Source organism: Micrasema longulum, unplaced genomic scaffold, assembly GCF_059751315.1.
Source record: "Micrasema longulum isolate JH-2025_06_02 unplaced genomic scaffold, ASM5975131v1 h1tg000090l, whole genome shotgun sequence".
In the NCBI taxonomy this organism is placed as follows: Eukaryota; Metazoa; Arthropoda; class Insecta; order Trichoptera; family Brachycentridae; genus Micrasema; species Micrasema longulum.
The window spans coordinates 110534-254712 of NW_028277296.1; the positions used below are offsets into that span (position 1 = coordinate 110534).

The following is a 144179-nucleotide window of genomic DNA, read 5'->3' on the forward strand; positions in this document are numbered from 1 at the left end:
ACAAATATTTTGATCATTTCAAAAATACATTGAACACAGAACTAATAAATATCATAGATGCAATTTGTGTCCTTTGTGTAATTTACTTCATTCTATTTTATTTGTGTATAAATATAAACTAAACAGTTATAGGGCAGTATTTTTGTTTATTCGTAAAACAAGTTACTGATAATTTCATTATTTTTTTTACATTCACAGGCCATTCAGATGCGTCATGTTTTTCGGTATGTCGTTCACACTCTTTTCCAACGTTTGTTTGGATTTGTACAGTGTCGCAGTTTTTGCTATATGCAGCATATTTATTTGGAAATCTATACTTATCGTTTATTTATATCTGGATGCTAGGAATCTCGATCGCTTCTTTCACCAATGGAGATTGGTAAATTTTCAGTCTCCCTATTACCGGCTCGAAAAAAACTTATGACCCGTTTCTAAGTGATGTTTGGCCAAAGCCAATTTTTCGGAGTATCCGTGCAATCGTGAGCTCTTTTACTCTCGTTGTAATTTTTTTTGACAATCTGCCCGATCGACGTACCTACTCCCAATGTCGTAGCTAACGGCGGGCCCGACGGACTGCTACCAGGGGCACAACTCTCAGAAGTGCGCACTTTGCAGACCTAAAGCCTTTTTTCTCTTTCTCTAGAAAATAAGTCTTGGGAGCGCAAAATCAAAATCTTTTCAGGCGCCCTCGTGACCCCTAGCTACGGCGCTGCCTACGCTATAGAGCTTTTTATAAATTTAGCTTGTAAATACCGTCTTGTAAAATATTGTCATTTGAAAATTTAACGCTCTATTATAAATCCATTTTCCTGGGCATCGTATGCTGTGCAGCCGGCTGTTGGGGACACCGATGTTAGTTGAAATATTTTAGGCGAATTATTTTAAGCGGACAAAGGCAACCTCTTCTTGCTCTTGGTAGAGCATATAGGACATGCTCGACAGATGCACTCCCGATTCTAACGGGCTTCTCCCCGTTGGATCTGTGCCTCGATTATGAACGCCATCTTCATCTGTATATATCGAGACGGTATACTTAACTTCTGTACTATCCTGTATCTTACCTCAGTATGTTCTACCTACTTGTCATATCGACATCATATGATCGAAACAAGCCAGTGGAATGACCGCAAACAAATAATCTGCGACCTGGTTAAATACTGTGTTTTTTTTAGAATTTCTGCAGTTCTATCCGTAATATTCTGTACATACGGCAAGAAAGCCGTCCTTTTCATATTATTGCTAATATTGTCATATGTTCAGTTCGTATTCGATACGGAAGCCATTATGTTCTATGAAATCGTGATAAATGAAATATTAAATATGGGTGTTTTGACAGACAGGATGGTTAGCGAAAATAATAAATGATCACTTTTTATACTGTGTAATACGAACTACCAACCAATGATAGGGTAAAAGATCTGTAAATTTCTAAATTTCCATTTTTTGTCCTCAAAGAGTTGTTAATCTCTATTGAAATATTTTTTTTAAAATATAAGGTAAAGGTGGTGGATTTAATTCTGTCTGGGCAGATAAAGAATACAGTTTTAAACGGACGAGTGTTTAGACTCGATTAGAGACGATTCATTCGAATGCATTCGATTACTAAATTTATTATCACGAATTTCAATGCAGTAATTTATTGAATTCGTAATTGAATAAATTAAAAAATAAATAATTGAATTTATGAATTAATAAATCAATTAATGAACGAATAGATTGATTGAATTTATTATTGGAAATTTTGAAATATCTGCTTAGCATCCTGAGGGGTAGCCACAATTTAGTTTTTTAAAAACCCGTTTAACCCCTGTAATCCTGGAGGGAAGGGGGAAAAAACCCCTGCCTCCATGGATTTACGAAATGAGCAAGTTAAGTGATTTTTGTTTCTTGATACACTATTAAACTAAGCTAATTTTTTTTTTTTATCGATTTATTATCTGGGTTACGATTTTTTAAAGTTTTGTATTTCTGAAATTACTCTGCGTGTGTCGTCTCAAGTTCTCTTCTGCTTCTTCCCGGTTATTTCTGCTGATTGGTCCGTTGATTTACCGTAAACCGAAAATCATTTACAACTCTTTTATCATTGGTAAATCCATATGAATAAGTGAGTGGTCTGATCTAGCTGATAAAAATGGGTCATGAAAAATAATACACGGTATTCTGATTGCATTTACTATAATATTTATACATTTCACAAGTTTATTTTAAATTTAAATAGCTTAATTTACTTCTATGCTGGTCAATAATAATAATTCTTATTATTACTAGTACCTACCTATTCATTTAACTGGTTTCTCTAGGACGAATCATGCACTGGTAATGCATAAAGTTTTACTGTTACATAAATAATCGACAATCAAAAATAATAATTACAATATCTACATAATTAACAAAATAATATATTTCAAAGATTAGGGTTGAAATTATACAAAACTGCATTATTTTATAAATATGTAGCAATGGGATAATCATGATTAACCATTCTTAAAAAATGCATTGATACGTCTTGTTTTAATTATTTAGGATAAACAAAAAAAGAACCTTATTGGTATTTTATTTTGTGTTACGAAATTGTAATACTCAACATTTAACAATGAATTAATTAATAATGCATCAAAGTTTAGAGTATGTCAAAATGTTTGCAGACTGGCTGAATTTCCTCGTTAGGGAGTTATTTTGATCTAAATTTGTTGCTACAGACAGGGAAAACATTTTTGAGGTCGGCCAGTCTGCAAACGTTTGGACATACTCAAAACTTTGTTGAATTAACTAACTGGTAAAAAAAGAAGCCAGCAAGTGACAGGTCACAAGTCCTGTAAATGCCTAGACTTCCGTATTCCCTTCTCATTTTTCCCCTCTCTGTTGCAATAAATTTAGATTTTATAAATAATATTTTAATTGAAATACAAGTTTGTTTAATAATACAGTGTGTATGGTAACCCTGTCACATCTGAAACCACCCTGATCGTTTTGTGCACGAAGGCATATTGGCATGTAAAAAAAATAAAATAGAAGCGTTTCAAATCTGAAAGAGAAATATTTTCTTTAGCAGAATGGTTGCTTACTTCTGCAAAAGTGAAAAGAGAAGCGCGGAGGGGATAACTTGCTCCGCGCTCTGCAAGAGTAAGAAACCATTTAATTTTTTCAATGTTTTTTTATTATTTTAAAACGTTTCTTAATTTAGTTTTTAGTATGCTAATGTGTTGATTATGTAGATGTTTATTAACCAGATGCTAACAGAAACATGAAAGAGTAAATAAATAAATAAATATTTTGAAAACAATACAAAAAAATACTTGAATTAAATTTTTAACACCAACAACATGCAATAGAATTGGATATTTATATGTTTTTTGTTTGGATCATTATTTTTTTATAAATACAGATATTTATTTTTGCACTCTTAAACCTAGATACGTGGCATTTTTTATAATCCAATCAAATATATTTGTTTTGGATATTATTATTTTTGTTCCTGGCCTACACCTGAAACATAGGACTAATTATCTTATTTATAATGATCGAGAGATGCTGCGATTGGTGTATCGATTCAGTGTCCTATGCACCTTTGTGTGTGTAATGAAATGCTGATGATTATTTTCGTATGCATAATAAATAACCGTTTTAAATATTATAAGTAATTTTGAAACAATAATATGAAAATGAGATGAATTTAAATTTAAATATATATATAACACTTCATATTAAATTACTTGTTTGTAACATTTTCTAACAACGACGCCAATTTACAATGATTACGAAATCTAAGGAATTTTCGACCAAACAATTATTTTTATCATACATTTTTTTGCCCTAAGAAATGCTCCGATTTTCAACCATATTTTTTTAGCAGTACGTCTTACTAAACATATGTTTTAAGGTCTTATTGTTTTGTTTTAAATTGTACTTTATGTTACAGCTTTTATTTTATTTATTTAACAGTTTCATAAATTTGTAGCGGAAAGGAAAAATAATGTTTGTACATAGTTTCTGAAGTTTAAATTATATACATAGTACGTAAACTGTTGTGTGAATGACACATTTCGCTAGCTTCTAAGATTTATGTGAATCTCATATTAAACTACACTTCTATTGCCGTAGAAGACGATTGGCTATTACCTATGTCTATGACTTCATCGCAACTATTTCTCCCATGATCATCAGAAACATAATTTTCGGCATAACAACTGTCGGGTGATCCTCTGTAACTTCCTGGACTCAGACTATGGTCAGAAGCTGAGGATCTTTCCATCTTTGGTGACTCGATTCGGACGAAAGCGCTTTCTGATTCATTGGACAGTAATATTCCGCAAGGCTGTCGAAGAATTACGGAATTTGTCATCTCAACCCTTTCTGGGGAATGTTTTACCAACTTAGACGGTTTCTTTAAAAGTTCTTCTATCGAATATGGGTTCTTCTTTTTAGCGTTGCTCATTTCTGGTTTGACCGCTGGGACTATCTGCACCTCTTCGTCTTCATCTATTTCTGATGTTTTGTCGAAGGAATCATCACTCCCGATCATCGAGTTATTTAATTTGTTCGGTGCTGGTATATGCGTCTCGAAGTTGGGGTGTCTCGGTAATCTGTTGAACATACCATCGCTCGGAAGGGAGGCGTAGGGAAAGTATGGAGCTTTTGATTCTTGGGCTCTGCATCCGAGCATGACATTTTGCCACGGAGAAACTGGGCTAGGTTTCAACAATTGGCCTCCCTGCGAAGCTAAATGCAATTGATGATGCAACCAAGACGTTGCTAATCTATTTTGAGCATACGCGTGTGCTTGATTTGGTTCCGAGAGGGACTGAAGCTGAGAGTGTGAAAGAGGGTGTTGCTGGAAGAACGTTGGCATTCTTGGCGGATGTCCAGGAATCGGTATCGGGTGAGACAGGCCTGGTTTGATGGGGCTTACGAAATTAGTGCTTGGAGTAGCTGAGGATTCCGGATGACTGCGATTATACCCATCTGGAACAAATAAAAATATTTCATTGAATAACACAAACTCAATACCAAATCTACTATAAGTACAAAGGTACTGTAGTTTTAACAACAATTACTTATATAATTAAAATCATAACAAAATCAAAATTACGCTTTTTGTTCTATTTAATGTACGAGTATATAACTTATTTAATAGGAATCAGACACCAGAACTCAACCAATACACCACGAGGTGAGTAACAACCCCAGTTAGTGTCAGAATCAGGGTAGTCAGTCAACTGGTGATTTCCTCTGTATAAAATATAAACAATTGTTAACCATCAGTTTGACAATGTTTCAAAGCTGGTCGATGAAAAGTTCTAAATCCTACATACTCGAAGTCAAAGCTAGCTATTTCTTTATGTAAAATGCAATTCCATGAATAAAACAACAAAAAAACATCGCTGATAAAATATTATACATTATGTAAATACTATATTCACAAATGTATCCAAATTTTTACCAAATAATATCAAACCTGATTTTAATACAAATAACAATATTGGTAAATTATTGCTAAATAATAAAGATAAAAAAAATAATAATTCAGGTGTTTACCGATTAAAATGCCATTCTTGTACTTCAGTTTACGTTGGAAGAACATCAAGAAATTTGGATATTCGTGTTAAAGAACATAATATGAGGTGTTTTCGTAATAATAATTTATCTGAATTTGCAAATCACCTAATCTAATAATAATAAAATACAGGAGTTAAATCTTACTTACAAATCTTTAAAAAATATTGTTCCTTATTAAAGGACTACAAACAAACTTCCAATATAGTCCTTCATACGATGTTCCACTGTAATGGTCACCCTATTAAACCTTTTAAGCTAACCCCCTCCCTCCATCTCCTCTACTTTTTTCATTAATTCTCAAATAACAAAATATTTTCATAATTTAATCAGTGCATGTTTGTCCTAATCAGTGCATGTGCTTATTAAAATGCATGTCGTGTTGGTTTTTTATTTTTGTGCAACAACTATGACGAAAGTGTATAGTGGGTTTTGTATGTCTGTTTAATTGGTGTCCTGACGAAGAGACGGGTACTTCTCGAAACCGGTAGACATAGAAAAGTCGGTAAGTGGTTAAATATAAATATTTAATAACATTTAGTAAAAAACATCGTTTTATAATGATTTTTTTTTCAAACCACACACAAAATCTATGGTTGTAAGTACATTTTATGGTCTGCAGGGTACCACCGCTTCGGTCCTAATTAAATTAAGACTCGCATTCTTGGTCACTTCTAATATGTTAATTCATTAGATTAATTTCCATAACATTTCGGTTCCAGTTAGACCTTACTGTCGCTGGATTAAGCACAGATATAATCTTAATTATCTTGTCAAGAGCATCTACTGAGATCTGTCCTACTGTTTTGTGATATTTTATTTTTTCTAAAGTTTTACGCTTTTTTAATAGTACGACCCGTTTTTCGGAGGACGGATAATTTAAAAAGATTACTGGTAACCCCTGATTCGTTCTAAGGCGATCGCAATGTAGTGGACGTTAGAAAAGAAACTAAAAATAATCGAAATGATATAAAATGGTGGTAAAATTTCAGTTGGGGGAGCAAATTGCCCGAGTCTTCAGTGCGATCAATTAATAAAAAAAGTGAGGAGAAATTGTATTTAAAGCAAGCAATGGTTGGTTTGATCGGTTAATAATGACCAAACATGCATTGCCTTAAAATAATTGGCGAAAGCTAGCGCAGACGAAGAATCAGCTGAAAAATATTCAAGACTTCGTGAAAAATCCCCCGTTGATTGCAAAATTTCGCTTATCGCGGTTATGTCCGGCGACAAATTTATTCCAAAAGTGTCAAAATATTTAACTTCCTCCAGGCAATAAAAATGCAGCGATTAAACCATTTTTTGTAGAAAGATCATTCCGCTTCGGACCAATAGGCTTCATAGTTGGATATGACGGAGATATGATCTCGGAGAGTGGACCAGCATTACTCATCTTATCTACGCATAATTTCCAACTGCGTTGTCATGTCGGATCTAGAAAACGGATACAGTGGACAAACGCGTTTAGCTTTACCGATATTTGGTGCTTTCATTGGGAAAGGCGATTACTGTCGAGATGGGGAGAAGTCAGATGTGTTTTTTGAAATTTATTGTTCTATTTGGTAATAGGAATGTTATTGATTAACCGCAACATGGACTTTAAAATAATTGAAGGGTGATTATAATTTAACCCCTTTTAAACCAGAGGTGTTTCAAAACACTCAAACTTTGAAAATAGGGGAATGCACATACTACAAATATCGATAAAAGTACATGAAATGTATTTAGATTAATTAATTGTATTTTCAAAATCAATATACATATTGTGTAGAAACTTTTTTATATGTAACTTTAAAAAAGGAATTATAAAAAAACGTGACACTAGAAAAGCGCGACATGTTTGGCATCGATATATAGATATCGATAGGGACGAAGATGTTAATTTTTTTAAAGTTCGAGATTAGCATTTAGCAGAAATTAGCAAATCGGCTTTCCTTCCATACTTTTACATTTATTTGCTTTTTATATATCTTGATATTTTTATGTTTCTTCATTACGTATTTTTGCATTATTTAATTTAGTACGTACTATTTTATGGCATATGATTTATTGATCCTATTTCTTACTATAGTATTGAGTGAGTTTCTAGAAAACATATCTCAATTATCATTTCAATTATGTTTTTTTTTTTTTTTTTTAATAAATATTTGCGTTCTTATAATTTACGCAAATATTTAATTTTGAGGGCCATTTTTAACGACTTGGGGTTGGAAATCAAGTTGGGGTAGAGTGAGATTCGAACCACGGATCTTTGACTCGTGAGTCCGAGACACTAGCCACGGGACCACAACATTCAACCCGATTTTATATATATATTCTTTTTCTGTTGATTTCAATGATACTCTTATTTTGTTTTTTTTTTAATACTACTATATTTTACAATTGTTTTGTTGATTTTAATGATACCATTATTTTGTATATTTGATTATGTGTGATTCTTAATTTGTATAATTTATATTTTATAAATTATTTCTGATTATCTTTTTTGCAGTGAATTCTTTTTAATTTTATTATTCAATACTTTTACCTTTTTTTCAAGATTGCTATACCATTGCATCACATGTCAACATAATTTTACTGTGTATTTTTATTGTGGCTTGACACGGGCATAGCCTAAAAAGCCTTAAACAGTTTATTAATATTTAAACTAGTGTAATTTTGAATGAATTAATAAATATAGTTGTAACGTCAAGATTCGTGACGATTTTCTATAAAAAATTTGACGGTTAGGAACAAAGTTGAAAAAATAATCATGACTCGTGACGTGTTAGGGGCGTGGCAAATGCAATGACCGTTTTTGCGGGAATTCAAAATTACAAATGTAAAAATATTAAAAAAAAAAAAATTACTGCACAGTATTTCATAGACTTACTTTTAAAGTTTAAAAAAAAACGTGATATTTCCTTACTATTTGCAAATAAGTTATGTACTTACATTAGTAGAAATTTAATTAATGGGCTTATGAATGCCTTAATTGATTGGCATTAGTGATATGTAATGCAATGAATTAACTTTACCTAAACAATCTTAGAATCTACTTTTTTGCATATTTTTACACTTTTAAATTTTTTATATATTTTTATTTTTATCTAGATGTTTGAGTTGTTCATATTTCCTTCTTCTTTTCTTCTTATCACCACTCCTCTCCTCTCTTCATAGAATAGTGTAAATTTTTAGTTTATTTTGGTTGTATAATAAGTAAAATAATGAAAGCATAAAAAAGGGAAAAATCGGGTAAGAATAGACAGTCTAGAACGCATTAGTTTGCAGAAGAGTGCTGAAATAACATTTGTAAAAATAATACAAATAATTAACTAGATATTATGATGTTTCAGATTAATAAAGAATACAAAAAAAAATAATTAAAAAAAGTATCTCAGGGGACACCCGGGTTTGAACCGGGGACCTCTCGATCTGCAGTCGAATGCTCTACCACTGAGCTATATCCCCTCCTCACTAAATGTAAAAAAAACTGAACAGTACGATTTAATCAAAACATTATTATTACGTAGAAATGTTGAGTTAGCAATAAAAAACAATACTTTGAAATTCAATTTCCAATTTTCGTGGATTATTTCGTGAGTCTGCAAAAGTGTTGACATACGCTAAAAACGGAAACATAATCAATTAATTTCAGTGTTAATCATTTGCATTAATTGATTATTTTTATTACCGGCATAAATTTTGTTATGTTTTACAGGTTAATATATTTATTTTATTGGGTAAACAAACAGTATGAACACAAATATTGCCAATTTCTTTGTATGTAAAGGTAGGATACTCATGCACACACCAAAAAAATTGTTTGCACTAAATACAATAATTTATATTATGTTAAATATAAGAAATGTCACAGATACGAAATGAAAAAATATGCATATAATAATAAATGTAAATATCTGCTTCTCTCAAAATTTCTATGATTTTTGACCTAAATTTACATTTATTGTAGCAAAAAATATCTACCTCGGTAAATCTAATGTTCTATTGGTCGCATATTCTAGGTATTGTAGATTGTTTCAAATAATTTGTTGACGCGTTTTCTGTGTAAAATAGAAGATTTTGTGCTGTCGGTCTGGCACGTGGAATGGTAGTCTTATTTATTTATTTATTTATTTATTTATTTACGGACAAAGTCCATTATAAACATTACAATTAAAAGAAATTTTTACAAAGGAATAAAAAAATATAAGGAACAGAAATAAGCAGCAAAGACAGATGATAGATTTTTTAGATTAAGTAAAAAGCATAGGCTAACTATACAGATTCTTTAGCTGATTTGTAAAGAAAGACATCCTTACACCATAATAATCAAGATCTTGATGATCGTTCACCCGCCTGATCATTCTGGGCAAAGGCGACTGTGCACCATAATTGGTCCTGTAGTGACCGAGGAAAAGCATTTCATTATTTCTTAGTCTACGGGTGGGAACGTTAAAAAGAATCTTTTGCAAAATTTCAGGGGCATCAATGAGACAGTTCATAATTTTATACATGCAGATTATATCTGCAATGCATCTGCGTTTTTCAAGACTTGATATGCTTAAAAACCTCTCCATATCAGAATATGAATAGTCTCCTCTTTCCAATCCCATCTTCCATGCAATTTTTCTTATAAAACGATGTTGAACTGATTCAAGGCGCTTGATATGAACAGCATAATGAGGGGACCAGATTACAGATGCATATTCAAGAATAGGGCGAACTAAAGAGCAATAAAGTGTTTTAAGTGTAAGCATACTTTGGAAATCAGACGTAGTTCTATTAATAAAGCCTAAAATTTTTAAGGATCTGTTTACTATATTATCAAAGTGTTCCAGAAAAGTTAGTTTATTATCTAGGATCACTCCAAGATCTCTTATAGAGGTGACAATCGAAAGAACTTGGCCATTAAGTTTATAATCAAAAATAAAAGGATGTTTACATTTATGGTATGAAATAATTTTGCATTTATCGATGTTAAGTTCCATGTTATTAGTTTTGCACCAAGTATGAAATGCATTTATGTCTTCTTGGAGTCTGACACAGTCATCAATATTTTTAATTAGCTTAAGTATCTTGTTATCGTCAGCAAAAAGCCAGAATTTTGTAAAAGAAAAAACATTAGCAGCATCATTAACAAACAGATTAAATAGAAGAGGGGCCAAGTGGGCACCCTGTGGTACACCAGAAGTTACTAGGAAGCTATTTGATATGAAGTTATTGATTTTTACACTTTGTTTTCTATGTGAGAGGTAGGATTTTAAAAACGATAAAAAGGGATCTCTAATGCCTACAGCACGAAGTTTAGCACATAAAATGTTGTGATCAACTTTGTCTTTCAAGTAGGTTAGGATAATCAATTTTATTATTTATTAATTTGTATAAAAATAAATGTTCTAATATTATTCTTCTATTTTAACAGAGTTTTTTACATGGTACTGCATACTTTTGGCACGGTTGGAGAAGTTAATGTTTAATCGGTAGTCGACCTGTTAAAAAAAATTTGTTGGATCCTTTCTTGTCTATTCTAGTCTATATATTATCGCGATATTAAATTATTATATAAGGTGTTACCATAAGTTATGTCCGTATTTCTCCAAATTATTAGTTTTGTATAGTTGAGAATACTTTTGGAAAAAACTATTCATTTTCCAATTTACGTATTTTTTAAATTTTTACATGAACAAATAAATATCAAAGCTTTGATAGATGTTCTTAATAATCATTATATATATTTACATATGCATACATACATATTTATATCATATAAAAAAACAAACAATAAATAATGTTGTTCATATTTCATAGAATATTTCATTAGAGAATAGTTCATAGAATTGGTTCAGCCGAATGAATCTCACCCACGTGATAAAAGTTTCAGCTCTTTTACTTCACAAAAGTCAACAGGTGGAAGAGTTGAGCAAATACGGATATTTAAACATGGGCAGAATGGTGAATATTACACAGTGTGTAAAGTGGCCACTTTAACCCGCCACTTACGTTCATGAACCATGTAAATGCCTTCTGTTGCAACAGATTTAGACAATTTTTTTGTTTACCTTACATTTGTGTTATGGTTATATTCTTCGTGATCTGGCAATATTACTCGGTGACTTCAAATATGCGCGCGGCGAAAGTGCGTCTAAGTGGGGGAATTATTGAACACAGTGCGATGTATTCAAATATGATTCTACGCTCATTCTGGACAATTCTTAATTCTATGCAAATAAGCTAAGATGTTGCTTCAAATTATTTCAATCTTGATAACTTCCTACGTGGAATCCAGTGTTGTCTACAAATATTTGAATATGCTTAAAGAATTATTAATAAATCAATTAAGTATTTGCTTCGAATTTCGAATACTGATTACCGCGTATTTTTCTCAATACATATATCTTTTTTCCCGTTTCAAGGGATTTATGGAGTTTGTTCACTCCCAAATCGCAAGCTGCCAAACATTTTTTGTTCACTTCCCAATGAAGATAAGCATCTCTTATATCTTTTCATTCGAAACATATAAATTACTCGGAATAAGACATAGGCATTCGGTGCGATTAACAGCTCTATAAAGCGCATTGTGTTGGGAAAAGTGAGTTATATAATCCCAAAGAACAGGGGCGGCGAACCTTTGGTTAATATAAAGTAAGTAAAATAATATGGTAAATATAAATACAGTAGAAACCCGTTTATCCAAACTCCGGTCATTCGAATATGGAAATATCACATACTACGAATACCAATAAAAAAATATTAAATGAATTGAGAATAACTAATCGTATTTTCAAAAGCAGTAAGTGGAGAAATGATTTATTCATTTTTCAAAAACAAACAGTCAACAATGATTAAATAACATAATTAGGAAAAGGTTTAAAGACAGACCAGCGAAGTTTCTAAATAAAAATCATACACTCAAAATTATGGTACAACAAAAGGGTGTGTTTGTGTGTATTAAATAATTGTACAAAAGTTTTTTTTTTAAATACGTTCGTAGAAAAACAGGACATGTTTGGCTTTGGTTGTTGTGACGTCAAGATTCGTGATATTGTTCTACGCAAATTTTAATGGCTAGTAAGAAATAAACATGAATTGTGACGTATTAGGGGCGTGGCCAATGAAATGACCATTTTTGCGGGAATTCAAAATTACAAATTTAAATTTATTTTTTATGCTACTAATAATAAGCAAAAAAAAATTTTTTTACTGGACAGTATTTCGTAGACCTTTATTACTTTTAAAATATAAAAAACAAAAAACCTGATATTTCCCTATTCCCTAATCATCAGAAAACAAAAAAAAATATATTTATCAAAACAAAAACGGTGCCGTTTTAGAAGGTTTTTAATGTAATTCCAATATGCTGTATTATTTCAGAATCAATAAAAAAGTGATCCTAAATAAATCTTTTTTATGCCTTAATTTTATGGTTCATCCAACTGTATGGATTTTTGCATACCCAGATAACGTCTGGCACTCATCAATCCGGATAGTTAAAATTACACTGTATGGCTTTTTCGTCATAATCATTATTCCCTTTCCGCACCTAATGGTACATAGGGCACTGCATTGGTACACCAATCGCAGCGTATCTTGATAATTTTTTACTATGAAATATTCTAGTGTAAAAACACTATTTTATATCAATATTTCACATCACACCATGTCGGGAATCGAACCCGAGACCTTTTGGATGGAAGGCAAACGCGCTGACCATTTCAACACGAGGACGGCGGTTCTTTAATTCCAACACAAACGATTCCTTAATTTAAACAATATTATAAATATACTCATGTGTATTTTCTGTACAAACATAATTAATATCTGTTCCCGATAGTGATCAAGGGATACGCCAGATAATTGTTTTAAGTTTAAGTTCACTTCTATATCGAAAATTCAGATTTTGGGCATGCCCATTTTGATTTCTAACTTTAAAACGCTGTTTTATGAGAAGCATCGAAAACACAGTTTCGAATTTCTGTAATGCAAAGAAAAAGCAACTCTAACATCGTATCGCATAAAATGTTAAATATGATGTTGTTGAAGTTTTGTCAAAATCAACCAAATAAATTTATCTTGGATCTTGGAGATCATGTTCGAAAGAACCACATTTTTTTACTCTCAAAAGACTGTGGTAAATAATCATAGTGTTACCACCAGTAACGGCGTTAGGGTAGGGCGCGGTTGGGCGACCGCCCAGGGCGCCAGATATAAAGGGGCGCTGAGAGGCGCCCCGTTTTATCCACTCGCTCATCGAGCGAGTCCAACTTACTCGTAAATTTCCTAAATCTAGCGACAAACTCGCTATAGTGGCCCACGATGAGAGTTTTTCAACAACTTTTTGGACACTACCTTAATTTCACTCAATAAAAGATTTGAAAAGTTAAATGAGTACTCAAAATCTTGGTTCGATATAAAAAAGATTCCGGAGAAACCAGACCTCAAACTCAGTGATAATTTCCAATTGAAATTAACAGTAGATTCTAAATCCGATACAGATGGTTGTATATTGTGTGATGAACTCATAACTCTGAAATCATTTTTGCCTGATCAAAATGTGGTTAATCCTGTCACTGTTTCGAATTTTATCAAAGATCGTAACTTACAAGAATTGTACCCAAATTTATGGATAGCGTTGTGAATATTGATCACTTTACCTACCTGTAACGATTGCTAGTGGGGAAAGAGTTTTTTTAAAGCTTTAACTGAGAAAAACTTCTACGATCTATAATTGACAATATCTCAATCTAGATTCACAAACCTGGCATCTTTGTCAATCGAAAATAAAATTGTGGAAAACATAAACTTAAGTACGTATAAAGGAGTTCATTGATGATCGCCTTCTGGGGAACTGGTAACAAGACAGACATAACAAGAATACAAAGACAACAAAATAAAATTCTTAAACTAACATACAACCTACCCTACCTGACCTCTACGACTGAACTGTACAAAAAAACACACCAGTTTGACATCAACTACTTGACTAAAATTGAGACCTTTAAAATTGTGCACAAAATAACACTGGGAAACATACAAGACGAAGACATAATATTTGTCAAAAATGCTGACATACACAAATATAACACCAGACAACAACAACAACACTATCATATTGAAAAAGCAAAGACAAACACAGGACAGTCAAAAATACTACATAATGGACTTAAACACTACAACGACTTACCTTACTACTTGAAAACTTTTATTGGAGACAAATTTAAAATCAATCTGAAAAAGCACATGATGACTGAACTAACTAGACTAGACGAGACATAGAATGACTAGACAATATTAAATTTGTAATTTAACACTAACGGGTTTTTTAAAATTGTAAATAAATTAATAAAAATAAAAAAACGCTAGAAAAGTAAAATTTTATTAGTATTATTTTAATAAATGGTTATTTCATTATAAACCTTGCCTTTTTTCGTATGGGTCTAAAAGGGTGAACGATAGGGAGCGCCGTAAAAATCCCGCCTAGGGCGCTGGTAGTGCTAAAACCAGCCCTGGTTACCACAGTAAAAGACGGAATATTCTAAAGTTCAGACATTTGAAAGACAAACAAAACATGGAGACATACTTTTTAATAATTCCTTTAGCCCTGTTATGGCGAAATAAATTAAAAATCGCAAATACGCCGCTCATATTACGCGCGTGCGTCCCCTATCACTGTCATCAACCGACTGAAGACTGAATCTGTTTTAGACAACGCCCATTGCAAAACAACGCCTCTCTCTTCGTTGTTATGACTTCTTCGTGCTTTCTCTTGTATAAGGTGTATGTATAGATGTGTTGCTGAATAAGCGGACGTTTATTCTTCCAGGATAAATATTTTTTGTATTAACATCCAGCATAGTTATACAAATTTTACTTTCAAAATCGTATGTGAAAATGGCTAGGTGCGAAGGTTTTCACGGTCACTGTTATCAATATTATGTATCTTTTTTGGGTGATACCGTGTATGTTGGATTTGATCCGACGTTTCGGCTACCATTGCAGGAGCCATCTTCAGGGAAAACTGTGTTGAACTGTGTGAACACAGACCTGAAGATGCCTCCTGCAATGGTAGCCGAAACGTCGGATCAAATCCAACATACACGGTATCACCCAAAAAAGATACATAATATTGTGAAAATGGCTATTTGAAGATTACAAAAAATACGAATTCATAATTTCAAAAAATAAGAAAGGTATATTGTGTCCTATGTCGACTAGTGTGACATCACAGCCACACGAGAGTTGAAGGCGTTATTTTTAATATTTTTAATAGCGGTGCCTTTAAATCAGTTTTTATCTCCAAAAAAGGTTTGCCATTTCTGTTACAGGATATTTGTATTTTGATTTACCAGGAGATGAGTAAAATTCACATTTCCATCAATTTATAGAACCTTGCTAGCCACATATAAGGTTGTAATAAAATTTAAATGATACTGTACTATAAATTCTTGTGATGTAGTGGTTTCTTCATAGTATCGAAGTTTCGTGATCTCCAATAAGTGTTTTTGTTAGTGGCGCGAAAGCATTGAAAAACGTATTACATACTCGTATACTGTCCTCGAAAGCAATGTTTTGCTCACACCGTTTTGATATCCATAAAATTAAATTATTTCGAAACTTACTGGAATTTAAAAAATCTCACAAAATTATTTGCCGTTTCCTTATTGGCCCTGTAGCTCAATCACAAATGACTATCGATGTGCTTAAAAACACGCTAAGCATTTGAGCAATCACAATGAACAATGATGAACATGCTTAAGTTATCGCAGTCACATTGGTTCTTATTTAGAAACTTCGCTGGTCTGTCTTTAAACCGTATTTTTTAAAATGTCACTATATCATTGTCGACTGTTTGTTTCTTTAAAATAAATAAATAAATTAGTCAACCGTTTGTCGATTTGTTTTTTGTTTTCCTCGTAAATAAATACAATTCACTGGCAAAAAATCGGCGTTTACTATAAAAAATATAAAATTTATTGCATTTGCGAAACAGTAAGGAGTATCTAATGAAAATTAAATTACCATTACTATGGCAACTGCTTTTCTTGATATTTGGTTTGCCAACCGCCGGCTTAATGCAATCAATAGCAAAATAAATAAATATAAAAAACTCGACAATTTTCCACGTGAACAGCAATTTGTATGACAAAAAATTGTTCCGAGACATTGCCACCGAAATAGACCACCAGTAGCTTAAACACGAATAACTATCGACGTGCTTTAAAACATGCTCAGCATTTGAGCGATCACAATGAACAATAATGAACATGCTTAAGTTATCGCAGTCATAAGTCAACGCGTGTGTAATCTCTAAGTCAACGCTCGTGTCGATTTGTTTTTTGTTTTCCACGTAAATAAATACAGTTCACTGGCGAAAAATCGGCGTTTACTATTAAAAATAATACAATATATTGCATTTGCAAAATAGTAAGGAGTATCTAATACAAAAATGTGAAAATTAAATTACCATTACAATGGCAACTGCTTTTCTTGATTTTTGGTTTGCCAACCGCTGGCTAAATGCAATTAATATCCTAATAAATAATAAATAAATATTTTAAAAATAGCAGTTTTGGAATATTTTCCATTTTTACACCGGGGAAATTCAAATATGTGATTGCGCAGCAGGATTACACGCCGCGATACGATAATATTTTGAAATTAAATATTATGTGTTTACGGATGTTCCATTGTGATCGCGAATACGATAAACAACCACGGTAAGAAATTGTTATCACGTGGCTTATTAGCACGTCGATAGTTATTTGTGATTGAGCTAATGGGGTGCTATTCTAAACCCCTCTCGCGGCACGAGAAATATAGTTTGTCCATTAGGATCTTCTAAACTAATATTAAATATTATTATTGACCGTCTGAAACTGAAACCGATTTTCGGCCTGTGTTCTAATGCGGGTGAAGTAAGTAAAAAGTGGGGTGAAGTATTACGGAATTCAAATAAAGTTTTTTCGGAATTTTTCATATGGCCAACCCTTTTTTAATTTTCCTATTCATTATTATACGTTTACATGTAACAAATAATGCTGATTTTTCATTTTAAAAATTATATTTTCACACTCCTGCAAAAAGAATTTTATGAAGCCATAGTCAAAGTCTTTTTACCCTCGAAATATCAATCATATAATGAAAGCTTTTTCCAATAAAAATGTGGCAAAGAGATGCGAATATGTTGAAATCAAACCCTTGTAAAAAAATAATGACATTCGAGACACAGCCAAGTTTATTAGCAGCCTCATTATATTAATTTATGGATAAAACAAATTGTTATATTACAATGTATTGTGCTAATTCACCGCATTTGTCTTCTGGTTCACGGCAAGAAATAATAAATGGCTTCAACAGGTCGTTGATTGAGATTTTAAGACCCCCTGTGACGTACAGCTGTTTAATATACAGTGTATGGCACATACATTTTTATGGGAGTCAATTATTCGCTTGGAAAGACAACTTATATAATAATATATGTCTTCATTAAGAATAATTGTGCCCAAAATATTTCTCCGATCATACAAATAAATAATTTCGGTAAATGTTAGTTAGCAATTGGAGAGTGATTTTTCAAAGTGACCTAGATCTATTATGATATTTTTAATTTGTCTAAATTTTTTATCTTCCAACCTTCAATAATAATATGGCGCACTTCAATGTTATTACCACGTATGTTAAGATTGTATAATAATGTAGGCAGTAATGCTGATATTGATATATTTTACGATACATTAAATAATTAAAAGAAAACTCTAACGCAATTTATAAAATCAAATAGTCACTTATGTTAGTTAGGTAAAATAATTTGTAATAACCTGTTAGTAACCATTTATTGTAATAACTTTTACAACAACTTTTAAGAGCTTTTAAGAGAAAAAACTTTTAAGAGAAAAACAGTTATTTGCGTTTTGTCCGTTTTTATCAGATCAAGCGATTTTTCAAAATATTTATTTATGATATACACGGCATATCAAAGTGATTTTTGGCTAGAATAATGCAATCAGATAACTTAAATACAAAAGAAGTAATTCATTTAATCAGTTGGTTATATTGGCAGTGAGCGGGAGTGCAAGCTAATTAAATGACTATTAATTTAATTTAAATTAGTAGAGAAGGTGCATTTTATATGTGAAGAAGTTATGAAGAGGTAGCTCATTACAAAGTCTATCACCTTGAGCAGAAAAGGAATAGCTAAAAAAATGCTGCTCCAAAAATTAAAATTATAGTAGATGGTTTTCTCACCTTGATGCTGTGGAAGATCGTCTCCCCAAGCCCCTCCACTTCTTAAGATCCTGTTGACAGAGCTGACGGAAGGGATGCTGTGAGGGTCACACACCCTCTGGCTGAGAAGTCTTTCTCTAATCTCCCACGCGAACATTCCAGGGTTCTCCTGCTTTAGGCGAAGAATCTTTTTCACGACGGTTGGCGTGGCAACTTGCTGTGGAAAATAAAAGAAATTATTGAGAAGGAATTATTTCAGTTGCTGGTCTTTGTTTACCGAAATTGCTACCATGGCTCCACCGAAAAACGGTGGGTGATGGAGAAAAACGGGGGTCATATTCGGATTCAAGAAATAATTTACATAAGAATCAGCAGGAATTATGTCAGGGCCAATATTCATGCATACCAGTGTAATTGAGTATATTTATATAAATTTTATTTTTTCAACTTGTTACTTACAAATACGCATTATTGCTAAACGGCAACAAACCCATATTTCTAATAAAAATTCATTTGATAAATAAAAGTATTTTTTTAATGTATTTTCCCCCTTATAAAAATTGTAAAAAAACTTTTTTGAAATAAAAAAACCGGGCTTTTAAGAGTTTACATAAATCTGTTTTTTTTTCCACGTTTGTTGCAACTTATTGATTTCAACAATATTTTGAGTTTGTCCAAATATTTGTAAATAAGGCTGGATTTCAGGGAGTTATTAGGTTACAATTTATTTCAACAGATGAAAACATTTTTGAGAAGGCGAATATGAAGTCTAGACATAGGGCTTATGACCTGGTTTAATTAGCCACTTGAAATGTACGTGCTTACACAACCAAAAAATGTATGTTTACTTGGTTCACCGAGAGGCACTTACACATTAACGTAGGCTTAGTAAACATTTAAACGATGATTATGATAAAATTATAAATAAACTTATCAATGAAACGTCTTGGTTTAGTTTTACTTTTTATTATTTTGACCAACGAGCGCTTTCGTTATATCGACCATTTATAACTTTATCAAAATCATTAACTATGGAGTTTTATCAAGAAATATCAACAAAAAACGTCAATAAAATTTAAACGCACTCTAAATGTGTGTAAATTTCGCTCAACAAAGTTTTGCTAAAGATCTTTAAAAATCATTGGCCTCTTCCAATTGAATAAACAGTTGATTTACTTGAAAGCGAAAAGTTGAGTAAATCTCAAAGTGTAACTTGACTTGAAAATATTATTTAAATCTTTTACAGTTTGCTAAAATACTTTTTAAATACCGCGTTTCGATGTTTTTAAAGTATTACTATATTCGATTGTTTTTAATTGATATAATCTACAACAATGTTTTGAGTATGTCGAAATGCTTGCCGACTGGCTGGATTTCCTCCCTAAGGAGTTGTTCATATTTAAATTTGTTGCAACAGAGAGGAAAACACTGAGAAAGGAATATGGAAGGCATTAACGGGGCTTATGACCTGTCATTGGCTCGTTTAAGTGGCCACTTCACACACTGTGTAACATTCATCATTCTGCCTATGTTTTAACAACCACATTTCCTCAACTCTTCCATCTGTTGACTTTTGTGAAGTAAAAGAGCTTAAACCTTTATCATGTGGGTGAGATTCATCCAACTGAACCAATTCACCTGGCGTGGCTTTGTACGCCTGAAAACAATTTTCATTCTCTTCTACTTCTTCTTTTACTGGGTAGTTAATTCAACAATGTTTGGAGTATGTCCAAATGCTTGCAGACTGGCTGGATTTCCTCCCGAGGGATTTGATCATATTTAATTTTGCTGCAACAGAGAGGGAAAAAACTTTTGACAAGTGAATATGGAAGTTTAGGCATTTACAGGGCTTATGACCTGTCATTGGCTGGTTTAAATGGCCACTTCACGCACTGTGTAACATTCACCATCCTGCCGAAGTTTTAACATCATCATCAGATTTCCTCAACTCTTCCATCTGTTGACTTTTGTGAAGTAAAAGAGCTGAAACCTTTATCATCAGGTCATAAGCCCTGTAAATGCCTAGACTTCCATATTCCCTTCTCAAAAGTGTTTTCCTTCTTTGTAGCAAGAAATTTAGATGTAATTTACTGTCACAAATAAGTTTTTTTTTATCAACCGTCCGAAATGAGTTTTTATTTTTTTTAACTTTTGGGAGAATAATTATAAATATTACGTATTTATGCATTATAATATAGCTATGTGTTATAAATAGAACAATATTTTGTTAACAAAGATAATAATAAAATACAAGCGTGGGCAGTTAATAATAAATCTCGGCTGTATAATCACTAAAGATAAAATTGATAAACCGTGTTCATTATTCTTGATAACAACTGATACAATATTGACATTAACTAGTCAACATATTGATATATAATATATATTTGTATATATAGAGCAATTGATCGAAAAATCTACATAACGTCAACGCTCTACGTAATTATTTCAAACAAATAATATATTAAATCGTAAAAAATATTAATACTATTTATTCAAAGACAGAAATTAAATTGCGAATACTTAAATTGGAATGCGGGCAACAAAATGATCGGCGCACTAAGCACGGTAATTGCTAATAAAAATATGTCAATCGAAGCTAAACTGGCAATGCACAACGGAGTTTTAGTCCGAACACTTGTGTATGGAAGTGGAACATGGAACCGACAGGGGAAGGATGAAAGCTGAGTAAACGCGGTTGAAATGCGATCTCTTCGACAAATGTGTAAGAAATCAATGTATGACAGGGTTTTCTTTTTATATATGGGAGTTGCTTTATTATTTACCTTGCTTATAATGTACAAAGTTTGTATTTCAAAAGTGGATTATTCTGCAAATTAATTTATCTTAACTGTTGGGATCAAGAAAGATATTCTAGAGCGGGCAAATAAGGAACTTTTTTAAATAAGGAAAGCATTTGCTCATGTGGAGAGGAAACCACTTAAAACTTTTAAGGAGAAGCTGGCCTGTTGACAGCAGTCAATAGGCCTTCCGTTCCACTAGAAGGGTGTTCGGCATTTTGTTCCTTTCTTTGGTTTACCAATTGCCTGCACTATATTGACCATGTATGATACTACCTCTCGTGTGAGCTATTTTGTATGGGGTTACGAATGATGAAAGCAGGCGAGAGTGTAAATATGTGTCCAGCATAGTTGATAAGATTGATAAAGAGTTTCTGAGATAGTTTGGTCATGTAGAATAAATGGACAACGACTGAATGGTAAAACAAGTATATATGGCGTAAATTAACAGTAACGTGAGACGAGGACGACCAAGAAAGAGTGGCATTATCAGATAAAACAAAATCTTAAGTCTGGTCATATCAGACAGAACCGAAGGGCATGTATGACAAAATGTATCTATGTGGAAGAGGCTAGGAATGTATGTTAGGATAGACCTGTGTGGCGGTCCATTCTCTCTACCTACCCCTACGGGGAAAATATCAAAACAAGGGGTTTGTACTGTAGTATGTGAAATTTGTAAGCTACTTTTTTTTTTTTTAATATCTTTGCATATTTTTATTTATTTATTTAACTTTTTGTACATAATGTTATTTGTACATTGGCAGGCCAAATGGCAATTGCTTTAAACCAACCAATAAAATAAAAGTTTTCCTTTTAAAATTCAAGTTACAGAACATATTCAATAGAAAATAAAGATTAAAAAGCTAAAGATTTATAAAAATAGAAATAAACGTATTTGTTTATAAATTACCTTAAATCAAAACTATTACTCAATGGGAAAAGGGAAAAAAGAGGAATAAGGAAAGGAGGAGAGATTAAGGAAGAGAAACGAAATGCTTCAGACGTGATTTAAACAGAGATAATGTAGTAACATCTTTGATGGTGGATGGGAGATGATTCCACAGTCGAGCCGCATGGACACTTTATGAGTTAGAGAAGAAAGAGGAATTGTGGATAGGTACTAAGAGAGTGCCTTGAGAATTCAAACGAAGGGGTAAACCATGAATTGATAAGCGTTGAAATTTTTCACCCAGGTATATAGGAGCGTACATCAAACAGAAGTGAGAGGGAGTGATAGTCTCTCGGCTGTCTAATTTTGAGCCATTTCAGTTGCCTACGATAATCAGAAATGTGGTCATATTTCCTAAGACCAAAAATGTACCTTATACATGTATTCTGAAGTCGTTCAAGTTTATAGAGTTACTCACAGCTTAAATCAGTCATGGATAATCTACGAGTAAATTATATTATGTATAACAAGTTACACAAAGAGCGTCCTTGAGGTGATTTTCACAAAAATGCCGCTTTATAAATTATCCAACTAGAATTGCGAGAAACATCGATATATTTAGTTACTCATTAAGCGTTTTTAAGATGTGTGTTTTTAATGATTATCGTTGTATTAGATAAATGTTTGTATACACTTGCCTTTGGTGTCATATTTTTTTTTTTATATAACCATTTTGTGTGGCTACATTGTAACACGAGTCTACGTAAGACTCAATACTTGATACATCTTTTTTATTTATTAAAATGGCCAAGTTGTATTTTTGTAATCTTTGAATGGACATTTTCACACCAGATTTGGAAAATAATTCATTATTTAATGATTCTCTATCCGCACCTAATAGTGCATAGCGCACTGCATTAGTACACCAATCACAGCGTATCTTGAACATTTATTGTTACATGACGGTAAGATGATCAGTTTTACGCTTCAGGTACCAGTCCAGGGGCTATAAAATATGTTAGCGTGAAAACACCCTATTAAATAAATATTTCTTTGAAAACCCTGTCAGGAATCGAACCCTAGACCTCTTGCGTGGTAGGCAAATGCGTTGACCATTACACCGACAAATTAGGAAAATAAACTTTGTATAAATATGCTGGATTACACAAAAAATATTTATCCTTGCTGTGCGAATAATAAGACGAAGCGTAAGACTGGTCGTCTTACCTTCATCTAACAAAAATGATCAAGATACGCTTCGATTGGAGTGCCAAATGGAATGATGATTACGATGATGCGAACAATAATCATACCAATGTAAGTGACACCAATATCACAATAAATCTGTTTTATTGTATAAAAAAGAGCATGAGAATATAACTTATAACAAGGAAGACAGGGACATGTGTAGTTTTTTTTTTTTTAAGAAAAAAGAGCAATACATAAGTTCTTATTATTTATTCAAATATTTGCATTTTCAGATCATTTCCAAAAAGTCTTAAGTCTCTTAGTCTTAAATAACTTGTGCTGTAAAAATGGAAATCTAGTTGTGGTAGAGTGGGATTTGAATCCGGGATCTTTGGTCCGTGAGTCCACAATACTACCACGGGACTACAACCCGGTTACTTTTATTTTTTTGTTGTTAATTATTACGGATTAATACGGGGACATACTAAAAAGCTGTAATATGTTATATTTTTATTAACGGACAGTGTCCATGTATACAATTTATAGGGTTTAAATATTACAATAAAAGAATAGTTTAAAACATTTTTAAAAAAAGAAAAGAAGCATTGACAAACATAAGGGACATCGAGACAAGATCTGGACTATTTATTTAGTGCTCGTTTAAATCGTTGTAAACTTGAACCAAAAAAGTCCAGATTTTGTCTCGAGTTAACAATACGACAAAGACGGGTCATTGTAGAATTAAGGCCATAGTTTGTTCTATGCTGATAGATGAACAGTACTCATTGTTTGTCAACCTACGAGTCGGAATATTGAAATATAATGTATTGACAAAGTTACCGTATTTTCGCAACCATATTACACTTTTTTACTCTGAAAGTTCAACAAGAAATGGGGGTGCGGTAATACAGTAATTTAAAATTGATTAAAAAATACCTGCATAGAAAAATATGGGTAAACCTCTTTTATTTATCTTTTTGACGATGCATACCTGTGAACTGTGAACAAATTGAGTATAAGATATAGTTACAGATCCGTATCTGTTATCTATAAACCTAATAATTATTATGTTTCATAGCATTTGATGCGGGATTATTGAATTCTGAAGTGCTTAACACATCATTATTACTAAAAATGTGTGGTTTAGTGATTTTTTTATCATTACTTAACACCTAGGCTGATACCAATATATATATATAACATATTTCCATACATAGAAATTGATTTGCTTATATCATCTAAAGGCCCGTTACACATAGAATCTCAAAATATACATTACATTTAGTCCATGTTGACTAAAATTTATCAGGGAGTAAAAACATAGGCAAAATTGTGAATTTATTTACTGTGCATGGAGATAATTGGTGAAATTTTATATTAAAGTTTGGTAAGGTATCCAAAATAAAACCCGCTTATTTGTTTTTTTTTTTTTTTAAATACACGTGAATGACAAAATAAAATGAAATTAATGAAATCAAAAAATTAATCAGTATTAAAATCTTATTAATGCATATTTTTTTTAAGCTGGACCCCTGCAGAAAAAATCAAAATGCAAAGCTTTCTCAATATACCCGTAATTAACCTAGCAAAATGCACTCAGTATACATACCCTGATTGATTTTTAATTATGTTACTTTTATTGGTCTACATAAAAATCCTTAATACTCGTTAAATACCCCATATAATAATAACATACCTTTTATAATAATAAAGTTTGTTTTAACACTATTATGCACCTATATCGTTAAACTGTAATTATTGTTAGTATATAAGGAAAGTTTGTGAATATTTTAGTCAGTTTGGTAATGTTCTAACAAGACGAAATGCGTCACATATATTTAAAAAAATAAAAGTGTTTAATTTTTTATACCTAACCAAATTAGAATGATAAATGTTACACAGTGTGTAAAGAGACCGGTTAAACCAGTAAACTATAAAAATCTTTGTTTATTACCTTTCCAAAAAGGCTTTTTGAGTAATTAATTTCGTAAGTACAGTTTTTATTGAAATTTAATTGTTTATTTTTTAACATAGGTATTATTCAAAATCCTGGCGAAAATATACGGTAATTTAAAAGCAATTTCCCTGAAGTTCTTTTCCCTTGAATACAAAAAGAATGGTTTTTTTTGTCCTAATCAAAGAATAATACATTTTATCATACGCTTTTTAAATGTCAACTTTATTGTGACAATGACCTTATTTCATTATCTGTGTCGCAATGAATTTCAATCTATGTGTATTCTTGTATGATGTCCAAATAAAATAATCAATGTAATATTAGTAAATATTTATTGACGTTCAATAAAATGTTTTACCACAAAGTTATTTATTCAAATCTGCAAGTACAAAAAATAGGTTCTTCGGCGGACTTATTGCTAAAATCAACACCTTCTAGCCAACCAAAAATTAGACTGCTCTAAAGATGAGTCGGTCAAAATTTTGTACTAAATAAATATATCAAGAGATTCGTATTTAGAGGATAAAACACGGGAGTTAACTTTTTGCCGTTTTTAAGTTAAAAATTCAGAAATTATCGCAATAACCTATTTTATACGTGAATAAAACACCTGATTCCACTTTCGTTGTAAAAATGCGTCTTTTGAGTTGAAATAAAAATCTCAAGTCCACTATGCTTTAATGCAAAAAACATCAAAGTCTTATACACACTATTTTAATATATAGTATAATTTTTCTTTAAATGATTATTTTACATTGTAAGTACTATATTGGTTAAAATTATCTAATTTGATTGAAAAGTTGAAATGTTTTTGCAATCGCAAAATCAGTAAATCTTGTTTCCTGAACATTTTATTCAATGTTACATTTAACATTTTGTAGCAAAGACAAACAAGGGCAGTAAAATAAGGGTTTACAATATATTCATAAACACGATCAACGTATGCATATAAGACTTCGAGATAAACGATGCCAATCCATCTTCATCCCACACTGCGTTGGTGGCGAAGGGATCAACGGAAAGCCGGAAGATCTATCCCAAAGAATTCCAAGTTGTGTGACGAACTGACTAATCTACACATTCTGGACATTGGGGTATAAAAATAAAAGCTTCTCTTAAATGATTTGATAAATAGCAAATTTTCACTTCTGGTGATACGATTGAGAACATGAAAATAAATTTGTTGCAACAGAGATGGGACATCACTTAAAGCATTAAAAAGGTCCATCTCAGTTCTTTATTTCTTCAATGAAGACCGATCAAGAGATTGCTCTAATTCAAAGTATCAATAATTACCCTTTTGCAAATCCTAGCAACCATGCCACTTTTCTTAAAAAACGGTGTTGGAGAGATTCGTTATATTAACTGACATAACTGAATAAAAGTACATTCTGTAGTACTGTAATAAAAGTGAGATCAGGTAATTTATTTTTTTATTTTATTGGGTTAACGAACAGTATGTACACAAAAGTGTCCTACATTTGGACACTTATACACACACCAAAAAAATTGGTCACATTTAATACAATAATTTAAATTATGTAAAAGATAAGAAATTAAAAATGTGGATATAATAATAAAGTTTATTAAATATCTGCTTCTCTTAATCTTCCTATGATTTTGACCCTTATTTACATACATTGTCATAAAAAATATCAGCTTCATTAAATGTATTGTCATATTGATCGCATATTTTAGGTATAGTAGATTGTTTCAAATAGTTTGTTTACGCTTTATCTGTGTAAAACAGAAGATTTTGTACCGTCGGTCTAAGTTTAGAAGGACACAGGAAGAGTAACCGAAAGAGAAGGAATAAAAAAGTTGATAAAATAAATGACTTGGTGTTGAAATATATTACAAATAAATAACTCAATGCACGGGCTGACAGAGATTACGTATTAATAATTAAATTATTTTTCTAATAACATTTTAATTAGAAGATTAAATTACGTCGGTACAAAAAATCTAAAAACAAATATTCTCAGTAGGTCATCACAAAAAGCACTCAAGTCCAATCTATTCGAATTAATATCTTCGAATCAATCAATCTGGCGGGAGATTGTCGATCGAACGGAGATCTCTTTCAAAAACCGCGCTATAATTTGTCTCCTGCGTTCGACCGATAATTCAATTTTCATCGGGTTTAATTGAAACATAGATTTTTGTAATGTCGTCATCGCTCGGTCGTAACGTATCGCAAGCATTTTATGGCTGAGAAATTTGCTGAAAAACAATTTGTTACATTGACAGAAAAGTGATAGCGGATTTTGGATATTTGAAACACATTATTTTGACACTAGTTTAGGGTTCGGCAACCATTGATGATAATATAATAACCCAAAAAACCATACTAAAAATAATATTTAAATATCCTCCTACCTTTTCATCAGATTTATTGTTTAAAGAGACCAAAGTCCTTTCAACTAGTCATGTCTGATCAACTTTTGGACCACAAGTAGTAAACAAAGAACACAACAGGAAATAAAAACAAGGTATTCCTCTAAAGTAAATTACTACGTACCAAAAAGTAAAACAACTTTGTCTAAGAGACATTTCTCTGTGGTAGGTCCAAGAATTTTTAATTTACTAGATCAAGTAACAAAGGAATCTGAGTCATTTTCGAAATTCAAATCTGGTTTGAGTAATTGGTTTGCTCGAACGGGAATGCATTTCTACGACCAAATGTGGACTAAATGGTAAATGATTAATATGTTTTTATAAATGTAAAATGTAATAATGTATAAAGTATCAATGATGTGTATAAACTTAATATATATGTATTTATAAAATATAATATAAATATGTATGTGCGAATATATATGTTTGTGAATGTATGGTTTTGAATGCATTACAAGTGCCCCGACTCAACACGGATTTTTTAGCGAGTCGGAGCAAGTTCACAGACATGGGTCGTTCCTGATTGTGTCGCTATAAACTGTGTCTCTGTCCTTAAAAAATGTATTTATAATGTAATTAATAAATAGATAATAAAAATATACGGTTTCGGTAAAGTGCAATAAAAATTATTTGTTAATTTATTCATAAAACTACGGAAGATTTGGAACGTGTCAGATCGATCACCTTGTAGCACTCGTGTTGAAAAAAATTGAAAAACCGAATTATTGAAAATATTAGATAAAATCAATTTGAAATGCACGTTTCTTAATGTTTTTTAAATCATCATTTTGTATAATGAGGAAATTCAGTGTTTTTTTTTTTATTTATGAATTTACTGCATAAATAAGTACATATTTAATGCCAGGGAATCTATATAAAAGTAGTGAATAATAAAATTAATGCGGAGAGCCCTCTGGTTAGGATAGATTCCATCTTACATGGCTCAGCCTGTTCTAAGATGGAGATTTTTATATTTTAAAGTATAAAGCACCGCTTCAGAGAGCTTGGGTTAAGTTCACTGGAAGAGCGGAGGCAGCAGCGTGGTGACTTGATTGCAGGGGCGAATCGTCAAAGTAAGCGATTGTGCACAGCTTACCATTATATTTGACTTTTAACAATAATAATTTATAGTAACCATGTTTATGGGAAAATAAATAAAGTATTATAAATCACCGTATTTATATTTCTACAAAAAAAATTCTATGAAGTGCGCCCAGACCATTCTTACTGAACGATGAAACTAGCCGATTACCTCAGCTTATTCTTCCATACAAAAAAGTAGACTGTATTTTTCGTCTTTAACCCAAGTCGGCTTTTTTAGTACTAAAACAAACTTGCAGATTACAAATATTATTAGAAGATTCTCTATTTGGAAACTAGTATTTCGAACATTATTTCCGAAGTACTATTTTTCTTTGATGGGATACCGTTGACATATTATGTAGCACATAGGACAGGTGGCGTTCGCAGTGGCCGTTTTAGGCATTATTCATTTAAAAAGAAATCGGCCAGTGCTCAAGTCTTGACAGTACTGTCAATAACAGATCATAATGGAAATATCTGCTGAATGTTATTGTGGTATTTGTTAATAAACTTTTGAACAAGTATTGTATTAAAATAGTGTAGAATAAAGCCACGTTTATCGCGTGGTTAATAATAATTGTTGTTTGAGTTGATTTTCACAGAACCACAAAAAAATAGTCATTCATAATTACATTACTTACATGTTATGTAAGTACTTATATGTAGTACAAATTAATGAATATTTTTAATAGATTACCTATAAAATAAAGCACGGCTCGCCACTGCTTGATTTAAACGTTCAAAATCTTTACTGAGCAATAAAATGTACCCAAGTTGAAATCAATGATCACTATAAATGAAAACTGCCATCTCAGAGGTCATTCATTGTAACTCAACACTACCTCCTTCTCATCCAACCCCAGGAAGAACTTCCTGACAAACCGAGTTGTGGAGAAATTGAATGGCCTTCTCGAGAAGGTGATTGGTGCTAGTTCAGTTAATGTGTTCAAAACCGCCTAGACGCACACATCAATTTATAATGTTTAACTCTTAAAAGACTGTGCTGAATAATCCCTTTGCAGCCGGTGGTGTAACACAATGTGACCACAAGCATAAGTCGAGATATTTTGAAATGTAAGCTAAAATACCAAATTATTTACAATGGTATGTGTTTAAAATGATCTTTACTCAAAGATGTTACATAAAAAATATAAAATTAAAGCATATTTATGCAAAATAAAGTTAGAAATTGTGTTCATTCCTTTTAAAATCCCGCCAGCGAGCGCTGCCGCCTGCGTCTGGTTGTCGACTGAATTCCGAATTACACTTACGACTGAATTTAGCGGAAATAGATCAACCGGGAGACTAGAAAGTATGCTATGCTAATACAACTCTTATTTGAATGCAAAAAAGAATATCAAATTTTTATTGCAAATAAATACTAGATTTTATTAGAATAAATAAAAACGCTGTTAAAACATATTCTTAGAATAATATTAAAATAAAACCTAAAAAAATAGCAAAAAAAACTTGTAAGAAATAAAATAATAGTACGTAATACGTAATATAATCAAATCATAATTAAACATACACAAAAATGACAACGTTAACACGTTTTTTAAAACTAGTTACGAACAAATTTTTTGAACACTTTAAATGAAATAACTTTGCACACTTCCTTGGGTACACTTACACTTATTTGTTTGACCAATTAGCGCTTTCATCCTCTAATGGACATCTTCAGACTGGCGAATATTACACAATGTAAGGATGATTTATAGAAATCAAAATATTATCTTAAGTGTGGAATGAGTGGAAGTGTACCAAGTATTTTTGATTAATAACTTATATGTAAATGTTTGTAAATATTACATCATTACAATGAAATTCCATCAAGAATTGTCAAAAAATAATTTGAATCAGATAAATTGTGAATAAATTGTAGAAACATTTCGGGAACACGGTGTGTTAAATACAGCGTCAGCTTAGTATACTACAAAAAACTTCACGCGACTGATGTGTTCTCTGTCCCACAAGTGGTATAATTCTGTATCGTGCTCTTTCGGTATTGTTTTCTCGGTCACTCAAGCTCCGCCCCTAACGAATAGTGTCCTTGTCGGTCTTCTGATATGCTATATTCTCGTGCTCTTTCTTATAAAATTTAATAAACCACTTATAATACTGGCATCTCTTTCGTTTGTTTTAATTTATTTTACAAAATGAAGAAATTGTTTTTTATAGAAAAAGCCCGTGCATTTTTTATAAAAATGTTTCCTTATTTTGGTGTAAAAAAGTCCATATAAGGATTACAAAAAATATGAGTTGGTTATTTAAAAAAATAAGAGAGTTATTAAATGTTTTTTACCCGAGGTAGACATCCGTTACCGCATAGCCACACATGAGTTAATAACCACGTACACTTGGTATACACGCATCGGCTTAATAGCTGATAGTGTATTATTAACAATAATAATAATACGTAGTTCTATACTTATATATCATGTACATTCTGATTCACTCGAGCGCGTCCAGAAGAAATTTCTAAAATAGATTAATTTTAAACTTCATATTCCAGCTGCTTTATTTAATTATAATCAATTGTTGTCTTCAGCAAATCTTTTAAGACTTCCTGATAGAAGAATCCTAACTGACCTAATATTACTTTTTAAGGTGATCAATTCATTAATTGACTGTCCAGATTTGCTGGAGTTGGTGTGTTTCCGTGTACCTGGTCGACATACCCGCCACAGATCTCCTTTTTGTTCTGCAAGTTCTAGAACCAACTATCACATGCACTCGCCTATCCCAAGGCTCCATAGATATGGCAATCAGTATGAGGACAAGGCTGATATATTTGGTTCTGGACTTGATAGTTATAAAACGAGTCTGATTTCTTTTTTTCTCTCGCAATATTATTCTTAAACTTTTCTTTATATGTAAATTTTTTTTTCCTTTTTTTGTTTTTTCATATTTATGTATTTATTTCTTTAATATTTTTGGTTGCTTATGTGTATTTACCTACTTGTTACTATTGTTATAGTTATGCAATTTTATAATTTTTTGTCATGTTTTTATATATGGATTTTTTTTTTCATATTTATGTTAAATATATGTTAAAGGCAATTTATGCCGTTTACGTTAAATAAATAAATAAATAAATAACAATTACAGAAAAAAAACTTAAACTTCTTAATTTAAATGCGTAGCTAATCAAATATAAGAACTAAACAATCATTGCCATATAAATATAAAGTATGTATATTTGATAGATTTTTAAACAGAGCCATAATTTTCTGGATTGTCACTGATTGAATACTGTCTGTCTGTCATTGGTTGATTTTGGAGAAATAGTTACGTCGTTCAAAGTAGTTCATTTTTATCAAAATTATTTTTATTATTTTTTTTTACACGTTTTCACTGAACTTCGTCATTATGGGGATTCGGGTAGCAAATGTTTGCAAACCCTGATTGAGCAGATAAAAAACGATCAGGTAATGTGTTAAAAAAGGGAAAAAAACATGTGTGAAGCAATCAAATACGGAAGATCAAAGGCCATATTATCTGCCTGCCGCCTACTTAATGTTCTAAACGTCAGCAGTTGCAGAGTGTGGAGGAAGCAAATCGAAGAGAAAAATATAATGTATCTACTCATTACCCAAGTACGTCTAGGATTAATGAAAAAACGACAAAAGGTTTATCGACGGTTGTCGACATAGCAAATTTTGTCGGTACGGTAGTCGTCGATTTAAGACCACGGTCTGCTCCGATACAGGCCGTAATTTAGTTATTTATTTATTTACTCCTTTTAAATTACATTTATATACATGGTCACAAACCAATTATGGCTTTTAAGGCTCAGTCCGTATTAACACATAATAATTAACAACACTAATATATAAAATAACCATATATACATAATAATTACATATGATGCAATACAAAAATAAAAAAATAACAATTCAAATAAACAAACAAACAAACAAACCATCACGCCGTTTCACTCTGTCTTTGCATACAGACCACGCTTCCTCAACATCCATACATCTTCTCATGCACGCACGCCGATTATTCCTACTCTTGACATGTCCATCTTAAAGTATTTGATGGATCGTGCCATGTCTTTCTCGGTATTCTTCGATTTCTGCATCCTTCAACATTCGCATCGTAGATCCTTTTAGCCGTTCTTTCGCTGACCATTCGCTCTACATGTCCAAACCAACGCAGCACCCCTTTCTTGATTATGTCGATAATGCATGTCTCAGCCTTACACAGTTCACGGATCTCGACATGTGTGCACCTATCATTCATCGTTTTAAGGCGTGCATTTGCCTGAGGGATCGCATTTCGACAGCATTTAACCTACTTTTATCATTATTTTTCAAATTCCATACCTCGCTCCCATAAATTAGAGTTGGCACTAGAACTCCATTGTGAACTGCTAGTTTTGCCTCCTACGATAAACATTCCAAAACATTAAAGAAGATTCCAAATTCAAGAAATAACATTAAATCCTTTGAATAATAATTACATGTGATACAATATTAAATTTAACGGTAAACTTAAAAGAAGAATCCAAATAAAAGATATAGGCAAAAAAATAATATACGTACTTAATAACAGGAAATCTATATAAAACCAATTAATGTTAAATCAAAACGGGGTGTTCTCTGTTTATTATAGTCTCCATCTAACATGGCACAGCCTGTTCTTATAAAACTTAAAAAATATAAATTAAACATGAAGTTACTTATTTTCTTTCCTCCTCGTTTACAAAAGGTAGTAGCTGCTCGATTGTGGAATACTCTACCCACTAGTGTTAGAGATGCCCCTTCTTTATTTACATTTCAATCTTGATTGAAATGTCAATGTTCAATCAAAATTGAAATGTCACTATCTAAATGTTTGGGTTCTTCCTTTCTCCTTCTTCTTTCCATCCTATCACCTCTCCTCTCCTCTCTTCATAGTATAGTGTATTTTTTTTAGTTTATTATTGTTTTAAATTGTTACATAAAATTGTTTTGTTAAAATATTTCCATGTACTTGTAATTTTCTCAAACTGAGCGGTTTGTGTAGGTAGGGAGAAATTGCCTTAAGGCAATATGTCCTTATATAGTGTCCATGCGGTTCGACTGTGGAATCATCTCCCATCCACCATCAAAGATGTTACTACATTATCTCTGTTTAAATCACGTCTGAAGAAACATTTCCTTTCTCTTCCTTAATCTCTCCTCCTTTCCTCTTTCCTCTTTTTTCCTTTTCCCATTGAGTAATTGTTTTGATTTAAGGTAATTTATTACGTTTATTTCTATTTTTATATATCTTTAGGTTTTTAATATTTTTTTCTATTGAACATGTTCTGTAACTTGAATTATAAAAATATAACTTTTATTTTATTGGTTGGTTAGAAGAAATTGGCATTTGGCAATTAGCTCACCAATGTGCAAATTACATTATGTACAAAAAGTTAAATAAATAAATAAAAATATGCCCGCCCTTGTATGTATATAAATTGTATATGTATACAGGGTGTTCTTTAAACCCTGTCACATCCGAAACCACGATGATCAGTATAGGCAAGAAGACATATTAGCATATTAAAAAAAATATTTAGAACAAATAAAAATTAAAAAAAAAAAACAAATGGTTGCTTACTTCTGCAGGGGAGAAGCGAGGGGGGCGCCACCGTACGGTTGATGGGGTATCAGACTCCCCCCTCCCCCTCCTTGGTTCCCCCTGCAGAAGTAAGAAACCATTTGTTTTTTTCTATATTTTATTTTTTAAAGATTTTAGTCGTTCTAAAAAAATATTTTAATGTGCCAATATGTCTTCTTGCCCATACTGATCATCGCGGTTTAGGATGTGACAGGGTTTAAAGAACACGTTGTATAAAGCGTAAAAAAATGGTATTCATAAACCATTATTAAAATATAAAAAAATAATTAAAATGAATAGAATAGCCGTAGTCATGAGCACCGCGAGAAAAGTTGACGTGGCGGGGGAAGAGATATGCGCAGGTCGAACCTAATTTCGTACTGTGTACGTGTGCTACTACTACTATCACGCTATTTCCCCGTAGGGGTAAGCAGAGAGAATGGACCGCCACACACGTCTATCCTGGCATACAATCCTTGCCTCTTCCACATTCATACATCTTGTCATACATGCCCTTCGGTTCTGTCTGCTTTTGACAAGACCAGACTTAAGATTTTGGTTTATCTGATCATGCCACGTCTTCCTTGGTCGTCCTCGTCTAACGTTGCCGTTCATTTTCGCCATATATACTTGTTTTACCATACTTTCGTCGTCCATTCGTTCTACGTGACCAAACCATCTCAGAGACCCTTTCTTAATCTTATCAATTATACATGTCTCAGATTTACACTCTCGCCTGATTTCATCATTCGTAACCCTGTCATACATTGATTTCCCACACATTTGTCTAAGAGATCGCATTTCAACCGCGTTCACTCGGCTTTCATCCTTCCTCTGCCAGTTACATGTTTCACTTCCATAAGTGTTGGGTCTAAAGTACTTATTAAAAAAATACCGTTTGTATTTTTTAATATCAACTTTGCCGGGAATTGAATTCAATACCTCATACATAGTAGGCAAACGCGCTAACCGCTAGATCACACGCTGCATTAAATTACGATTAATCTACTATTTATTTCAAATATGTTCTGCCTTTAAATTTTAAAGGGATGACTTGAAGAAAGTCAAAATTATATACTCTTGCCGGTTCATTTATATTTTTCGTTTGTTTACCCAGCTAAGCCCATTTTTTACAAAATGTGGTCGGAAGTGAACCGTAAAACCCCCGATTTCAGCCGATAAATGTATTAGGGCTTTTAGGTGTTGGGTTTAAATTTAATAAGGGGTTATTGGTTAGACGCCTTCCGATTATTATCAATTTCCCCAAGTGTAAACGTATCATTAAAGTAAAATGAAAAATCTGATTTTAAAAGCGATACGGAATATGGGTAGCAAAAATATTTAGGTATTTGAACACTTTAGAACTGAGAACTGTCTTAAAATGGTCATCCCACCAAAGCAGTAGACTTGTTTATATAAAATTATTTTTGCACTTCATGTTTTGTATTTGTATCTATGTGCTCTCTGTGTCACTCATAATTTGTGTAAATTTTTTTCGTGAACACAAAAGTTTCACAGCCATATGTCAGTACAGGGATAACACAAGCATCAAAAAGTTTCTTCTTTAAGTAATGTGAATACTTCGAGATTTTAGGATAAATGAGAGCTTACCAAAGGCTACCCATGCAAAACCTCGCCTCCTTTCTATTTCTACCTCTTGAATATCTTTCCCGAGCTTTATTTCGTGTCCTAGGTACATATAACTATCAACCTTTTCAATGATTTGTCCATTTACTAAGATGTTACATGATTGATTTGCATCACTCATTACTTTAGTTTTTGAAGCATTCAATTTCAAACCTATTTTAAGGACATATTATTCATTAAATTATCGATTGGTTTCGCAGGTACATAAGCTCCCTTATCTAGGTATTTCAAAATAAAATTATGGTCAAATAATGGTTTCCTTTTCGTATAAATGAAGAAAATTAGTAAGATGAGAAAAGTATTATTTAGTAACTCGTTTGCCCGTTTTGACAAAAAAACAACAACTATAAGTAGTTTATTTTATTAAACCTCACTTTTTTGTGCAACTGGGCCTAACACGGATCACAACATTCACAACCTAGTTTTAGTATCTATCGGTATTTTGTTTATTTTGTGAATAAAATCGATTCATCCCCAAAATTTTATTTAATGAAATCAGCCCTTTTGTTCAACAAAATCAGCTTTGTAATAATGTATCATGAACATCGGATATTTTTGAATTATTTTGTTGATCGTAGTGATTAGTTTGATATCAATGAATGATTAACTTCTAAAACATTGTGACTAACCCCACGCGCAACCTTTCTCCTGCGCAGTCAAAATCGCCACGCTTTCCTAATAGGAAATATCACGTTATTTTTTTAAACATTTTTAAAGTAATAAAGGTGTATGAAATACTGTCCAGTAAATAAAATATTTTTTTGCTAATTATTAGTAGCGTAAATATACTTTTAAATTTGTAATTTGAATTCCCTCAAAAACGGTGATTCCATTGGCCACGCCCTTAATACGTTACGATTCACGTTTATTTGTTCCTGCCATTGAAATTTGTGTAGAACAATTTCATAAATCTTGACGTCACAATAACCATGGCCAAACACGACGCGTTTTTCTACTAACATATTTTTATTGAATTTCTTTTTTACATTTGTGTATGAAAACATTTCTCTACAATATCCATATTGATTTTTTAAATACAAAGTATTATTCTTAATCCATTTCATATATTTTTATTAGTAAGTAGTATGTGATATTTCCCCATTCTGGAATAGGAAACTGTTTTACTACTTTGATTCCTTTGAGGCGCGGGGTTAGTATTACATTTAAAATCAGCGCATGCGCAAAAATTCAACTTAACCAACCCATGTTTTTTTTTATATACTGCGGCTAGTTTTCAACAAATTAAGCATTGAAATTGGTTGAAATTATGATATTTTATACTGAATTTTGAAATATAACTTTTTATAATGAAATTGTGGCAACATTGCTCATTAGTTTTTATTTTATTTAAACCTCCTAAACAGTGAATTGTTTGGACAGCAGATTTTTTAAAGTTTCTAGTACAAACCCAACGATTGCTTTCCTAATGGAACTTCATCGAACGCCCCGAGTATGCAGGTATATTACATCAAATGATTATATTTCTCAGTACCTTTGCTAACAAGTAATCAGTTGTACCGTGAACCAACTTGGATGAAAATTTAATGATTTTACATCTTTATTCGATTTGAAACAAGCATTGTGCAACAAAAAAGATCGAAAGAGTGTCAGACAGTTGATTGATAACACTTAACTCCATAATTACATTAGATTTAGATGTTAGGAACTAATTTAGTGCTGTGATAAAACTTAGAGAGAGGTCGGATTAACCATATTTTTTTCAAACCTTGATGTGTTTGTTATAAAGCTGTAACGGACTCTGTGAAGTAGGTACACGATTAAATATATTACACTTGGAGTCATTTTATTTCTGTGATAATCAGAATTATAATGAATGATTCTTTGTCTCATTGGTGAAAATAACAAAGTCACAATACGAAAATTTAATGAAAAAATATTTTTATATTAAATTTTTTCCTTTATTTTTACATATGCATTCCATAGGCAGCACTCTGGCCTCCGACCCGCCGAATAAAGCCGAAATATTGTCACGGAAACCGGTAGGTGTGAAGAAGATGCAGTTTGGGTTTAAGCTCTCCTGAGACATCATCAGCACGTGTCCAAGCCAGGTCCAACGCCGCACTCTTAAAACGCTCGTTATAGGAGGCTGCTGCGTCCGTTCTCGGACTTCAATATACAAAACGCACAATGAAAATAACTATAACTTTAAAAACATGTTTTAACATCATCATAATGCAATAATTTATTTATTTATTTATTTTATTTAATACCTCAATAATAGACATAATAAAGTTCATGCCCGTAATAGAAATGCCCACATGCCCACTAAGGAAAATCCAGTCATCAGCTCCTCTCTTGAAAATAGTTCTTGTCCTTGAGAGCTTAATACGCTCTTCTCAAAGATTGAGAGATGTCTCTGAGCAAAAGTCGTACGGGTTTTGAGTATGACATAATTTGTGCTCTGGGAAAAGCTCGTACGGACATTTTGCTGAGACCTCTCCTCATTGTTCGACCAGAAGTGTGTAAGTGCTTCTTTTAGGTACAGTTGTCTCATATCCAGCACCTTCATGTATTGAAAACAGTTCTTACATTATGTTCCTATTTTTTAAGTATGTCAACAATTTTCTTTTAAATGACGTACAGCCTTATTTTGTAATACTTTTGAGGCTTATATTTAAATTTTAAAAAAACAGATACAACTTATGTTTAACAATATTTTGAGTTTGTCCAAATTTTTGTAGACAAGGACTGGATTTGACTACCGGGGAGCTGTTTATATTAACATGTTACAACAGAGATAAAGAACACTTAGAGAAGGTAATTTTGAAGTCTAGGCATCTACAAGGCTTATAACCTGTCATTGGCAGGTTTAAGTGGCCACTTTACACACTGCGGAACATTCATCATTCTGCCCATATTTAAACATCTTTATTTCTTCAATTCAATTAGATGAATCTCACCCGCATAAATAAAGGTTTTAGTTCTTTTGTATATTTTAGTTTTTCTTATGTTATCTTAAATTTTCACTAAATGTACATACTTTTTTTTCACTGCTGCACTTAAATGTATTTCTAATAAATGTAAAAGCCCGTGGGGCGTGTAAATTAATAAATAAATAAACATGTTAATAAAACTTATGTTAATTCTTATTATGTTTGTGTGTGTAAAAATCCGTACAGAGATGCATTATTAAAAAAATATGTGTAGAAAAAAAAAATTGCTACAATTCGCTAAAGAAGTAAATACAGTTTTAACTCTCTCCTGAAAAATAGTCGGTTCGGGATTTACGAGTTTTAGAAGTTAGGCCGACGATACACTGAAAGAAATTGTTGCGTTCATTAAAAAAATACCGCTATTCGGGTAATTTAATGGCGGTTTGCTTAAAGGCCGTTTTATTTACAAAATAAATACTTTTATATCAGCATCGACATTAGTGAGTCAGGTTTAGTTATCTGAGATGGTCGGATGTAAACAGGCGTTTCGCGGGGTATCACAGATCATGGGTCTTTTCGTCAAAGCTCGCCGCCGTACACGGAAGGAGGAGCAATCAGAAATTCTGACACCTATAGGCCAGCGGTGGCGATGAGAAAATAAATTACCAACGTATTGTAACTCCCTAAAAAACGACGGACCTAAAAACCCATGAACATAAAAATCCCTAAAAGGCTGTTAACACGTGGACAATTTTTTTTGTCTCAGTAATCGACAATTTTCCACGTAAACAGCAATTTGTAAGACAAACTATTGTTGAAAAGAAGAAATGCATATTTGCTTTTGTATTTTTTCCGATCGATCCGTGGTATTACGATCATCTAAGGTGTAATGAAGAGTATTTTTCTTTATGTTCCTAATAACTACCTTAGACATAGGCGGCTTAAGCTGTTTTATCTTCCTGCTCGCAGAACCAGCCTGCCAAAGGTAATGCCAGTAGGAAGAGCCATGTCTTTATTTAACCGGAAAAACAAATTAATATTAAAACTAAACGTAGCGTCGACATAGAATAAAGGATGATCGTATTCTTTGCTAAGTGATCGTTGACGAGCCGGAAAACGATACTGGCTACTTTTTATCCCAAAAAAAAATCATTCCATGGCTTTTTTTTATAAATTAATAAACTCACTAATACCATGTTAGTGAAGCCGCGGGTAAAATTTGGTTTTTCTATTTAGTTTTTCTACTTGGTTTTTCGTATTTTTTATTTTCTCCCTATCTATCCTTGCCTCTATTATATACACCATGATCGGTCTGACACACGTTTTGTATATCCAAATTATGTTTCCAATAATCATGTGTTCATTGTACCATACGACATTTCTTAGGCATATAGATGTTTACTAACTGAGATGGATATGTTCTCATCATCACAATAGCTGCATCATCTGCGTGGCATGTGATGTTAATGACCTTATCTCCCTTAGTAGATTCACTACTTTTTAACATTCTTAAAAGCGTTTTTTTAAATATTTATTCTGCTTGTGTAAGAAAAGGTTTTTGGCGTATATATTGCTGTGCTATATTCAGTTATAAAAGTGCTAAACTTGTTTTGTTTCTTTGTTTCTTTGTGTTATTTTTTTAATGTTCATATTATTTCTGTCCCGAATCGAGTTGTTGTAACTTCTGGGAATGTCATTAAACGTATTATACTTGTAAAATACTTTGTGTTAAATGATTTATAAAAATAAAAAAAAACTTGTATCCTATATTCGAGAAAAAGTACATAACTCTGAAGTTGTTGGAATGGCCCTGTCGAATATTAGGATTTATAAAGTTTATGTCGCTTATGAGTAACGTTTCAAGGTAATAATGAATGATTTTGTATAGCCACGTGAGATATGTGATATATATATAAATAAAAAATATTAATTTTGAGATCATTCACTTTTCTTTTTTTATTTTAATCTCCGTCACTGGACATTAAACAGCCTCGCGGGACAACTCAATTTGTTCAAATTACTCTACTTGATGTCGGGAATTTCATTTATTCGTTACGGATAATCTCTGTTTGTGTTTGACTTATAATCTGTTACTGCAAAGAGAGTTACTTCTGCCCATATTACTCGTATATGGCCAGAGGTTAACAACACCTGGTTAAGGTAATCAACGGGAATGGATACGTTCGATATTTCTCAGGTAAAACATTAAGCCAAGCCGATTGCTTGGACAATAAAGTGGACACTTAAAAGCGTGTGATATAATTAATTATACTTTGATTGGGACTTAACGACATAAGAATGTATACTTCTCAATGTATTTTTGGGAAAAGAACTTCAGAAATTTTTTTTTTAAATTACCATCAACTCTTGCAGGGATTTTTTTTTCAGTTTTCAGTGCTGCAGAGCAGCGTTTATTTAATAATTAAAAATACATATAAGAATTTGTTACCCACGAAGTCTAAAGACTTTTCGGTGCGACAAATTTTATTTTTTATCACAGGTTTATATTACATTTATTTTATTGATATTTTACGAATTTGTTCGTAAACAGGCACTTTAAAGCATCTAGAAAATATTTCTTCAGTTCTTTTTTTTTCATTTGAAGATCTTTCATTTTAATGATGGTTTGTGGGAGATCATTGAACAACCTTGGAACAACGCAATTTAATGTTCGCTCCCCGAAGTAATTTGTAATTCGGGGAACAAACAGGGAGCCCTTAGTTTTTAATCTAGTGTTCTGAGTGTGGGAAACTCTTTTTTTATATTCCGGATCAACACAGTGATCTTCAATCAATTTGTAGTCACAAAGTTGTTTTACCGGCAGGACATTACAGAAATTAAAATAATAATAATAATAATAAATAAATAAAAAATAAAAAATAAATAAATAAAAAATAAAAAAAATAAAAAAATATTTACACCTTTATTTAATAACCTAAATTTAATACCATAGAATTAAGAAAAGTCCATAAGGAGCGTAGAATCATATTTGAATACATCGAACTGTGTCCAAAAATCCCAAACTTTCGACGCGCGCATTCGTGAAGTCGTCGCGTAATGTTGCACGATGGGAAAAAATATGTCGCTTATTACCACGTCGATAGTTATTTGTGATTGAGCTACTGGACTCTTACCTTCATGTAACAAAAATGATCACGATACACTGCGTTGGGTGTACCGATGCACTGCCTTATGTACGATTAGGTGCAGATAGGGAATGGAGATGACGATAATTTTTTTTATTATCAAATTTTATAAATGGTACATGTTTTTTTAAAATTCTATACATATCTACTTTTATACATCTAGTAAATGTTATAACAAAAAAGAGACTAACTCTTGTGCTTGGAAAGTTACTTACACTATTATAGTTGTTTATTTATTAGAGTTTATATAATTCTGAATGTACGAGTACATGAGAAAAAAACAAAAACATAGTATATATAAATAAAAACAGAAAATAATAATACGTTCATACTAATTAACATTTAGTGCTGTTTTTACACTTGTTCAAAAAAATTTATTTGAAATAACTTTAAATTTATTAATAGATATATTAGTTTTAATAGTTTTTAATTCATTGAGGAGATTATTGCAATTTTTGACACCTTTGAAGACAAAACTATTTTGACCGTGACTTGTGTGGAATTTAGGGATTTTAATATTATTTTGGTATCTAAGTGACTTATTTATCTTAAATTCTTTTAACATATTACAACAGAAATGAAGAACATTTTAGATAAGGTCTAGGCATCTGGGCATCGCCAGGGAGTTGAATCCAGTCCTTGTCTACAAAAAATTATACAAATTCAAAATATTGTTGATAAATTATTTTATTTTTTCTTCTTGGTAAATTTGTATAATGGAAGTTATTTTATAAATAGTGTCTTCTGTATAAACTTTAAATAATTTATAAAAAATATGTATTGAATGTTGAGAGTTTCTTTAAAATTACTTTATTAATTAATATTTGTACTATTTTAATAAGGTTTAATATGCACCACCCCGTCCAACAATACCTTATTGAAAGAAAGATTTTACAATTGAGTAATCAGCTATTTTTAAATTATTGATTTTGTAAATATTCCTTTATCTAATAAATATGTATATACATTTTCTAATACGTAAACACTAAAATAATATCCAGGCTAGGAGCATTTCAATCGAGCAACTTTTTTATTTCAGTTACCATGCCGCTTAACATGTGTCGTCTGATAATTGAAGCAAATTTAATTGGATTACAATAAATTGTATGAGATTATAAGATTATTTTTATAAATTGATATGAAATGTTCCTCTATAAAACAACTGGTTTTATTATTTCGTAATTGTTTTGCGATAAAGATTATCTGGTATTTAAAAAGCAATATTAATTAGGATGGAAGAATTTGTTTTACCCTCCCTCCCCGGTGATGTGAAGCTAGTACACATTGTATCTAATAACTTTTAATCTTAATAAATATTGGGTTTAGATTTTCAGTATTCCTCCATTACACATTTACGTGTCGACTGAAATAATTTGTTATTAAATAATAAGTACTCATTAGGCACAAAAAAGGCATTTTATCGGCAATCAGGGATGAATTATACCCACAGTATACCAATGGTTTGCATTGTTGCGTATGAAGAAAAAGTAAAAAATTTACGCCCGTCGCAGTCAGTCACGTAGTTGAGTACTAGCTACTTGGTAGCTCTCGGAAGTTGGCGCTGGTGCGTGTTTTGCCTACCGATTCACTTGAGTTGTTAGCGCTACCCAATGTTTTTTTCATGTTTTCAGCGGTTAGATTTAAAATATTATCATCTTTCAATTCAATTATGGTTAATTAAAGCCATCCCTTATAAATATTCAATTTTTCCCTTTTAAAATCTTTTATTTTTTTAATGTGTAGTGACTACACAGCACCGTAACGCGCGGGTGTTTTTAGGACAGTAAGGAAAATGTTGAACATTTACAAATACATAGACTCGTATTTTTTTTCACGCAAATAATAGATACGTTTAAATTGATAAAATAGGTCACATGGCAAAAGTAAAATAAAGCAACCCATTTTATCGAATACGCATCAAAAAAGAAGTTTAGTATTTAAAAAAAATTATTTAGACTATCTAACTAAGCCAAAATTTAAAAAAATATGTATTCATGTATCGTATTATCAGCGCTTTGATTTTTCAAATTATCATAATCTTGAAATTTCTCCGCTCGTGACGTCACAAGTTCTTGTCAGAGAGTTTGCTCATTAATGAATTGGTGAGTTGGCTTCCCGGAAACCAGAAATCTATCATACACTCTTTCATTTGATAATTCTGTTGAACTAGTGACGTAGTTCATTTTTATTACTTTTTCATACATTTTCGAGAAATTTCGCGGAACAAATAAATATTCTAATTTTTACCGCGTGAAAGAAAATATTTTTATATCTCCATTCCCGTAGCACTGAACCTCCTTAGTTTTTAAAATAACTATTTGGGATGCAATTGGCCCTCAAATATATTCAATATATATGTTTATATAAATATAAATATATTTTTTAATTCTAGGGCTCTTATTATTTACTTAAATATTTTTATTTTCATACCATTTCCTAAAAGTCGTAAATAACTTGTGCTGGAAAAATGGAAATCGGGTCGTGGTAGAGTGGGGCTTTGAACCTCGGACCTTTGACCCGTGAGTATATATATTCATCGTCACAATTCCCTTTTTGCACCGTGTGATGCATAGGGCACTGCATTGGTTAACAAAATGCAGCATATTTCGATCATCTGTTATTATTAGTATTAGGGATAACTTATATAGCGCTATTTTCGTAACAAAATACCTCAAGGGCGCTTTACATAGTGATTCTTTTAAATTTGTAATTTAATTAAAATAATTTATTTTGTTGTCACATGCTACGGATTTATTTAAATGATTTAGAGAACAAGTGTGTTTTAAGCTTTTTCCAAAACATCACTTCCCTTTCACAGCCTCGCACCTCTGCTGGGAGAGCATTCCATGCCATAGGGCCTGCGACCGCAAATGCGCGTTCACTAAATTTAGTGCGCTGTTTGCGTAGAGGTATAATAACTTTTCCTCTCGCCGTAGACGTAGCTGATCTAAACGTTAGACGCCTGTCAGCTAGTTCATCTGGAATTCATAGCTCCCTTAGATATTCCGGAGCAGAGCTGTGCAGTGACTTATACATAAGCCAACAGAGTTTGTATTCGACCCTCTGTGGAAAACGTAGCCAGTGTAGTTCCCGAAATAGTGGAGTGATATGACTGAACTTCCGAAAATAAGTCTCGCTGTGGCATTCAATACAGATTGTAGGCGAGTCATTTTGTTCATTGGTAGACCTGCATAGATACCATTACAATAATCGACTCTAGACACTACAAACGCATTTATTAATTGACGGGCGGTATCAACCGGCAAATTTTTGCGTATGCATTTAATTTGTCTCAGCTGGTAGAAGCATGAACTTGTCGTTCTACTAATTTGAGCGTCAAGAGAAAGATCAGAATTAAGTAAAACTCCCAGTAGTTTAACGGTGGGTAAAGCGGAACTCCCTACATTGGGTAGGGCCGTATCCTGGATCAAATTCTGTCGTCTGGCTGAAGCGACCCATAGTTGTTCAGTTTTTGATGGGTTTAATGTTAGTCTATTTTTAGCCATCCAGTTTCCTATTTTCTCGATGCATCCATCAATTAAATTGACAAGCACACTTCTCTCGCCTGGTTTGCAATAAAAATAAATCTGAGTATCATCTGCGTAGCAGTGACACCACAATCCACATTCTCTGATAATGTTCTCTGTATCTTTAGTGTAAAGAAGATAGAGGAGTGGTCCGAGTACTGACCTTGAGGCACTCCTGTAGACACCCGAAAGTTGGTTGAGCCTTTACCCTGGAACACAACTGCATATTCTCTCTCATTTAGATATGAACTGAACCACATATGTGCCTGATCACGGATACCATAAGTTTTCTCCATACGTTCAAGCAAAATATTATGGTCTACAGTATCGAATGCAGCACTCATGTCCAGAAGAGTCATCAACACCAGATTACCAGAGTCTACCACCGTTATAATGTCAGATAGTACTCTTATCACTCCCGTCTCCGTGAAATGAAAACGTCGGTATGCCGATTGCCTTACCGAAAATAAAGAATTCTGCTTGATATAGTTAACGAGCCTATGAGAAAATATTTTTTCTAGTATTTTTGATACGATGGGAAGATTTGAAATAGGGCGAAAACTGGAAAGATCTTCCACATCAAGTTGTGAGTTTTTCAAAAGTGGAGTTACATTTGCTTTCTTAATGGCTCTCGGAATAATGCTGCGCTCCATGGATGTATTCAATAAATCTGTTAAAAATGGAGCTAATACGTTAATGCATTTTTTCAAAAGCCATGTGGACATCGGATATAATATAAATTGTTTGTTGGGTAATGCCGCAACAATTCTTTTAACCTCATTTATAGATGTTGGTTCAAATTTACTGAATTTTTGAAGGGCATTAGCTAAAATTACAGGTTTTTTCGCTGAACTACACGCCAGTCTGATTTTTTCGACTTTATTTGTAAAAAAGTCGCCAAATCAGTGGCAGTAGCGCCTGTGTTAGATGTCTCTGCTATACAGTCACCACGAACAAATTGAAGGCTTCGCCAGAGTTGTTTTGGCGACTTTTTCTGTTCAGTGATTTTTGTACACCAGAAACTAGATTTTATTTCTTTTATAAATGTCCCATATTAGGCTTGCATATCTAACTATATTGATCGGTCCGAAGTTGACAGTGTGTTTCTGTATTTGCGTTCTAGACGTCTTAGCTCTTTCTTTTTGAGTCGACAATTTTCGTCGAACCATGCATCAGATTTCCTTTTTCGAATAGTTTTCGTAGTAAATGGTGCATGTTTGTCTATCAGGTTAGATAGTACCTCATTGTACAACCCAACCAATTGATCGACGTCGTTTGAGCGACGGTCAGTGTCCGGACCAATCAACGATGTCAGAAGTTCGGAATTAAAATGTTCTAAATTTAATTTTCTCCATGGCCTTGAAGCGAGTGTTTTGTTAATTGGTGTTGGTTTTTGGATGTTAATTTTACAGTGCACTAATCTGTGGTCTGAAAGTCCGATGTCTGTTACAAAAACTGTGATCTTTTGATCACAATTCCGTCGTATTATAACATCAAGTGTACCGGTGTACTGTTAAATGAAGTTAAGGTGATCAGACGCACGCCCCAGTGCCATTCCAGAAATAATGAAATATTACAGTTTTAACAATCATTAAAATCAATTTTTACATCCACCCAACCAGGGATTGAACCCAGAATCTCAAAAATAGTAAGCGAACGCGTCAACCTTTACACGACGAGGCGAACTTATTGCCACTCGAATTCCTTATTCTGGATAATTAACCAAAAGCAGTGGATCGAAAAAAATCGTCTAGGGTTCTGGTTCTAATTTACCCACAGAACTGTAGTATTCATCCGTCCGGACACAGAAAAACATAGTATGGTTATCTGTGAATTAGAACCAGAAGGGTTTGATGATCAAACTTGATAACTTATCAGTGTGTAATAAGTTTATGTTCCGGTAGTTATGTTTATTTTATTATAATATCAAAATTTTTAATTGGTCAACTTTATTATGAAAATCCCTGTCCACCACTCCTCCTCTCTATTTCCTCATCCCTTAACCTTCTTACGAGCTCTCTTTTTTTCTCATGTCTTATATAATTGTCTTGGCGGCATCCGTGGTGTAGTCGTCAAGACGCTTGACTCACACACGAAAGGTTCCGGGTTCGATTCCCGGTAAGAACACAAAAAAAAAAAAAATCTCAAGCCTGGGTGTTCTGTGATGTAATTCACCACTGTAATTGGGCCTCCTGGCCTGTTGTGGTGCAAAAAAAAAAAAAAATATTTTTCTCTTTACTGTGTAACATGTTCTCTCATAATATTTGTGAAAATCTTTAACTGGATGTATGTACTATTTTTTATATTTTGTATTCTTATATAACAACTGTTGTTTTTCCTTAATAAATAAAAAAAATATATATATATAACTATTTACAGGTAAAACACCCTCGAATCCTTATACAGTTCCTTCCGAAAAAATAAGAATTTTGTTTAACATTTTTTTGAAAATTGATTAATATTTCATGGTCACCCCAGCTATGCAATCTGCGCAGACGCACTGCCATACGCGAGGTGGCTGGAAGTTGGTACAGCCTGACCAATAGATATTAACTTTAGATTAAGTCGGTTCGGTCCGTTTCTCCTAGATTGCCATAATATATCAACTTCACACCAGTCGATTTCCCACGATAGCCCCATATACCATGGAGCAGTGTGACCACACATCCGAAAAAATGTACATTCAATAAAATACTCGACAAATTTAAATTTCATTGCAGATTTATCTATTTAAATTTAGAACCTCTTTGAGAAGTAGGTGCGAAGGTTTTCACGGTCACTCTTATCATTTTGTTTCTTTTTTGGGTGACACCGTGTATATTGGATTTGTTCCGACGTTTCGGCTACCATTGCAGGAACCATCTTCAGGGTAAGCTCTATAAAGTAAACTCGGTAAACTCTCTAAAGTTTACTCTGAAGATGGCTCCTGCAATGGTAGCCGAAACGTCGGAACAAATCCAACACACACGGTGTCTCCCAAAAAAGAAACATATTACTCGTTGAAAAGGTTTTTAAAAAAAAAAAACTTATAATTTATTCGTTTATTTATTTACTTAAAGGCAGTTAATTGCACATTATATGAGACATACATAAGTCCCAACTTCATGCGACTAAAATCCAGTGTTGAGTTGGGACGTGCAATTAGCCACCATAAATAAACTCTAGGATCAGAAATACAACAATAAAAATAATAATTTAAAGAATACATTTATTTTTTTTAAATTTGTTTATCTTTCCATACATTTATTATTTGCATAAAAATATAATTACAAAAATACACTTTAGAAAAATATATCTTAAAATTTAACATAAATTAGAAATGAATCGAAATTAAAATAAATGGTTGAAAAAAAATAATTAATGTTCCTCTAAAGTTTCACGGCCTGATCCTGAAACACCATTTTTTAATCTTAAAAACTTTAAAATATATTTTTAAAACTTCAGTAAATCTATGTTAAAAATTTCTTTGTATTTGTATTTTAAAAACTAATTGGACAATATTTACGTAATTGCCATTTTTTTCGTACTGTTTGTATGCAATTCTTAAAACTAAAAAATAATCGTAGCTTTGAAACAACCCAGCATTGGTTACCTGACTGGAATCAACCACTAAGCAAAGTGATTTAAAAGTATTTATTGCTTCTGATAGGAGATCTGAATGCGCTTGAAGATGGAGGTTTAACATCAGCGGCAAAATGTTACACAAGCACTTCCTGTGTAAATTGTACTTTTATTGGAGCCGTTTATTGGTATTGGTGAATGATTAATTTATGAATTATGTAATACGAATTACAAAAATCGCAAGTTTAGGTTCAGTCTCGAACGAAGCAGCAAACAGTTAAGAGGACGCGCGGTCTAACTTTCTGGCGTATAAACTAAAGTTGTAGCAGGAACAGTTAACGTTTACAAATTAAACTGTTTCAAGAATCTAAATAACAGTTTACAGCAGGCTGGGTAAATTTCTGGTACAAGCAACAGCTAGAACAGTTTAAAATAACTGGTTAGTGCGTTTATCTGCCATTAAATAAATAAGTAGCATGAAAAATATTTATACTTCTCCGAAACGGCTAAACCGATTAACGTGCGGTTTTCAACAATATTCGCTTTTTATGGATCTTAATAATATTCATTCCTTATAATTTGTTCACACTTATTTCTTTTTATTGAATTTTTGGTAATACTAAAATAATATTAACTGACATTCATTATGTTTTTGAAAATAGCATTCATGGGTGCACCCCTGTTGGTGAGAAGAGCCGAGTTTGACATTTGCAAAAGAATTCTATATTTGAAAATGAATTATTTTATGTGTTGGAATTCAACCATAAACGAGTACCCAGGTACCTACTTTAATTAAATATTTAAATATTGATAATTTTCAGTTTTGGAATTCAATCAATCCAGATACCTAATTATCAATGAAAAGTATTTTTCCAAGGTAATAGCAGGCAAGACAACGTTCGGGCAGTACAACATCTGTCGGGGCCGCCAGTGATCCAATAGAGATCAACCCATCCTATGATATTTAATCGTGCCGCGTGAATTTTTACACTCGTCTAAAATGGATATATGGCACAGATGACGTAAAAATCTACATTGCACATTGACACCTGAAATGAAAGACTTGTAACCTTACTTTTTACGTAAAAAAAAATATCCAAGGCCCCGATTACAATGGGAAGTTAACATTTATATTAAATTTTATCTACAAGTAAAATTATTAAACATGTAAAGCTAGGGTTTCCTAAGACAGCGGTGACCGTATCTTAACGGCCGTAGTGAACGGTGATGCGGTGGACAGCCGTCGCAGTGGTGACTAGAGAGTGGTTTTATTTTTTAACGGTGTTATCAACATCGTTTTCCTAGGAAACCACTCTCTAGTCACCACTGCGACGGCTATCCACCGCATCACCGTTCACTACGGCCGTTAAGATACGGTCACCGCTGTCTTAGGAAACCCTAGCTTTATTTAAACATGTTCAGTTAAAGGTTACCGACGAAGATACTTTAAATGTTCTTGCAAATATTCTCATTTTCGTACACGCATTTCGGTTTCTCTTTATAGACAGTCGAAAATAATTCTGTTAACTTTAATCGGGGCCCAGATACCCTGCAACTATAACACTAAGTGTCAATGTACAATGAACATTTCTTGGTGGAATTGTATGTTTATTAAAATAAGTAGTAATGTTATAATTGTAGATAGTTCAGTGTTTTACGTTACTCACAGTCCCACATCCCCGGTTATGAAAGCGTTTTATAAGCAAACTTTGGTTTTCACCGAATAAATTAAGGTCGGTTAATTTGGTATTAGCTAAAAGCTAACTCCTAAGACTTTCAGTTTTAGCTGTTCTTCCCTCTCCTTGGTGGTCTTCCGTGCAGACAGCAAACGGCCGGGATTTCGTGGGCCATGGTATAGGGGACTTTGGAGCTGTCCATTAATGGAATTATTGACGTTATCTCTTCATTATCTATTAACTTTGCACTGGGTATCGCAAATCCGTCTAATTTCTTGACTCTAGATTCTGCCTCTTTTGGGTTTCCCTGCGATTGCCTTTAGTACTTTCATTTCTGACGTTCTGAGCAGTTATTTGGTTTTCCTATTTAGTTTTTCTATTTAGTTTTTCTACTAGGTTTTTCGTATTTTTTATTTTCTCTCTATCTATCTATCCTTTTAGCCGTTCTTTCGCTGTCCATTCGCTCTACATGTCCAAACCAACGCAGCACCCCTTTCTTGATTCTGTCAATAATGCATGTCTCAGCCTTACACACTTCACGGATCTCGACATTTGTGCACCTATCATACATCGTTTTACCACACATTCGCCTGAGGGATCTGGATGCGGAATTTTGGAGCTGTCCGTTAATGGGATTACTGACGTAATCTCACCATAATCTATTTACTATGCAATGGGTATCGCAAATCCGTCTAACTTCTTGACTATAGATTCTGCCTCTTTTGGGTTTTAGCACTTTCATCTCTGACGTTCTGAGCAGTTATTTGGTTTTTCTATTTAGTTTTTCTATTTAGTTTTTCTACTAGGTTTTTCATATTTTTTATTTTCTTTCTATCTATCCTCGCCTCTGTTGTATACACCATGATTTGGTCCGCCACACGTTTTGTATATCCGAATTATGTATCTAATAATCATGGGATCATTGTACTATACGACATTTCTTAGGCATCTAGATGTTTACTAACTGAGATGGATATGTTCTCATCATCACTATAGCAGCATCATGTGCATGGCATGTGATGTTGATGACCTTATCTCCCTTAGTAGATTCACTACTTTTTTTTTATTCTGAAAAGCGTTTTTTTATATACATTTATTCTGCTTGTGTAAGAAAAGGTTTTAGGCGTATATATTGTTGTGATATATTTAGTTATAAGAAGCTAAACTTGCTTTGTTTCTTTGTTGTTCTCAATATGTGTTATTTTCTGAATGTTAAAATTATTTATGTCCCGAATTGAGTTGTTGTAACTCCTGGGAATGTAATTCAACGTATTATACTTGTAAAATACTTTGTGTTATATGATTTATAAATAAAAAAAGAATAAAAAATAAAATAAAAAATTATGTCAGAATTTTATTCGACTTCGAAATTTCCTTTTTTTTTATATATTAAAAAAAAAATATTTACATTTTTTTGTTTATCTTGGTAATTTTTTTATTACATAATATAAAACTTTTTTCGTAAATACAAAAAAAGTGCGTGGGTATACTTAATCTAAAATACATCATGAAATCTAAAGTGTAAATGCATACATATAAAAAAAACATATAAAACAAAAATTAACAGCTACATTCAAGTTGTTTTTTTTTTCTAAATATGAGTAAGTGGAAAATAAGAAAAAAAAATACGTGTACAGCAAAAAATTATTTAATTGAAATTGTTAATTAAATTAGGAAAAAATACGAGACCAAATTAAATGTTTGACTGGAGAAGAAAACATTGACATTTTTATTTTTGACTCGGCTTATAAATGAATTATTAGAAGAAGAGAGGCTTAAATTATCGTTTTCCGTTGTGTCTTCAAAGTAGGAGTTATACAGTTTAGGGGCATTTGCATGCCTCTGTCCGAGCGTTGATTTACAAAATGGAATCTCCAATACTTTATTTCTTCTTTGACTATGGCGGTTTGAGTTTTGAAGGAACAATTGCTGACTTACCACATATTTCAGACATTGGAGACAATATTGGATACGACATAATATGTTATATCATATCATGTTACATGAATGTTAGGTTAGATTGGGTGTGTTAGGTCACATTGACTAATGTAAGGTTAGGTTGGGTCATATTGACATGTGTAATGCTAGGTTAGGTTTGGCATCAACGGCAACTAATGTCCAATAAGTGTCCCTCGCTAATAACCGACAGGTAGGCAAACTGCAGTCCTGACGTCCATAATTAATGAAGACTCAAAATGGCCCGTACAATGTTCATGTTGCGGCCAATTCATAGATTTATATGTTGATATGGACAGCGGTAAACAACATTTTACTAATGACAGTTAGTGCCTACCTACATTGTAAAAAAAAAACACGGTAGACAAGAAAATCATTTTCCACTAAATTTTTTTACAATTATTATCATCACGTCCCTTCTCCAACTGGTGGTGCATAGGGCGCTGCACTGACAAAACTTGACATTAAATACTAGTTTTAGTATGGTAATTATTTTCTTTTTTAAATATGCAGTATTTTATATTTTTAAAAAAGAAATGCCGTCTACCTCAGAACTGGTATTTACTATATCTAGTGAGAATTTCAAATACCTGGAAGTATATATTACGGAAAATGGCAGCTTTCAAAAAGAGCTGGAAGTGCGGCTAGGAATAGCAGGGGCCACATTCAACAGTATGAAGGTTATCTGGAGATCGGACATTTACTTAAATTCTTTTTTAAATTAAATGCATTTTGATCGAAAAAAAAAAAACAGTTTTTTTGTTACACCGTGTACTTATTTTTTATCTTCAATCAAATACAAGGGGTACTCAATTGACCCTGCAAAACACTTAATAGCCATAGGAAGGGTCAAAGCGGAAATGAGCGTATTTTTATGGATGAACGAAATCAGAAGGGATGATTTTTTACAATAATTCAAAGGGACAATCCAGGACTTAAGGAAAATTTTTCTTCCGGCTTTTATGGAATTACTTGCAAACGTTTATAACCATTTTCGGGTAGCAAAGGCCGGGGAAGAAAATATGTTTATAAGCATACCTGATACATAATATAGACAGAGACACTAAAAAAAATTATAATCAATCGTATGGAGATTTCATCAAAACAAATATAAACGATTTCAAAACGCTAAAAGTAACAATTTTTGCGTAATCTACACAGAGTTAATTCATGGATTTTATTTTAAAAAACATATTCTGCATAATTAGACCAAGAACTTCCAAAAAATATATAAGCATATTCTGGAAAGCTGTTAAAAATTACCAAAACAGTACTGAAAGTAAATGTATGACCGCAGTAGTAGAAAAATATGGAATTAAGTGACGAATAATATTGGAATAAAAAAAGAGATACTTTGAGGAGGTAAATGAAACACACACGGGAAATGTGAACAGTATAACACCTTCTCAAGTAAGTTTAAATGCAGGTTATGGTGCGACAAAAAAAGATGTGGTAGAAATAAAAAGTGATGCCAAATATACGAAGAATTGGAAAAAGCAAGGTTTCGATTATGTTCTTACAGAGTTTCTAAAGGCGAGCGGTGAACTCGCTTGAATTATAAGATGTATGATATGACGTTCTATCCTCTTTGCTTACTCTTACGGGGAAACGGCGTGAGGGATTGTTTGTTTTTTGTATAATGCTTTTAAGGAGTTTTGAGCGAAACTCATTTAGAAGCAAGCATTTTGTTTTCTTCTCATCAGCGTTTATAGCGTGAGATTTTTCTAGTGCTGTAGATGTTTTCTGTAAATTAAGAAATGCCGTTTTTGTGATCAAAACTATTTTCAGGTGATTACTATAGTTTTTTGCACTAAAGCGACATGGTTGTTTTTAACAAAACACAATTAAAGATAAATTCTTGATTTTGATTACAAACTAAACAATAATGTACTAATAAGAAAGCACGAAATCAAAGATCTTGGGGTTGTTTTGGACTCAAAACTACCTTTTGAACCGCATATCAATAAAATTACCTCTAAAACATTGAGCATGTTAGGTTTCATAATTCGAATGAGTAAACACTTTGATAGTCCAAAGGCGCTAATTTCATTATATTGTACGTTTGTCAGAAGCCATTTGGAATACGCATCTCAGATATGGAATCCCCAGTATGCCATACGAGTATATATAACAAGAATAGAAAATATTATAAACAAATTTATAAAGTACATAAAATATAAAACCGCTATTTCTTATGTATCAACTCTCACTGCCTCCACCTACCATGGAATCACTTCTCTACAATACCGCACAGTGTGTGCGAACCAACTACTGCTTTACAAAATTACGACAGGAATAGTTGACTGTACAGAACTACCTACTATAATAACAATACATGTGCCAGCCAGGATTTGTAGATGGTACCACCTGTTTCATGTACCAACAAGTAAAACATCGTATGTTAAAAATGCTTTTTTTCATGGGACTTTTTCAGTGTACAATACAAAATTTAAAGATATAGATTACACAAACATCCCTCTGTCAGATTTAAAATTTACACTAAAAATGCATTATGTAACTTAGTAGACATTATAATAATAATTAGGTACATCTCCCTTCCCCTCCTTATCCTCTCTTCAAGTATTCTTGTCCTAGTCCCGCCCAATTTACAATAACTTACTGTTCTTAAAAAAATATAATCAAATTTTTTTGATTATTAAAAGAGTTCATGAAAATAACATTTTTATTTGTATTTATTTCATATGTAATATATTTTCTTTACTAACCTGTGCAAATCTGTTATTAGTTCTAAGTTTACACACTATATCTGTTTGTTTACTATAAATATGTATTCTGAACTGTTGATTTCCCAAATAAAATAAAATAAATAAATAAAGTTGACCTTATAGCCCAGACAGGTTAGACTTTTCGAGGGAAAAAAGTACGGAGTTTTGAAACAAAGCATGACTTTTGTTGGTATCTGCTACATAATTATAAATTTAATTAATGTATCAATCAATTAGAATTTATTTATTTCGTCTGCCTCGTATCTTCGAAAATATTAATTGTGAAAAAAAAAATAACATAACAATTTTCGTAGAAAATTTTGTTTGCTTGAATTTCTTCATTATATATTTTTCGCTGAGAGTGATAGTTTTGGAGATATTTATAGATGACTTTTAGTATGTTATACGGTAGGCATCAACAAACAATCAAGTTTCAAAACTCAGGGGTTTTTTTCCCTGAATCACCTTTTTTTGGTGTAATTTGCCTTGACTGCACCCAATAACACCCATATCTCATTTTCGCAAAATTGTGGACTGGTTGCGCTCTGCTTTACTACGTTTAATTAAAATAATTATTTTTATTTAAAGTTCTTACCAAAAAACGTTTTTGAAACTCACGCATCCTGTTTTATGCATGAAGAAACATGAAACTAAACATTTCTCTGCAGTCATACAACTTGTCACGGGTAACTCCTGACTCCTGACAGTCCTGACCAAAAAACTACCAGTGTATTTCTTAAACATATAGGTATTATGTTTTTAACATTAATTTTACAATCCGTAATCGTAATATAATTAAAATGTTTGTTATTTAAATGCCCTGCATTGCTCTTTTACTTGATTGACGTGCAACATATATACATTTAATAATAATAGTTTTTTGCGGTTATTTAAAGTATTTTGATGGCACGTTGTTTATAAGAAAAAAAAAGTAAGATGCTAGAAACAGTAAAAGATATATTTTTTGAAATCAGCTATTGATTTTTATCCAACATTGTTATGAGTATTTCTTTACTAGGTTTTTTGAACGGTACTGTAAGGAACATTCTGGAATATATTTTTCTTGGCAATGCACTGCGCGTGTGCGCATTCTAGAAAACCACCTTTGCAACGTGTAACAATTATTTATATTCAATATTACCTATTGATTATCGACTGTCGGCCTCGTGGCGTAATGGTCAGCGTGTTTGCCTACCATGCAAGAGGTCTCGAGTTCGATTCCCGTCATGGTTGACAAAAAATATTTATTTAAAAATATGTTTTTACACTACAATATTTCACAGTCCCTGGACTGGCACTTGAAGCGTAAGACTGATCATCTTACCTTCATGCAATAAAATGAATCAAGATACGCTACGATTGGTGTACCAATGCAGTGCCATATGCACTATTAGGTGCGGAAAGGGAATGAAGATGATGATGATGATGATTAATTATTAAAATTGTAGCTAAAAAAAAATTGCTTTTAATTTCTGTCAGTAATTTACCTCAAAATCTACGTGAAGAAATAAATTACGAAAATATAAGGATAAATAAAAAAAAAAGCTTCCTTACATAATAAGAATAGCTGTATTGTGAAAATTTGATGTTTGTGTGCTTGTGTATATTAACAAATTTTTAAATTATTTTTTATTGTTTATTTATTTATTATTTTTTATTTGTTATGCATTTTTGTTTCTTTTTCATATTATTTTGTATACTTTGGCTCAAGTGCCATACTCTTTTTCGGCAAATTCAACCATTAGTTTTCTATTTATTTATTTTATGTATTGTTTTCATGCTAATTTTAATGATAATAAAATTCAAATAAAAAATGTCCTCAGAATTATATGTGTATTAGTATATTCAACACCATTGATATTTATGTATACACTAGATGCAGCACTAAGCACTCGTCTTGTGTTCCGTTCAACTTAAGTTCCAGAACAGCGTAAAAAGGCGGGACATACTTGTACAGCTTTGAATTCACTGCGAACTGGAATAGTATAGTCTTTTTTACTATACTACGCGTTTTGCACGGGAATTTCGACGCGACAACGCAAATTTTTCAGAACATAATTTCAAAACATCGTTATATCAAGCATCATCTTTATTTAATTATACCTCAGTGTCATACGCGCGTCTTTTTTGAACACTGGTATTTAAAATGTAAAGCATTTCAGAATATTTTAAATTGTTGAATCTATATTAAAAAATTCGCGTGAACCTTATTCCCACAATATGTTCACCTACGAAATGGTGTGAGATTGCCATCTGTGAACAAAGTGACAAAGCAAATGTATACAACCTACCCCGTGTTCAGTTTTATTGCACCGCGCATTAGATGTCATTTGATTGATATCCATAAATAATATAGAATATAGACCATTCCAGAACGACTGTTTTATTCTGAATTAGAAAAATTTTCATGTTCGGATCAAGATTGGCGGGAAATCACATTATCTCCGTCATCAAGCATGCTCGAAAGATGAATGATAGTCAACATGCAATAATTATGAAATGTTTCATTTTAGGACAAATAACACCCCATGTTAACCCTATAAAAGCGAACCCCTCTGGATGGCCCGAGGGTTAGAACTTCAATATTTTTTTATTTATTTAGAAAACACATAATACATCATTCATATATACAAACACATAGATGGCGTGAGATTAATAATTGTATTTGCTATTATAACTTTATAAAACTTCAAGAACCAATTATTCTTAAAAGTTTTGAATAATAATTTTAAAATTTAATGTAAAACAAATTTTAAAATAAAATTAACGAGATATGTAAATAGTGCAGCGAGAGATTTATTTTGAAAAAAATGTACGTAGATTAATAAAAGTATTACTTCATATAATTGGTACACAGATTATTTATATTCTTGTGTATTACATTACTTTATATTTGTTTTTTATTGTATATTTTACTATATTATTTATGTTTAAGTAATATTATGCATTCTTAGCACATATAAATACTTTATATTTATTCAAGGTGTTCATTAAACCCAGTAACATCCGAAATCACGATGATCAGTATGTCCAAGAAGACATATTAGCATAATAAAAAAATATTTAGAACAAAGATTTTTTTTAAATAAAATATTTTAAAAATCAAATGGTTGCTTATTTCTGCACGGGAGAAGGGGGGGGGGGAGCGCGGCGCAATATCAGACTACTCCCTACCCCCTCCTCGTTTCTCCCCTGCAGAAGTAAGAAACTATTTGCTTTTTTTAATATTTTAATTTTTAAAATTTTATTTATTCTGGAAAAATATTTTAATGTGCCAATATGTCTTCTTGCTCATACCGATCATCCTGGTTTCGGATGTGACAGGGTTTAATGAACATCCTGTATTATATGATAATGAATATGTCATTCTTACATTTAATTAGCTATGCGTTTTTAATTAAGAAGTCTCAGTTTTTTTATTTAATAATTATAGAACTACTTAAACTGGTATAAAAATTGGAAAATAGTTTTCAGGCGTTGCCTAGTAGGTGATTTGGTTCAGCCGGATGAATCTCACCCACGTGATAAAGGTTTCAGCTCTTTTACTTCACAAAAGTCAACAGATGGAAGAGTTGAGGAAATGTGGATGTTCAAACATGGGCAGAATGGTGAATGTTACACAGTGTGTAAAGTGGCCACTTAAACCAGCCAATGACAGGTCATAAGCCCGTTTTCCCTCTCTGTTGAAATAAATTTAAAAGAATAAATATAACTTAGGCATTTTAAGATTTAAAGATATTTTATGTACAACTTAATCGAAAAAATAACCATAAACTTAAAGCTAAAAAAACATTCAAAGTTTTAATAATTATATCCTATGTGTACTGAATAAATATTTCCGGGATCTGAATCGGGATAACTAAGTGTGTACACTGCCCATAATGTAAAAATAAAAATGCTCAAACTACGAAAAATTATTGGTCGATTAATGTGAATTTGATTTATTTATATTTTAACAATAATAATCTAAATACGTCCCTGTTTTTACATACAAATAAATATATTTTATTTCCAGGGCCGGCACAAGCAGAGTGGCGCAGCGGGAGCGCGTTGGGCTACAGACCCGAAGGTCCGTGGATCGACACCATGCTCTGCTATTTTTTTTTCAAAAATTTTGGATGTAATTGATTTGGTTTTTTTTTTATTTTTCACCAGTTGTAAAATAAATAATTTATAAACATATATTTTACTTGAAGATTTAATTAAATGAATATATTATATTATTATATATCATATAAGCGATTTTATTTTCAACCATCCAAAAACAGGTCATAAGCCCTTGTAAATGACTCGATATTTTATTATTCCATTTTCAAAAATGTTCTTCCTTCTGTTGGAATATCCATTGATCTCGACAAAATCGCTATGGGATAAAACTTATTGCTTGTCTGCAAAGATTTAGACTGGCTAAAAATATTATTAAAACATATGGCCTCGTGGTGTAGTGGTCAGCGCGTTTGCCTTCCACGCAAGAGGTCTCGGGATCGATTCCTGACATGGTTGGCTTGAAATATTTATTTAAAAAAGTTTTTTACGCTAGAATATTTTATAGTCCCTGTGGTTCCTTTGGTGTTTTTTTTTTAATTTAGGAAAAAACTGATTAAACTTATATTAACACATAATACATAAAAATGAATAAAAAGTATTGTCACACGCCCAAATACACCTCTGCATTCAAAATTTAAATACTATTTTTTTTTCAGGGCCGGCACAAGCAGAATGGCGCAGCGGGAGCGCGTTGGGCTATTAGCCCGAAGGTCCGTGGATCGACACCACGTTCTGCTATTTATTAAATTTATATTTTATTATTTTGATAATTTATTTCCCCTCCCATGACCAACTTTTGTCTGACGCAGGGAGCAGTCATGAGCAAGGCCAAAGTCAAATAAAATTTTGGTCCTGGGGTCACGGTACACATATCTGTGCATTAAGCTGAGAAACCATTATTATGACGTCATGGTAGAAGATAAATTCTCTCAAACGATCAGGAAGATACACTACCGACCCTTTATCTTCAAGTTTGAGGTGGATACATCGGTATGTACCGAGAGCTCAAGTACCTCAGGGTACGCATATCTGCGCATTGAAAGTGACAAAAAAAATTCCGCCGAGTAATTTTTGCTTTGATCGTTCTAAGGTTGCCACTTTTTTTCTTAAAATCCTATTCAAAATGCGGAAAGGAAATAGGTCAATTTTGAAGGCCAATTTAATTCTGCCATAACTGTCAGTTTTAAAAGAAAATGGCTAGATGCAGAGATAATATGGCTAGATGTTGACATATTAACATATAGCAGCATCTAGCCGTTCGGTTTTAAAACTTGGGTTGGTAAAAGATATCTTTATACAGGCTGTTCTTTAAAACCTGTCACATCCGAAACCACGATGATCAGTATTTTTAAAGATTGTAGTCGTTCTAAAAAAATATTTCAATGTGCCAATATGTCTTCTTGCTCATACTGATCATCGTGGTTTCAGATGTGACAGGGTTGAAAGAACACGCTGTATAATCATTTTGTAAAGCGCCCTTGAGGTATTGTTTTGCGAAAATGACGCTATATAAGTTATCCATAATAATAATAATAACTAGTGACGCCGTTCATAGTAGTTTTTTTTCATTCAGTTTCAAGAAACTTTGCGGTATAATTTAATGCTCTAATTTTCTCTGTGAGAATACATTTTTTATATCCTATTTCCGTAACTTCCTCAATCGTTAGTAGTTGCCTTACTTGCATCCCTTTCTCACATAAATATTTGCACGTGTATCGTGTTTTTATATTTTTCAAATTGTTGTGGGCATCGCAATATTAGCCATATGGTGGAGCTAATATCGGAATAACGTGCCTTTTAATAAATTATGTGTCAGCGTTTACACAAGTGTTTTTTTTTAATGTGATAACAGCATATGCTGTTGAATAAATAAATAATAAAATGTTTCCTTCTCAAAAACGTTATCCTTTAATAATAATTTTAGAAGCAGTCTCTAAAATATCCTCGAAAAAGTGCCAAAGCTTTATTACTTTCATCATTATTCCCTTTCCGCACCTAATGGTGCATAGGGCACTGCATTGGTACACCAATCACAGCGTATCCCGATCATTTTTGTTACATGAAACCCCCTTTTTAATAATATTTCATATCAACCATTTTGGGAATCGAACCCTAGACCTCTTGCATGGTAAGCAAATGCACTGACCATTACACCACGAGGCCGACAAGTATAACTTTAATGTTTATAAAAAAATAGCGCATTAAAAGTTATTTATAAAAATAATAAGATTTTTTCAAATACAAATATATCTTACCGAGAAATATCAATTTTGTTTTAAAAATATATCTACTAGTAAAAAAGTATTTAATTTTTAATTAAATAAAAAACAAAAAAAATAATAAAAAATACCTAGCAGAACGTGGTTTCGATCCACGGACCTCTGGGTTATGGGCCCAGCACGCTTCCGCTGCGCCACTCTGCTGATAGCTAGCATGGTCAAATATGTCATTAAAGAACTATGAGTAATATTTCACAAATTTGTTGCAATTTTTTAAAAATTTGTTCGATGCTTAGTTTATTTTCATTTAAAAAAACATAAGATGTTTCAACCTTAAGTAATATATTTGTTCGGAAATACTTTTTACAGTATTTAAGAAATAAATTTAACTCTACATTAGCGCCTCCTAGCGAAAAATTTCATAGACGATTTTTCCTTCGGTATATTTTTTTCTAGTATGCATGGGAATAAGAAATTTCTTTTTTAATGTTACGTGTCCGTGCGATCTACCAATCATCGTTTCCCTATCCTCACCCTCTGGTGCATAGGGCACTAAATTGCAACTCTAATTGCAGCGTATCTAAATCATTTTCGTTACATGGAATGGTGATCTGTTTTACGTTTTGGTGCCAGTTCAGGGAATATGAAATATTGTTTTGTATAAACTAATGTTTCACATCGAATCAGCCAGGATTTGACCCTTAGACCTAAATAAGTGTTTTAAGTGCTATAAGAGTGCTAAAAGACACTTATAATGCTATTTTGAATCGACCTCATGTGCTAGCCAGTTTAACGTTGCTGATATTTTAAACATAAAGTAAAATTTAAATAAATCAAATCTTTTTGATCATTTCAAATACGGTGAAGGGTAATTTGTTAGGTTATTGTGGTTAATGTGTTTACTTTAGTTTATGTATTATTGTGTATACTTTATTGGATCGTCATCTTAAAATATTTTTTGTTTTTGCTCTTTTCATTATAATACTCATATTTTGTATCGTTTCTTTTAACGTATATTCTCGATCCAACATAAGATCGACCTGCAATCACGCCTTTCTCCGACTCCTCCCCCACTACTAACTTATTACTTATTACATTCAATACCGATTAAGTAATTGAATTAAATTAATTCATTAATGACTGGATAGTTCGTTTTGCTGACTACCGGAAATAGTTTGCCGCGAGCGGAGGAGAGGTTGCGAGCTGACGTCACAGCGCTGCGCGTGGGGATCTAAATTTGGGCTGGTGTGGGCACGGCGCCCGTACGTTCAGTTGTATCTCCGGAACAAGTAGGTCGATTTTAGTTTTTGAGTATACGATCTACAACGAGTACACGTCTCTTCAAATACAATTCGAAACCCCATATTCGACTTAATGTTTGTACCTCAACTTATTCCGACGATTTTGCCCCACGTTTCATATTTTAGTTACCTTCGATCAATAAATTCTTCATAGGTTAGCCACTTGAACTAATGATTTCGATGAATAAATGTTATGTATAGCGTAATTTTCTTTTTTTTCTGATAAACGAAACAAAAGAATCTCCTAATAACGAAATTAACGTACTTAATAATAATAATTTCTCATTCACGAAACATTTTTTATTTTGAAAGATTTTTTTCTATTCACTCGCCATCTCAATTTGTCCCAAAGGATTTGTTTTTTGAACCAGTTTTCTAAACCTTAAAATGTGGATTTTAATATAAATTATAATTAGTACCTACGTGTGTATTTTTTCTTAAATAAGCTACCTAATACTTTGTGCGTAAATTTAGGCCATAAAGTAATAATAAATAATACAAAACACGCCACCAAAAAACAATATTAGAATTTGAATTCAAAGTCCATCCAAGCGTACCATAGACATTAAATTGGTATCATAAACGATGTAACAAGGAAATAAAGACTAAGGTGTCACATATTACCAACTTTTAATACCGCTAGATGGCGTTGGTGTTTGCTGTCATAAATAATTCTGTTTATTGGCTCTATAAAGTTCGGGCAATCCAATCGGAGAGCGTGTCTAATGGTGAAGATGATTTCAAATTAGGAATATCACAAGTGAGTGCTAATTTACCCAAGGATAAAATTAAAATTCCCTTAAAACACAATCGTAATTATTGTGGTCAATTAAGCTCCTTAATGGTACCTAAATGGCGGTAGGTAATTACTAATTTTGTAAATACTTAAAATGTATCATACAAAAAGTAAACATATGGCTATTAGATAAATATTAGTTCAAGGAAAAAAATAATCGGTAGATCCGCGGAAAAATCTAATTATTAGATAGCTGACAATGAGGCTAAAAATGATAGAATGTTTTAACCTTTTACATTTGGTCGTCCAGAATTTCTCTCATCCGATTTCTATCCAAAATATTAGTAAGTTTATTTTTTATCAACTCTTCTTCTTTTCTATCCCAATCAAAACAAATTTTTATTGATGGTAATATGCCGCCTCATAAAGTGGTTAGTGTATTGCCTACCATGCAAGAGGTCTCGGATTCGATTTCTGACATGGTTGGAATGAAATATTTGCTTAACAAGGTGTTTTAATACTGGAATATTTCACAGTCTTTGGACCGGCACCTGAACCGTGAGACTGATCACTTTACATTAATGTATCTAATCATGCCCTCATGATCAAGATAAGCTGCAATCAGTGTACCAATGCAGTTTGTTTAATAACTTTGTAAAGCGCCCTTGAGGTATTATATTACGATAACGGCGCTTTATTAGTTATCTACAATAATAATAATAATAACAAAAATCATTGCTTGAGGGGTAGCAGTCACAAGCAAGTCAAAAGTAAAAAGCAACGGGTTCCTCTACTACAATAAAATACAATAATTATTTTGTAAATTCTCCAATCGTCAGACTACACCGGCTCCGAAACGAGTATGGAGAAATTGACATGTTTCGTTTTCCATTGTTAGTTTCGGCGATACAATTAAAATAACTTACACTATTTGAATGATGTACCTAAAATCACTGACTTTTTATATTTTCCTTACCTACACTTAAACATTCATCATCATCATTCCCCTTTCCATACCTAATGGTGCATAAGGCACTGCGTTGGTACACCAACCGCAGCGTATCTTGATCATTTTTTGTTACATGAAGAAAAAATGATTAGTCTTACCCTTCCGGTACCAGTACAGGAACTATGAAATATTCTTGTGTAAAAACACCTTTTAAAATAAATATTTCATGTCAACCAAGCCGGGAATCGAGCCCAAGACGTCTTGCATGGTAAGCAAATGCGCTGACCACTACACCACGAGGCCGACACTAAAAGAACACTTAAATATTACCTACTGTTTACTAACATTTTTTTTCTTAAAACTGTTATAATTTAAAAAATATATTTTATTATAAGGAGCTCTGCATTGGTTTGGACATGTAGAGCTAATGGACCGCGAAAGAACGGCTTAAAATATTTACAATTCAAATTTGATGAATGCAGAAATAGAGGAAGACCGAAAAATACATGGCATGACCAAACCTAACAAATACTTGAAGATGGACATGTCAAAAGTCGTAATAATCGGAGCGCATGCCTGATAAGATGTATGAATGCAGAGGAAGCGAGATCTGTATGCAAATACATAGTGGCATGGCCTTCTATACGCTTTGCCTACCCTTAATGGGAAACGGCGTGATGATTTGATGTTGTTTTATCTACTTTTATGTCATATTTTATTTTTATTTATGTATATCAATTAAGCATAACGTCATTCAAAACATTAAAAAATAATTATTTATCAGATAAATATTTATTAGACCTGCATATCGACTTTTGTAATGAAACGCTTGAAAAAGCCATCTGGGTGTATATCAAAAAATAAAAAACTAACTTCAGCTCAGAAGGCTTTCTGTTAATTCTAATATAAAATCTAATATATATTTGAGACGCAAATTACCAAAATATTTACTAATTGGAGGCTATTAGTTTTTAGGTCCATTGGAGGGATGTAGTAATATGTAAAATGTGACGAATGGCACAAATAATTTCAAGGCTCCCCTGGAAAGCTCTGGACAGCCTTCTTTTTATTCAGCAAACGTCAATCTTATGCGAATCAAATTCTCGAAATGAAGTCTGTGTGTTAATATAGAGCGAAATAGTTTTTCCGTTCTCTGCTTACCACTGCATGGAACATAAGGACGGGGACGTGATGGTTTCTTTGTTTTTAATACTAAAACCAATCTTTCCCGTGATTGGATTTTGATGTCCAACGAAATTATATGTCAATTAACGACCATTATAATTTTAACACTAAAGTGTAAAATAATATAAAAATGTGTCGAAACCTAAGACAACCCTTCTGCGTAGTCTCGCTTGCTTAATTTTTGTTACCAAACCCACAATAAATTATGATTTGATTTATTCAAGGTTCATTTAATTCTATTTCAAGGTAGCTGGCATCGGAAAATTTACATTTTATATCGGCCATAAAACAGATAATATGTGTGAATGCTGTAAAACGTTATGTAAAATTCAACTTGGGTGTTATGGTAGCAACTTTGATGAACATAATTTTGTTAATAACAATTTTGAATAAAATATTCCACAACACAATGGTATTAACATATTACAAGAGAGATAGAGAACAAATTAGAGAATGGAGTATTAAAGTCTAGGCAGTAAAGTAGCCACTTTACATTGGATAACATCCACCATACAGAACTTTCATGTTGTTTTCATTTTTCCAGCTACAGAAATTTTTTAAAAAGTTACCCGCTTTTTGTCAAAAAAAGTTTTTTAAGTACCTATATAAGCGAAACTGATAGGAAGGCCCTCGGTCTTTAAAACCATTTTTGGATATGTGGAGGGAATGGTTATTTTCATGAAGTTAAAAGTCGGCGAAAAGGTTCTTAAAAGTCTGTGGTAAATAATACCATTGCGCGTGGTGATGTAACTTCGTGTTACCTCAAGCAAAAGACGGAATATTCTAATGTTCAAATATTTGACTCGAAAAATTTTTCTTTTCACCTAATGAAGCTTAGCCAAAATCAAGTTATGGTTATCACTAGAGCCCTTACGTTTTACAGGGTACTGCAGATTGAACAAACACTTTTCTAGAATGAACCTTTCTAAACTTCTAGATATAGGTTCTGCAGTGCAGATAAGGAAACACCTATCCATATTAAATGTGAATATGATGCTTTACATCATAAAAGAAGCCTTATCTTCGGGGGACCACTGGTTAAACCTGAGGATGTTAATGAGCTCGCCCCCTACATTACTGATCTAGGCTTGGAAGAGGAGATTTAGCAAAATCAGAACTCTCGCCACACAGTAGCCAGGCTGTTTATAGACCTGGACTTGAAGGGCGAGAAATATTCATGGGGACCAGTCAGAATAGATCTTCACAAGTCGCAGTGACGTCAGGAGCTTGCACAGCACTGAACCTCACCACTAAGAATAAGAATAAGAAGTAACAAGTCTGTAAAAGCTTGTAAAAGCTCTGTTACTGTACGCACACAAACATTATTCTTTACCTTCAATTACTCATTTCACAAATACAATAGTTACAAAATATTCCACCCTGATGCTGCAAAAACAATTAAAATTTAATACATCCTTTGGTCAAAGAGGATTGGCCTACTACTCGGTTAAAGTGTACAATCTACTTCCATTGTCCATAAGGACAACTAGTAAGTACTCACTTTTTTATGATTATTTTAGTTTAATATATTGCTTATTATGTTTAAAATGATAATTAGGTTAATTAGATTAGTTACATTTTTATTTTCTTATTATATTGGCTACGTTAAATAACTAATTTAAGGCATGTTTCACTTATTGTAAAATGTTTTTCTCGGCACGGGACACCTTTGTGAGGGTTGCAAACATTGTTATGTATAAAAAAATGATAAAAACATTGTAAAAGTATAAATAAATAAAATAAAAAGTCAAATGAACAGGTGCACAACTAGAGAAAATAATGAATTTGGCCTTTCATTTAGAATAAAGACGTGTATAAGAAAAAAAACATAAAACTTACGTAAAACGTAGTGTTGAATATAATTTTCTTGATTTTGTTGTTAGGAATAATAGTTGTCAACCAAATTGGCAAATGTATGCCGTCGATAAATGTGCCGACCATTACACCATGGACTTTAATCCCGAACAGTTATATAAATTTTACTTTCCAAATCCGGTGTGAAAATGTACATTTGAAGGTTACAAAAAGTGCAACTTCACAATATAAAAAAATAAGATAGATATATTAAGTATTGTATAGTATGTAGACTAATGTGACATCACAGCCACACAAGAGTTACATGATAATATTATTAGATACAATAATGTTACCCTTGTACGTCCAAAGAATATAAACATAAACGGTAAAATATCGCCCATACAAAGTAATTCTTTTCTATCGTGACAATATTTTTCAATTAATTTTATCAGAGCGAGCGATCTTTAATTATGGTTTAATTGGGAATTTTTATATGCAACAGAGCATTTGTTTGTCAATCGATCTTATCCTATCTGCGAACACGTGAAATAATAGACTTGTTAGACGTCCTTCTCTTGTTTAATCTACTCGTATTTATTAGTACAAGTAATATCATTTTATAGGATTATTAATTTCTTTCCATCACGCTTAGGGGTTGAAAAGAAGACCACAAAACAAAGTGATAATATTAACAAGTTTATAAAATATGCATTAAAAAAAAAAGTTTTACCTTTACGGATTACATACATTTAACAAAATATTTTTTTATTTTCTAAAATTTATATTCTTCTGTTAATGATAATTTTCTCAGCATATTTTGCAAAGGTTGTCTGAGTTTTTTGTTTAGTTTTGTCTGGGGCGATATTATGAACACAAAAGCGCGCGTAGAAAACGTATTTTTAACGCGTATTTACGTACTAAATACACGCTAACCAAGTGATCTCTTCTCGCGAATACAATCAGAATACAAGCCTTGGTAATTTTATAATTTCAGCCCCTAGTTTATTAGTTTTGTCTGTCCTCATCTCGGTTTAGAAAGTTGTCTTAGTTATCTTAGTTTAGAAAGTTTATTTTATTTATTTATATTTAGATTATATTATAATTATCACATTGTTCTGATATTCTCGTATTGTGTTCATGTTTTCTACATTTTTTTCCAGTTTTTTTTTTGTCTACAATTACATCAGTGGCTAATTTATAAAAAAAGTTCTAAGGATTATAGTTGAAAGACATCAGTTACATTTATTTGTTTGGTTTGTTTAAAGAGTTCTTTAAATGCTGTCAGATAAAGGAGATCATTTACTAACTTTAATATTTTATATTGCTGTCTTTTTAGTCTGTTTATGTCATTTTGATTTGACAGTTAAAACTTATAACGGGAACACGAATCAAATATTCATATTTCCATTTGTTAATTTGATTTAAATGCTTATATTATTATTATTTACATGTGTATATACGATGTATTTAATATCGTCCAACTAATTAGTACAATAATTTAATTTCAATTTTAATCCCTTATATTTTTTTAGTTTACTTAAATTCATATTCTTATAAATATTTATATTATATTTTATTGTGACTATTATTACTATAATTATTGAAATACATTCAAAAATACTTATTATTACTACGAGGCTTTTTTAAGATTCTAGTGAAATTCTGTTTGATTGTATAAATTGCATCTATTTTTAATAAAATTTTATTAAAATTAATCTTATTTAAATTTTAATAAACTGCTTCAATAACATTTAATGAAAACTAAATTTTGGTCTTTACACAATTTTAATTTTTTCTTTTGTGACTATTGGTGATATTGTGATATCTTTTACTGTTTGTGAACTGAAAATAAATAAATAAATAAACACCAATTACAGAAATAATTTAATACAAATGTGCAAATTTTTTTTCTAACTTCTATTAAACGAAAAATATCATGTCGTTTCACGTGGGGATTTATTTTTATTCTTAGAGGTTGGGGTACAGTGCTATTCAAGCTCCTAAATTAAAAATTAAAATCGTATTTTCAAAATTACATAAATTCTAATAAATAAATGACTATAACAGCCACTCCAAGCACAAGAGTTAGTCTCTTTTTTGGAGAGGTAAGGTTTAACATTAAAAAAAACATGTACAATTTTTTTAATGTGTGGATTAATAAAAAAAATAAAAAAATAAATATTCAGATATTTTTTGAAGCACCATTAAGATACTATATTACTAACATTGTGCTACATAAGTTATCCATAATAACAATAGCATGTACAACAATATTTTGAGTTTGTCCAAATTTTTGTAGACAAGGACTGGACTTTGTGTACAAGGACTTTTTGTGGGCAAGGACTTTTTGTAGACACCTGGTCCATGAAGAAGTATAAAAATTGAAAAAATAACATTTTCAGGCGTTGCCTTGTATGTAGGTGAAATTATTCAATAAGGTGAATCTCACCCGCATAAATAAAGGTTTCAGCTCTTTAACTTCACAAACATCAACAGATAAAAGAATTAAAGGAATATAGATGTTCAAATATGGGCAGAATGGTGAATGTTACAAAGTGTGTAAAGTGGCCACTTAAACCAGCCATTGACAGGTCATAAGCCCTGTAGATGCCTAGACTTCTATATTGACTTCTCTTAAATGTTCTTTATGTCTATTGTAATATGTTGATAGCATATACGTTTTCAGCAGCAGTTGAGACGCAATGTCGGTTTTCTCGAAAATCATCATCATTCCCTTTCCGCACTTGCGTGATGCATAGGGCACTGAATTGGTACACCAATCACAGCGTATCTCGATCATTTTTGTTACATGAAGGTAAGGTGATCAGTCTCTTCTGGTACCAGCCCAGGGAATATAAAATATTCTAGTGGTAAAAACACCCTTTTAAATAATATTTCATTTTCAGGCGGCCTTCGTGGCGCAGTGGTCAAGACGCTGGACTCACACACGGAAGGTTCCGGGTTCGATTCCCGGTGAGGACACAAAAATTAAATGTGATTTTTCTCAAGCCTGGGTATTCTGTGATGGCCTCCTGGCCTGTTGTGGTGCAAAAAAAATAAATATCAACCACGTCGGGAATCGAACCCGAGACCTCTTGCATGGTAGACACATCCGCTGATCATTACACCACGAAGCCGAAACGAAAATAAAAATCACGAAAATAGCGCGTAAAAATTATTATTTTCATATCCCCATGAAATTGAATCCGAAGCTAATTTTACATAAAGTCAACGTCAATAAGGAAGACCACGCTGACCTCTTTACACAGCACGAGCCATAAATAATTATAATAATTCTCGGAATATTTAGCTTTACATAGAAGACATTAAACACCATAAACAAGAAAATACTCCAAGTGGTTGCATTTACGGTTTCTTCTCGCTGTTTATGGTACGAGAGTAGGCGGGAAGTTATAGACTTTTTAAATATTGTTTTATGATAAACGTTACGCCGCAATCTAAAGATATAGCCAATACACTCGTAAACAAGAGAACATAGTATACAGTATTTCAACAAAGACGGAAAACGGTTACTGATTTAATTTTGTGGATTTAAAAAAAAGTTAACTATGAATGTTACTCTGAAGTTTCGCGGTCTGACCTTGAAACACCGTATATACAATTTTTTTTTTTATAAAAAAATTTTTTTCAAAATTTGCATCTTCTACGAATAGGCCTAGTTTGCGAAGGGTTTGGTAAGCCAGAAAGATTAATATGACTTATATTGCAATCTTTTCCTTTATGGGCAAATTAATGCCTGTTTTAAGAATATAGAAATTAATTAAGTCTCACACTTTCTGCGATTCGTCAATGAGACGATTAAAATGTAATAATTTTATAAAATCTGAATGTATTTTTACCTTAGTTGATATTAAACATAAATCTTAGTTATGTAATGTAGCCTGTGTAAAACACCAATGTAGAGTTTCAACAAAATTTTTCTAAATAAACCTGTATAAATGAAATCAATATTTCCATAATTATTATGTTAATTTTAAAGTCATACCCTTACAAACATTTTTAAATAATAGAAGGTTTTCCCCAATATAACTAAAATATACTTAGTATATCCCAATTGATTTTTAATTACTCTACTTATTTTGGCTTATATGGAAATCTACAAACATAAAACAGCAATTATTTTTAGTACATAAGGAAACTTTGTAAATATTTAAGTTAGTTTGCTTGAAAATATCCTGACAAGACAAAACGTGTCACAATATACCCTTTGTATATTATTAAAAATAACGTAGAGTTATAATCTAATAAACTTGTTTTATTTCGGATACATTACCAAATTTAATATAGAATTTTACCAATTTTCTGCATACATAATAAATAAAATTGTATCCGGCTTCTTCATATTGATAAACCATTTCTCCAAAAATAGGTAATATGTTTTAAAATTACAATAAGAACGTTAACTACTGCAGATATTTCCATTTAAATATAATCATTAATAATGCATGCTTTAGTGTGCTACGATTTGGCGATAAAATGGCAATATATTAATATCATAGCTGTTTTAAAGGAGAAACGAGATTAACCTTTGCACGTAAATTGCAATAATTAATACCCGGTTTAATTAAACACCTTATTAAGAAACTAATACCTGTGGAAAAGGTATTTTAATTTCAATAATTTCCAAAGCTTATACATAAATAAATCTTAATACATTAATCACACATTAGTTTGTAGTTCTTTTTTATAAATAAAGAAAAACAACTAAACTTGGATAGGGATGTGCAAATGACAAATTGATCAAACAAATAACAATTGCACAAAAAGCTTTAATAAAAGTTATCTTAAGGGTCCCAATCAGAAATAGCTCCCTCGGTATATTTGTAAATCTTAATGTAACATTTGTAAAACAATTCTATGTAAAAGCTCTGTTACTGTACGCACACAAACATTATTCTCTGCCTTCCATAACTTCTTTCACAAATACACGAGTTACTAGGAACTCCACCCCGATGCTGCAAAAACAATTAAAAATTAATACAACCTTCGGTCAAAGAGGATTGGTCTACTACTCGGTTAAAGTGTACAATCTACTTCCATTATCTATAAGGACAATAAGTAAGTATTCACAATATAAAGTTGATATTAAGAAATGAATAGTGGAGGTGGGTTGCGCACGGATCGGTGAGTGGATCAAGCCAAATAGGTAAAAAAAATTGTACTGTTTATGAAATTTGGTCTATATAAATTGGTTATGTTTTTTATGATTATTTTAGTTTATATTGCTTATTATGTTAATGATAATATAGATTAATTACGTTTTTATTTTATTAGTATGTTAACTTTGTTAATTTTGTTACATAACTAATTTAAGGCATATTTCACTAATTGTAAGATGTTTCTCTGTATGTTAAAAATGTATGTAAAACATCGTATGTTAAAAATGCTTTTTTTCGTGGGACTTTTTCAGTGTACAATACAAAATTTAAAGACAGACTACACAAACATCACTCTGTCAGATTTAAAATTTACACTTAAAATGCATTATGTAACTTAGTAGACATTATAATAATAAATATGTACATCTTCCTTCCCCTCCTTATCCCCTCTTCAAGCCACCTTGTCCTAATTCCGCCCAATTTACAATTACTTACTGTTCTTTAAAAAAAATCCTTGATTATTGAAAAATATTTACGAGTACGTGAAAATAACATTTTTATATTAATAAACTTATATGTATTTATTTAATGCGTAATATATTTTCTTTACTAACTTTGTTTACTTTGTGGAAATCTGTTATTAGTTCTGAGTTTATACACTACATCTGTTTGTTTACTATAAATATGTATGTAGAACTATTGGTTTCCCAAATAAAATTAAAAAATATAAAAAAATACTGACAAATAAAGGTATAAAAAATACATCCCTTCTTGCCAATTCTTCATTTTATTAGTCCACTGATTTTCACGTTGTTTTCCCCGATGGACTTAACCTGCTAAGACCGGTTTTATAAAATATCTTGAGGATTTTAGAGGCAAAGCTCACGAGTTACCATTTTCCACAAACAATATTTTAAAAATACCAAATTACTTCAAACAAAAGGTCCACTAACCTTTGTTTTACTTCCTCCGATAGACCCTGGCCTGATGGAACCAGTCTCGTAGAACCTCGTGAGGATCTTGGAGACGCAGCCATGGGACACCAGTAGCTGTCGGGAGATGTCACAAGGCCGTACACCCATCACAGCCAATTCCACTATTCGTCTCCTAACGCAGTCGGGAAGTGGTCGACCATTCACGAATACCCCACCAAGCTGGTTCACCCCGGCTTGACCTGTAATCATATTTTTTACAATGAAAAAAATTTGAAAAAAATTCTAACAACAACAACAACAACAACAAACCATCACGCCGTTTCCCCGTAGGGGTAGGCAGAGAGGAAAGAACGCCATAACACTCTATCTTAGCATACAGACCTCGCTTCCTCTACATTCATACATCATCTTATGCCCGCACGCCGATTATTCCTACTTTTGACATGTCCATCTTCAAGTATTTGATGGACTTGATCGTGCCATGTCTTTCTCGGTCTTCCTCGTTTTCTGCATCCATCAACATTTGCATCGTAGATCCTTTTAGCCGTTCTTTCGCTGTCCATTCGCTCTACATGTCCAAACCAACGCAGCACCCCTTTCTTGATTCTGTCAATAATGCATGTCTCAGCCTTACACACTTCACGGATCTCGACATTTGTGCACCTATCATACATCGTTTTACCACACATTCGCCTGAGGGATCGCATTTCGACAGCATTCAACCTACTTTCATCATTATTTTTCCAATTCCATACTTCGCTCCCATACATTAGAGTTGGAACTAGAACTCCGTTGTGAACTGTATATAAATAAACATTTGTTTGCCAAAGTAGATTTTAGTGCACCGTTCACCCTGTTCCCGGCACTCACCCTCCTTTCAATATCTTTATCGGCCTTTCCGTCCCTAGTAAACATACTTCCCAGGTACACAAATTCTTCTACCTGATTCAGAATATCCCCGTTCACGCTGATCTCACATTTAGTTATATTTTCATCCCTAATAGTATAATATATTTATGTATTTACGCCTATAGGGCTCGTACATACGTATTATTATAAACAGTTTATAAGAAATACCCCTGTTTATTTATTTATTCTTAAATTACATTGGTTTCTTAACCAATGTAATTTAATCTATCCTGAACCTTGAAAAATTTACAACCTCGTCTCCATCGATGCGCAGCAGTCAACTGCAAACATTTCTCCTGAACGCGTCTGCACTTGTGGAGTTCTTTATGACTGCCAGAAGATGATTGAAGAGTTAAGGAGCCAGGAAGGTAAAGCTACTTTGTGCCAACTTTGAGTGAGTGGTCGGACCACTGTAATTTATCCTTCCCGCAAATCGCATCTATATTTTATTGCGACCTTGTTTTATCCTCAGATCTACGTTAATTAAAAACGCATATACATAAAATCTGTATATTTAAATGATAAAAGTTGAAAATATATTAAATCATAGGCTCAATGATACTAGGTAACTTCAAAATAAGTATATTTTAATAAACCACAAAAAAACACCTCATTGTATGCTCCTACAAGAATACTACGAATAGACAAGTCGTATTATGATGAGTTGAATGCATTAAGACTTATCTATTTGCAGCATTCACGGAAAAAGTTAAAACCTTGTATTTTTATTGGTAACACAAAAATACTGAATTTAAAGTTACCTTATTATAGCATTGTGTTTGTGATTCAATATATTTTCAACGTTTATACAGATTTGTGAACATACCCTATTGAAAAACCCTTAATGAGACTCGAAAGATATCAATGTTTCTGGCAGGCTTACAAAACAATTTTTTTATTTTTTATTTTTTTTATTTGGGATTTTTACGGCTATTACATAAAACAACATGTATTAATACATTAACATTACTATAGCCAATGAAATCCACTGTAAATCTAATAATACACAATATATATGAGAGAAAGAGTTTACGTAATTGTATGTGTGTGACGTTTGTATTCATGTGTGTGTAAAAACAGAAATAATTCAAAACTTGTAATTATATTGAAAAGTGTACAGGAAAGAGATTGGTTAGAAGTTTGATTATAAAAAATAAAATAAAAAACTAATAATTGATATCTACTTTCAAAACATTTTTGGAAATATTTAAGTCAAGAAATGTTATATTTTTTTTTTTTTAAATCATAGTAAATTTCTAAACCTCATTTTTAAAAAAAGCATTTTATCTTTTAATTTAAATGATATTACTGACAAAACACCCCTTCTTTTTCGTATATGTAGCAAATTTACAAAAAATACCCACGAATCTTTCCGCTTCGACGGTTGAAGGTATTTTGCTAATTATGAGTACCTTATTCACTAACGAAACAAAAGTTATTTGGGTAAAAAACTGACGCATAATTAATTATGTTTTTGTTTAACGACTTTTCAGCTAAAACTCTACAACTTCAGATAGGTAATAAGAATGACATTTAAATTTCGTTTCGACGCTTAATTATCTAATTTTACTGGCAATAAATACGGTACTAAATTTTAGCGGTAGGTGGCATTATAGTAAAATTGATTAAACATTGTTTTCCCAGTGACGGATTGGAAAATTTAAAATGTTTGAATTCTAACAATGTTTGAGTATGTCCAAATGCTTGCAGACTGGCTGGATTTCATCCTTAGGGTGTTGTTCGTGTTTAAATTTATTTCAACAGAGAGTCATGTGCTAGTTTAAGTGGCCACTTTACACACCGTGTAATCCCTCAACTCTTCCATCTGTTGACTTTTGTGAAGTAAAAGAGCTGAAACCTTTATCACGTGGGTGAGATTCATCTGGCTGAACCTCTGTTGAACTCCCTCCTGTTGTTTTCCCTCTCTTGAAATAAATTTAAAAATGTTTGAATTCCGCTTGACGAAAAGCTTAGCAAGCGTACGCAACATCGTCAACATACACACGTTTGCGAATGCTTCAATTATTCTTGGGTGTCCATTGGTTCAAGCCTGCAGTGCAAGCACTCCCTCCACATAGCCGAAAACTGTTTTAAAGACCGTGAGTCTTCCTGTCGGTTCCAATAAGGACAAATGCAGGGTAGAAACAAATACTACAAAATGAACTTTTATACTGCAATGATATACTTGACAACTTTAAAATAAAAATAAAATTACATTGTAGACAAATTTAAAATGTATAATAAAAAGCAGACAGTATTGCTGAATTGAAATGGCAATGACCGGCGCCGTAGCGCAGTTGGCTAAACAGCCAACTGTAAAACTGGCGCTCTAGAATAGAGGCTTAGCGGGTTTTTCCTTTAATTTTTTTTTTTATGGGCGGGTCATGTTGCGAAACAGGGAAACGAGAAATGTAAACCCAAAATTCTTAAATGAAGACCATGGAAAAGCAAAAATCCAGCAGGGCGATCTCAAAAAAGATGGATACATGATGTGATCCCACTTGCAGGAAGAAATCGGTCGAGAAAAGCAAACGACAGAAAATAATGTAAAATATTAAAAGAGCTCCTTATCCAGCAGTGGAGAGTTAAAAAAATATTATGATGACCACACTGACCAGATTAGACGTAACATAACTTTCTGGTGATTAGTTTTAATATTAGGAATGTTTTTTTCAAATTATCTATGATTTTTTTATTTCTCCTATTGTTACAGGAAAGAAGGTAGCATTTGTTTTGTTTTCTTGTGTTTTTGATATGTTAAAACATGGGCCATAGTACCTGGTATTTCTTCCGGATTATTAATTGTAGGGCGAAGTTTTACGAAAATGTATGAAAAAAATGGTTTGAATAAAAATGAACTTTTTAAGACGTCACAAGTTAGTGTTCATCAATTATAGCGTTGTTTTCTGTTGTGATAGATTTCCGATTTCCCGATTGCCATTTTTTTCAACGTTCCGTATATTTTGATAGCTGTGGGGTTCTGCTTTTAAATGGCAGCATAACTCGTGACGTCACGGGCGGAGTAATTTCTTTTTTTTTAAATCATGGCAATGATAATACGATGCATATATGGAGATACCAACACAAATCAAGTTACGTGTTATTCACATTCTCGTTAATTTTGTTGTCCTGTTCAAAAATTGTATTATTTATTGTGTTGGGTACACAATAAGTAACTTTAGCCCCCCACGGGAAAGTGGTTTTGGTACATGTTTTCTATCGCGCGGTCCAAATTGGAGCATTAAATTGTACGGCTTTATTGTACTTCTTTGAACGACGTCACTGGTTCATATGAATCAACCAATGATAAAAGAGTTATGGAAGATTTCCGGTTTGCTTGCCGTCAATGGACTAATGGGCAGAATGAATCTAGAATGGGCGGATAGAACCTCTGATGTCAGGCGTGGAGTTATTTCAGAAACACAAAACTTTAAAAAATCATTGCGCTGATAATACGGTATGGAAATAAATAAGAACAAATATGCGATATTTTCAATAAAAATTCTGTTCATGAATTTAAAAAAAGTAATGGATATATTTTAAATTATATTTTTGAAATTACCTTTGTTTCCTGGAATTCGTGATTATTTATTTTTCATTTCTTTATTTTAACATGTTAAACATAATTTAAATTGCACACGGGTGGATTTATTGCCAAATGGCAACTTCTTTCAACTAACTGATGATGATGATTTTACTAAATAAAGGTATTATTTAGTTAATTTAAGTTTTTTTTTATTGTTCAAAAAACTTATAATTTTTTTAAGTACTAATGTTGTATTTTTTTTTATTATTATTATTATTATCTCGGTATTCTCAACTTTACTGTGTTATATTTATATTTAGAACATAAAAATTTCTCATGGTTGTTGTTATCTTTTATCCAGAAATGTTATGTTTCTTTTTTACTTTTTTGTATTATATGTTCACTAATTTTTTACTTTTGATTATTCTATTATTTCATACTATGCACTACATGATTATTGTGCACTGCTGTGATTATTTCTTTAAATTATTTTTTTGTAAAAGGTTCCTTGAACCATTGCATAAAAATATCTGTCTTAAAACAGGTTGTACCTAGTTAGGCAGACTAGACATGATCCAGAGAAATCTATTACCTAAGTGTTTATGTAGTAGATAAAGTTATTGTTATTTTTGTTAATAAACTATGATTATTATTACTATTTTTTTTTTTTATTGATGTGTTAATACCTAAAATAGAAAAAAAAATAAAACAACTTTGTTTTTAACCACTAATTTTTATTTTTCACTGACCGGTTTCAAAGCAAACAAGCTTCTTCTTCAAGGTTTACGTAACTAAATTAGTGGTTAAATAAAAATAAAAATTAGTGGTTAAAAACAATGTTGTTTTATTTATTTTATTATAATAAATAACCACAAAGTTAGTGCTTCAAATATAAACTTTATATAAAATAGTTTTTAAATCAGGTTAGTTTTACAGTTTTTTAATACATTTTTAAAAACCACCGATCTTCTTCATTGGTGCTGTGTTAGGTTTATGTTTTGCACTGAGTGCTCAACAAAAAATATGAATAAATAAATTATTAAAAAAAGAATAAATATATTATTTTTTGGGTAAGTTAAAGAAATAAAAAAATAATTAAAAACCACTGAACTTCCTCACGCATAAGGTGCAAAAGCGACACCCATTTTTATTGGCCGGGACTGGTTCCTACTTGCTACCGTCCGTAATTATTAACAGATAGGAATTAGTGTATATACAGGTAAAATGTCTTCTTTATTGGTAAGTGTATAACTGTGCATGTCTATACATATTGATCAAATATCGAGATACTAATCAAAATGTTGTATCGTAGTATTTAACACCTGTCTATTAGCTAAAATTATTATTATTTAACTAGCATTGACGGGTTACTTTTAACCATAATATTGTTGCTGCTAAAGATATCATAGATCATCCATCAGCTTTATAGGTAGGATACTTAAAAACAGGTTTTTTACGGAAGTTTTACGATATCTATCAAATGGCATTTTTTAATTATAAGTAGACAGGGCTCGATATTATTTGTTGGCTAAAAAAGCGGCCTTTTCAATGTTCATCTATTATCTTCAAATCATTAGAACAAATTTTAGTGCAATTCTTCTTTATTTTATTTATGCTTTATTAAGGCTGTAGTCTGGTAAAACGAACGCAAAATTAGGAAATCATACAATTTTGCCATTTTAAAACAAATGTTTTTTTTTAATCGCGCAATAATAAAAAAATAAAAAAACATAAATAAGATAAAAACAATATTTTTTAAAGGTATTGTTGTCAATCTCACTCACGTGATAAAGGTTTCAGCTCTTTTACTTCACAAAAGTCAACAGATGGAAGAGTTGAGGAAATGTGGATGTTCAAACATGGGCAGAAATGCTACACAGTTTGTAAAGTGGCCACTTAAACCAGCCAATGACAGGTCATAAGCCCTGTAGATGCCTGGACTTCTATATTACCTTCTCTTAAATGTTCTTCATCTCTGTTGTAATATGTTAATATAAGGGAGTTGAATCCAGTCCTTGTCTACAAAAATTTGGACAAACTCAAAATATTGTTGATAAATTACCTGGTCCATGAAGAAGTATAGAAATTGAAAAAATAATATTTTCAGGCGTTGCCTGGTATGTAGGTGAAATAATTCAATTTGATGAATCTCACCCGCATAAATAAAGGTTTCAGCTCTTTAACTTCACAAACATCAACAGATGAAAGAATTGAAGGAATATAGATGTTCAAATATGGGCAGAATGGTAAATGTTACACAGTGTGTAAAGTGGCCACTTAAACCAGCCATTGACAGGTCATAAGCCCTGTAGATGCCTGGACTTGTATATTACCTTCTCTTAAATGTTCTTCATCTCTGTTGTAATATGTTGCTATATCACTTATTTATTTTAAAAATTATTCATTTATAAATAACTGTACTCTATTTACTTATGAGTATAATTTATATATTATATTTTCTCCCTGACGGGACAAGGGACAAAGCGCCGTTAATTTTATAAAATAAAAAAATTAAATTAACTGTTCATAAAAATTGATTTACACACATAATAAAAGTGGCACGTGTAATTACTTTACTGAATCGTCGGCAATGACTGGAGAATCCCTAATGATTAATGACTTTTACACCGTCCTTTGCTAATTCGAGTGGTCATATTACAAGTATGTGCTCACAAAGCAAATGATTTTTATCAAAACCGCCTCAAACGGACTCTGATGATACAATCACCACACGGCACACAGGGAGTATAAGTTTAAATTATGGAAATCAATTAATTATTTACTTGAATTATTATTAGAATTTTTGAATACAATAACTGTATTCAACCCCCTAGGGAGCTATTTAGATCAATATATTACCACGGAGATGAATAACATTTCAGCAACATGTTGGGGATGGAATGAATAAGAAAGATTTTGAAAAGAGAGAGAAGCAATTTATATGAACTTGCTGACGAGTTTTATGCTTACAATTCAGCAGGACGTTAATTTAAAGATAAGTTTGTAATTTTTATGAAAAACAAATAATAAAATTCAAAAAAGGCAATATGTTTTTTATATTTTGTAAATTCTATTCTGCTGTGAGCAATAAGATACTTTAAATAATAGAGAAATATCACATACTACGAATACCGATAAAAATAAAAGAAATGGATTTTGAATAATTAATTGTATTTTCAAAATCAATATGGATATTGCGGAGAATGTTTTCATTTCACTTTAAAAAGAAATTATAAAAAAAATGTATCACTAGAAAAACGCGACATGTTTGGCATTGATAGTTGTGACCTCAAGATTTGTGACGATGCTCTTAAAAAATATGAACCGTCAGGAACAATGTTGAAAATAAACATGAATCGTGACGTATTAGGAGCGGGGCCTATGCAATGACCGTTTTTGCGGGAGTTAAAAATTTTTAAAAAAATAATGAGATTAATATTTTTAATTGAATCAGCATTCACTTCGTAACACTTCATTATAAATTATTATGAAAATAAAACTTTGTTTCTAGTGTTACACAATTTTTGTTTTATTCTTTTACAAGAAAAAGTTTCGGGAGAGCACTTCCCCCATCGACTGGTGATATAAAACTAATATAGTAAACACAGAATATTGTTCACAATGTCATAGAATTTAAACCAATAATAAACAAATTAATCAGTGAAACTTAGAGAAGGGGGGTTTTTCCCACTTATCTAAGGTGTTAGCATATGAATGGATAGTTATCTATGTATATAGTGAATGAAAGTAATGTTCCTGTAAAATAATAAAAATGTGTAACACTAATAACAAAGTTTTATTTTTATAATAATTTATTTTTTATGCTGCTAATAAGTAGCAATTTTTTTTTTTCCTAGACAGTTTTTTATAGACTCTTATTACATTAAAAATGTGTTAAAAATGTTACATTTCCCTATTAAAATTCTTTAAAAATTAAAACCCGTATATTGTTAAAAGGCATTAAATACGTCTAAGAAAAAACATTCTGTATATACTAACTACCGGACATTACTAATGTGGGACGCGTGCGCACTAGGTAATGCGCACAAGCATTTGTTTGGACCCCTATTTATTATTATTGTAGTTGTTGAGGTGGATAAATGATACAAATGAGTACTTGCCTGATATGTAGGTACTTTAAATATACTTTTAATTTAAACTTTTAATTTAATTTTTACTTTTACTTTTGATTTTAACTTTTAATTTCTACTCTTAATGTATACTTATTCATATGTTCATTTACTATCTGCATCTAATTATTTATTGATGGTTGTGAATTTTTACTAAGAAATAAAAATGTTCATGAAAGCAGAGAGAGAGGGGAGGAAAGTATAGTTGGAGCTATACAATGTCTTCTCCCTTTTATGTACTTTTTATTTCATATTTAAATTTTCACTTTTTTTAGAATTTGATTATTTTTTCCTCTCTCCTCCTGCATTCATAGTAAATTAATGTGAAATCTGTAATTAGTCTTACATTTAAAAAAAAAAATGTTTGTACCTTGTATTTATATAAAGACTGTATGATTTCCTTAATAAATAAATAAAAAATAATTCCTTCTGGTGAATCTCATCCTCACCAATAAAGGTTTCAGCTCGTTAACATCAAAAAAATCAAAAGTTTTAAGAATTGAAGAAATGACTATGTTTAAACATAGTCAAAATGGTGAATGTTGGACGGTGTGTAATGTGACCACTTGAACCAACCAATGACAGGTCACAAGCCCTGTAAATGTCTAGACATCTTCAAGATTTTCGGTATGATTTTGTCCGTTTTTAATTTTAATTGACAGGCGCCATGGCGCAGTTGGTAAGACGGCCAACTGTGAAACTGGCGTCGCCTGTTCAATTCCCGCCAAAATCCAAGATAAATTTCTTTCTCAATTGGTCTGAGTGTTGTGGTGTATTTTTCTTTACCTCCTTCCATATCCCCTCTATCCCAACTACTGACAAGACTCTTAATAGCGGCGGAGCGGGTTATTCCTTTAAAAATAAAAAATAAAATTAATACCTTTTAAACTTGAGGAATTGAATCGAAAAATCCTTTTTTAAATTCAGAGGAGCAAAAGTAATGAATAAATATTTCAAACGTTAACAGTATTCGAATAATAAGCTCCTGAGATCCTTTTCATAAAGACTAGAAAAAAACGAGGACGGCCCAGCAGGGTGTATTATATTCGCATGTTAGTTTAATTAATGTCCTTATAAAGTGATTGGTACGTCTAGAAACTGATAGATATCGAAAAGTCGGTAAATGGTCAAATAAAAATAAATTCCGTGGTTTTCGGACCATAAGACTCACTTTTTTACTCTGGAAATTCGCCCAAAAATTGTGGTGCGTCTTATCGTCCAAAACATTTTTTTTTTCTTAAAATTGATAGATAAATTTTGAGGTGCGTATTATTGTCCGATGCGTATTATCGTCCGCAAAATACGGTACTTGCTTACATTTATAGAAATGTTTGACCGCAAAATTAATGCTTTAATTTATTAAATGTATTTTTTAATCGTAATGTACACAAGACCACATCATATTTTAGGTAGTTTTTTACTTTAAGGAAGTGTGAAGGTGAAATTACACGTACAAATTTAATTACATAGGGGCAATTTTTGGTGAAATGTATATTTAATGACGGGAGATCAGAATTGTGAAAAAATATTCATCAACTTCATACAAACGCGTTTTACAACACTAATGAGTATTATATTAGTGCATCTTTACCACCTTGCACATTTTTTATAATAACACCTCAAGTGTTGCATTTTCAACTCAAAAAGTCATTTAGAATCGCATGTCAGCGAGACAATGTCAAAAGAAAAATTAATCAAAGTTGTACTTTTTCATGGTAGTATGAATTATAGGCCCAGGCAAAATACAACTATTGAAAAAAAGTACTAAAAAAAGTTATACAACTATTTTTACTCTAAAAAAAATGTGTTCGTTAAAAAACTTTCTTCTTACTAGTATTAAAAACCCAAAACATAACAATTTTGCTATGTTTCCTTTTCAATTTATCCTTTTTTTTATAAGAAATTCAAATTTATGTTTGTTTTTTCATAGTTTTATTTAATCACTTTTATTTCTTTCGATTCAAGGCTAAAATTTGTAAGCCTAAAAATTTATGCATCGCAACAGGCCAAGAGGCCCAATTACAGTGGTGAATTACAGCGCAGAACACCCAGGCTTGAGAAAAATCACATTATTTTTTGTTCTCTTCTTCAGAACCTTCCGTGCGTGAGTTAAGCGTCTTAACCACTACTAATTATCTAATCAAATTTGTCTGAACTAAAGCACTCAGGATTGGCGTGAAAGGAGGAGAGAGTGCTGGTTGGCGGAAGGGTCTCCTAGAGGCATTTGGTAATGTCCACTTGCTCTACTTAGGATCGGGCGTAGAAAAAGAAAAAAAGTGTTTATGTCGTTATTTGACTTTTTGTACAATAATACTGAGATTCCGGTTTCGATTCCTGGCAAGGTCGACATGAAATAGTGATTTTACTCCGCAATATGTAACTGGAATTTTTTTTACAAAGGAGTTGCTTATTATGTACAAGGCTTATATTAAATGCAAAGGGTATGTTCCTTCTAATTTCTCTGACTATAGTGTGAGGATCTGGTGGGATAATCCGCTGTAGCCTTGTTAAGGAACCTTTCCACATTTGTTTTAAGAAGAGGAAACCACAGAAAACTCATTCAAGAGAAGCCGGACTTCAGACTTGGATTCAGACCGGAATCAGACCTTCCGTTCCACTTTGAGAGCGTTCGGCATTTTGAGTCCTATTTTTATTTATTTCAACAATCACCTTTACTATTTTTGGCATGTGTGATATTATCTCATGCGATAAGTCCTTATGACTTATCACTGTAACGATATTTTCTAGGTCCTCATCCAGACTTCTACATCCCGCCTCTAGCTGCATTTGCTTTAAGCAGAAAATGGGACAATGAATCAACAAATAAGGGATATCTTGGGGTGTCTCGTCATCACACGGACAGCAATTGATTTCTGAGAGCTTAAAACGGTGAAGATAGCTCATAAAACATCCGTGGCCTGTAAGGATTCGAGTCAGTTCGTAGCCAAACTTGCTGCGTTTTCCTAAAATCAAAGGCATGAAAGATTGTTGGAAAAAATATTTTAGTTACCTGTCCAGTAGTTTTACTTAAATACCGGTCGTTCTAGAGCTTAAACGTTCTGCTTCTTATTTTGTTTCTGGAAAAACTTAAAGGAAATCTGGCAAAATAAGGAGCAGTTTTTTTGAGATTAACTTCTCGAGCCTTTTCTTTTTTTTGTCACTGGCTGGCACCTGAAGCGTGAAACTGATCAAGTAACCTTCATGCACCAAACAATACGACGCGCTGATTTGAAGTGGGATAGAGAAATTATGATTACTCAAACCTTTGGGTCATCCGTGCCGCAATTTTAAGAAATTTAAAGAGTTTTTCGTTAGATGCACCCTCGCAATCTAGTGACATCTATTTATCATTAAAATATCTGAAATGACAGACAGGTGGATCGGAGCTTTGCTTTACCAGGGCCGAAATAAGAGTGGAATCTAAGAGGCGTGTGCCCTTCGCAATATCCAGGCTCCTACCTGGGATCTTATGCTGGACTCGTTCGTATTAAGAATCGCATGCGACTTACGTCAATTGACGAATGCTACCATTCTTGAACCCCATGAGCGATTAAAGTCGATTAAATACAGTCGACTTTATCTCGAGCACTCCGAAGCTTCATACCTTCTGCAGTCCAACTTTATTTGAGTAAAACGATAGCCATTCATCTTTGATTGGCGAATATTTTTTCACGTGTAAATTTGTTTGAATTGAAATTAACAAGAGTTATAAGTATTATGATGATAGTGTGTCGAATAATGTGCAACAAATATAACTGTATAGTACTTATTCCAATTGTTTCTTAAATTGAGTTTTACTAACATGATTTAAAAAATATTTTTTTTATTTATTTATCAATCACTTATGTTATAATACATATTCAAGCTGTCTATCGAATAATGTGCTCTTAAAATCTAATAAATAAATTTATGAGGTAATCCTTAAAAGTTTAGTCTGTGATAAACATCGGAGCTGGACGGACATCGCGTTGCTTAGGGTATTGTTGATACATCTACGAAAAACATATTTTTGTGATACCTTATACTCACGCATGCTCTCTAGCTTACTTTCTCTTCTGGAATGTGACAGGAGATATATAAATACCTACGTATTCGTAAGTGTTGTCATTTTTTCATTCGTCTTATAATTAAATGTCGAAGATTTTTTGAGAACAGAAATTCGACAAAGCTATCGATATGACCACTTGACTTTTGACGACTGGTTGTCAAAATGTTACGTCATTCTACAATAAGGCCCCGGGTGTTTTTTCCACCGGCTGCGTCTGCGCGCGCACCCTTAAATAATAATAATTATATTATTATAATACCTCTCTGGATACACTAATTTCTGTGATTGGTCCTAATGGACACTGCGATTAAATACAGATTGTTCAAATTTGACGCAGACCGTTAGCTAATTTCTAAAGGTGCAAGAAACGAGGGGCACGTTCGCAAATGTGGGTCAAAAATGCATCAATGTAAATTTGGAGGCTCCGTAGAATAATTGCTAAGTCGCCAACGTTACGGGTTCGAGCCCTGGCAAGATTATAAAAAAAACGCGATTGAGCACTTATAGTCTGCCTTAGAAAACAATATATATTTATATTTATTTTTTTTGCATACATTTATTATTTACATAGAAATATAATTACAAAAATACACTTTAGAAAAATACATCTTAAAATTAAGCTATAACATGAATTGGAAAAAATGCTTACAAAGACTTCTGCGTCTGAGCGTAGGCCATTCCTTTTTTAATTATTAAAAAGTTTATAGCATATATATATAGTACGACATGACCATGAAAAGAAAAAAGAAGAAATATAAATGAAAAACCAAATTTATATATGCTGATTTTTTTGCAGTCTGCATTTTTTTTTTTAAGAATGTGTCTATCTGTTCCTTCCATGCTAATCCAAGACCTCAAACCTACTTTAAACTGTATAAGTGATTTAATGTTATGTAGTTCCTTGGTTAGAAGATTAAAGGGATCTTGAATCAACATTATTTGTTAATATGGGTGATTTAAACAGCGCTATTTTAGTAAATAAATACCTCAAGGGCGAATGTTTGATTGATATAACCCTTTCAAACATTTTTAAGCATAAGCAGCAACGGATTTATATCAAGGTGATCTCGATTGAAAAAGTCGGTCTCGCAGTCAGCGCATTTGCATACCTTGCAAGAGGTCTCGGGTTCGATTCCCGATATGGTTGACATGAAATATTTATTTAAAAAGGTGTTTTTACACTAGAATATTTTATAGTCCCAAGACTGGAACCTGAAGCGTAAGACCGATCACCTTACCTTCTGCCTTAAATCGGGACTACAGATGAGTTTGAAAGTAAATAATTGACGTAGTTTTTTTATTTTGAATTTTTAAATGCACATATTTAATTTATTAGTCATTTAACACATATTCCTGAATTGTCTGTTTGAATTAAGTTTTTTTTCTTCATAAATATTTTTTCCCATTTCATAATATTTTTTTACCGCCTTATATGAAATAGAATTTCGTGACTTCGCATTTTTCTAAATGGGAGTCTCATTTTTAGCTTTTCTCTGGTATTGTGATCATGTTCATGTTGACAATTGATCAATTTTATTCCATAATTTTGTGATTTAAGAAATATATTCATATTCGTTTTTTTTAAATTATAAACTATGATAATAGTAAAAATAATGTGACCTCACTGGGGTTACCCGTACCAAGGACACGTAACAATACACTTTTAAAAAATATATATATTTGAGAATAAACAAAGAAGACTTAATAAACAGAGATAATTAACAAAATATTCAGACAGTTTTAAAAACAACGTATTTATATTTATAATTAAATTATGTACATCTATATTATTTATATTACAAAACGCAGAATTAAAGAACAAAAAAGGAAAATAAGTTATACATTATTTGTGGAGCAGTTGATTCAATATTGGTTTGGGCGAATGAGACAATACATTTTACTTCTATCTAGTTTCACTACCCATTTTTTATAGCCTTTTAGAACCTTTTTCCGTTTTAATTGTTTTAATAGATAGTGGAAGTAGGTTTTAGATTTTAATTGAATAATACTCAAAATCCCTTTGTCCGAAAGTGGTATTAGTTTATATTTGTTTAAGTTGTCTTTGTGTTGAGGATCTAGTGATTATATTATTTGTATGTGATGTATTGTAGGGGTTATGCCTTTCATTTGAGTAAAAGTAGTTTTCGAATCTGTAGGTGAGTATTATTTTAGCGTGTAATTGTTTTGATGTCATAAGTTGTGATTTGTGGAATATTTCTTCAGTAAATGTCTGTATCAGGACTCTGAGTATTATTTTGATTATTGACTTTTATGCAACAAATACACTATTTAAAACTGTGTCACTCGCACCACCCCATCCGATTATACCGTACTCCAAAATTTATTGGCACAATCCAAAATAAATATTTAAAAGTTACTTTACATGAATTAATATGTATCCATAATACACAAAGATCATCGTAGTGTAAAATATTCTTCGCTTATATGTTATTGCTTTTAATTCATTTGACATCATATTTACACACGTGTATCGGTTTTTTTTCAAAATGAGTCAAAAAATTAAATGATAAAAAAAATTAACGGGTACAACAAATTGTATAAAGTAGGTACTTGAAATATGTGCGATTTATTTATTTTGATTATGAAGGATGAAGCATATTTACGAGTTTTAAAAGTTTCTCAATTTTCATTGCTGAAACATTAATTTTTCAAAACTGTTCACATAATGGCAAATAAACTGCCATCCTCATACATCTACGTATCCGATGCTCTAATTTTTTTAATTGATGGAAAAAATGTGATGGCATAACACTGCACCGGTTCCTTTAAAATTCCACTGTAATAACTTACTCAACTTCTAAACTGAAGGTAATTTTAGTGGCTACCTTCTTTTTATTTGGCAAAGTTATTTAACGAACGTCTATAGGTGAATGGTTAGATCCCTCTTTTATGTTACGGGTGCATTTTTATTTGAATAATAGATCAAATTTTGTATTTAATTGTGTGCCTACTCATGTATTTGACGCTCTTCTAATTGATTTTATAAATCTCTTTATCAAAATTTTGATATTCATTTTGTACGCGAGAGGTAAACTAGAGTATCTCCAAAAACCAAACTTTTCAGGAGCGACAAATTACTGATTTTTCATACTTAAAACATCTTGTATTTTTCGGTGAGAGGCTTTGAAGTAAACCTTTGCACAAAAATGCACATTTTAGAAATCTTAAATAGTGTAGTTTATTTTTTACTGCCCTTGACCTTTAACATCGTGTGGAGTTACATTAAAAAAATATATAGCTTTGTTTTTAAAGAAATTAGGAGTTCATACTATTTACCATGTAACAGAAAACAAAAAAACATATTTTGTTACCGTAGTTTACCTCTCGCATACAGAATTTACATTAAATTTAATTAATCAATTTTCAATTTTACTTTAAGGACCGATATATATAAATTTCTTGAAAATTTTGAATTATTAAAACAAATAAAACTGTAAATGTATTTTTTTTAATGCCAAATAAAGGCGGCCATCGTGGTGTAATGTTCAAGACGCTTGATTCACCCACGGAAGGTTCCGGGTTCAATTCCCGGTGAGAACTCAAAAATTAAATGTGATTTTTCTCAAGCCTGGGTATTCTGTGATTTACCACCGTAATTGGGCCTCCTGGCCTGTTGTGGTGCAAAAAATATATCAAAATCTAATCATTATTATTATATAGTATTATTATATTTCTTATTCAGTGCTATATAGGTTCCTGACGTCACCGCGACCTGGTTATATCTATGTGACTGACGGATCCCTGTAAACTAGTTCCTGCCCTCCGAGCCAAGGCCTTTAAAGAGCCAGGGTACTGAATAAAGGTCTAATGTTCTCATATTACTCGATCTTCTCCTTCAAGCTTAGGTCCTTAAAGTATCGAGCTATTAGCTAATATCTTCAGGTTTAACCAGCGGTCCCTCGAGGAAGCGGCTTCTTTTGTTATACTTTATATCACATCCATATGTAATCTGTAAAGATGTTTCATCATCTGATTGGTTCCAGAACGATTGATTCATAATTTAATCAATCCGCAGTGCCATATTAGTTCTTGGTTTTGGCTCAGTTTCTTTGGCCGTCAGTAGAGTCTTCGTCTGGTTCTGGCCAGGTGCTTTTACCAGAGCATCAATGCTTTGCTTCCGGGCCCATAATCTAAGTTTATTTCTAGTACATTTGAACAATTCACAATAGGTTTCTGGGCCCATTGGGGCTGTCTCAGCTTGCAGCCATTAGCTTTGTAGTACCTAACTGAAATTAAACTACAAAATTGGAAAATGTGGACTCCAGTGTTCAATACTCTAAAGTACATAATATTTTTTGAGCATATTTGTTTTTGCACCACTACAGACAAAGAGGCCCTCATAAATAGGTAAACTGAATAACAAAACAGAATTTAGAAAAATTACCTTTTTTTTATTATTACCAATAAAGCGTAAGACACATAGTTAGTACACCAATCGCAGAACATATTGATTTTTTTTGCTACCCGAAGGTAAGATGATTTGTTATACGCTTCAGGTGCCAATCCATGGACAATGAAATATTATTTAGCATTAAAAATTGAATTTATTTCAACAGAGAGGGAAAAATTTTTGAGAAGGGAATGTGGAAGTCTAGGCATTTACAGGGCTTATGATTTTTCCCTCTCTGTTGAAATAAATTTAAATATGAACAACTCCCTAGGGAGGAAATCCAGCCAGTCTGCAAGCATTTGGACATAATCAAACATTGTTGAATCACTACCTGGTAAAAGAAGAAGTATAAAAATTGAAAAATTGTTTTCAGGCGTTGCCTAGTAGGTGATTTGGTTCAGCCGGATGAATCTCACCCACGTGATAAAGGTTTCAGCTCTTTTACTTCACAAAAGTCAACAGATGGAAGAGTTGAGGAAATGTGGATGTTCAAACTTGGGCAGAATGGTGAATGTTACACAGTGTGTAAACTGGCCACTTAAACCAGCCAATGACAGGTCATAAGCCCTGTAAATGCCTAGACTTCCACATTCCCTTCTCAAAAAATTTTCCCTCTCTGTTGAAATAAATTTAAATATGAACAACTCCCTAGGGAGGAAATCCAGCCAGTCTGCAAGCATTTGGACATAATCAAACATTGTTAAAAATTGAACTTTAAATCAATATTTCATGATAACCATGTCTAAAATTAAACCCGAAACTTACTGAAACGCGCTTAACCACAAGGGACACTATCATATTTATTTATTTTTTGTGTTATGTGTATATTTATAAAAAAACTTTTTTGCAATTAATTTAATATTTGCGAAATTTTAGAATAATTACCTAGATGCAATATTTCTTCATTTGTTATTTGTCGGTTTTTTTTGTATGTTACAATATTTTTAAGCCCATGAAAGGTTGGTACCCCAATTACCAAGTAATGCGATTGACACAATTTAAAAATGTCAACCTAATTCCATCATAACAGGTGCTTAGAATTTTCAAATAAAACAATTAGAGTGATTATTTCACTCGAGCACTCTTTGGCCCATTGCAGACGGATCGTAAACGGTACAATAAAATTACATAGAACGGATCGATTTTTATTGTACGATAATATTATTATCTACAATATTCAATGGCAGGCAAACGCGCTAAAGTTCACTCAGTTATTTTCATGTTTTTTGTTAAAAACCAATCTCTTTTTTCTTTCTTGGCTGTTTGTTATAAGTGTTGCCATATCTCTTGATATTTTATGGCCATAAAATATTTGATACAGGAGCATATTCGCTATCAAACCTGACACGTGTTTTATCCGATATTATAATACCCGTACAAAATAATTTTTCATTACGTTTTTTCTTAGAACGCAACATTGAAGATTTTACCGGGAAAAGAAACGATCAACAACATGTCTTCTAAATTTAAGCAAAAAATATCTTAGTAATAAAAAGTATTGCATGTCCAACGCGACGTAATTTTAGAACTGTTATTTGCTTTTTTTTATTTTTTTAATTAAGCCGATTGTTTTTGCAAGTGTTAAAACTGGGAAATTGTTTTCAGGCGATGCATAGTATGTGAAATAATTCAGTCATATGAATCTCTTCACAACAATAAAGGTTTCAGCTCTTTAACTTTACTAAAATCAACAAATGGAAGAATTGAAGAAATATGGATGTTGAGTGTTACAGTGTGTAAAGTGGCCATTTAAACCAACCAATGACTGGTCATAAGCCCTGTTAATGCCTAGACTTCCATATTCCCTTCTTTGTGATATTCTACATCCTTGTTGTAATTTGTTAATATTAAATTATTGTTTGTAACACATTTGCTGCTGTGAACAATTTTAAAGGGTGACGGATCTAGCAATATTATAATATATTATGTACGTAACGCTGGCGGCTCCTGACCGAAAACATTGGCATTGCATTTCTTTACATTTTGTCAACTTGTATATTATTAAGTTCAATAATATTATTACAATATGATAGGTCTGACGTGATAAACGAGCACTAGTATGACAGCCCGCGCATCGGAACCAGAAACGCTAAATGCGCCCAACATAACACGCACGTTAAAGTTAACTAAATTCGTACTAATATCATGTCATTCCGCATGTTCAAAGTGACATTACAAACGAACTTCAAATCTGCGCATGCGTTGGCAATGCCCGGAATGTGTATATTATCTTCTCCCTCTAACGCACAATTCATCGGTATGAAGCATTATCTGTCTCGCTCAAATGACGATTTTAGGAGATATGATATATTTCTTACAAACTCAGGGTAAAAGATTGTATAAACCAGAATATGCACTGGAACGGTTGCGCGTGCGTAGACAAGATGAGAAAATCGTCCGCTAGAGTCGATTTCGCTAGATCTTTTGGCGCTAGTATTGAATATTATGATGTTTACGTGTATAATATTGCAACGAATCCCCGTTTATTTCTACCTATTTATAACATATTTTTACTATCAATAAAATTACCAGTTTATTTACACAAATTTTTGCTTGGCAGTGCACTGCACTTATGCACATACTAAGGAACAGCCTCTGGTACGTAATACAACAGTTTGTGCAGTTGTTTGTCAATGTTTCTTAATACAATTAATAAATAATTATCACTATTACGAAATATTTATTATTAGTACAAACAAAAAAATTGGTTATTATATTTTAAGAGAGTTAATTGACGACATTTTTTTAATAACTGCTGCAATTTTGTGATTAAGATCAGTAGTTAGCTTGATCAAACATTCCAAGAATTTATTTTTCTGTAAGTCATTAGAACAAAACGTCATTTTGTTTTATTTTGTTGGTGTTTAAACTAGTTGAAACCCATTAATGACTTGGTTTAGTTTTTATTTATAGAATGTTCAGATAGTGAAATATTTTCTTTTCAATCTATGATAGTAATTATTTTAAACTGCTCCTCAAACTATTATTGACAATTCAATTCCATAAATTAAAAAAATACTTACCTGTTTATTTTTATTACCTTATCCTTGTTTTTATTTTTTTACTATTATATCAAATTGCATTGTAGTATTGGCAAATACGCATTTCATATTTACATATTTTTATTGTTTCTTTTTGATAATATATGCTTGCTTGATTATTAATTTAACTTAAATTTGTCTTTCTTGCTTACCGTAATACTTTTATTTACGTTGTTTGCTTTACAGAATTTATTTCATTAACTTATATCTTTGCATTTTTTGTTTATATGCATATTGTTTTTTTTTTGCATTCCTCAATTATTATTGTTTTTTTTTACTTTGCAAAACTTTTTATTTAATCCTTTCTAACTAATTTCACATATTTTTTCTGTATATTCTGTGTTTATTCATTAGTATGATAGCATGTATTTTATTTTTATTTTTTGTAAATGCCTTTTGGGCGTTAATGAACAAAATAAATAAATTATTATACATAAACATTTTATTGCTCATTTCACTCTTTTAAAACACTTACATTCCTAACTAATAGTTAGACTCAATTAAATGAATCAGAATTGTTGAAAATAATTTTGAACAATTATATTTATAATAATTTGTACAAACAAATAATTATTTTGTCCGTCGTACGGTGTAGTGATAAGCGTATTGTTCTACTATGCACGAGGTTCTCGGTTCGATTCTAGATTTTTAATAAAATACTTAGCTTCTTCGAAAGATGTTTCGAATTACAGTATTTTCTTTTGCGACTAAACTAATACCCAGAGGCATTATTTGCTTCATATATTTTTAATATTTTAAGCACCTACTTGAACACATCCTTTTTTTTTTAATGTGCAGATTTTTTCTTAAGTACATTAATGAATTAAGACTTTTAATGATGTAGCAAATTGAAACGGAGAGTATAAAAAAAGTGAATCTAACGGTTTCGTTGAAAAACTAGTTGTAATAAATTGATATGTTATTTTTATAATTGATTCTCAATTATTTGAATATTCCCATTAAAGCGCGTTCCTAAATTAAATTTTGAAATGGTGTTCTACATTTAAATGATCCCGATGACAACCAAAGGTGCGCAGTAAATCAAAATGGTACTATTTTATAAATTCTGCGCAGGTGACTGTTTCTCGTGATGAAAAATAGCACCCAGGGCTGGTTCAAAGGAAAATCACTAAGAAAAATGTTTTTTTTTTTTTTAATATCCGCGTCACATTGTGACAAGAAACAAAACTAAATTCTTCATTTATTAATTATTATCAGGTTTTTTAAAAATATATATTCTTTTTTTAATTACTGAATTTTATAAATTGTATTTTTTATTACTTTACTGGCTTTATTTTAAGTGTACACATTAAAACAATTCATATATAACATTTCATACGAGTTTTTTTCCCCTAATAAACTAAGTAAATTAATAAAATGCCTTATGGTCAATTGGTCAGCGCGTTTGCCCACCATGCAAAAGGTTTCGGGTTCGATTCCTGATATTTTCATTTCATTTTTTTTTCTTTTTTTTTGCACCACAACAGGCCTAATTACAGTGGTGAATTACATCACAGAACACACCCAGGCTTGAGAAAAGATCATTTATTCAATTTTTGTGTTCTCACCGGGAATCGAACCCGGAAGCTTCCGTGCGTGAGTCAAGCGTCTTGACCACTACACCACGGAGGCTCGCCTCTCTGAGATGGTTTTGATTAGGTGTCTACCTTCTTCGATTCTCTTGAGAACCTCGTCATTAGTGATGTGGTCTCTCCAGCAATATTTTTCTGTAGCACCACATCTCGAAGGCCTCTAGTCTTTTTTAACTCTTTTGGTAAGGCACCATGTCTCACAACTGTAAATCAAAATGCTCCATACATATGTCTTGGCAAGTTGCTTGCGGAGTTTTAGATTGATATTAATTGACTCAAAAATCTTTGATTTTTTGTTAAAAGCAAGCCTTGCTGGGGGAATGCGGCAGTCGACTTCTCTTTTTGTTCTCCCATCCCTGGTGATCCTGCTTCCAAGGTACACAAACTCTTTCGCGTTTTTCAGAGTTGCTCCTGACATTACTATATTCATTCGTTGCTCATTGCGGACCACAGTCATTACTTTGGTTTTGCTCTTGTTTTTTTTTTTTTATATGTGAAGTTGCATTATTCAATACCTTGCTTGCAATGTACAAGGTTAATATACACTTCAAAGCGACAGCCATTAACTTGTTTACTTAAAAATATTTACTTTACTGAAAAACTTTATTTCGTCACTTTATAAAAGGATCAGTAAGATGTCTCGGCTGTGACCTGTTTCAAGAGGTAAGGACAGAAAACTCGTCAGAAGAAGGCGGACCGTTGCCATTCGTCAACAGATCCTCCGATCCACCTGAACAGTGTTCGGCATTTGGTGTCCTGCTATCATTGATACCTTTTATTGCCTTCACTATATCTGTCATGTATAATGATACCTCTCTTGACAAGTCCCTGTGACTAATCACTACATGCACATCGTGTAAATCCTTATTTAGACTTCTGCATCGCGCCTCCAGTTGCATTCTCTGCAGACTAAAAAAGGGGCAATGCATCAATAGATGGGAGACATCTTGGAGAGTAACATCATCGCATGGGCAAGTGTTGATCTCAGATATTTTGAATCTGTGTAAATAACTCATAAATCCGCCATGTCCTGTCAGGATTTGTGTGAGTTCGTATCCTGCACGCTGCAGTTTCCTAAATTCAAAAGCATGGTAAATAGATGGAAAAAACATTTTTGTTACCTTTCCTGTGGGTTTTTTTGCTCTTGTTTACTTTCATATTATATTTATTATAACGGGAAAATATCAATACATAGTTAAATGATTCAAATATTTGTGAAATGTTTTCCTTGGCACAGGACTCACCAATCAGGAAACATTATTTTAATAATAATAAAATATATTTTTTTTAAATTAAGAAAAAATAAAATGACGAAAATTGTGTTTCTGTTTTTTGTGCTTCTGCAAAAGTTTATAAATTTAACAATTGATGTATTTATTTATCACTAGTCCAGACCTGCCCTTTTGCAACCGTACAGAAGAAGGTAATTAATAAATTATATGGGGTTCTAATTCTTTAGCAGACAGGTGTGTTTGAGGAAGAAAGAAATGTTAGCGAATTAGATGATATAAATTGTATTATTTATTGACCATTGCGTAAATATTTGGCGGCTACGTTGCCGGTATTTTTCTGCTAATTTATTAATTGACGGTCATTTATATATAAAGCTTTCGTAAGAGTTTTATTAAAATTACATGTTCGAGCAGATGAAGAATAGAGTGTCGAGGGTTTTCGACTCGACGACTACTGCCAGGTAAAAAATCTGGAAAACGATATCGAGTGGCGAAAAGTCCGCCTTGTAGAGTAAAGGTTGACGCGATTTTCATTTTAATGTATAAATAACATTTTGCTTTAAAAAAATGAGTTTGTCCAAATTTTTGTAATCAATGACTGGATTTTATCCCCTAGGGAGTTATCAAAATTATCAAACATATTTAAATAGAGATGGAGAACTAGAGAATTTAATGTGGAAGTTTAGGCATTAACATTGTTCAGCCGGATGAATCTCACCCACGTGATAAAGGTTTCAGCTCTTTTACTTCACAAAAGTCAACAGATGGAAGAGTTGAGGAAATGTGGATGTTCAAACATAGGCAGAATGGTGAATGTTACACAGTGTGTAAAGTGGCCACTTAAACCAGCCAATGACAGGTCATAAGCCCTGTAAATGCGTAGACTTCCATATTCCCTTCTCAAAAATGTTTCCCTCTCTGTTGAAATAAATTTAAATATGAACAACTCCCTAGGGAGGAAATCCAGCCAGTCTGCAAGCATTTGGACATAATCAAACATTGTTGAATTACTACCTGGTAAAAGAAGAAGTATAAAAATTGAAAAATTGTTTTCAGGCGTTGCCTAGTAGGTGATTTGGTTCAGCCGGATGAATCTCACCCACGTGATAAAGGTTTCAGCTCTTTTACTTCACAAAAGTCAACAGATGGAAGAGTTGAGGAAATGTGGATGTTCAAACATAGGCAGAATTGTGAATGTTACACAGTGTGTAAAGTGGCCACTTAAACCAGCCAATGACAGGTCATAAGCCCTGTAAATGCCTAGACTTCCATATTCCCTTCTCAAAAATGTTTCCCTCTCTGTTGAAATAAATTTAAATATTAACAAATATATTTATTTATTTACGTTTAAGTAGTTTATTAATATTTTTTGAGACATAAATCCCAACTCCATTGGACTTAAAGTCCTAGGGTGAGTTGGGACGAGTAATTAGTTGAGACAGACATGCCAACGCTCATGAGCTGTCACTGGCTAGTTTAAGTGAACACTTTACACACCGTATAACACTCACTGATTCGACATGTTTGAACATCCGTATTTCTTAAATTCTTACATCTATAGATTTTTGTAAAGTTATAGAGCCAAATCGCGAGCGTTATAGAGCGATCTCTTAGACAAATGTATGTGAAATCAATGTATGACAGGGTTACGAATGATGAAATCAGGCGAGAGTGTAAATCTGAGTCAAGTATAATTGATAATATTAAAAAAGGGTCTCTGAAATGGTTTGGTCACGTAGAACGAATGGACGACTCAAGAATGGTAAAACAAGTATATTTGGCAAAAATGAACGGTAACGTGAGACGTGGCATGATCAGATTAACCAAAATCTTAAGTCTCAATCTTAAGTCATGTCAAAAGCAGACAGAATCAAAGAGCATGTATGACAAGATGAATGAATGTGGAAGAAGCTAGTAATATATGCCAGGATAGACGTGTGTGGCGGTCAATTCTCTCTGCCTACGAAGTATTCTCTCTGCGAAGTATGGAATTGGAAAAATAATTATGAAAGTTGATTGAATGCTATCGAAATGTGACCTCTCACACAAATGTGTGGTAAAACGATGTACGATAGTTGCACAAATGTCGAGATCTATGCACTCTGTACGGCTGAGAAAAGCATTACCGACAAAATCAAGAAAAAGGTGCTGCGTTAATTTGGACATGTAGAGCGAATGGACAGCGAAAGAAAAAAGGCTAAAAGGATCTACAATGCGAATGCTGATAGATGCAAGAACGACATGGCACGATCAAATACAACAAATGCTTGGAAAAGGAAATTTCATGAGTAGGAATAATCGGGGTGCGTGCATGAGAAGATGTATGAATGTACACGAATTAAGGTCCGTATGCAAATACAAAGTGAATGACGTTTTATCCTCTCTGCCTACCCCTACGGAGAAACGGCGTGATGGTTTATTGTTGTTGTTAAATAAATAAATATTTACAATATTTTGAGTTTGTCCAAATTTTTGTAGACAAGGACTGGATTCAACTCCCTGGGGAGCTGTTTATATTAACATATTACAACAGAGATGAAGAACATTTAAGAGAAGGTAATATAAAAGTTTAGGCATCTACAGGGCTTATGACCTGTCAATAGCTGGTTTAAGTGGCCACTTTACACACTGTGTAACATTCACCACTCTGCCCATATTTGAACATCTATATTCCTTCAATTCTTTCATGATGTTTGTGAAATTAAAGAGCTTAAACCTTTATTTGTGCGGGTGAGATTCATCTAATTGAATTATTTCACCTACATACTAGGCAACGCCTGAAAATGTTATTTTTTTCAATTTCTATACTTCTTCATGGACCAGGTGGATTTATCAACAATATTTTGAGTTTGTCCAAAGTTTTGTAGACAAGGACTGGATTCAACTTTCTGGGGAGCTGTTTATATTAACGTGTGTAGAGTGGCCACTTAAACCAGCTCTGTAGATACCTAGACTTCTATATTACCTTCTCTTAAACGTTCTTTATCTCTGTTGTAATATATTAAAATAAATATTAGCCACTGGTGTATTAAAGTACTCAGTAGCATTCTTGTATTTAAATAAAAACATGACGTCATATAACTCGTTGATTAATTTTATAATTCTGAAGGTATAAATGAGTTATAAATACCAGAAGCTCTCGCGGTCATAAAACTGCCCCCAGAGAGGATGGAGGAGGAGGAATCATGAAATATGATAGTAAAGACCTTTTTTTTACTTTTCCATCAAATATTTTTATACAATGTATCGCTTAGGTATAAGTAAATTATCTTTAGTTGAGGCCACGCACACATACTTGATATGCTTGCATTAGTTATATCTGTATACGTTTCTGAAGGGTACAAGTGTGTGTTCATTAAACATTTAGGCCAAATTTACACGTTCCGTCCAACTCCACACGACACGGTAAAATTAGGGTGGATTGACAATTATTATATTGTTTTATATTTATTCCAAATTTATTCAGGGTCTACCATTAGATATTCTGCAAAATGAAATCAAGTGGAGGTTATACACTTTATTGTTTTTGCCTGGCACTAAATTAAAAAATGTATAATACGTTTATGTTATTCATAATTTTAAAAAATTAACACTGAAACCTCGTTTTGACCCATTAGTTTCTTTGTAGACGTCGCTTAGTACGCAATTCCTGGTTTGAATTTAACTATGCCGTGTTGTGTCCTAATAAAGTGTAGAAATACTGCTAGGATCTTAAAGAAAAAGGATGGTATCACATTTCATGTGTATTAGCAGACGAATGTTTAAATAGCAAATGCATTACTTAAAAATTGAAGTATTTTTCCATCTGTCAGATTGTCGAAGAAAACAAAATGGACATTTCGTTAGTGTTGCCAGGGTAGTAATTTTTTTTACCCTACTTTGCTCATCTAATGAGAGAACTAATGAAAATTGGACCTCGGATTAAACAACTCTGTGTTGGTCATTTGACTGACATTATCTTTCAAACATCAAATATTATTTAACATGATATAAAAATATCCGTTTTATGTAAAATATTTTTTTTTATATTGTAAGTTCAACAATCATTAATTCAATTACTCTTATCAAATGACCCTTTACTTATCTACTCTGTTGTGTCAATCAATATTTCCGCGTGCACAATAAAATTTTAGAGAAATTAACAGATTGCTTTTTTTTACCTTACATTTGTGTTATGATTACATTTTTCCCCATTGTGCAACATTACGCGACAACATCACGAATAAGCGCGGAAAAAGTGAGGCATATTCAGGGAATTTTGGACACAGTCCGATGTATTCAAATATGATTCTACGCTCCTTCTGGACTATTTTTAATTCTATGGTCGCCATCTTCGTTTTTCTGTTTTACTTTTTAACTGAAAAGCGCTTCTTTATCGACTACACGGAACGCTGTAAAATTCAAAATTTAAGGGAATACATTTCCTTTAGAAACATATTTGTTATTTTGTTTTTGTGGTAGGATAATGATAAATTATGTTTTATTTGTAGCTTGAGGTACTATGAGTGAGTCAATGCATTTTTTCTACATTTAAAACACCATTCCACCGCGGAATATTTTTTAAGACCGGCTGGAATGAGAAACTGATAGGCCGAGAACACATAGCAGCTTCAGTTGTTCAGTAGACAGTAGCAATCACCTCGGGTCACAGGTGAAGCTGTAAACGAATGCATGAGCGGCCGCAGGAGTATAAATAATAATCATTTTATTACTCAGATACCCAAAACCTTTTCTCCAGCGTACATTATCGTCAACATAAAATATTTTGTATTTGGGTATATCCAAATGTCTTAAGACAGGCTGGATTTCACTCCCTAATCGAAGAGTTGAGAAAATATAAATATAACATAGAAAGAATAGTAGATATTACACAGTGTGTAAAGTGGCTTCTTTAACCAGTAAATTACAGCTCTAGAAAAGCTTAAATCTCCATATTTCCTATTTTAAACATTGTTCCTTTCAATATTTGAGTTTGTCCAAATGTTTGTAGACAAAAGACTGGATTTCACCCCCTCGGGAGTCATTAAGATTAACAAATTACAACAGGAATGGAGAATATACCTTAAATAAAGGAAATCCAGTCTTTTGTCTACAAACATTCGGACAAACTCAAATATTTTAATGGAACCGACTGGTCCAAGAAGAAATAAAAAAAATGTTTTCAGGCGTTGCTAAGTATGTGAAATAATTCAGTTAGATGAGTCTCTTCACAACAATAAAGGATTCAGCTCTTTATCTTCACTAAAATCAACAAATGGAAGAATTGAAGAAATATGGATGTTCAAACATAGGCAAAATGGTGGATGTTACACAGTGTGTAAAGTGGCCACTTAAATCAGCCAATGACAGATCATAAGCCCTGTAAATGCTAGACTTCCATATTCCCTTATTTAAGGTATTCTCCATCCCTATTGTAATTTGTTAATTGTTCCTTTCAGTTACAGCTAATCCACCACATACCGCACACCGCGTCTGCTGTTTCCCAGTAGCTGTTTTTTCTTCTTAAGTAAGCTTGCAGATAAAAGATATTATTTGAAGATTATCTATTTGAAATATAGTATTTTGAACACGATTTCCTATGGCCTATTTTTCTTTAATATTGTACAGTTGACATAGGATATGTGGCGCTCGACGTGGCCTTTTTTGGCATTATTCATTTTGAAAGGAATCGGTCAGTGCTCAGTGTTGACAGTTCAATCCTCGTGGATATATCTGCTTAATGACATTGTAGTATTGTTTTAAAATAGTGTAAAATAAAACTACGTATTTCGCGTTGTTAATAATGTTGAAAGAGTTGATTTTCATAGAACCACCGAAAAAATAGTAATATGTACTTTATTGGATTGAGAAGAGAGGGAAGTGAATTCTTCACTGACTGGGATTAAATTGATTGGACATGATCAATTCGCCGAAATGATGATGATTTGAGTCTGTTTGAATAATTCGAAATAACAACAGACGTATTTATTGCCGATAACTGTCAAAAGTCTAAACATGTGTCTCCCTTCTCCCACTTCCCTTCCACTTCACTATAGTCGTATTTTTTTACTTAATTCTACACCACTGCCCTCCCAGGAATCGAACCAAGGGCCTTATAAATGATGTGCGAACGCGCTAAACACTGCATAACGACACGGTTAAATGTTGTCGAACCCTGTGATGAAAATAATTCCGATTACCCAGAACCAATAGCCGCCCTCGCCCTGGATGGTCATCTCTCGCACCGCGCGCCTTCTGAGTGTTGGAAAACGAGATGAGACAATTTTATGAGGTCGTTAAAAGCGATACGGACAAATTCGTTTATCCTGCTTCAATATTTCAGCGCGCGGGAACAAAAAGTCCAAAGAAATTACAATTTCATCCTTCAAATTAAACCTGGCGGTAAAATGTTACGTGTAGATGATGTTCTTCTCCGCAGACAGAAGAAGACATGAGGGAATATTAAAATTTGAGTTTTCACAAGGCTCATCAGTCCAATTTGTGGATTAGCAGATAAAGAATACAACTATATGTGTTAGGTAGAACTAGAATCATGGACAAGTGCTTTAGACTCGATAGCTGTTCTTGGATAAAAATCCTAAAAAAGGAGATTTGAGTGAAAAAAAGCCGATGGTTGGAGCATTCGTCTAGCATGCTTGAGGGGATCGATTTCGATCCCGGGATCGATTCCAGGGTCCGTATTTTTTTATATTAAAAAAATATAAATCAATATTTAAAAGTCAATGTTCGTTTGTCCTCGCTGGACTGAATAACTACTGGACCGATTTACGTGCGGCTTTCAGTGAAATGAAGATCTTTGCCACGAGCATATTTAAGGCTCATAATATCATCAATTTATTAAGTAGAAAACAAATTAGAGCGTTAAAATTTTCAAAAAATTAAATAATGATATTTTTGGCGTTTAAAAAAGTTTGTATTTCAATATTTACAAACAATATTATTTTTTTATGAATTCCAATCAGATTATTTTCTTACATTCCTTATAATTACTAAAATGAAATTGACTGACCTTTAATACATTTTTGAAAATCGCATTCCTGAATAAAGTGGACTGACCGTTTGAGCGCGAGTTAAGTGTCATAATTTTAGAAGATTCCAACAGCGTCTATGCATGTGAATTAATTTGGACTAAATACAATAATTGATATCAAACTTTCGATTGTGTTCATTAAATCTATACACGAGTATGCACTCAAATCTAGCAAAAGCAAAGCATTTCCGGGTTCAACTCGTTATGAATAAAATATACAATATATGAACAGGTTATTATACTCCCAGGAGTTATAAAAAAACTTATTTAGGACGGTACATAAAAAAAATCGTTTTTGTGACAAAAATAATTATTATTTTCATTATTATATTATATTTCATATTATGTACTCAATAATTATTGTTCACTGTTGTGATTATTTCTGTAAAACATTTTTTGTAAAAGGTTCATTGAACCCTTAATGTATAAATAAATAATCAAATACATAATATCACTTAATACAATCCAAAATATTAAGAAAACAAAATATTGAAACATAAGACAGACTGCTGTATCTTTTTTATTGTTCTTTGGCCCGTATCACAATGGAAAGCTAAAAGCGTAATCATTTATTTATTTATTGTATATTTAGGCATACTTAGTTTTTTATGTTGTTTATCCAAAATCATTTTTTTGGTTTGAAAAAAATATTATTCATACCTGATGAAGATTTTCTAAAATTTCCTAGAAAAATAAACATTTTATAACTTAAATAAAAATTTTAAATACTTTATTTCATTTAAATTATTTATTGACAATTCTTGAAGGAATTCCATTGTAATGATGTAATAACTTATATTTCCATATAAGTTTTTGAGTTTTCTGCATCCATCAACATTTACATCGTATATCCTTTTAGCCGTTCTTTCGCTGTCCATTCGCTCTACATGTCCAAAGCAACGCAGCACCCCTTTCTTGATTCTGTCAATAATGCATGTCTCAGCCTTACACACTTCACGGATCTCGACATTTGTGCACATATCATTCATCGTTTAACCACACATTCGCCTGAGGGATCGCATTTTAACCGTGTTTATTAAATCCTAAGTCATAAAATAGCCCTATAGTCGCTGCTTCAAACGTAAATTTAAGAATGAATATTTATTTTTACTATTTTAGTTTTTCACTTAAACCTTAACGTACATAATATGAAATTATTTAATTACCTAATTTTCAAGACTACTACTCTCTCTGGCTAAATTTAAAAAAATGCATAACGCAATGAATCAATTGAATCTTGTTTTATTAAAATTGGGTTGTGGTCCCGTGGCTGGTATCTCGAATTCACGGATTTCCGATTTCCGGAATTCCGTGGTTCGAACCCACTCTACACCAACTCAATTCCCATTTTCTAAGAGCTATTTACAACTCGTTGAAAATGTCTCACGAAATTAAATCTTCGGGTAAATTATAAAAACGCAAATACCAATTTATCCTTTAAAAAAAATTGTTCTGAAGTCGAGTAAATTGATCTAAAAATGACATACTTTACAGAATAATTCACAAGTGTAAACAGAGTTCATAGTTTTTTTAGAGTTCGAGATTAGCATTTAGCAAAAATTTACAAATCTGCGTTCCTCCCATACTTTTACTTTTATTTGCTTTTTATATATCTTGATATTTTTATGTTTTTTTCATTATGTGTTTTTGTATAATTTAATTTAGTACGTTTAGTAGTATAATTATTTGGCATATGATTTATTGCTCCTATTTCTTACATTTCTTACTATAGTATTGAATGAGTTTCTAGAAAACATATCTCAATTATCATTTCAAATTTGTTTTTATTTATTTATTTATTTATTTATTTATTTATTATTTATTATATATATACGGCCTAAGCCAATTACAACAGTTACATGAAGAAACATAAATGCAAGAAACTGAACAAAAAGAACATAAAACTATTTAGCAAAGACAAACAAGGACAAAACAATAATAGTAAACAATATATTTAAAAAAAAGAAAGATCAAAAACTTTGAGCTAAACCATGCCAATCCAACTTCATCCCACACTGTTTAGTCGCGAAGAGATCTACGAAAAGCCGGAAGATCTATCCCAAAAAATTCCAAGTCGTGTGATGAATTGACTAATCTACACATTCTGGACATTGGGGCATAAAAACCAAAGTTGCTCTTAGAAGATTTTATAAATAGCAGATTTTGACTTCTGGTGACACGGTTGGGAACATGAAAAGAAATTGATTGCAACAGAGATGGGACATCACTTAATGCATTAAGTATTTTGAAAATGCATATAAGGTCCATCTCAGTTCTACGTCTCTCCAATGAAGACAGATTAAGAGATTGCTCTATTTCAAAATAAGAATAATTACCCCTTTGTAATCCGAGCAACCATGCCACTTTTCTTAAAAAACGTTGTTGGACAGACTCGATATGGTCAATATGAGTCCTGTAGAATGGAGACCAAATAGGAGAAGCGTATTCTAGATGGGGTCGAACTAGTGAGCAATAAAGAGTTTTGATGGTATGATATTTTTGAAGTCCGCCGTCACTTTATTGATAAAACCGAGAAGTTTGAGAGATTTGTTTACAATATTATCAATGTGTTCACGATAGGAGAGTTTACTATCTAAAGTAATGCCAAGATCCTTTATTGACGAAATCATTGAAAGGGAAGTATTTTTATATTATTGATTTATTCTGGTTTGTTGATTTTAATGATACTCTTATTTTGTTTTTTTTAATACTACTATATTTTATAATTATTTTGTTGATTTTAATACCATTATTTTGTATATTTGACTATGTGTGAATCTTAATTTGTGTTATTTTTTATTTTAAAAATTATTTCTGATTATCTTTTTTGCATTTAATTCTTTGGAATTTTATTATTTATTACATTTACCTTTTTTTCTAGATTTTTATTCTATGTCATTATAATTTGATCTAATTTATTTTACCATATATTTTATTGTTATTTATTGTGGCTTGACACGGGAATAGCCTAAAAAGCCTTAATAAGTTCATTAATATTTAAACTAGTGTAATTTTGAATGAATAAATAAATAAATGTTATCTCATGGAAAATATACGAATGAATAATTATTTTGATTACCTGTATGGGGCATCTTGGTTTATGGAGAAATCTTCAATACGCCCTGAAAAAAAACATGAAGTATTAAAAAAATTATTAAAATAAAAGTTAATCAAATCAGGGACACAAATAAATACAAAGTAGGTACCTATAGGCAGAATGGTGAATGTTACGGTGTGTAATGTTATCACTTTACACAGCCGATGACAGATAAGATATGTAAATATCTAGCTATCTCAACAGCTTCATCTATGTTATAATACAAGTGAAAATATCTAAAAAAAAAATGGACATGACCAAAATATTGTTAGTTAAATCATCTGATTCAAATAAGTGAGGTTAATAAAAAAATAAGACTTAAATCTCGCCGTTGCCTTTAAAAACTAACAAATTTTCAATAAGAGAATTCACTAGTTTCCTTCACAATTTTATTATTTACCCGACAGACGTTATCCTACCCGAACGTTGGCTTGCCTGCTATTGATATGTAAAAATAGATAAGTACGTACATAGGTACTTGTTTATGATTGAATTCCAAAACTAAAAATTATTAATATTCAAATTTTGAATTTAAGTAGGAACCTAGGTTTATGGTTGAATTCCAAAACATAATATAAAGAATTTTCAAAAAAAGAATTTTTTTCGCAAATGTCAAACTCGGCTTTTCTCACCTATAGAAATGCAATTTATTGATGAATGCGATTTTCAAAAATGTATTGAATGTCAGTTAATATTGTTTGAGTTTTTCCAAAAATCCAATAAAAAGAAATAACTGGGAAGAAGTAATACGGAATATAAGGAAAAAAGAGAATGTTGTTTGTAAACATTTAAAAACAAACTTTTTTTTAAACACAAAAAAACTACATCCTTCCATTTTTTGTACATGCATTCTCGTCGAATGCAACCCTGGTAGGTCGATGAAAAAAAGATTTATGCTTCTCACTTTTTTTTACAAATTCGATTAAAAAATTTAATATTTACGAACACGCGCAGCGCAAAGATCTACATTTCGCTGAAAACCGCACGTAAGTCTGTAAAGCTAGGGTTTCCTAGGACAGCGGTGCCCGTATTTTAACGGCCGTAGTAAACGGTGATGCAGTGGACAGCCGTCGTAACGGTGACTAGAGTGAGGTTTCCTAGGAAAACGGTGTTATCAGCACCATTTAACACCGTTTCCTTAGGAAACCACTCTCTAGTCGACGTTACGACGGCTGTCCACTGCATCACCGTTCACTACGGCCGTTAAAATACGGGCACCGCTCTCCTAGGAAACCCTAGCTTAAATCCATTTAGGAAGACGTTCAGTGACATTAAACGTACAGAATAATTAAATATGTAAAGATCGTAAACAAACACACGTAGAAATGTAATATTCAAACATATCATTTTATATAGAGAATCGAAAAATACCGTACATGATCATATAAATCAATTACCTATATGCAGGATAATGAATGTAACAAAGTAAAGTGATAACTTAACCTAGACGATGACTGATCATAAGCTCAGTACATGCCCAGACTTCTATATTTTCAGCAGCTTCTTCTCTGTTGAAAAATTTCTAAATACAAAGTAGTCATTTGCATGCCTTATTTAATTTTATTCTGATGATAATTTTTCATAAAACGCAATAATTTGACATTCACCGCTTTCCCAAAGCGACACGGTGATAAGCATCTTTGAAACTCACCCTTAATCTTTACTAGGAATATATTTCAGAATTTTATGCTTATAACCTCTTCAGACCTGTCTTCTCATTTTTATTTTATTTCTTCAACAATTTTTGTACTTGTTTATTTCAATATAAAAAATGACCTTATTTAAGATTGAGTGCATTGCAGCTCTTTGGGTAAAAATCCGTGGGGAAATGTGTCATATAAAATAGCAAAATTAAATTTGATATTTAATTGGTTCATTGCCGATCGAAATTACTTAATTAATTATTACTTAATCAAAATGGAAAAAAAACTGTTTTTGGTTGATTATTATTTTAGTTTAGTTGCAACAATTTGCGAACAGTATACTCACACAATGCTATTCTGAATCGACTCCATGTACTAAATACTCCGACGTTGCTGATATTTTTAACATAAAGTATAGTTTATATAAATCAACTCTATTTTATCATTTCAAAGATGGTGAACAGAAATTTTCATTTTTTAGACTATAATGATTTCTATGTTTACTTTTGTATACTATTGAGTACCATATTTACGTGTGTACTTATGTTTGTAATTATTTTTATTATTATTATAATAAACCTTTTTTTGATATTTTTTTGAGATAAAAAGGAATTTTGTTTACCCTTTAAAAAAATTGTGCTTGATTTAAGGGACAATTGCAAAATCTATAGTTATTATCAATAAGAACTAGATGTACAGTTGCGGCCACAGTGATAAAAAAGAAAGATGTAATAGTTATTTTACTCGCTTACATACATTACCATGTCGGGTAACCCGCGACCGTGTGTTTTTAAAAAAATATTTCCTTCCTTTTTAGAGTGGCAACTTTCTAACGCATATAATCTGTCTCTGACGCCTAGATACTCTTATTTGTTAATATGACAGAATCTAGCGACATTATTTTCACATCTAGGCGTTCGTTTTATTAAAGTGACAGTTATGTCGGAATTTAATTCGACTTCAAAACTTACTTATTTCTCTCTCATATTTTTAATAGGATTTTAAGAAAAAAAGTGCCAACGTCAAAACAATGAAAAAATTTACTGAATCAAAACTAAAGGAAAAATTGCTCCGTGGAACAAAATTTTTGACCCTTTTAATGCGTAGATAAACGTATCGAGGGGTTCTAGACCCGTCGGTAGAAAAATATGTACTTACACCAAAACTTAAAGGTATCGGTACTATACCTTTTTAGTCGGTCGGGAGACTTTTATCTTCAACTATGACGTCATACTGAAGCTATGTCATTTTAGAGCGTAGATATGTGAACCGTGACGTACGCTTCCCCTTGATTCATATCGATGTGCCTACTCAAAACTTGAAGGGGGGGGTAAGTATATCTTTATATTTGCTAGAGGGAATTTATCATAAGCAAGTATTCTGGGACTCAAAAGGTTATAGATTTTTCACTGTTCAAGTTAGTATTTTAGTGGTCAGTCATGACCGAATCCTCAATTAGCATAAATGAATAACAAAGCCAGCGAATAATTGTGTTTTTGGTCAACTTCCCCCTAGGCTTTTGATTCGACATTATAAATACATTTTTATGCTAAGCAGCGCCATGAAGGAATATTTATAATATTTTCACGCCACATAGGCTTTCTTTGATTCGCCTTTTCTTCATTTCACACTTAAGATGGTAGTCTCAACTTCACTCATGCTTCTTATTTTCAGTTTTAGGCCTTAAATACGGTGTTCATTCGAAAGAATCAGTGCCAACATGTTAGAAATTACTTGCAGATAAAAAAGAAGTGCTCACACTTATTTTTTACTCTTGTGTTGCTATGATGTAACACGAGTCTACAGAAGATACAACGCTTGACAGATCTCTCTTATTTATTTACACATCGGATTAGTTAAGTAAAATTTGTAAAAATAAGCTGGATATTAAAACAAAAAATATTTAACCTTCCTATGCGAAGAATATTATACCAATGAAAGTGATATTAATACCACAATACATCTGTTTTACTGAAGAAGACAGATTACGAGAATATTACTTATGACAAAAATGACAGAGAGGCTGTTATGTGGCCGGTGTTTGTGTGAAAGAGACAAAAACAAATAAGAAATTCCTTCAATCAGTCGGTTATTGGCAATAGGCGAGAGTGCACGCTAGTTATATGAGCGGCATATTTATAATTTTTAATTTACAGCCCTAAATTATTATGTAGTTTGTCTAAATGTTTGTAAACAGGCTAGATTTCTTCCCTCATTTCGGAAAACCTGTCTCAAAGCCAGTCAAAGCTCATTTTGATATATTCAAAACATTATCGATTAGACCCTGTTCATTTCTCAAAAAGGATCTCCATCTCAGTCAAAATATCTGTCAATATTAATAAACTCCCTAAGGCGTTACAAAAATTTTAACATAGTCAAAATTTATTTGATTTAATTACAGTACTGCATTTTACAATATATTTTGAGACATAAGTCTTAACTTAACTCCATAGGACCAAAGCTCTAAGTTGAGTTGAGACGAATAATTAATAAAAACAAACTTATCACAATAATTGTTATATAAAAACAAAAACATGAAACATCGCACAATAATGTGAAAAGAACAAACAAATAATTTTGATTTTGATTAAAAATAATATGAAATAAGAAACATTTGAAAAATCGTCAAGGAGTTTCCTACTCAAATATTTCTGAGAAAAAAATTATTGAATTTGGATCAAAATGTGAACTCTCCCCTTAAGCAAGAAAATGGAATAATATTTGAACAGATTGTGATCGTCAATTTTAATCACAGTTTTAAGAAATGAGTCGAAATAAGGGTTTTATATTCGGGAACTGAGCGGTAAAATTTTATATTTTCTTTCAATTTTTAACCCATAGATGATGTGATAATATGAATAAAAGATTTTCTTACGTGATTGTTATATTAATACGCAATAAAAACACTTAAAAATATTAATCTTTAATAAAAATTAAAGTGTGTTCGGTGAATCGAACCTTAATAGGAAAAAAAAACTAGGTATTTATTTTATTTTTACTAGGAAAAACAACAGACGTTATAATATAATTAATAAAATATAGAAAAATATTGCATACATCCGGTAAAAGTTTTTACAAATATAGTGATATAATTTGTTACATAATAAAAAGAAAAACATAAAATATTAAATAAGAAAACAAAAGAAGAAAACTGTAAAAAGGTAGTTTATTGTCTAGTTTTATTCTACTATGATACAAGCTCGGCCTCGTGGCGTAATAGTCGGTGCGTTTGCCTACCATGAAGGAGGTCTAGGGGTCGATTTCCGACATGACTGATATGAAATATTTTTTTGAAGGGTGTTTTATCACAAGAATATTTCATAGTCCCTGGACTGGTACCTAAAGCGTAAGACTGATCATCTTACCTTCATGGAAAAAAATGATTAAGAAAGGCTGTGTTTTTTCCAATTTTTTTTATTTGCAGTAGAAATTATAAAAAAGTTGTGTTCGTTTTATTTGAATGAAAAAATTAGTACCAAATGTAAAACAAAATGGATAGGATTATACGTCATTGGAAACGAAATTTTCTGTTCTACAAGGTGTTGTGTTTGCTTTTTCGTTACACATATTATTTTATTTGATTACGTGTCTTCAAAATGGAACGTCAAGTAGACGAAAGTGAGCATTTTCGACACCTCTGTTCGCGTTCAATCGAGGGAATAAAAGAGAATACATTATCGACTAATTTGTAGTGATTAGTCGTCTTGTTCTCTAAATTTGAAAAAAAACTGACATGCTTGAGGTAAATGTATTATAATGGTGGTTTTTGAGAAAGGCGTTCTTATTTAATACCAACCCCAATAATTCTTCTGCATTATTTTACACCAAATTAGTCAATAATTTAGTCTCTTTATCTGTTTTCTTCTTTATTTCCTCGATTGAACGCGAACGGATCAAGGTGTCAAAAAAGGTCACTTTCTAGACATTCCATTTTGTAGGCTTGTAATCCAATAAAATAATACATGTAACATAAAAGCAAATACAATATATTGTACAACAGAAACTTTTCCTTTGAATGTCTTATAATCTTTACCATTTTGTTTTATTTTCAATGTTTTTTTTAAGTTTGAAAAAATACGGACAAAACTTACGTTCACTGCTAATAAATAGGTACGTATTTATATATTGTAAAAAACTTTTAATGAAATTAATTAACTTAGGAAATTTGTCGTAGAGTTAAGCAAGGGTGTAAACTGTCTCATTTTCTATTCAACGTATATATACTCGGAAGGTATTTTCCATTGTAAACTAGAGAAATCATTTATGGTATAAAAGTAAACAGACAAATAATCATTAATATTCGTCATGCATAGGGTTGCCATATTTTGCTAGGGTCTCATCGAAACATTCTGGAATGAGGATATTCAACGTCCAGAGATCTCGGGGTGTTGTTTGACGCTCAGTTATCTTTTGATCTTCATATGGTTAATCTATATAATGACTCCCTCAAAATGCTTGGTTTTGTTCTTAGAAATGCCAAGATCTTTTCTAACACTCAGGTTATGAGGACATTGTATAATTTCTTGGTAAGAAGTCGTTTGGAGTTTAGTTCCATTATTTGGTCGCCACATGAGGCTCGATACTCTTTAATGGTGGAGAGAGTGCAGAAAAATTTTCTGCGCTATCTGTAAGTAAAAGACTGTGGATATTATCCTTGGCTCTTCCCAACCGACTTTTTACTGGGGATGCTAGGCTATCAGTCATTATGGAGGAGGAGGGACGTTCATTTGGCTGTCCACTTTTTCCAGGTGATTGGTGGTCGCATACATAACTCAGAAATTCTGATGGATGTAGGTCTGTTCGTACCTGATAACTATCTTCGACAAAGACAGCATCGATTGTTTTACCTACCACGACGCAGAATTAACCTGCCGATGGTTATGCCGGTTGGTAGAGCAATCTTGCTACTTAATCGCATCGCCTCGGATGTCGACATATTTCACGACAGTGGGCCTTCCCTTAGGAAAGCACTTTCTAACTTTTAGTTTTTCTATTTACATTTTGTTATATTATTTTAATAACATAACTATCTACTGTAATTTGTGATCTATTTTGCATTTAGAATGAATAGGGTCTTTTTTCTGTAATTTTCTAAATAAATAAATAAATGAAAATATGTTGTAACGAAAAAGGCAATTTTTTTTCGGTTTTTCAAAAATACATAAAATAGAAATGTTTTTCTTACATTTAAAATGGTGCTTCTCGTGGAAGAAGTACCACTAGCCATATTTTTTACATGTTATTAAATCAACATATTACTGCAATATTGATTCTACAGTCCCTGGTAGCAGACGACAATTTATATCGGTCCTTTTCACTGGGCCAACATCAATGATATCACTCTTTCCTCAGTGGTTTTATGAGCAGAAATAAAAATTAATTACTCGCTTAGTTTAAAAAATTGGCAAAAAAAAAAACATTTTTCTCTCACAGAACCTATCGACTTCCATTTTATTAAGGCAAGTTCAGCTTCTATGAAATTATTTAGATACATCAATTGCTGAAAGCATTTGTCTCCTTATTTTCACATTCGTGGTCAGTACAGCTGTGGAAGATTTTTGTTGATTCACAGCGTTGTACTGTGTAAGTTTAAATTGGGACATTATAGGTTTCATCGGGACTTCGCGTCGGGACAGAAAGCTCAATAACGGTGACAGTCCCAATATATCGGAACGAATGGCAACCCTAGTTATGCAGGTAACACTTTCATTCTAACGGATAATTTAAAAGATTTCAAAGGCTAATAAATACAGCCTGTATCACCAAGGAATCAAAACAATCTAAATCTAAAACTAAGTATATGGTTGTCAGTCCAACTAAACAAGCATCAAATATGCCCCTAAGAATAGGAACATAGGAAACAGAAAGAGTCATCATCATTCCATGTCCGCTCCCTAGTTGGAGCATATGGAATCCACAGAGAGCCTCCACGCATCTCTGTCGGCTGGCAACTCCTTTGCGTCCTCCCAAGTCAGGTTGTTGTCCCGGAGTTCTGACATAAACTGCCGGCAAACTGTCAGCAGTGGACGTCCAGGACCTCGAGAACCTGATGCCTTGTAAAGTAGGAAAGCGTGGTAAGGGTCTCAGGAGGCATCCGCAGTATATAGCCTAGCCAACCGTATCGCCTCCGCTTGACGACAGTTGTCACCGGAGTTTGCTGCGTCCGTTCTCTTATTACCTTATTCCTCACAAAGTCAAACCACCGCACACCCAAGATTCTTCTGAGACACCTATTCTTGAAACTCAGAATTTTGCTATTTTGGGCCCTAATGAGGTGCCACGATTCGCATCCGTAGAGGAGAGTAGGTGTTATGCAGGCGTTATATACTCCTAAACGGCTTAACCGATTTACTTGCGGTTTTCAGAGAAATATAGATCTTTGCGCTGCGCGTGTTCGTAGATATTAAAATCTTCAATCTAATATGTAAAAAAGAAGTTAAGAGCATAAATGTTTTATTCATCGATCTACCAGGGTTGCATTCGAGGAGAATGCATTAAAAAAATAAAGGAAAGATGTTGTTTTTTTGTGCATTAAAAAAGTTTGTTTTTTTAAATGTTTACAAACAGCGTTTGTTTTTTGTGGATCTTAATCAGATCCTTTCTTTAAATTCCTTATAATTTCTACCCATTTATTTATTTTTACTGGATTTTTGGTAATACTACAACACATTTTTATGAATCGTTTTCCTACATAAGTATACCCCTCTGTTGGTGAGAAGACCAGAGTTAGACGTTTGCAAAAATAATGCCATATTTAAAAAAAATAAATTATTACATGTTTTGGAATTCAACCATAAACAAGTGCCTACTTAAATTCAATATTTTTTTTAAATTGTCAATTTTTAGTTTTGTAATTTAATCACAAACAAGTACTTCTAAAACGAAAGTTTAGTTGTGAGGCCCGCTCAATGACAAATGAGATCACTCTCAGGAGATTAAAGTGGATGAAAGTAATTGGTTTTCAAAATGCGTGACCTCTTTATTTATAGCGACTTTAACCTCAATTTGCGTATGCGAACTGTACAACGCTATATATTTTCAGTGCTTCTCTGCGGCGCACATAAGGCCGAATACGTGAATTACGACGATTAAAATTGTCTTGGATGTTTTCTTCAATCGAATCACAAATACCCTCAAAACGTTTATAATAAACCAGTGCAAAATGCACCATAAGAGTTTTTTTACTGACGCAACCACAGCAGTCTGCGCATGCTCGCAAAGTTAGGTTAGGTTGCGCACAGCCAACAGCAGTTTTATTGCGCTTCGATTGTTGCCATAGTAACTACGCTCGTCCTGTTTTCCTGAGCTTGAAATCACCCGTCAGGTATACAGGATGTTCTTTAAACCCTGTCACATCCGAAACCACGATGATCAGTATGAGCTAGAAGACATATTGGCATATTAACTATTGGGAACTATGCATTCCAGATGAACTAGCTGACAGGCGTCTCACGCTTAGATCAGCTACGTCTACGGCGAGAGGAAAAGTTATTATACCTCTACGCAAACAGCGCACTAAATTTGGTGAACGCGCATTTGCAGTCGCAGGCCCTATGGCATGGAATGCTCTCCCAGCAGAGGTGCGAGGCTGTGAAAGTGAAGTGATGTTTCGGAAAAAACTTAAAACCCACTTGTTCTCTAAATCATTTGAATAAATCCGTAGCACGTGACAGCAAAATAAATTATTTTAATTAAATAACAAATTTAAAAGCTTCAATTAAATTAACTTAACAATAGAATCACCATGTAAAGCACCCTTGAGGTATTTTATTACGAAAATAGCGCTGTATAAGTTATCCATAATTATTATTATTATTAAGTCCATGCGCTCAGTAGCTGCAAGACTTGTTCTTATCTAACTCATAATTTGATAAATTTGCTTTTTATTTCGTTTTTTAAAATATAACTTAAACTCTAAACTTCATTGTCAAATATTAAAAAAAAAAAATATGTAAATAGGGGCTGGATTTCTTATTGTCCATGCGCTCTGTAGCTGCAAGACGTGATGTTATCTAGCACCTATATATCATTAAAGTTATATATCATAATCCCAACCGTCCATGCGCTCTGTAGCTGCAAGACGTGCTGGGATATTTATTTATTGTACAGCGCCCTTGAGGTGATTTTCACAAAAATTGCGCTATAAAAATTATCCTAACATTATTATTATTAAAATATTTTTTAGAAAGAATAAAATTTAAAAAAATAAAATATCAAAAAAAGCAAATGGTTGCTTACTTCTGCAGCGGTGAAACGAGGAAGGGGAAGGGGGGGAGTCTGATACTGCGCCGCGCTCCCCTCACTACTCCCCTGCAGAAGTAAGCAACCATTTGTTTTTTTCAAATATTTTATTTTCAAAAATTTTCTTTGTTCTAAATATTTTTTTGAATATGCTGTCTTCTTGACCATACTGATCATCGTGGTTTCGGATGTGACAGGAATTAAAGAACATCCTGTATACATTTGAAATAATTGTTCATTTTAAATATGTGCATAGAATGGATATAATATAAAAACGAACAAATCATCACCCCGTTTCCCCGGAAGGGTAGGCAAAGCGGATAGAACGCCACATCACTCTGTATTTGTATACATATCTCGATTCCTTGATTATTCCTACTACTACTCAGTCTCCCGTAATAAGGCCCCACTATCTTCCATTTGGGCTCTGCGCCGCCCGGAAGGCAATTCTTTGGCTGCTGTGGACACCGGTCTATCGCTGCTCATTCTGTTTATGTGATCTCTCCAGAATCTTCTACGGGATCTGCTCAGTGCACTATATCTTCTATTTTCCCGTATAAAGTCGTTTTTGACCAGGTCGCGCCGAGTGTTTCCGGTAATCGATCTGGAGACCCTCATCTCTGATGTTCTTAGAAGGTACTTCGTTCTCGTGGTGTCAGCACATGTTGTCACAGAATATGTCATGATGGATCTCTCACATGTCTTACGTACGAGTTAACTTTGCTGTTAATTTGCATGCTTATATTTTTCCATATTATCTCCTTTAGACATCTTGACACTTACGAGGCTTTTTTTATTTAAAATTCATTTTTTGTATATTTTTCTTTGCAACAAAAAAACACTAATACGTAAAAACAAAAATCCCATAAAGGCATGGTTTGTGTGTGGGTTTACATTTAATTTTAAATTTCAATAATGGATACTAGTAGAATACGATAGATATAAAAAACAAAAAAAGGTGCGAATATGAGTATTAGAACACAATTTTGATTGTCAGTAAAAATGAGAAAATTATAATAAAAGTACCTATATGGTATTCATTGTAAAAAGAAGCTATTTAAATCTTCTTTTTAATCCATAATTAAAACAAAAATTTTAATTGAAGCAAATTTTAATGATAATTCTCCCTCATATTGTCGTTTTGAAATGCATTGAACAGTTTTGAAGCTAAGAGAGTAAGTGTCTTTGCCTAAGTCTGGATTTACAATAAGAAATTTCAAGTAAACTATTCCATCTTTGACTAGATCTATTAAACATTTTAGTAAATATATGTTGGCGCATAAAAACATATTTTAGACATTGCTGGCAATAAATTTCTAGTTGCTTCAAAAGTTCAACTTACTGACATGATTGGTTGGAAGTTATTGCTTTGTTGACATGATTTCGGACTTCATTGTACAAATCATCATGGCTGGATATATCGTTTCCTAAATATCTGATACTTGCAACTGGTTCTGTTGACTCATTGTCAATAATCAGTTTACACCCTTTAGATTGAAACGCAGTGTAGGAAAAAGACGGATCTCTTGGATTTAAAACTTAAGGAAGTAGTTCCACTGTAGTCAGTAGCTCGAAATCCTTATGCAGAGCGGTCACGGCTTTGGACAGAATAATGATGCCATTATAATAGCCAAACTCCACGTGAAGTTGCACCATAGTTAAGTTTAGTATATTATTTACAAACGGTTCATTGAATCACTTATAATCATCAATAAATTATAACTATAAAATACAATTCAACAATTAGTCAATTAAATCAAACAAACGAATAAGTTTAAATCAACAACAATATTAAAATCTATTACATAAATAAAAGACGAGTGATACTTTAAGCAACAAATTTAAAATATCCAGTGACCGGTTTCATCGCTTTCGCGACATCTTCGAGACTGGTATCATTATTAAGGAGTTTAATGTATTTATACAAAACAGAGGTAAGGATAGATAATTCAAAGTTATATGAAAGTAAATTAAATAAAGTTATTTTTATTTTAAGGATCATTATCGAAAAAAAAATCCGGGTTAACTAATGAGTTGATATAATGCTATTTTAATGAGTTTGAGTATTTTATTTTATTTTTAGTGAAAGTTTAGTGAAAACGATGAAACCGGTCACTAGATATTCCAAATTTGTGGATTAAAGTATCACTCGTCTTTTATTTATATAATAAATTACAATGAACTTCCATCAAGAATTTTCACTTACAGACTTAAACTTTTGAAATCAACAAACTCAAATTAATAAACACGAATCTAATTTATTTATTTATTTACATACATAAGGTTATTGTACATTTTTTCAGACAATAAGTCCCAACTACATACGACTAAAAGTCCTGTGTTGAGATGGGACGAGCAATTATATGACACAGACACGTGATTATATCACCACAAATATAGGATTTCAAACATAAAAAATTATCATAAAAAATATTTTTAAAAACATATACATATATGGCACATCAATATGGTAAACAGTAAAACTCAAGCATTTGGAAAATCATCAAGGAGTTTCCCACTCAAATCCCTCTCACTAAGGAAAATCTAGTCCTTAACTCCTTTTTTAAAAATAATGTCAAGCTATTTTGTTTTGCAAATTAATGATCTTCGACTCTCTAATAGCTCTTTCCTAACAGCCTGTTCTTGATAAAATCTTTGAATTTTTTGTTGGCAATTCCTGAATTTCAAGGGTTAAGTTGTTGTAGAATCGTATGCAGTCTGGGGCAAAAGAATTATTAACTTTTTCAGTCCAGAAGTGGGCATAAATAGCGTATCTTTATTTCTCGTGTTGAACCTATGGAAATCCCTGTTCCTCTTAAAATCATCAAGATTTTTATGTACCTATGTCAATTATATCAACTTTTCATAAATATATTGACGTGTGACTGTCAATATATTGATTAATTTTAACTCATCTCTGAGTAATTCTCTAGGATTCCTACTGTAAACTGCTGAAACGGCTCTCTTCTAAAGAAGAAAAAGTTCTTCTTAAGTAGAAGAAGTGCGCAAATTGTTTTCTAAAATACTATTTTATCACATGTTAGTATTTGCAATTCATTTAACGTGGATTTACAATTATTTTTCAATTTTATACTTGCCAAAGTTCTTGTAGCTAAGGTGACAAAATTGAAAGTGAGTTCTACCCTCCCCGTGTACTTCAAGGGGTGGATGATTACAATATTATGTAAAGTGAGGGGGTGTAGGTCACCCCTGACCTCCCTCTTTATGCATATTTATTATCGCTGGGCAGGCATTAAGGTAATATTTCATAATATTTTTGATACGGTCATATAACTTGGAATAATTATTTGGCGATGCATAGGGCTGGACTAGGAGCGGTTAAAACTATTTATCTAAGTGAAAACAGATTTAGGCGGATCACGCGCCCACTTGCTGGACATTGGACGGGCCTGATTTGTGGTGCTTAGAGGTAAAACGTTCATTTGGAAAAAATCGGAGGAGAAGAGTTTAGTATGGTAAGTGAGACACAGCTGTGCGTCGCTACTGTGACATGCTATGTGCAGTTAAGTAACTGAAAGTTTTTAATATCTATAAAATTATTCAATTTCATTGTAATTTATTACAGATATTTTAATTACTACCATCATGACTCACGCACGGAAGGTTTGATTCCCGGTGAGCACACAAAAATTAAAACGTGAATTTTCTCAAGTCTGAGTGTTCTGTGATGTAATTCACCGCTGTAATTGGGCCTCTTGGCCTGTTGTGGTGCAAAAAAAAATCAACAAAAAAAATCATTATTTTGAGAGATTACTTAACTTTTTTTGTAAAAAAATTGTTAGGTTATTTCGATAAAAAAAATATTTGTACAATATTACTAAATACAAATTAAACATAAGTTCCCCGAGAACGTTCCCGGGCGCGGGGAATTTATAAAAAAAATATGTTTTTTAACTTAGAAATGCCTGTTTTTTTATAAATTGTTTTAATGTATGTTAAAATCTATCGTGTGCATGTCTAAAAAGTGCATAAATGTATACAGATTTTTAAATTTCCGTAAATTTCGGGTCACCGGGAACGTTCCCGCCAAGCGAAAAATTGCGGGAGCGGCACATCGGTACCCAGGAGCCTTATGCTGGAAAGATGTGACATTTTGTCACCCACTCGACAATAGTCGATTGGGCATCTCGATTGCTTTGTCATAATGCTATTCTTGAAAACCCTCCCACAGTTTAATCACAAAGACAAACGAGAAAGTGGCAACACCAACAAATCCGTATTTATCTATTGCTCTCCTGCCACACGTAAACCTTTATTAGAAATTGTCAGACTTCTTCCGTTGAACATTACATGTATGGAATATTATTAAACAAATAAACGAAACTGTTTTACTGAGGCACTGCAGGATCGATAATTATGATTTGCCTTTAACATACCACACATCTACATGTTATTAGAAATATTTCATACGCATTAATGGATTTTAAAATACTGTATAATACATATCTCAAATCCGTATTTTGACATTGACGAGCAAAAATAATTTTGAAAGCATGTCTCTATTGAAATATAATTTGATATTGGATTGAAAATAAGTACAGTTATATTAGTTGCACGTTTGTTGATACGCCATCATCATAACATTGATCAGTGTTGTAAATTTTAAGTTAAGATACAACAAAAATACCTACTCGTCATTCAAACATAAATACCGAGCGTTTTACAAGAAGGAAGTTTGACAGCTGAAGTTGCGATGTCGCATTCAATTGTCAATGTCGAGAGCTTTGAGAGAGAGATTGGTTTTCAATCGACTGCATTTATTTATTTATTTATTGACACTTTATATACATATACAATAAATATACATATAAGGGCGGGCATATTGCCTTAAGGCAATTTCTTCCTACCTACCCAAACCGTTCAGTTTGAGAAAATTATAAATACATGGACATATTGAATCTTACAATTTTATACAAAAATTAAAGGCAAAGATTAACAAAAATAAATATATGTATAAAAAAAAAATAACACTTTACTATGAAGAGAGGAGAGGGAATGGGAAGGTTCGTATGGGCGGTTCAAAAATTCTGTCACTCGTCGGATTACGAAAGTCGCATACGATTCTAAAGACGAATGAGTCCAGCATAAGTCCCCAGGACTGAATTTTTCGTCCGCTTTGACACATGCAAAACTTTCTGCCTGCCACTACGAGGAACTGGCGTGATGGTGACGTATTAAAATTAAAAATATAAATAAATCTGATTCGTTCTTATTCGGGTGGCTAGACCGCGTTATTTTAATACGGCAGTTCTGAATCTCGTGTTCGCCTCGGTCCGCCACTTTGTTATGCAAATTATATTCATTTTTACCGTAACACGTCACCTACGGTGTTTTTTTCACCCCCACCCACACCCCAGCGCGGGATTTGTCAACTACTACTTGAGGTCAATTGCTAGTCTCAAACTAAACAAAACCACCGGACGAGAGCAAAAAGATTTTCTAGACGTTTACTTAAACAATATTTTTAATTTGTCCAAATTTGTGTAGACAAGGACTGGATTCAACTCCCTGGGGAGCTGTAAACATTAACATATTACAACAGAGATAAAGAACATTTTAAATTAGGCAATATAAAAGTCTGGGCATCTACAGGGCTTATGACCTGTCATTGGCTGGTTTAAGTGGTCACTCTACACACTAATAATAATAATAATAATAATAATTACAATAATAATAATAATATTTGGCTGATTTAAATAGCGCCGTTTTTGTAAAAAATCACCTCAAGGGCGCTTTAAAATTGTGTACCTAAACTTACATTCTAACTAAACTAAAGTGATATATTATATACCAGATTTAAAATTGAGGGTATGATAGTCTAAAGATATGGGATTTTAGTTGGGATCCAAACTGACTGGGACTGTCGATGATTCGTAAGTTTGAAGGTAATTGGTTCCAGGCAGAGGGGCCGGCGGCGGCAAAAGCACGATCTCCAAATCTAGTGTTTGGAGAGCGCCGGATTTCGACAAGTTTTCCTCTTCCTAAATCAAATGCTGACCTAAGAGTAGATTTTTTGACATGTATTTTCCCTAATACAAAGGTTTGATAGGTATTTTGGAGCCATTTCATGAAGGGATTTGAATACTGTCCAGCAAAGCTTGTATTTTATTCTCTCTGGGCAATGAAAATCTCGAAGATGTTGTGAGATGTGAGAATAAATTTTTTTACTCCCGTAATAAGCCTTGCTGCTGCATTGAAAAAAGATTAAAGTTTATTAGTTTGACACTGTGTAACATTCACCATTCTGCCCATATTTAAACATCTATATGACTTCAACTCCTTAATTTGTTGATGTTTGTGAAGTTAAAGAGCTGAAACCTTTATTTATGCGAGTGAGATTTATCTAATTGAATAATTTCACTTACATACTAGGCAACGCCTGAAATGTTTATTTTCCCAATTTCCATACTTCTTCATGGACTTGGTGGATTTATCAATAATATTGGTCCAAATTTTTGTAGGACTGAATTCAACTCCCTGAGGAGCTGTTAATATTAACATATTTAAAACATTTTCAAGAACATTTAAAAAAAGACAATATTGAAGTCTAGGACACTAACTTCACAAACATTAACTGATTAAAAAATTTAAGTCATAAAGATGTTCAAATATGGGCAGAATGGTGAATGTTTACTTAAACCTAAAAAATTCTAATGTCTTATTTCTTTATTCTTACACATAATACAGTGACATATTTAATGAGACGTAATTAAATATACGTATTACAAGCAGGGCAAGGCATTTCAATTGGTGGTTAAGTGGGCCTCCATTGCCTGTATATATACATATATATATATATATATATATTTGGATTATTCATGTATCGAAATAGTGATGGCAGGCCTCAAGCAAGGTGTTCTGATAACATAAGATAAGCTGCAGAAAGAAGTTGGATGCGGTTCGCTCAGGATAGGGAGATGTGGAAATCTAAGGGAAGGCCCATGTTCACCATTAGACACTAGAAAGCTGTGCCTCAATTATGAACGCTTTCTTCATCTGTATATATCGAGACGTGCATAATCTTTTATATTCCAAATATAAAAATAAACTTTTATATTCCACTTTCAAAAATGTTTTCCCCCTTTGTCGCAAAAATAATTATTCACAATTTAAATCTCTTCCGTGTCCAATTACGCAACGAATTAATAAATCCGTGGTAATTGTGACAATTAATTAATTAAAATCTCGTAAATGTCAGCTGAGTGCATAAAGCGCAGTTAGCTATTTCATATATTCTGGGGGTTCCTGGTTCACTTCCTGTGCAGCACTGCACACCTGTTTCCTTTTGTTTTTACTCATTTAATTATTTTATAATGGGACATCAAAATCCGAAAGTGAGCTTTCTTACTGTTGTAATCTGGACTATTCAAGCTCCTAACAGTTTCAGTAAGCAACTTTTAAATCAATAAAAAATCTGTATTTAAATATATTGTGGGGTAAATGTTGGTGGATGCAGAAAATGACGAATAAAAGGCATTTTAAATAACACAAATTTTGTATGATTTCTTTTTAATTCTAGGGTTTTTTCTGTGACATTTGTGTACAGAGGTACATATCACTAAAATGAGTAAAGTATGCAGTTTCACTAAATAAGGTTTATTTTCCTATCTATTGTACTGTTTACGTGAAAACGGTACTTAAATATCAAGAGGCGTAATCTGCCGGTACAAACTTTTAATTATATTTTTACTAAACATACCCCAGAAAATTAAAGTTCGTATTTATAATTTTGAAAGAATTACGTTTTAAAATGGCGACATCGTATAATTTCCCTATTTTTTATCGGACTCCTTAAGGTCCAAGACATAAACTAGCCGGCCACGATTGCTGGATATTTTTTTTTTACTTTGGTACACATTCAAACATCCCGCCTCATATTAAAAAAAAAAATGCAATTCAAACTGACGTGAGTCAAGCTCAAAAATTTTCTCTGAACTGACAAATAAATTCACATACCGTTTGAATTATTTAAAGTGCTAAGGCACAAGCGTCAAAACTTAAATACATTTATATAGAGACAAACGGATCTACGTTTTGAAATATTCCCAAAGTTTGAATGAATTACAGTGAAAATGTTATGACTTTGAAGCGGTTTTAATGTATTTTTAAACTTATTTTACATGGGATTATGAAAGCCTTTTTAATAAAATGTCTGTAACAGCCGCACGGAGCATGACAGAAAAAACATTTTCTCGTATTTTTACGCAAGTTTCTACATTTACTTTTAATCGTTTTTTTTCAATCGATCAAATTATACAAATTATTTTATTTGACATACATATGAATTACATTTCCATGATTTACTACAACTCAATTTGGAACATAAATAATACTAACATTTTTCCGCACATATTTAGAACAATAAAGAATAAAAGTAAGTTCAACATCTTTATCACAACGAAATGTAAGCCGGAAAAAAAAAAAAAAACAAAATAAATAAATAAATACTAAATTTGTTAAATTAATATTGAAGTCTTCATAACTGATATTTTTTTATGTTGTCTTCTTTGAAATATTAATTTTACTTTGTTTTTCTTGATTGTTATTATTTTGCATCACATGTTATTATAATTTAACTAATTTTACTTTGTATTTATTGTTGTTTATTATTATGGCTTACCACGGGCAAAGCCAAAAAAGCCTTAATAAGTTCGTGAATATGAAAACAAGTGTAATTTTGAAAGAATAAATAAATAAATATAAAAATTTGAATCCCCACCCACAAAATCAATATTTAGAGTAAGTTCAATTTTTTTTGCAAGTAAGAGAAAACATTTTTAAAAAGGGATTGTGGAAGTCTTGGAATTTACAAGGATTACGACCGGTAATTATTTTTAAATATAACAAAGATATATAAATCAATAAATTAAGTCTCCAAGAAATACAAGAGCGTCAAATGATTTAACAATTGAACAACCTAAGATTAACAGAAAAAAAAACAGTTTTGTGTAAACAGAAATAATGTTCTACAATTCGATTCACTTTCTAGTGGCTTAAAAAATATACAAAACGTATACGTACATAAAAAACATCTGAAAAAACAGTTCTTACAGCCCGTGTGACGAGTGATATGTACTGTTATTTTGTCGACTTTTTATTAAAGCTATTGTGTCATAATTTATTTATTCATTAAAAATTGCACTAGTTTAAATATTAATGAACCTATTAAGGCTTTTTAGGCTATGCCTGTGTCTAGCCTAATAATTAACAATAAAAATACATATTAAAATTAATTAGATTAAATTTTAATGACATGTGATGCAATAGAATAACATTCTAGAAAAAAATATATAAGTAATATATAATAAAACTCCGAAGAATACAATGCAAAAAAGATAATCAGAAATATTTTTTAAAATAAAATTTATTCAAATTAAGATTCACAGATAATCAAATATACAAAATAATGGTATCATTAAAATCAATAAAATAATAATAAAATATAGTAGTATTTAAAAAAAAACAAAATAATGGTATCATTGACTTCAACAGAAAAAGAATGTATGTATAAAAACATGATTGAAATGATAATTGAGATATGTTTTCTAGAAACTCACTCAATACTATAGTAAGAAATATAAAAAATAGGAGTAATAAATAATATGCCAAATAATAGTACATACAAATTAAATAATACAAAAATACATAATAAAAAAACATAAAAATATATAAAAAGCAAATAAAAGAAAAAGAAAGTAAAAGTATGGAAGGAAAGCTGGTTTCTTGTTTTACTAGTAATGACTTAGGACTTAGGATATAGAGATTTTGGTATTATTTATGTTTTCTCTGGATATTCATGGTTTACTTTTAAGGCTGAAAAAGCACACATTATGATAAAACTGTAATTTTTTTTTCTATATTATTATAAAATACATAATTTACTGCCTTAGAACGGGGAAGCTACCCCTAGTTAGGCAGTTTAAATGAACCAACAGCAAGAATAAAAAATATATATGTTTACTTTTACTACTTAATTAATTTGTTGTATAAATAATTACTTGTAAATTGCTGTAATAAATATGTAAAAAAAAAATAAAAAATAAAGCAGATTTGTAATTTTTTTCTAATTGCTAATCTCGAACTTTAAAAAAATTGACAACCTCGTCCCTAATATATTATATCCCCTCATACCAGCACTTTAGCTGATTGGGAATATTTCTTGCAAATAAAATATGTAATATGTTGTGATTTTTTCATTGAAAAACTGTCCCACTTTTGGTGTAACTAAGTCACGTTTATCAAAAGTGAAAACATGCGTTTTGAGTTATGTCGCTATTCCCGGGGGGCGCGCTCTCCGTAGATTGGCGCCACCTCGGGAAAATTTGACATAATTTCTCATATCACTTCTGGCGATACGGTATCGGGCATTGTTACAAGCCTGGCGTAACGAGGTCTCAGTCACGCCACGGCGCAAACACAGCGTTAACTTAATAAATGACACGAAGAAACATATTACAACAGAGACGGAGAACATATCAGAGGAAGGACCGTGGAGGTCTTGGCATTTACAAGTCTTACGACCTAGTGGCTGCTTTACGCACCGTGTAACATTTACTGTTCTGCCTATGTTTGAACACCCATGCTGCCGTTATAAGCAAAAAAACATTTATTTACCAAAGTCGTATCTTATGTTTATTTTTTTTTAGGATCAACCCGCTAAGCTTTTATTTAGAGGCATGCCAGCAGGTAGGAAAGAGGCGATATGGAAGGAGGTTATGAAAAATACTTATTTTTACCTTCATAGTCGGTACATAATATAATGCAAGTAATAAATGTACCATAATTTGGTATTTTTTCTATGGTTCTATGCGATACAACAACTCTCATCTATGAAATCAAATCAAACGACGTAACTTCGTGATATATTATATATTATATTTTGTAGCTATATTATCCATTTTAACTCAAAACTTTTTTTATAAGAGTTATAAAAATAGCACAATGAATTCAGTCAGTATTAGGTATTCTCATTACTATTGAAATGTCAACTGGCCGATTTGTTCTAGAAATGAATAATGCCGAAAACGGCTGCGTCGAGCGCCACGTGCGTTGCAAGTCATATGCCAAAAGTAACATCTCAAAGAAAAATTATCATTTAGAAATAATGTTTGAAATACTGTTCCAAATCGAGAATCTTCAAAGAATTCGTAAAATCTGCAAGTTTACTCCAAGAGAAAAATCCCGCCACTGGGTTTACGATGTTCCAAATATAGTACACTTATTTGTATGAAGAAATAAGCCGGAGTAATCGGCTAGTTCTTCGGCTCATTGCTGGCGCTGGGCGCGCTTTATTAATACTTATTTTATTAATATCAAATGGTGGCAATGATTTAAAAGAAATAGTAATTATTTGTTTGTTTTTCTGTAAATAAAGTAACCGTTAAACATTATTATGGATTGTCAAACAATAGTAACCTGCGCATAATCGCTTCCATACACGATTCGCCCCTGCAGGATACTTGGCGAGACAAAATGACAAAAGGTACCCAGAATACGTGTTTTTTTTCTTTATTTTGACATGTTAGACATAATTCAAATTGTTTATTTGTGGATTTATTGCCAAATGGCAACTTCTTCCAACCAACTGATGATGATGATTTTACTAAATAAATATATTATTTAGTCAATTTAAGTTTCTTTTTATTTATTTTTTTATTTTATATATTTTTTTTAATGATTTTTTAAGTACTAATGGCGTATTTTTTATTATTATTTTGATTACCTAGTTATTCTCAACTTTACTGTGTTGTATTTATATTTAGAACATAAGATTTTCTCATGGTTATTGTTTTCTTCTATTTAGAGACGTTATGTTTCTTCTTTACTTTTTTGTTTTTTGTATTATATGTTTACTAAATTTTTTAGTTTGAATTTTTTCATACTAAGTACTACATGATTATTGTGCACTGCTGTGATTATTTCTGTAAATCGTTATTTTTTTGTAAAAGGTTCTGTGAACCGTTAATGTATAAATAAATAATAATATTAAAGCAAAGACAATGGAAAATTAAAAGAGATGATGGAAGTCCACAAAACGATGGGCCGACGACATCACCTCGATGGTCTGAAGACCATGGATAAACGGGGGATATAAATGAGAGGAAACGTTTGTAAGAGGCTTATATCCAGAAACGGAAGGAACAGTTCTTTGCCAATTCGATGTTTTTTTTATTTATTTTTTAATAAAAATAATATGACCTCACTGGAGTTTCCCGTGCCGAGGACACTTAAAATTATACTATTTTTAATTAAATTTGAGAATAAACAAAGAAGACTAACTTAAAAAAACGAAGATAATTAACAAAATTCAGACAGTTTTAAAAACAAGGTATTTATGTACATCTATATTATTTATAGGCTAAATTAGCAGTTCATAATGGAGTTCTGGTACCAACCCTAATGTATGGAAGCGAAGCATGGAGTTGGAAAAAAAGGGACGAAAGTAGACTGAATGCTGTTGAAATGCGATCCCTCAGGCGAATGTGCGGAAAAACAATGCATGATGGGTGCCCTAATGTCGAAATTAGAGCAGAATGCAAGGCTGAGTTAAGCATTATCGACAAAATTAAGAAAGGTCTTTTGCGATGGTTCGGTCATGTGGAGCGAATGAATGATGAAAGAACGGCTAAAAAGATTTATGATGCGAATGTGTCTGGTTGTAGAAGTCGAGGAAGGCACGGCATGATCAAGTACAACAAATTCTTGAAAGTGGTCATGTGAAAAGTCGGAATAATCGACGTGCGTGCATGAGAAGATGTATGAATGTGAAGGAAGCAAAGGAAGTGTGCCAGGACAGAGTGGTGTGGCGTTCTATCCTCTCTGCCTACCCCTCCGAGGAAATGGCGTGATGGTTAGTTAGTTAGTTAGTTAGTTAGTTAGTTAGTTAGTTATATTATTTATATTACAAAAGACACAATGAAAATAACAAAAACCTAACATAAGCTAAACACTTGTGGAGCAGTTGATTCAATATTGGTATGGGCGAATGAGACAATCCATTTTACTTCTACCTAGCTGTACTGTCCATTTTTTATAGCCCTTTTAAATATTTTCTGGTTACTAATTGTTTTAATAGATAGTGGAAGTAGGTTATAGATTTTAATTGAATAATACTCAAAATCCCTTTGTCCGAAAGTGGTTTTAGTTTGTATTTGTTTAAGTTGTCTATGTGTTGAGGATCTAGTGATTATATTATTTATTTACATATTACAACAGAGATAAAGAACATTTAAGAGAAGGTAATATAGAAGTCCAGGCATCTGACCCAGGGCTTATGACCTGTCAATGGCTGGTTTTAGTGGCCACTTTACACACTGTGGAACATTCACCATTCTGCCCATATTTGAACATCTACATTCCTTCAATGCTTTCATCTTTTGATGTTTGTGAAGTTAAAGAGCTGAAACCTTTATTTATGCAGGTGAGATTCATCTAATTGAATTATTTCACCTACATACTAGGCAACGCCTGAAAATGTTATTTTTTCAATTTCTATACTTCTTCATGGACCAGGTAATTTATCAATAATATTTTAAGTTTGTCCAAATTTTTGTAGACAAGGACTGGATTCAACTCCCTGGGGAGCTGTTACACAGTGTGTAAAGTGCCCACTTAAACCAGCCCTTGACAGGTCATAAGCCCTGTAGATGCCTGGACTTCTACTATATTACCTTCTCTTAAATGTTCTTCATCTCTGTTGTAATATGTTAATATAAACAGCTCCCCAGGGAGTTAAATCCGGTCCTTGTCTACAAAAATTTGGACAAACTCGAAATATTGTTATATTATTTATAATAATAATAATAATTATGGATAACTTATATTGCGCCATTTTCGTAATAAAATACTTCAAGGGCGCATTACAAAGTGATTATATGAAGATATAAATTGAATTTTAACTTTTTAATTTAAGAAAAATAATGTACTTTTTCATATTACTTTTTTACCACATGCTAAGAATTTATTTAAATGATTTAAAGAACAAGTGGGTTTTAAGTTTCTTCCGAAACATCACTTCACTCTCACAGTTTCGGACCTGTGCTGGGAGAGCATTCTATGCCGTCGGGCCTGCGACCGCAAATGCACGTTCGCCGAATTTAGTACGCTGTTTGTGTAGAGGTACAATAACTTTTCCTTTCGACGTAGATGTAGCTGAGCTAAGCGTAAGACGTCTGTCAGCTAGTTCATCTGGAATGTTTGTATGTGATGTATTGTGGGAGTTATGTCTTTCATTTTAGTAAGAGTAGTTGAATCTATAAGTGAGTATTGTTTTAGCGTATAATTGTTTCGGTGTCATAAGTTGGCTAGGCTGAAGAAGAAATTATTAAGAAGCAAAGTCAATATTGATAGGTAACAAACCCAATTAAATCAAAAAGCAATTAAAAGATTTAAGACGGGTAGAGCTCCTGTAGAGTTTTATGGTAATTATGGTATCGAATCTCTACCCGGTGGGCGCTCGGTGGCTCGGTGGCGACCACCCGCGCAATTCGCGGGTTCAGGTTCGTCCCCGACACGACGTGTCACGGTCCGCTGTGACGACGAGAGTGATAGCGATCTGCCAGGGACATTTACTGCCAATTTACTCACTGCCATGCGAGAGCTTTCGGGCCCCGGGTTGACCCCGGCCCCGAAGACGGGAGGTTTAGCTGCACTGGAAATTTTAACCCCTTTACCTTTAATCCTAATTAATTAGGTTTCTCACGAAGTTATGGATTTATTTGTTTATTGACGGACTTATACAGTCCATTACAACAGTGGTAAACACATTTTCTTATAATAAATATAGGTACGAATGAAATAAAATACAACATAATAAAATTAAAGCTACGACAAAAAAAAATTAATAATTACTACAGCAAGACAAGATCTGGTCTATTTTCGTAATTTTTCAAATCTTACACCAAGAAAGTCCAAGAACTGTGCTATGCATGAACCTAGCACAAGGAGGACCGATTTCTTTCTTAGGATTTTTAACTGGGATTATCTATTGATTTCAAAACACTCAGAACTCTGGTTCTATTTTGCCCAAAGAATTGAATTTTTCATACTCCTGGACGTATTTTTCTTAATACCCAACACGTTATTCATACGCGATGCTTCGTTATCACTTGGAAATACGTCTCCCTTTTGGAATGTTTCGGGATCATGACGCTCGTTATTTATTAGCAATATTCATCTCCGTAACGCCACAAAATTCCCCCTGAGTAGCGCCTACTAACGTTACCTAAAATAAACATTCTCGTTTTAATTGTAGTATCTTGATATCAAAAATGGTTTTCAAAATAATACTAAAATTACATCGAGTGTGTAGATATATATTAAAAAAAAACGTTTCTACCTATCTTATAGAATAAAAACTCGTGTTTAGAGAGGGAGTTTGTTATACATTCATTTTTATTTTCTAAATAAGCTCATTATATTATAATTCTTCTTTTTAAATTCATATGTTTACATAAATCATGAAAAACCTTTTTTTTATAACAATTTACTTTTACATTTATTTAGTTTTCTCAAAGCTGTACCGTCCCAAAAAAGAGACTACTGTATTTATTTATTTGTTAATTTAACAAATTTACGGACAATGTCTAATTTAAACTAATCATAGAACGAAAAACAATAATTATACAGTAACAAATAATAGAAGCAATACAACAAAGAAAAGCAAAGACAAGTTTATACATTAGACTGGCATTATTGAATACAGGTTAATTCTGCAAATATACAGTCAATTTATTGGGAATATTTCTTCAGTCTATTTGTAAAAAAACTCAATTTACAATTAAAATAATTGAGATCTTGATTTACATTTATAAATATAATGATTCTGGGTAGAGGCGCATGGAAACCATAATTAGTCTTATGATGACCGAGGAACAGAATTTCATTATTTCTGAGTTTAAGTGAATGAACATTAACAGATATTTGTTGGAGAATAGTCGAGACATCAAATAAACTATTAAGTATAAATATGCAAATTAAATCTGCATTAAATCAACGTTGTGAAAGACTGGATATATTCAGGAAAAGTTCCATAGGAGCGATCTCTTTTGTGTTGCGCAATTTTTCTTATAAATCTATGCTTAACTGATTAGTATGGAGTCTCATATATTTTTAATTCATTTGGATTTGAATTAAATAGATTTATATTTTTTTGATGAATTTGGTTTATTTCGCTTATTACTGGGGTGGATAATGCGTCAGTTATCTCGATCTGATACGTCCGCTATTTACGAAGCCACTTCGGGTGCATTCCGAAACATCCCGAACGGAAAACGCGTCGAGTATTACGAATATGCCGCAGCATGCCGTCTGAATACAGACACAACAGATACGCAAGAACTAAATGAAAAAAAAACTACCACATCAAACAAAACGAAAGACTCAGACAACATTTACAAAAGACGCTTAAAATATTATCATAATCAATGAAGTTGGAGTTCAAATAGAAAAGTGATTTTATTTTAGTTTGATAATCCGTAAAAGTTCAGTAAACTATTTTCATATAAAAAAACACAATTATATTTTGAAGAAGTAACAAGTAAAAAATAATATCGACTGTTATAACAAACATTATATCTAGTTTAATAATTAGGTACTCAAATTGAAATTAATTAATACTTACGTATTTCCCTCCATAAATAAATTATTTATTGAATTTTAAACAGCATCATGATAAAATATATATATACGACATTGTATATTATACATTTGACATCCACGTGTAGAATATTTTTTGTGTAAAACGTTGTAAAATGTAAAGGCCTATAATAATTATGATGACATTATGTATTCAATATATTATTCAATATCACAGGCATAGCCTCAAAAGCCATAATTAGTTCGTTAATTCGTAAACAATTGTAATTTTAGATAAATAAATTAATAAATACCTTAATATGATTTTTTTACCAGAACCAACTTATTTGTTTCATTACTCGCGTGGTTTATCTCTCTGAACAAGTTTGTTCGGGTTCGATAAGCGCCAGGCGAAATGTTTTATACTTTAAATACATTTTGATAGGATGATTTAACTATCTTTTTTTAGGTCTTATTATTTTATTTAGAAGCTTAAGTCGAACAATACGAAATATGTTTAGAGGATCAATTTTATTGCACTTCCTACGAATCTTTGTAAAAATTCTCAGAGAATCGTACATTTGTGACAACCCTGTTTTATAAACATCTGGGAACAAAAGACGTCTTTACTAAACATATGACCAGGTTTTTTTTCCAAAATTCTTACAAATTTCGAAATGGTACTGACTCTAAGATGTATATACCGTCACATGTCTTACAATGATATTATATACGTCGGCCTCGTGGTGTAGTTGTCAGCGCGTTTGCCTACCATGCAAGAGGTCTCGGGTTCGATTCCCGGCATGGTTGACACCAAACATTTATTTAAAAAAAAAATTTTACGTCATTACACTAAAATATTTCATAATTCCTGGACTGGCACCTGAAGCGTGAGACTGATTATCGTACCTTCAATGACACAAATGATCAAGATACGCGGCAATGGTGAACTAATTCAGTGCTTTTTGCACCATTATGTGCGGAAAAGGGGATTATGAATTAAATAATTATATATGTAAGACACGGTACAAATTGGAGAGCGAATAGGATTGCACGCTTTCGAATGACTGACCCCTGAGTCAACGGGGCAGACGCATGACCATAGTAATTTGATTGTACCATTAAAACGCTGGATTAACGCTTTTGATAAAGTCACACACTTCCACTTGCATGCGGTCCCATTCACTGGCCAATTGTGTGTCCACCATAAGTAATTTATATATAATTCGGTATTTCAACCGAATATAATGCCGATACGAATATTTACCGAATATTCGTAGCATCCCTAATGTGTACTATAAAATTTTATTAAAACACACTGACTGAGCTCATATAACAATTATTACAAAGAAGAACTTATAAGCAAGATCGGAATAAATAAAAAAAGAATATTTTCAATATTACATATATAAGTGTACACGTTATAGCTTAAAACAACAACTGCACAAAAAAACTTTATGTAGTTATTACGTTTTTGTCAAAATATGTAATGTGCTACTTTTTTAACAATCTTATTTTACAATCTTACTTTTTTTCATGTAACTCATTTTGGCATAGTTTTATAACTTTAATTTTTTAAATCAACCTTGTTTTCGCATGTTTTATTATAATCAAATTACTATTTCTTTTTTTGTAGGTGGAGTAATCCGGTATAGCAATAAAAACGAACAAACTATCGAGATAACATAGCACCCCAGATCACTCTGTATTTCCATAAAGACTTCGATTCCTTTACATTCATACATCTTGTCATGCACGCTCGCCAACTATTCTGACTTTTGACGTGTCCAATGTGTAAATTTTTAAGCATTCGTTGACTTCAGTTATGCCATGTCTTTCTCTGTCATTATTCGCATCGTAATTCTTTTCAGACGTTCTTTCGTCGTCTATTCGCTCTATATGTCCAAACCCACACAGAACTTATTTTTTAATTTATCGATATTGCTTATCTGTCTTACATAATGTGCACTAGGGTGCGCCGACATTTTCTAAAAAGTTGCCTTTTAGATTACTCGGAATGCAAAAAATATCAAAAAAAATATTCGATACTACTATTGGCCCTCAACCAGAGCTTGAAGTTTTCGAAAAAGTCGATTTTTTGCGCTAAACCGACTTCATTTCGTATTTAAGTCCAATTAACTTTTTTGATGTGCATTAAACCTTATTAAATAAGTATCTTAGGGCGTGAGTTGTACTTTGTTTTGTAATAAATGGTAGCATTGTTTAAATGAGCCATTGTTTTCGTCAGTACTCGCCAGGCGCTCAACGGAATCAGTTCCGCGGAGTGTAATTTTTTTGCATTTCAGTAGTTTTAAAACGTGTTCGAATTTGTGATATGATTAAGTTATATCTTTACTATAAAAAAAATATCAATATGGAAAATAAACAAAATTTTCAGACAGTGATAAACTTCAAACCTCGGTTGAGGGCCACAATTTTTATAAATAATTTTTACGTTCAATGCGATCCAAAATGCAACTTATTAGACCCCTTTCACTTTGATGTCTAAAAAAATAATAAACTTCATACATCTGCTCACTCTTATGTTCACCTATCGTAATTTTACCATACTTGAGAGATAGCGTTTTTTTTTACCACAACAGACCAGGAGGCCCAATTAAGCTCGGGTTTCCTAGGAAAACGGTGTTCGTATTTTAACGGCCGTAGTGAACAGTGATGCGGTTGACAGCCGTCGTAACGGTGACTAGAGAGTGGTTTCCTATAAAAATGGTGATGATAACACCGTTAAAAAATAAAACTACTCTCTATTCACTGCTACGACGGCTGCCTACCGCACCACCGTTCACTACGGCCGTTAAGATACGGGCACCGTTGTCCTAGGAAACCCTAGCTTTGCAGTGAAAATAATAGCATAGAACTCCCTGGCTTGAGACAAATCACATATTTTAATGTTTGTGTTTGAGTCAAGTGTTTAAACCACTATACCACGGAGGCCTAATATTTTTGACAGCATTCAGCCAATTTTCATTCGTATCAAATTTGTATATCGGAAAATTTCATTCAACACATTTCAACCCGCTTGCGTTTTGCGTAAATAAAATTAGAATAAATAATAAAAATTTCGTGGTGGTTAAATGCGTTAAGGGAAGGTAAGGCTACTATAGTAAGTTTAATCGCGATACGGTGATCGCTTATGGGAAGGACCGAACTCTAAATGGGCCACCCTACGGAGTAAGTCCTACGCTATTAACAGACGCGAATTAGGTTGGTCGTTTTATTTAATAAAAATAAATATTTACTTTTATTTAGTAAAATATGAGCGAAATTTGATTGGTACCGTTAGTTTTATATATATTTTATATAAATATAAAAACAGTTAAAATAGAATTGCACTACTTTGCAACGTCACGGGTTCATGTGATCACGTGTTTTCAATAACCAATTAATGAGGAGGTTAAATTCAAAAAAAAAATCTGTACCTCAGAGGCAGACGGATGCAAATCCTGAATTGTATGAAATGACATTTCGATTTTCAAATCCAGTTGTCCATTGATTTTGAAGAAATGTAAGTCTTATGGCGGCCTCCGTGGTGTAGTGGTCAAGACGCTTGACTCACAGACGGAAGGTTCCGGGTTCGATTCCCGGTGAGAACACAAAAATTAAATGTGATTTTTCTCAAGCTTGGGTGTTCTGCGATGTAATTCACCACTGTAATTAGGTCTCCTGGCCTGTTGTGGTGCAAAAATAAAATAAAATAAAATAACGAATAAAAGAACCAATGTATTAAGATACTGAAAATATAAATTAATGTTCTGAATTAAAAGAAATTACTTAGAGAAAGTAGATTTTTTAGGTTATTGTTAAAGATTTGACGTTTGGATTTGCATCCGTCTGCCTCTGAGATACAGAATTAATAGACAAATAAACTAAGACAATTTTTTTTTTCATTTTCATGCATCGTGTTATCAGCGGTACGATCTTTATAAGTTTTGCATTTCTTAAATTACCTTGCATGTGACATCAGAGGTTTTCTTCCGTTTATTCTCAGTCAGTTCTGCCGATTGGTCCGTTTACGGTAAGTAAGCCGGACATCTTTCATAATGAATATTATTCCCTTTCCACACCTAATGATACATAGGGCACCGAATCGGTACACTAATTGCAGCGTATCTGGATAATTTTTGTTAAGATAATCAGTCTTACGCTTCGGGTACCAGTCCGGGGACTATGAAATATTCTAGTGCAAAAACATAATTTAAAATAAATATTTCACATCAACTATGTCGGGAATCGAACTCGAGACCTTTTCCATAGCAGGTGAACGCGCCGACCATTTCAACACGAGGCCGACATCGTTCACGGCTCTCTTCTAATTGATTGATTCATATGAACTAGTGATGTCGTTCAAAGTAGTTCACATTTATAAAAATATTTTTTTCGTACATTTTCAAGAGACTTTATAAACTATATCGCACGCAAGAATACAATTTCCCGTAGGGCTGAAATTCCTCATCATAGGCAACAGATTTCCGATTTCCGAATTAGCCTTGACGTTTTGAGCTTAGCGAGTTTTAGCGAGTTTTGACGATTAGCGGGTACTTGGGAATATTATGTTACAGAAAATCACAGCTTACAAAAAAAACTGGGAGTGCGGCTAGGAGTAGCGTAGCAGACGCCACATTCAACAGTATAAAGACTGTCTGGAGATCGGATATTTACTCAGTAAAAACCAAATGCCGCCTATATAGGCTTATATAACGCATACATGACACCTATTCTCCTCTACGGATCAGAATCTTGGCACCTCACTAGAACCCAAAACAGCTAAATAATGAGTTTTGAAAATAGGTGTCTCAGAAGAATCTTGGGTGAGCGGTGGTTCAACATTGTAAAGAATGAAGTAATTAGAAAACGGACGCGGCAAACTCCGGTGACAACTGTCATCAAGCGGAGACTATACAGTTGGCTGGGCCATATACTGCGGATGCCTCCTGGGCCCCGATTACAATGGGAAGTTAACATTTATCTTCAAATTTATCTACAAAGTAAATAAAGTTTTCTGTATGAAAAGCAGAACATGCATTAAATTTTTTGATCTAAACATGTTTATTATAGGTTACCGGCGAAGATACTTTAAACGTTTATGCAAATATACACATTTTCGTACAAAAAATCAGTTTTTCTTTATAGACAGTCAAAGATAACTTAACTAAAATTACAAGGCCCCAGGGTCTTGACGTCCTGGACCTCCACTGCTAACTGTTCATCAGCAGTTTATGTCAAACTTCGGGACGAGAACTTGACTTGGGAGGACGCACAGGGGGTGGCCGCCGATAGAAATGCATGGAGGCTCTTTGTGGATACCATATGCTCCAAATAGGGAGCATTCATAAAATGATGATGAAGAAAATAACAAATAAATTCAATAAAAAAAACTCTTAACTTCCTAATTTGGACCTGTGTTTTCTGCTTCAGTAGCGTATTGGGCTGTGAATGGTGTGAGTGCCTTAAGCGCCATGGAGGTATGGAGGGAGTCATGTAAGGTTTCGGGTTTGTGTCTCGACTAACGCGCGCGCACTGTCCAAACATGCGACAAAGCTATCGAATTTGCATTTTCAACTCCACGCGAACTGTGCGCCGATCAAAACTAGCCACAAAATTTTAAGAAATCTCAGAAAGAATTATTTTTTTAAATACCTATTATTGTGCACACAGCGTTCTGTTTATTTTATTTTTTATTTTACATAAACGGCATAAATTGCCTTTAGCATATATTGAACATAAATATGAAAAAAAAATACATACCAAAAAATGATAAAACTGCAAAACTATAACAATAGTAACAAGTAGGTAAATACACATAAGCAACCAAAAATATTAACGAAATAAATATGAAAAGCAAAACATTTTTAAATATAAAAAAAAGTTTAAGAATTATATTGCGAAAGAAAAAAAAATCAGACTCGTTTTATAACTATCAAGTTCAGAGCCAAATATATCAGCCATGTTCCCGTAGTTCAGTAGATTACTATATCTGTGGAGCCTAGAGATAAGCGAGTGCATGTGACAGTTGGTCCTAGAACTTGCAGAACAAAATGGAGATCTGTGGTGGGTATGTCGACGATATGTATGTTAGCATAATATTCATCATCATTCCTTTTCCGCACCTAATGGTGCATAGGGCACTTCATTGATACACCAATCGTAGCGTATCTTGGTCATTTTTGTCACATGAAGGTAAGAGGATCAGTCTTTAGCTTCAGGTGCCTGTCCAGAGACTATAAAATATTCTAGTGTAAAAGCACCTATTTAAAAAAATATTTAATTTCAATCATGTCGGGAATCGAATCCGAGACCTCTTGCGTGGTAGACTAACGCGCTGACCATTACGCCACAAGCACAAAACAGAAACAGTCTAAAATAAATCATTAAATTTTTTACCGTACTTAAATACTTACCAAATAAATAATAGGGAATATCACATACTACGAATACCGATAAAAATACATGAAATGTATCAAGAATAATTAATTGCATTTTCAAAACCAATATGGTTATTGTAAAAAAATGTTTTCATACATTAATTTAAGTCACGACGAGAAAAGGGCGACATGTTTGGCCTTGATAGTTGTGACGTCAAGATTTGTGACAATGTTCTTAACAAATTTGAATGATCAGGAACAAATAAAGATGAATCGTGATGAATAAGGGGCGTGGCCAATAGAATGACCGTTTTTACGGAAATTGAAAAATACAAATTTAAAATATTTTTTTATGCCACTAATTAATAACAAAAAAAATCTTTTACAGCACAAAATTCCATAGACCTTTATTATTATTTTTTTTTTTTTGAAACGTGATATTTTCCTACTATAACAAAGCGAGAAGACATTTTACGGTGGACTCCTGGGATAATAGACGACAAATTTCTGACTTAATGTTTTTAATGAAGCTTTCAAATGGCACTACTTACTGCCCTAATTTACTGAGTTTAATTAATTTGGAAGTACGCTTTAAACGTACACGTCACGACGAATTATTTTACACTGCTGATGTAAACACTGCTTCAGCAAAAACATCATGCAAACAAAGAATTCGCCATTTGAATATTAACCTTAATATGAGTAATGAAAAGTTAATACTACTTTTCATATAAGTATAGATTTAATGTTTTCACATGAAATTTATAAACATATATAGGCGAGCATAGTGGCTTAATGCAATTTTTTCCTGCCTACATTATTACATTAACAATATCACATAAATTTGTTATGAGAATAGGTATGTACAGACAATTGTATTAGTTTGAATATTGTTATTGTTCTGTGAGTTTGGAGTGTAGTATATGCAATTTTTTGAGTATGCCTTATTATTTGTAAAAATGAACTTGACTAAATTTGATAAGGAATTTATCAAGATAGGCAAAAATGAATATTTCCAAAAAAAATAAAAAGAACAGCCTTAGAATTGAACACAGATATGTGGAAATTATGACATGTCATTAGTTATGCGTGAAATTTATAATTTTACCATCCATATCGTCGTGATCGTAGAATGGACGTCCGAAAAATGGAATTTAGTTTTTTTTTTATTTGATTTTAATAAAGTTTTATAAAGGATTTGTATTCCAGGTTTAAAAATATATCAATATATGTATGACTAACCCAAGTTTCAAAGGTTGTACTTTTGTATTTATCTAGTTATGACGTAAAGTGTCAAAATCAAGTTTAAACCGCTCTCATGTAGAATTGAACAAATTGCATGCGTCGTTTTTCTGCAATCATTACGATATTTTCTCAAACCTAGCAAATTCTTCCATCTGTTGATTTTTGCGTGGTCAATGATCTAATCTTTATCAATGTGGAAGAGAATTTACCAAATAACTTCACATTCTTTGCAACTTATAAAAATGTTTTTTTTTTATATATTTTTTTTAGACCAGGTATTTTTACTGACGGTTTAATCGATGCAGTATCCCAGATCAATTACCATAAACCACACTCAATATAGCCTCAAGTCTCAGAGTAGGCAACAAATCGTACCCATCAAAACGGCCCAGAGTACCAAAACCAACCACACAAGTTTATTCAAATGAACGAACCGGCACGATTTAAAATTATACAAACTAAGAGAAATTTTAGGACTAAGATGTGTATGAAATAAGATGCATTATGCTCAATTTAAATTTAGTTTCTGTTTTCTTGCTTAACTTGTTATCAACGGCGCGTCGTCACAGTGATTATGATTAACTCACAGCAATGTTTTAGAATGTCCAAATGTTTAAAGATAGACTGGATTTACTCCCTACGGAGTTACTTAGATCTAAATGTGTTGCAACAGAGAGGGAAAACATTTTTGAGTATAAAATATGGAAGTCTATACATTTACAGCTCTCACTCGGCATGGGACAGCTCAGTGAGTTCCTGCCTCGGTACAGTTTTTAAAAAAACCACTAAGAATCCAGTGCAAATCTGAGACAGGTGAAATTGATAAGATTAAGAAAGGGTCTCTGAGGTAGTTTAATTATGTAGAACGAATGGATGGCAAAACAATGGTAAAACTAATATACGTAGTAAAAACAAACAGTAACGTACGACGAGGACGACCAAGGAAAACGTGACATGATCATATAAATCAAAATCTCAAGTCTGGTCACGTCAAGAGCAGACGCCATTGAAAGACGTAAAGAAGCTTAAAATGTATGTCAGGATGGACGTGTGTAGCAGTTCATCTTCTTTACCTACCAGTGGAGAGCCGTGATTTATTTTGTAGATAATATACAAAAAAAAAACCGTACCTACATGTAAGCACATAATATGCAAGTAATAGTTATAATTATAAATGTGGTTCGGTGAAAATCAACTCAAACAACAATTGTTATTGATCACGCCATAAACGTAGCTTTATTCTTTACTATTTTCAAACAATACTTGTACAAAAGTTTATTTAAAAATACCGCAATGACATTCAGCAGATATTTTCATAATGATTTAAATGTCAACACTGAGCACTGGCCGTTTCCTTTTAAAATGAATGATGGCAAAAACGCCACATATCCTATGCGGTACATAATATGTCAACAGTATCATATCAAAGAAAAATAATCCCAAGAAAATAATGTTCGAAATACTAGTTTCCAAATAAAGAATTTTCAAATCATATTTATAATCTGCAAGCTTGTTTTAGTACTAAAAAAACGCGACTGGGTTAAAGATGTAAAATATAGTGTATCGTTTTTAATGGAGGGTTATGCTGATGTAATTGGAATTGGTAATCAGACTGTGGAATTATCTCCCATCCACCATCAAAGATATCTCTGTTTAAATCACGCCTGAAGAAACTTTCCCTTTCTCTTCCTTAATCTCTTCTCCTTTCCTGATTCCTCTTTTTTCCCTTTTCCCATTGAGTAATGGTATTAATTTAAGATAATTTATCCACAAATACATTTATTTATATTTTTATAAATCTTTAGCTTTTTTATTTATATTTTCTATTGGATATAAAAATAAAACTTTTGGTTGGTTGGAAGAATTTGCCATTTGGCAATACGCCCGCCAATGTACACTTAACATTGTGTACAAAAAGTTGAATTAATAATTGGCCAGTTTCATTGTTCACTGATAATGGACTGGGCGAACTTTATAAATATTTTTTTTGTAGGAAGATATAAACGGTGGTGATGATTTATAAATAATAATTATTTTTACATTGTTTTGAGTATGTCCAAATGCTTGCAGACTGGCTGGATTTCTTACCTAGGGAGTTATTCATAATTAAATTTGTTGCAACAGAAAAACAAATATAAATATGAATAACTCCCCAGGGAGGAAATCCAGCCAATCTGCAAGCATTTTGACATACTCAAAACATTGTTGAATTAACTACCTGGTAAAAGAAGAAGCGTAAAAATTGGAAAATTGTTTTCAGGCGTTGCCTCGTATGTGAATTGGTTCAGCCGGATGAATCTCACCAACACGATAAAGGTTTCAGCTCTTTTACTTCACAAAAGTCAACAGATGGAAGAGTTGAGGAAATGTGTATATTCAAACATAGGCAGATTGTTACACAGTGTGTTAAGTGGCCACTTAAACCAGCCAATGACAGGTCATAAGCCCTGTGTATGCCTAGACTTCCATATTCCCTTCTTAAAAGTGTTTTCCCTCTGTGTTGCAACCAATTTAAACAATTATTTTATTTATTCCCATAAACATGATTATTATAAAACATTTGTCGATAATGCTTATTTTTTTAATAATCATGTTTATGGTAAAATGTCAAGAAAGAAGCTCTGCGCTGGTTTGGACATGTAGAACGAATGGACAGCGAAAGGACGGCTAAGAATGTTTACAATGCGAATGTTGTTGGATGCAGAAAGACAGGGCATGACCAAATCCAACGAATACTTGAAGATGGACATGTCAAAAGTCGGAATAATCGGCGCGCGTGCATGAGAAGATGTATGAATGTAGAGGAAGCGAGATCTGAATGCAAAGATATAGTGATGTGGCGGTCTATCTTCTCTGCCTGCCCTTGTTGCTGTTGTTGTTATAAAACATTATTATCGAAAGTCAAATATAATGGTAAGCTGTGCATATTCGCGTACTTAGACGATTCGCCCCTGCTGCCTTCCATTA

The 144179-nt window shown here is 32.4% G+C and overlaps 1 protein-coding gene and 3 non-coding genes across 4 annotated transcripts; 1 reads left to right on the plus strand and 3 right to left on the minus strand.

Moving 5' to 3' along the window:
* Positions 1-2244: 2244 nt before the first annotated feature.
* On the minus strand, positions 2245-74327 carry LOC148284778 (uncharacterized; the record flags this gene model as incomplete). Its single annotated transcript, XM_088234912.1, has 3 exons — positions 2245-4962; positions 18778-18973; positions 74107-74327. Coding segments are annotated over 3 exons (1298 nt in total), but the record flags the coding sequence as incomplete, so codon positions are not given.
* On the minus strand, positions 8932-9003 carry TRNAC-GCA (transfer RNA cysteine (anticodon GCA)). The gene has a single exon. It is a non-coding gene; the product is annotated as a tRNA-Cys (tRNA).
* TRNAC-ACA (transfer RNA cysteine (anticodon ACA)) lies at positions 59825-59896 on the plus strand. The gene has a single exon. It is a non-coding gene; the product is annotated as a tRNA-Cys (tRNA).
* Positions 62198-62269, minus strand: TRNAM-CAU (transfer RNA methionine (anticodon CAU)). Its single transcript has one exon. It is a non-coding gene; the product is annotated as a tRNA-Met (tRNA).
* Positions 74328-144179: the final 69852 nt, after the last annotated feature.